Here is a 121,896-nt window from a genome sequence, read left to right as displayed (position 1 = left end):
CATTTGATAGCCACATTGTGATGTCACAGAAGGTGTCCCATGAACACACGCAGCTAGCAGCTGGATCAAACCATTAACACCAAAACCAACATATATCGTCAGATACTGGTGAGCTTGACATCATACCAGGAAAGGTCCTAGAACAGATTATTCAACAGTTGATCTGTGAGCACTTGGAAAAATAAGTCATGCCAGACAAACCTCATTTCACTTTTTGATGGAGATACAAGCTGGATCAGGGGAATGTTGTCGACACAGCGTATATTGATTTCAGTAAGGCTTTTGACAAAGTCCCCCATGATATTCTTGCAAGGAAGCTGGTAAAATGAATAGTTAGATGGATTTGACCAAACCCCAAGAGTGCTCATTCATGGTTTCCTTGTCATCCTGGGAAAAAGTGACAAGTAGGATGCCACAGAGTTCTAGTTACAGGTAGGTAGACCGTGTTGGTCTGCCATAGTCAAAACAAAATAAAAAATAAAAAATCCTTCCAGTAGCAACTTAGAGACCAACTAAGTTTGTTCTTGGTATGAGCTTTCGTGTGCATGCACACTTCTTCAGATACCACACAGGTTCTGTCCTGGGCCTGCTCTTGTTTAACGTCTTTATAAATGACTTGGATGAAGGAATTGATCGGATTGCTCATCAAATTTGCAGGTGACACCAAACTGAGAGGGGGGTGCTAATGCTGCAAGAAGACAGAATTAGATTCAAAATCACCTTAACAGATTGGAGAACTGGGTGCAAGCTAACAAAAGTGAATTTCAATAGGACAAATGTCAGGTTCTGCACGTAGGCAGGAAGACCAGAATGCACAAATATAGGATGGGCACACCCGACTTACCAGCTGTACATGTGAAAGGGATCTGGGGGGTCTTGGTGGACCACAAGCTGACATGAGCCAAGTGTGATGCAGCAGCAAAAAAGCTAATGCTAATCTAGGCTGCATTAACAGAAGGTATAATGTCCAGATCAAGGGAAGTAATAGTACTGCTCTATGCTGCCTTGGACAGCCCATACCTGGAATACTGTGTCCGATTCTGGGCACCACAATTTAGAAGGTGAGCGACAAGCTGGAGCATGTGCAGAGAGAACCAAAATGATCAAGGTGTGTGAAACAAGCCTTAGGAGGAGTAATTGTGGGAACTGAATGTTTAGCCTGAAAAGAGGAGACTGAGAGGAGATATGATAGCCATCTTCAAATATCTAATCAGCTGTCACAAGATGGAACATGCTTGTGTTTGCCTGCTCTGGCGGGGAGGACTTAAACCAATGGAACAATGGAAACCTGTTCCTTGATCTCAGGAACCTCCTGCAAATATCTCATTTCCTGCCCTCCCAACAACACTTCAGAAAGCAGGAGGGTCCAGTCCCTGCAGGTACTGCTTCAGCACTGTGTCCCTGCGAGGAAGAGTCCTGCGGGCAGCAAGCCTGAGCTTTTGGCGGGTGGCTCCCAAGCTGCTGCTCTGTGCACTCAGCTGCCATGCCAGGTCTGCTCGCCCTCCCGTCTCAGGAACCACCATGCCAAATGGGCAGTGGTATATCCAAAGATGTCCAAATTGGCACAGTCCGAAGCAGTTCAATCCACCATCTCAATCCAAAATGTTGTCACAGAGGAAAACCAACTGCTTTGTGTTCACAGATTGGGTGACAATATCTCAAAGGGCCCCCCAATAGAGAACGACAGACAAACCACTCTGCAAAATGTATAAGAGATGTCAGTTTAATTAAATGAGCTCATAGAAAAATGAATTCTATATTTTAGATGAAACAAGTATTTTCTTATATTTGAAATTTGGCAAATATTTTCAACCTGCTTTTCAGAAAGATGAATACAAATTCTAACACAGAATAGGTTTGTTTATAGTAACATTTCCCCTCCAAATTAAGTTCTTTGGATTTGTTTATATTCTCTTGATTTGTTTTGGCTGGTATTACAAAAAAAATAACCAGTCCTATTTCATGTCTATTTAATGTCTTCCATAAAATGCTTTTAGATACTAATATATCATATGTTAACTATCAATATTATTAAATATAAAATATTGGAATCAAGTATCCCATGATACAAATACAGATCTCAAATATCGGACAAATAATTTAGCTTCAAAAATATCTGCAAAGCAGAATTTGCATTTATTGTCAGACTGATGTACAGCAAAATTATTTTGTTTAAACAATTTACCACTTGCTTTTTTCAGCATTCCATCTAGGCTGTAGCTATGTAAAATCTCTCCATTCCATTTCATTATTCCATTCTGGCTGCCCAGAGCTTTTGGCACCTGAGGTGACCACAAAATGGCATTTCCACCCCCACCATTGAAGAAGGGCCCATTGACTATCTACATCAGTGTGTGTGTGTTTGTGTGTTTGTGTGTATGTAAAGATCTGCATCAGGATCTTGATGCCTGTGTTGGTTGGCTCAGCTGCCTCATGGGTGGGCTTGCCCTGGTCAAATGTGCCACTCAAGTGAGTGTCACAACCAATCTTTATGCATAACAAGGGGAAATCTGGTGCTAGTTCCACAATTAGGTAATGAACTTGCTACAACTGCACACGAGGACTCTTCACACACAGGCTGCATCCTATGCAAACTACCGTAAGCATGGAGCAAGCCTCGCTGAATGTGGTGGAACTAGCAATGCACTGGACTGCAGAGATTGTATGCTTGGGCTGCAACGGCACAATCTTGTACCGCATTATGTTTGTGGTGGTGAGCCTTGCCATGAGGAAGAAGAGCAAAACAGGCCAGTGCGTGCAGGAAGAAGGTGAAGAAAGACAGATGAGAGGAAAGAAATGGCACACAGTACTAAACGGTATCAAAAAACGAGATAAGGTTGGTTTGGAATGATCTATATGGATAAACTCATGGCAGCTCCTCATATTAACACATAGCTTTTTAGATGCTCACAAACCAGCCAATTTACCCTCCATTCAGGCTTATATTGGGGCTAAAGCCAGCCAGCTGCTTAGGTGAGCAACCAAAACCTGGGTAAAAAACAGAAAGTGTTCAGCCCCGAAGCTTGAAGTTGGAAATAAGAACAGTGAAAGGGCCATGATGGAGCACAGTGTATAATCTCTTGATGGCTTCTGAGACTTTCAGACAGAGAAGAAAAGATGTGGATTATGTTTATTTTTCAATTATTAATGAGCTGGTTGTATGTAAAATTGAGGATTAAAATTGGTGAAATGCGAGGGATGGGGGATGCTGGGAGATTGGCAGTGTGAGAGGGCGAATGTATATTATGTATTTATAAAAAAAATTATAGGGGGTTCGTTTTCACTCGTTTTATTACTGGGGCCAGATGTGAGACAGCAATGTTCAAGGCCATGTTAAGGAGGAATATGTGTGTGTTGTCTGGGAAGAAGCAGATCTGTTTTTCTCAGGCAAAGTGTTACTCAAGAGGCATCAGAGGGAAATGTTCAAAACTGATTAATGACTACTATAGATAGATAAATGAGGATTTACTCTATTCGGCTATTTTGAGGACAGGTTATAACAATGGATAAAAGCCATAGCAGAAATTGGTAATTGAACAGGTGATGTGTAGGGAGAAGGGATGAGTGTATTTTCAAAAGATAGCTGTAGAAGTTATTTTACTGGGAGCAGCAAAGAAGGGAGGAAAATAGAGGGGACATTTGGGGGAGGGTGGGAAATCAGCTTTTAAATTCGTATTAATTTGGTGGCAATTTGTTAAAGATTATGGAATATCAGTAAAATTAATTGGCAAAAAAGCAGAAGGTCTGGATGAGTCCTTTGTTGCAGGTGCTACTTGCATTTGTTTTTATTTACAAGCAGTGGCATCAGTGGAAGCTAACAGCAGCCACTGCAACAAGGCAGAAAATTTACTATCCATGTTTAAAGCCTTTGAATCCCAAGGTACTTCACTTCCAGTCAGCTATCTCTGTTTCTTATCTAAAGCAATATTTCTTCTCTCCCCCCACCCCCACACAATGCACACACACACCATACTTAATTTAAATCAGCGGACTATTTGAGGTTATTAACTATCAATCTAACTTGTGAAGTGGCATTTTGAGGACATTAAATGTCCTAGTCAGCATCACTGCCCTGCAACAGTCTCTCATGAACCTGAATGGGGAAAAAAGAAATCAAATGATCAACTATATAGAGTTGCAAAAATTGACCCACTTGATTAGCTGTGACATGTCATTTCTGAATGTTTAAAGGTGATTGACCTTTTACTCATAATATTGGAGAAGATCATATTGCTGTTGAGAACACATATGAATAATCTGCAAGACTGTCCCATATGCAGGTTTAGCTGAGGAATCATCCACCTGCTTGCTCTTCAGCAGATGGTCAACATGCGATGATGTTCTTCACTGCTGCAAACACTGGCGATCCCACTGACAATGTATCTGGATGGGAGACCTCCATCTCAGGATGATTCATCAGGTATATTCCAAACTTAGTCTGAGGGGAAACATTTGTAATAAGATCAAATACCCAACAGATGGAACAGTAACAACTGCAATGCCTCTGGATGGTTAAACTAAATTCCTATAAGTATATTGACTACAACAGTGCAATGAACAGAAACAATGGTCAAGTTATTTAAGATGATGTTCAGAACCATTTCCATCTTTGTTGCTTAAATTCGGCCTTAATTTATGCGAAGATTCCAAGGAAGCACTGTAGGATTTGTTGTGGAAGTTACCCAGACTTTGGCTCGTTAGCTTGCATCATACTCTACTGTGGGACGATTTCTGGCCTGTTTTGTGGTGCTCATCCTTTAGTGGGGTGGGGTGGCATTTGGCCTTTTTATAGTTATCACTTTTAAGAATCCCCCCCCCCATGTAGATAGCAACCAGGCAGGAAAGGAGGCATGCTGCTCTGTTAAAAATTAAGCTTAAGATTTATTATACTTAAAGATCTTTCAGGGTTTGAGGGGACAAAAAAAGGAAGGAAACTGAAAGCTTGCCCCCCCCCTCTCTGTGTGTGTAACTTTCCCTTCTCCCCTTTTTAAAACCAAAAGGTTTTATGGAAGCGGCAGCAAAGCTCCATTGAGCAGCTCATTCACATTTGTGTATTCCCTCATACGAATCTGCCTGGATTTGGGACCTTCAGGGAAGGCCCTCCTCTTGGTCCCCCCCCCACCCTCACAGGCATGCTTGGTGGGGACGTGGGAGAGGGCCTTCTTGGTAGTGGCTGCTCCCAGACAACTTTGGAACTCCCTCCCTGAAGAAGCTAGACTGGCTCCCTCCTTGTTGTTCTTCCTCCGGCAGGTGAAAACCTTCTCCTTCCAACAGGCTTTTGAGAACTGACCACTTTTAAGAAAGGGCTGGGGCTGGCTATTTTTGTTGTATTTGTCTGTATGTTTTTAATAGATCTTCTATCTATCTGTCTGTTTCTATACACACATACATACATACACACATAGTTACTATTAATTCTATTAATGTTTAATTGTATTTAAATTATTCTTTATTCTCTCTGTTTTCATCTGCTCTTTTCTTTTCTGTAAGCCTTCCCTGTCAGGGAAAAGGGCGCATTTTTAAAAATAAAAATAAAAAATTTGTATACTGACTTTTTTGTCTTTAGTGGCAGCCAGAGTCTGAAGAAATTCCTTGTTCCGTTCTCCAGTTTTTTGATCAATGCAGATAACCAGGCATCTGTGGCATGGCCCGATAACCTGAAATTTGCACAGAGAAATCTTGAAGCCCCCACTTAGCCAGGAATCACAACACACCTGCTTCCAGAGGAGTCAAATGTCAGGAGCAACCATTCTGACCATATCACTAGCACCAAACATTTTTGGCCTGCAAAGTTGAGCAAGGGTAGGGTGGGGATGTAAACCATGGTAAGTGTTTGCCCCACTTATTGGCAGAGTTATTGGTGAGTACTCACCCTTCTGCAAAATCAAGGCTGCGTAAGCTCAAGCCCAGGGTGAAATGCAGCCCTCCAGGTCTGGCCAGCCCAGTCTCCTGCCAGGCCATGCTCCCTCCACAGCTCCTACTGGCTCTGCTCCACTCCCTTCCTGTGTGCTTTTGCTTGGCTAGAATATGTTCTCAAACTGTGTTGATGCCGTGTGTGTGTGTGTGTGTGTGTGTGTGTGTGTAAACTCCAGAATGTAGGAGTTTCATAGGAAGCAGGCATTGGGCTTTGCTTCTTCCCTCATTCTTGAAGGTGCTGGGATAGCTCAGTCAGCAGAGCCTGAGACTCTTAATCTCAGGGTTGTGGGTTTGAGCCCCACATTGGGTAAAAGATTCCTGCATTGCAGGCAGTGGCGTAGGAAGGGGGGCGAAGGGGGAGGGCACCCCGTTTTCCAGGCTGGAGGGGGTGACACTATGGGCGGGGCCCCTCGGCATGACACCCAAGCCGAGCCCCGCAGACGCCGGGAAAAAGCCACGCTCAGTGGCGGGGCTCGCAAACCTGCTCAGCGCGCGCTTTGCTGTTTCCGGCTGTGGGCGGAGGCAAGCCAGAGAGGGGCGTCAGCGGCCCAAGAGAAGCCCGCCCCTCCCCTCCCCGCAGCCCGAGCGTAGGGACATTGCGCAGGCGCTACGGAGTGACTCCGCCCCTGGGTTTGCCGCCCCGGGTGGCGAAGCGGCTTCCTCTGCCCGATTGCAGGGGGTTGGACTAGATGACCCTTGGGGTCCCTTCCAACTCTACAATTCTATTATTCAAATCGGAGACTTAGGAAGCACTGCTACCTTCCCTTGCACTCTGCCATCTTCTGCATGTAGCTCTCTACCCAGAAGATGCCATAGTGAAGAGCAGGGGCCAAACAAGGAACAAATGTTTCCTCTCTGTCTGGGATAAGGGATTCAGAAAAGAACTAGAAGGAACTACTGCTGCCATGCTGCAATCACGTGAGCAGGCAGCCACCCGGAGAATGCTTTCACTTTCAGCCACCAAAAAAAAACTCTTAACATTGGACTTCAGACACCACATAGCACAGCCTCCTTCATTGTGTTTGCAGCACTGAAGTGACCTCCCTGGGGCAGAAGCCTGAGCAGTGTGCATGGACGTCCTGGGTTACCAGCTTGGCTGAAGGAGTTGCCAGAGGGAGGCGTACCAAGCACTTATGGATTTGTATAGGGTTTACTCCTTAACCTTTTCTTCTCCTGAAGACATCCCACAAGGCAGCAGGAAAGGGAAAACTCTTATCTTAAACCTCCGCTGCCTTGTGGGATCTAGCATTCCTACAACAGGGGAGGGGAATCTTTATCAGGCTGAGGGCTGCATTGCACACAATGGGAAATGTTCCAGGGGATCCATACCATAGTGGGCGGGGCCAGAGCTAAAAGTGGGCAGGACTGGAAGGGGAAGTTGGTGGGGCAATACAATATGGTATATCCCAACCAGGCCAAATGCCCTCTCCCTAGTTCTCCATCCATCCAACCAAGAGGCAGTACATCCCAGCCAGGCAAAACAGGTATCCCCACCCCACCCCCAAATCTATTGGGAATGCAAAAGCTCTTGCAAGGTATGTTCTTCCAACTGAAAGGGCAGATAAAATGACAAAACAATAATTTAAATACAAACCAGCATACAGGAGGGAACATTTTCATGCTGGTTATACAAGTAATCAAAACATAACAGACAATTTTTAATTCAGCTCTCCTTATTCTATTTTATTCACGTTATTCTCTATTTTATCCATTAACTAGCTTGCCTTAGTTCTAAAGCTTTGCTCTCTATTATACAGCATAAACGTGTGCCTAAGAACTTAGTTTCAAGTAGAACATCTTTCAAAATGCCTACAACTCTTAATTGAATTAACATTACTCTTTTGAAGAACTATGGTTTTTGAAGAATAAAAAAAGGTTTGTTCTTGTTCTTTTCTTGTTTTTATAATGTATTTTGTTTTCTCATTTTGTATTTTCATGTTGTGAACCGTCCTGTGATCTTTGAATGAAGGGAAATATACAAATTTAATAAGTAATAATAATAGTATTCCTATTACTAACATGAACAGTGTTTAATTATAACTGCAGTGTCTAGGATTCTCACACACTTATCAGTTATACCCATTGGTCTAACTTTTCTCCAATGAGAAGTTAGGGTTGCCATATTTCAAAAAGTAAAATTCCTGATACCCCCAATTTGAGCTTTTGGTGGGAAATCCCCCCCCCCCCGCCATAGTGATTCTGGAGCTTTTTCCACTGCTTTTCCCATTGCGTTGCCATACATCCTGGTTTTCCCTGACATTTTGCCAATTTGGCAAAATCCCCCCCCCAATGCCATTTTTACATCCCAAAACCAGGACATGTCAAGGAATTTTGCTGACATCTGGCAAGCCTGTGAGAAGTAGTATTTATTTTAGACAAGCAGGCAAGTACATGCTGGGAGCCTCACAGAACCACCTATAGGGAAGCAGAATCCACTGTGAAGAAGTCCTTCCAAAAGGGGCTATGAGGGAATAGTTGAGTGGGTGAGGGAAGTTGACAGAGTGGAAGGAAACATTGGCAGACTCAGTAAAAAGAGAACAGGAAGCTAACTGGTGTGGGGGGGGAGAAGTCTGAAGCAAACCCAGGGAGTTACTTGAGCAAGGTTACATCTGCGCTTCCTGAGGAGAGTGGGGAGTGGTGCCATCAATTGTATTCCTCCTTCCACCACAGCACAGGTCACGGTGCTGCTGGCTGGGCTCTTGGCCAGTCTTGTAGGGTTCCAGCCTCATATAATTTTAGTTTAAATCTAATCAGTGCATGAAGGGGTTAAAATAACAGAATAAACTGTCCTCACAGGCTGAGCCTAAGCCATCACCTTCCACCTTAGCAGCAACAGGCCTTTGCTATACAGTATTTCTCTCTCCATGAGGACTTCAACATGTAAGGAGGTTTGAGACAGTCATTCCAGCCAGCCATATGACTTTGACCAGCCTCCTCTATTTCAGGCCGGAGTCTGAAACTAGCATTTTTTCAATAGTTTATCAATAGTTTAACTTTTACCTTTTGTAACTAAGTAACGTCTTGCCTGCCTGTGAATCTTTTCTGGCTGCTGTATGGAAAAGCACATGGATCTGACATTTGAAGAGGTTTTTTTTTTTTTAAGTAAACTATCTTATGACCTACCCAAATGTGTGGTCAATGTCTAGGCTGGGGAAGTGGGACAATTTGGAAAGAGCTTTTAAAAGGGGACATTTGAGGGACTCACCAGGTTTTCATTGCTGAATGTTTTGTGATGTTAAATCTCTGCTGGAGTTCTCTTACCAAAGGGTACCTGCCCCAAACTCGGGTCTTGGTTCCCAGGATTCAACAAATCTGATGGTACCGGCTGCCTTCTTGCCCTTGCATTGTAGCCACAGCATCCCAGGGCCATGGTAGCAGAGAGCCATTGTACACACAAAGTAACACACTGCTGCTCAGACTACTGTAGCTTAAAGCTGTTTTGTATCCTAAACAGCTGTTCCAGATCCTTGCCTGAATCATTGTCTTGCAAGAAGCTGCTACCTACCTTTTCTCTGCATGCCACATGACACTAACAAACAGCTGCAGCCATTTGTACCTTGAAACGCAGGGGACCTACTGCAATCTCCTCCCACAGGTCTTCTTCAAACGGCTCGTCTGTGCTGACTACAATGTTGGCACGGAAGCGGTGGACGAGTTCCTGCGGGGGAAGTGATTCACCTAGTCTGTTCCACAGAGGCAGAGGGGGAAACAATATGGTCTAATATTAACCCAAATGAGTTCAGTAACACTTGTGCTTTCAGGTTTCTCAGTTCAATGAAGACAGATTTCTATTGCATTCAAAAGGCGAAAGCTTTCACATAGCCTTAATTACTAACATGAACGAAGTTTGAACAAGTGCAATCAGTGGCATATCTAGGGCTTTTGCTGCCCGGGGCGGTCACTGAGTTTGTTGCCCCTCTCGCTGTTCCTCATCTGGGAGCCCCGCCACCTTGCCGCAGTCTCCCCTCCACTCTGAATTTCCTTTCCTTCTTTTCCCCCCACTTCCCAAGAGGCAGGAAGGCATTCGGTTCCTGCCACTCCACCTCTTCACTTTTCTTAATGCCTCATCATGTTCTCTGTTTCTCTTGTTTCAACCACAGGCAGAGCTCAAGCACCTATTCCTGCCTGGCAACAGCACCCAAGAATGGTGCAAAGCAGGAGCAATGAGGGAGAACGTAATCTCTCATACCTGCATGCTGCTTCTTTGGACAGCCATAATACTGCTCAACTACAGTGGATTTAGGTGGTGTCATAGGCGCCCCCCCCCCAGTGCCTGCAACAACAAGTTCTCACGGCCCGCTTCTGGCATGTGAAAGCCCAAGAGACAGTGAAAACATAAGATAGCCACCTTCCAATATCTGAACGGCTGCCACATGGAAGACGGAGCAAGCTTTTTTCTCCGGGTTTGGGGGCTAGGACTCGAACCAGTGGTTTCAAGTTACAAGAAAGGAGATTACGATGAAACATAAGAAAAAACTTTCTGACAGTAAGAACCCTTCAACAGTGTAACAGGCTCTCTTGGGATGTTTTGAACTCTCCTTACTTGGAGGTTTGTAAGCAGAGGTTGGGGCCCCCTCTGTCATGGATGCTTTCATTGAGATTCCTGCATTCCAGGGGGCTTGTCTTGGGGTCCCTTCCAACTCTACAATTCTAAGATTTTATTAAAGGTCCTTACAACATAATGCAATTTAGTTCCATATGGTTAGGCAATTATAAAAAATGAGTTTTCCCCCTGAGAATAATGCACTCAGATAAACTGGTTTGTGCAGATCTTTTTGGGTAAGATACTTTGGTTATAATAGGCTACACCTACCAGTAACTAAATCCTACTTAGTGCTGACCATTTGAAATTAATGCTTGGATTTTTAATTCATTTCAGTGAGTCTACTCTGAGTAGGACTAGCATGGGAGGCAATCAGATATATGTTTGTGTGTGTGGTGTAAATTTACACAGCAGGAGGAGGGCAAATGAGGGCTGAGAGCAAACGTAAAAAGGATGGGACAGCTGCATATTCCTGCATTGCAGGGGTTGGACTAGATAGTCCTCATCAGGGTCCGTTCCCATTCTACAATACTATATTTCTATGAGAAAGGATCCATAAGGGGGAAATTGCTCCCCAAAGGTGTCTTTCCAGGGTGAAAAGAGTATTGCGCCTGGGTCCTGCTGGTTGGCTACTTATGAGGACAGGACACTGGACTAGATAAGCTACTGCCTGATCCAGCAGATGCTCATCTCACGTTCTTATTTTTTCTTAAGAATAATTGGGCATGTACAGTAGTCAGTGTACAAGTGAGAAATTAAGCAGGTTGGGCCAGAAGAAGCCTTGCTCATGGAAAGCACAAAAACAGGCAACACAAGGAAATGTGCCTTTTCAGGTGAAGAAGCACTTACCTTTCGACAACTTTATCTCTCAGCTGTAAAATACTTGTTCTGTTGATCAGGAGGTTTGTGCTTCATTTACTAGAGAGAGTGAGGCCCTTACAGCAGAGTCTCTCCTGAAATACATTCTGTATAAGGTGATAGTTATTAGAAATACTGAGCACAGTGTAAGGAATCCAGTCTCTATCAAAGGGTAAAACACACCCCGTTAAGATGAGGGGTAATGGTGCTGTTGCTACTTGCGCAAGTGTTTCATGCAGTGCAATTTTTCTGGAAAAGGAGGTGCTGGAGCTCACCACGAACTTATCCCTTGTTCTCTTAGAATGGCAATGGCGCCCACCTGAGAGGTGCCAGAACTGAGCTCCAGTGACCTCCGGCTGAAAAAAACACCAGCATAGTCAGTGAATTAGAAGCCAGGCAAGCACACTGCTTATGCACTAATGCTGTACATGAATGGACCAACATGCAAGCTGACTGCCTCTATATATGACAGGGCATGTGTTGAATATTTGCATGGTTGGAGCCAGAATACACGCGACACCCACAAGAACAAACAGCTTAGCTATGTCCCTTGAGAATTCTTATGGCTCCCATGCCTATAGGCAGAGAAAGTTGAAGAGGACTGAATTTGCAGTAAATCTCCTATCTCTCCCTTTCTTTCTCTGTCACACTCTCTCTCTCTCTCTCTCTCTCTCTCTCTCACACACACACACACAGACAGAGAGAGAGAGAGAGAGAGAGGAGCCCACTTTCCTGCTCTCCTATTGCGAATCAGCTGCTAAACAGAGAAAAGCAAGGATTAAAGGCTCCTCCATCCTGTGTGTGTCCACCTGATCTCTCCAGCTTCCTCTGACAGTAGATGGTGGGATTTGAAAACTCTTATCAGGCAGAGCCAAAATGTTCTCACATGGGGAGTGGGATGTGTAGTCCCACTCGATTCATACCAGGTAAAGATATTAAATCCTTAGAAGCTTCAAGAAGATTCTATCTCTTGAAAGGCATGGAAGCATTGCTTGGGGCCACCATCATGAATGAGCACCACTCCTAATATGATCTATCCCTGCCATCCATGAACCCAACCTCCTCCTTACTCTGCATGCATCTCTAAGTCCTCGCTCTCCAAATTCATTTGCTGATCTTCTCATTACCCATCCAACATCCCATTTACTATTCCACTTATGCACCCTTAACAATCCTGCCCTCCCACTGGCCTGGCCATAACCACTACTTGGTCCATTTGAACTGACTTGGCTCACTTCCATCAGCATCTGACCTCTCATCTGACTCATCACAGTCCCAACTCTACATCCAGAAACCAAGGGGAAGGTTTCTTGTAGCTCAAAAGAGTGCATTGTTCTTTGCTTATGCATTAAAAGCAGAGAGAAAGTGGTAATGCAAAGGAGAAGAGGTACTTCTCTCTTGGGCTGCAACATACACTGAATGTGTTTGGGGAATTCTGGTAATAATATTGTTGTTTCCTACTTATTCTTGGAAAGCTTGGAGCACCCTATGTAAGGATCCCAGTAGCCTTCTATCAAAGCATTAACCCAACACAGGCAGCTTCAACTATGCTGGAGCACGTAATAAAGTGACATAACGTTCAAGACCTTGGTTTTCTCACAGAAATGCACAATATCAAGGTATTTTCAGATATTGTTTTAATTACAATTTTATTTAATGGGATATTCAATATGATATAATTTCAGTGATGTTTTGGAGTGCTAACTATATGTGCTGGATACAAAGGCACTCTTATTATAAAACCCAGAAGTTTCCCCTATAAGTAAGGTAAAGGTAAAGGGGCCCCTGACCGTTAGGTCCAGTCGTGTCCGACTCTGGGGTTGCGGCGCTCATCTCGCTCTATAGGCCAAGGGAGCCGGCGTTTGTCCGCAGACAGCTTCCAGGTCATGTGGCCAGCATGACAAAGCCGCTTCTGGCGAACCAGAGCAGCGCACGGAAACGCCGTTTACCTTCCCGCCGGAGCGGTCCCTATTTATCTACTTGCACTTTGACGTGCTTTCGAACTGCTAGGTTGGCAGGAGCTGGGACCGAGCAACGGGAGCTCACCCCGTCGCAGGGATTCGAACCGTCGACCTTCTGATCGGCAAGCCCTAGACTCTGTGGTTTAACCCACAGCGCCACCTGGGTCCCCCCCTATAAGTAGTGTGGTATTAAAAGTCAGTCCATCGTGTGTGCATTTTGTAATTTCAGTGCATCCCATATCACTGGGGCAATTTTGATTTTCATCTATGAAAGAGCACATAAGCTATGCTGACACTTCACATTTGCGGCACTGGGATATTCATTTCCTAACAACCATGCAAAATGTATACCTTTTTCATCTTTCTTATTAGCATTTCTTTTGAAGTCTGAACTCTGCCTGATCAGGCGGCACTGCCGGCCAAGAAACGCAGAAAACCAATCAGCCACCATTCCTCCACAATCGTGTGTCTGCACTCTGCAAGGGGAAAGTGTAAGGAAGAATTCTGAGCTCCCTTTCAGTTGCAAAACTAATGTCAGGCTGGTGGCAATGCATAATTAGATATCCTTTATGGCAGCCACCTACAATCCAGCTGTACCCATTATAACACAGTTTTAGCCGAAAACAGCATTTGGAACAACTATTTTGTTAATCAAGAATATACCGGTAATCTTCTGTTATTTACATAGCACAGCTGTAAACCGCTTTATCTGTTTTCTTGTGTTTCTTCCTATTGTTTCCATTTCAGATGGGTGATTGAAGTGAAGTCTTGCATTAGGCAGGGTAACACTCCCTGCACATCCCCCCCCACCTCACCTGTGTGAGCAGACTTTACTCTGGCAGATCTGAGTCAGACTTTCACTCTTCTTCTAAGGATACAGAAATGGGATCCATCCCTACATAAAAAGTTATAGAAAACATTATTCATATCTCCATTTTTAATAGAATTGAATAGAGTGATCCAAGTCATGGGCTTCCGTAAACCAAATGCTTGCCTTGAAAATTCTTCACCAAGAACCTGAGAAAGCATTTTGTGGTGGATTGAGGCTGTAAGCATATAGGTGAACCTGTGCAACTAGGAAGTACAGATCACATGTTTGAGGCTTAAAGGGGACTGATTCTAGCCAGTCCACAATCCTCAACAAGGGGGGAATGGTCTCTGAGTTAACAGCACTGCCCATCTTGGAGATCCCTACATGCATCTATGAACAAGAATGTCTGGATTGAAGCTTCAATGTTTTTAGTGGCAGTTTGAAAGGGTTCTGGGCAGAAGTTGGTTGCAGATATATTGTTAGCTCCCTGCAAACCACAGTTTGCAAATCAGAAGCCTTGGCAGCAAGTACATTCTGCCACTCTTTCTTTGTTGGAGTTTAGTGTTGCACACATCCAGTGTTCTGGCTCCCGCTCCAAAACACAGCAGCAGATGTACCGGTAAGTACTTGTAAGCTAAGGAAGTGATCTTTACTGAAGCAGAGGAATGGTACAGAATCAGCAGCAAAAATAAACTGATCCAGACCCTTCATAAGGGAAAGGACAGTGTATAGTTGAAAAAAAACCGTAAAAGGGCAATCAAAATGATCAAGGAGATGAAGCAACTATGAAGCATATGGGAACTTTTATTTTAGAGGAAAGGTGAGTAAAAGGTGACGTGTTAGAAGCTTATAAAATTGTGCATGGTGTGTAGAAAAGTCCCCCCCCCTCATAATGCTAAAACTCATGGACATCCAATTAATGTTGGAAGATCTAGGTCAAATTTTTAAGAAAGTGACTTCTTCATGCAGTGCATAGTCCAACTATGGAGCTTGCTCCCCAAAGAGGCAGTGATGGTCACCAGCTTGGGTGGCTTATAAAGAGATATTATTATATTATTATTATTATTATTATTATTATTATTATTACTATTTCTTCATCCTTTATCAACATTTGAAACAATCACAAAATATCAACAATAAAAAACAAAATAAAAACATAGTAAAAAACATACTGGCAGACATTCCAAAAGTTAAATAATCATCCGGATTATTGTTGAGTTTATGGGGGGAGGGGTCTGCAAAGGTGGCACATGGTTCTTGACAACAAAACTGTATCTGCCTCTCTGACTCCAGCTCCTCCTGTTCAGTCCCTCTGATTGGTCAAATGCCTCCCCCCTCCCTGGTGAGGCTCTGAGCTCCTCTAGACTAGAGGAACAGAGGAGACCCCTGGAGTCAGAAGAGGAGGACCTCTCCTCACTATCCCTGAGTCTTCCAGCCCAGCCCAGCCCCCCCCCCCCCAATCTACTGCTTCTTTCTTCTCCTCATGTGCCATCTGGGGCTGTCAAACCATGCCAGGCTTGACATACACATTCCTGAGGCCAGCTTCTGTTCTGCAAACTATCATTTGCTACAGGAGCTGCTAGCATTACATCTGTGCTAGATCAAAATGGTATAGCTTCAATACATAAATACATTTTTGTTCCTGCAGGTGGCTCCAAATGATCATTAATGATCATATAGCAGGGTTTTGTGCAACCTTGAGCTCCACAGCACGCTTGCCAAAGCACAGTTTTAGCTTTTAGTAACTTTATTCCATCTGTATTTCATACACTGGAATAGGCAAATTTACTGCAGCCGTGAAAGCTGCAGCCTATGAAAAGCAGTCTTATCCAGTTCTGTCACCTCTAATAAATGAGAATATAGGCTTCTTTTAAGAGGGGGAAAGAGAAGTTTGAAAGGAAGAAAATACAAATACTTGACATTTTAAAATATGTTTTCGAAAAATATTCACTAGGCAAAATGAGAGCACACCAAAAAGATTTTGCAGGCACAAAGACATCTTCTCAGATTAAAAAGAAGGGGGGGGGAATCAACTCTAACTTTCTCAGCTGTAATTTTCCCTTCTGGAACAAATGAACTGAGGGGATGTAGATGCTGAAATAGTTTATGAGATAAGAGAAAAATGTGAATTGTATTGGATGTGGTTAACTGAAAATAATCTTACATGGCAAAACAAATTATTTTACTACTAGTGGTTTAAGCCCGTTAAAAAAACGGGCGCTAGAATATATGTGGAGGGGGCTGGCGCCCCACCCCCACCCCCTGCCAAAGCCTGCTTTAGCGGGTGGTAGGGGGGTGGAGGAGAGGCAAGCAGGGCTTCTCCGCTTTAACGGAGAAGCCCTGCTTGCCCCCCGCCCCCACCCCCCTGCCAAAGCCTGCTTTAGCGGGTGGTGGGGGGGTGGAGGAGAGGCAAGCAGGGCTTCTCCGCTTTAACGGAGAAGCCCTGCTTGCCCCCCACCCCCCTGCCAAAGCCTGCTTTAGCGGATGGTCGGGGGGTGGAGGAGAGGCAAGCAGGGCTTCTCCGCTTTAACGGAGAAGCCCTGCTTCCCCCCCCGCCCCCCCCCCTGCCAAAGCGTGCTTTAGCGGGTGGGGGGCGGGGTGGAGGAGAGGCAGCAGCGCCATGCAGGCCAACGGGGCAGGAGGGGGTCAGCAGCAACCGGCTCTCCTTGTAGCGGCGGGAGCAGCAGCGTGACCTCCCTCTTCGGCTTCCCCTCGTCCTCTGCAGCCCGGCGTTCCATTTAAACCGCCCCGCTTGAACTGCCGACGCTGCTCGTGTCTCTCTGCTCCAATCCCTGTGTCCCTGGGGCACACGCTCAGTTGCGCAAACCCAGAGACACACGGACTGGACGCAGAGACACTTGCATTTTATATATATAGATTTGTAGTACATATTTTAGTACTTCATTAACCCAGAGATTTTAGTTTCAAGTGAATAGCAGAGGCATCATCTCAGAAAATATCAGGATAAAAGCAACAGGGCCATCTCCTAAAATTTTCTCATTCCAATGCTGTGTTTTATACTTTAAAAAGGTAAAGGTAAAGGACCCCTGACCATTAGGTTCAGTGGCGGACGACTCTGGGGTTGCGGTGCTCATCTTGCTTTATAGGCCAAGGGAGACGGCGTTTGTCCGCAGACAGCTTCCAGGTCATGTGGCCAGCATGACTAAGCCGCTTCTGGCGAACCAGAGCAGGGCACGGAAACGCCGTTTACCTTCCCGCCGGAGCGGTACCTATTTATCTACTTGCACTTGTTGTGCTTTTGAACTGCTAGGTGGGCAGGAGCTGGGACCGAGCAACGGGAGCTCACTCCATCGCGGGGATTCAAACAGCTGACCTTCTGATTAGCAAGCCCAAGAGCCTCAGTGGTTTAGACCACAGCGCCACCCATGTCCCTGTTTTATACTTAGGTTTTTTAATATACACTTTGCCAATACAACAATGCCAGGTACAGCCTTGCCTTTACGGCACATCCTGCAAACCAGTGGAAAAAACCTGAAAGATGCAATGGAGATGGGAGATAAATGGCTTCCTTTTCTGAGTTACACACACTGCAGCGCAATAGCTTGACTTCAGGTATCTTTTAAATGTACTCCAAGTTTTAAAACAATGTACACACATATGATATATTGAATCTGAAGGTTTTAAGATATTTAATTCTGATTTCAGGAACACACAATTCCTATTGGTTACAACTAACGCACAGCAACGTAGAAAATGGCATACAAGTTAAAAATGAAATTAATTCCACTTCCTATGTTCAATGGCATTTTACTACTACTGCAGCCTATCCTGTACATCCCTGTATATGGAAATCTAATTAGAAAATCACTGGCAGTACTAAAACCTATGTAACTGTTCCGGGGAAGAAAATTGCTCTGAAGGTCTTTCCTGATGGAGGCTTTATGTGGCAAATTGGTCCTTGGCAAAAGATTTTTTAAACTTACTGGATTTTACTAAGATTTTTAAACTTACTGGAGTGCTCAATGGAATGACAGATCCTGAAGTTGAGGCTCCAATACTTTGGCCACCTCATGAGAAGAGAAGACTCCCTGGAAAAGACCCTGGTGTTGGGAAAGATGGAGGGCACAAGGAGAAGGGGACGACAGAGGATGAGATGGTTGGACAGTGTTCTCGAAGCTACTAGCATGAGTTTGGCCAAACTGTGAGAGGCAGTGAAGGATAGGCGTGCCTGGCGTGCTCTGGTCCATGGGATCACGAAGGGTCGGACACGACTGAACGACTGAACAACAACAACACAACAACTGGATTTTTGATGCGAAAGTAAATCCAAATTGAACAATGTGGCCAATGAACCTGAAACACAGCATGGGAAACATATGGGGCACAATCCAACCAAAGTTGAAACACTTTAAAGCTTTTTTGATTTCATTTAACACATTTAGGTCTCCCACTGAGATTGATAATCAACTTGGTTTAAAAGTGTCTCACTTTTTAGCTGGATTGTTCTCGTGGTATTTAATCCATCAATGAAGAGTAATTACTAAAGAAATATTTGTTTATACAATTAATGCTGATGTATTCCAGTCTCCTTCTGGCATAAAAGGATTCTTTTTATGGCATCATGATAATAAATGAAACCCAAGGCCTCTACGAAGAGCTTGTTCTCCTAAGTTTAACATTTTACTAACCCAGTTCAATGCCTATTTATTTCAGCAACACAATTCATAAAAATAGGAGTATCCTTGACAGAAAACCAAATGAAGCAATGTTTTGTGCGACAACTAAGAATAAAGCAGGTAAAGGATTTTACATACTTGGAACCAGTTGCTCAAACAAAGGGACATGCCTTATTAATAATGTTGCATGCAGGCCAAGTAAAAACAGAAGAACACCAGGAGAAGGCAAACATAGTTCAGATGAAGATAATAAGACATAAATAATGAGTTTAGAAAAGTGAAAAGACTTTTTTTTAAAAAAAAGTACAGGCCTGCTGTTGCAGCTAAGTGAAATTATTATTATTATTTTATTATTATTATTATATTATTATTATTATTATTATTATTATTATTATTTCTACCCGCCCATCCAGCTGGGTTTCCCCAGCCACTCTGGCAGCTTCCAACAAAGATTAAATAAATTAAAATGTCACACATTAAAAACTTCCCTAAACAGGGCTGCCTTCAGATGTTTTCTAAATGTCAGGTAGTTGTTTATCTCTTTGACATCTGGTGGGAGGGCGTTCCACAGGGCGGGCACCACTACCGAGAAGGCCCTCTGCCTGGTTTCCGGTAACCTCACTTCTCGCAGTGAGGGAACCGCCAGAAGGCCCTCGGAGCTGGACCTCAGTGTCTGGGCAGAACGATGGGGGTGGAGACGCTCCTTCGGGTCTACTGGGGCAAAGCCGTTTAGGACTTTAAAGGTCAGCACCAACACTTTGAATTGTGCTCGGAAACGTACTTAAAAGGCTTTCCATCCTTTCTGCTTCTGTATTTTTACACTCAGGCATGAAGAACCTGATCAAGCTAACAGGGATGTCACTACTGACTTTTAAACACTGCATTACTAACCTACGATGAAATGGCTAGAACCACGACCCACCTCTCCCATGTTGTAGAAACGTCAAGGTTCTTTGCATACATGCTGAAAGGCTGTGGAACAGTGTGCTACAGTAATTACAGTACAGTACTGTAATAGATCTGGACCTCTTAAATCTGAGTTCAAATTCTGACTCAGCCATCCAAGGGACCTTGATGGCCACTTGGGTTGCCTTTGATAAGTCACTACCTCAGGGATGTTGCAAGAACAAAACATGGCAGTCTCCCTCAATCCCATGCTGAGTTACTTGCAGAAAGGGGGGATAGAAAAAATTATGGAAAGGAGTTATTTAATGAGTAATGACAAGACAAGCTTCACTTAAATATGACTTGCACATACCTGTATATACCAATTTTCTATATGCTGCACAGCTACAGAGCAATGACAATAATGATAATTAGTTGCATTCACAATTCCTGCCACATGCCTGTTAAGAGCCCTTCTTCATCAACCACCCCACTCTTTCATGTACACAGCACACAGCGCCCTCCCTCCTCAGATAATGCATGGAGATCAGCTGCTCAAACCAACTGGGCCAACTTCTTTCTCTTCTTTTTGTCACTGTGAAAAAAATAGTTAAGGGGCCGGGAAAAAATGCTTTGGGTCTTGATCAGACCCCAAAAGTATAGGATAGCCACCCCTTAATAGTTTGTTCAAGGCTCTCCAAACAGCTGGAACCATAACATACTTGGTATCTATTATTTGATTTGCAACACCAGAAATTCTCAGCAAGGCATGTCAGAAACACTAGTAATTTGTGATATTACAAATTTTACTGAAACCATCTTACAATGAAAGATAATGAAGATTTGCATACCAACCTTCTGCTCTGATGATCATCACATTTTGCTCCAGGTCAATAAAGGGCTGCACAAGGCACAGTCTTGGTTCCTGCTTTTGAGTAATGCAAACTCCATTGTGATTTGCAACCATGAAGCTACGATCATACAGCAAACCTTTATTTCCAATGGGCCATCGCATCACCTGATGGGAAACAGACCACTTCTCACTTAGTAAGTCTTTAAGCTACAGATGTGCACAGATGCTGAGCAAAGAAATGGAAAAATGGAAGTATTCATGACTGAAACTACCTGAGAATCAAACGAGTTTAAAATGGTAGGTATTTAAAATAGAGACTTTTAATAGTCAATACCTCATTGCAAGAGCTGAAAGGCTATGACAGCATACTGTCTGTCAACAAACAGGATTAATGGCTATGGTGCATCCCAAACTTCTCTGGGTTCAGGGAAGAAGTCCTCTGAATCATGAATGTCTAGGGGGAATTTAGCTCCAATGTTCTAGAGCAGGCATGTCCAACTTTCAAGAGATTGCGATCTACTCCTCCCACTATATATATAAGAAAGGCAGTGATCTGCCAAAATTGTTGAGGTTTTTTTGGGAAGCCGAAGTTGTTGGACATCCCTGTTCTAGAGGATCAGTTTCTATAAATATTGCATAATTCAATGTTATCTGGATAATTGTCACCGTGTTATAGAAGTGGGCCCTTCAACAAAATCTTGAAGCACTGAGTGCTTTTGTTCAGGGTCCCGGCGACTCCACTGTCATTCCTGCTGGAGTAGCTGGACCCCTGAACACTGTCATTCCTGCAGCCAGTCAGCATTCTATGCCCATTGATCAGACTCTATCCTCAATGGCTGCCATGCTGCTTTTCTCTTTTAGTTTTGATTTATTTATTTTTTTGGCAGAAGGGAGGTGGACAAACTTGTGCCCGGTCTCAGGTACATTAAAGTCTTTGATTTCTCCACTGACGTCTATGGGCAGCATTCACTTCCACCCCTAAGGATATTTTAATGCAGCTTTTTTGTGTGAATGAAGAAACAACATATCCTGATCTCCCCTCCCTCTTTTGATATCTATGTGTCTCTTCCCCCTCCTCCTCCTCCCCCCTTTTCCAGACACTCCGTTCTGTTCTCCCACCCCCACTTGCCAGTTTCCACCCCCTCAGTCACATCCTGTAACAGTGAGTTGAGAACATATCAGCCCTGTTGAATCAGCTCAATGGCCCATCTAGTCCAGCGGCGGATGGCCAGCATGGGTGGAAAGCAAAACCTGAATGCCCTCTCTCCACCTGTGATTCACTTATTCAGAGACATACTCCCTCCAACAACAGAGGCAGAATGCAACCACCAGTGAGAGCCTTATCCTCTCCTGAATTTGTCTCTTTAAATGCCATCCAAGTTAGTGGCCGTCTATCCTTGTGGGAGTGAATCCCAAGTACGCACTGTGTGAAGAGTTCTTATGGGGCTGTTCTGTAGGTTCTCTCAGGGTTCCCCCTCTAAATTATTCTGACCACCTGCAAACCTCAGGGTTACACTGCACCTGCTGATGCCTCCCTCATGGAGGGGGCGGGCAGTTGGGGTGACATTTTCGCTACATGTCCCCCATATAGGGAATGGTGACCTCTGTTCAGGATGCTACTGGGCACGTGTTCCATAACAACTACTTCCCACAGCCCTAGCTAATGGTCAGCTTTCTGGCTATAGGTTGATACACACTTCTGTTCGGTCTGTGACTTCAGACACAAATCCGAAATTTTTAAATATTTTTTTTTGTCCTGTTGCTTTCCCTGGGAAAACCTGCTGCTTACTGTTGAATTGGAGCAAACGTCAATCACCATTTCCCTCAGGAAAGTGGCGAGACCAAAGAAGCTCTTGGACCCATGCCTAGAAGACACAGATCAAATGGAAGAAATCACAGGACAAAGGGAAGTGTGGATGAAGCCTATGTTCTGTTGATACTAGTCAGGCACCATGACAGTACTCTTTCGGGTGCTCACCTTGGTTAATGGTTACGTCTGTTCTTAAAATAGTTTTAGGTGTTTTGTTGTTTTCAGATGTTTGCAACAGTTTTTAAGCAGGTTTTCTTTTAAAAAAAATATTATTGTTTTTACAGTGGTACCTCAGTTTATGAACTTAATCCGTTCCTGAATCCGTTCTTAAACTGAATCCATTCTTAAACTGAGGTGCTTTCCCTCATGAGGCCTCCTGCCGCCGGTGCCCTTCCACCGTTCGGATTCTGTTCTTAGACCGAGGTAAAAGTTCTCAAACCAAGACACTACTTCCAGTTTTGCGGAGTTGTAAACCGAATGATTTGTAAACAGGGCTGTGCTTAAACCAAGGCACCACTGTAGTTTGTTGAAAGTGTTTGCTGCCCTGAACTCTTTTGGGAGGAACAACAGAACATAAATTCAATAAACAGGAAAACAAATTGGAGTGGGGGAGGGGCAGGAGAGAGATTTGATACCGGAGCGCCTTCTGCCTGGATTTCAAGACAGGCTTAAAAGCATTCTGTGCTATGTCGTATATATCCACCAAAAACAAAAACAAAAAAACTGCCAGAAAAAGTTATTGCCTTCTTCCTACTTCCTTTTTTCTTTTTAACAGCCACCCCTTCACCTGCATGTTATCTGAAAAACATACCAGGAGATTGCATTTCCAAAAAAATGATGCCAAGCTAATCAAGCAGATTTTAACAAGAAAGATAAAGCTCAGCACAGTGGCGGGGTGTTGAAACAGCCTGAGGAAGTTCCATTAAAATATCCTGTTTTATTATTTGGCAATGAGGTAGTGAAAAAGGTGGACTGATTTATTCAGGAAAACGTAAAGAGAACAATATTATAATTCATCTTAGACCTGGGAGCACTTAAAAATTAGAATAAAATCTAGTGCACAGTGATCTCAGTGAGTCTAAAGTATTTATTGCATCTGAGATTAAATACTATTTTATTTATGCAGTCTTGAGCAAATATGAATAGCCTGAAACCTGCTGTTACGATGAAGTTATTAATGTTTAAAATTTACCTTTTTCATTCTGCAGCATTTACAATGCAAAATCCTTGCGCTTTAAACATTTATAAGTGTGTGTGTGTGTGTGTGTGTGTTTTCATGGAATCGTTTTCTCCATTGCTGATGTCCAGTCCCATTACTGCAGTCAAAACAGATTCACCCATGCACAAAAGGGGAGGTATGGGGCAGGTACAGGCGTGGCTACAGATAAGGAATTTGGAGTTGAAAGGGAGCTGATTGACACTGAGCCTTGCTGGGATGGGCTGTACGAGGGGGTTACCCCAGGGGTGTAACAAAGGGGGGGGCCGCCCCGGTTCCATAATGGAGGGGGTGACAAATTATGAAGGATTTTTTTTATTTTTTTTAATGCCTGCTCCGAAGGTCTTATCTTACTATACTAGGGATTATATAGCTATATATGAAATTTCATGCATATCGGTTAATATCTTGACCCTCCTCCAACGAAATAGCTGTTCACTTGGCTGTTTTCCTATGTCATAAAGGCTGAAATTTCAGTTCAGAGAACACTTTACTGTTCCCAACCCTAACCCTGTGGAAAGCCATCTAATTAGACTTTAATTTGATTTTGAGATGTTTTTAGGAGGTAATTTAATTATTGTTTGATTTTATACCAATGTTATGTATCTGATGTTAGCCACTCTGAGCCCGACTTTGGCCGGGGAGGGTGGGATATAAATAAAAGTTTATTATTATTTTACTTGTTATTATTCCTTTGTAAGAAAATATGAAATAATGTAAAACCATTTTTTGCGGGGGCGGAATCAATGGGGGGTTGACAAGAAATTTTCCGCACCAGGTACCACCTGACTTCGCATGCCTGGGGGGGTGTCCATTTTTTTTTGCCCCTGGGTGCCAATTTACCTTGCTACGCCCCTGGGTTACCCCACTGGGATTCCCTTCCCCACTATTCTTCCCACCCACCACAGGTCAACTTAAGTGGTGTTTGGGACCACCTGTCATAGAACAGGACTCTGACAGGCAGAGACGAGACAAATACAGTGGAAGGAGAGAGAGAATTCAACCTTTGTACACACAGAGAAAGACAGAGAGACACAGAGAGCAGGAATGCAGCTGCAAAGCTCAGATAGTGACACACACACAGGGATACTGGGAGTGCAATCACCCCGATATCGCAGACTCACGAGATTAGCCGAGAAGCGCGAAACTAACAGGAAGAGAAGGTGGCATTTTTCCTGTTGGGGAAAAGGGGGCGGAGCACTACCAGCAACTGCATCATCAGAGGAGGACTGAAATTAGCTGAGCTCCAACCGGGCTTTTAAAATTGTCAATAAATCAGAAATAATTAACTGCCAGAGTCATCTCATGTGTGTGGGAGAGACCCAAGCCTGACACCATCTTCCTTGTCAAGCATCTGACAGCATAATGAGCTGATTGGCACTGAAAATACATATGCAGAGGAAGTTGTTGTAACCACTGTTAAGCTGATTTACAAAGACCACATTTGAATTTTGACAGGTATAAATCACAAGACATGATTAAAACATCTGGTGACTGGCAGGTGAGTGGTTCAGCCATGTGTCAAAGTTGGCCCGTATGGGAGATTTAGTAATCTGGCCAACTAGCCCAAAGGCAGTTGTCCACCCTTGATTTAGGGATCAAAATTGCTACCCTGTTTGGAAGTTAGGTTTGGCAAGGATAGTTAAATTATATAATCCACATGTTGTTGTTCCTCCCCTTCTTATTTTTCATTTTATTCATTTTTAAATAAAATGAAAGTTTGTACTTAATTTTTGCAAACATTTGTAATTCTTATTTGAAGACAGTCTATTGCAGTGGTGTGCAGTGAAATTTTTTGTAGGGGGCAATTAGGGCCAGAAGTGCCAGTTTGCGAGGCCAATAGTTCCGCGTAAGTGTCTATAATTCATGTACAGCGAACGGGGCTTCCATCCTCTGCAGTGTGGAAAAACAATGCCTTTGATAACCAACAGCTAATCCATTTTTTGTTTGAGGTTCTAGTGAGGGAGGAAGGGGACACCCGCCTAGCCAGCCAGCCAGATCAGCCGAATCAACCCTGGCGATCAATGGGGTGACAGATGTCGCAGCCACATCACCCTCACATCCTTTTGTTGTTGTTGTTCTGGAGTAAGGTTCCATGTGATTAGGAAGTAACCTGGTAGTACTATGAGTTACTATGGCTTTACTGAATTATTTTGATGAATTTGTTGTTTGTTTGTTTATATATGCTATGGTGTTTGCTATTACAGTGATTGCAATGTTTGTTGTTTCTTAATGCTGTTGTGAGTAGTGTGATTAGTGTGAGCTACTTCAACATTAAATTGCTGGAAAAGCAGAATACAAATACTAAATCAACTCAACTGGGGGAAATGGGGTTCTAGACAGTTGGTCGGATGGCTTCTCGGCTGGGGTGTCTAGCTGCCTGCTTGGGTAGTTGGGCTGCTGGCTCCTGGACTTGTGTGACATAACTTCTTCCTCCTTGATTCAAGATGTGAGTATACCAGAACTACATGGACGCCAATACCATATTCAACAGAACAGCAACTGGGACCATGCTGGGAACCAGAAATGTATTTCCCCTTTCTCCATGTGTGGCCTGTTGGATGGGGCCATGACACAAACCATATAAAATGTGGGAATGTGAAAATAAATATATTTCACTTTATTTTATTACATTTATATCCTGCCTTTCTTCCATCATTGACCCCAAACTTCTGGTTCCCAGGCAGCTTCAGCATGTACCTGAGTCCAGGTCGGCATACTTGAGCTAAACCCATGATATTAGTACTTAGTGAAGAAAACCATGGAAAAATAGGGAAAGTTTTAAGTTGCTAAAATTCATATTTGCATACATATTTAGTGGTTACTTAATGTGTTATCCCCCATTAAAGCCAGTACAATTAAATCACGTAATTTTATGCAGCAGTTTGTGAATCCTTAATGTGGTATCCAATATGTTATATGAGATCCCTTTATACCATAACACAAAGGTAGGCCTACAACACTAGTCATAGGGTAGAAATTATTTTTAAAAAACAACTATTAAACTTCAACCTAAGACAAGAAATAAAGAGCAAATGGTTACACATAATATGTGGTGTGCTGCAGCACAAATGGATGCCTTCATCTGCCCCATGTCTCTCCTGTATCGGTCTCTACAGCCACAGCAGGTGCTGCAACCTTCCAAACAGTTTGACCTCACCTGCAAAGGCACACTCTACCACTGTCTCCCAAGACAGAAATATATACAAACTACTAGCGTACTAAAAAAGCCCCCTTCCTAAAAGCACAGTTCATCTCTAACACATGAATTTTTGACCCTCCTCCCATGTAAGCTTTATTGGAAACACAACTTTTACCACAGCAAATAAAGCTGGCTTTATTGAGTGATTGGTGCATGTATACTAAATTAATCTGATTAATTCATGCAGATTGCAGAATTCAGCTTCATTTCTTTTAAAAAGAAAACTTTGCGAATTCTGCCAGAAGAACCACTACCTGTATGTAAATATGCTTCATTTGCATATCTCTGCCCTCAGCAGTTGCTTTGCTGTGCCAATGGAATTCTGAATTGGAGTTCGAGTCTTCATTTTCCAAGATTGTACCTCTGAATTAAGGGCTGTGCTCATCGCATGCAAAAGTAATGTGCCATTTATACTTGAGAAAAATATGTGACTGCCTTGGTAATGTTTCTTATTATGTTTTGCTTTAAACTCCTAGGCAACTAAAAAACTTATTACTGAACAGAATTATTTTAAATGCAGGTGAGCCTTCAATGGCTTTGACCTCAATTTTCATGCAGATGCAGGGCTGTGATCCACAGTAGGAAGTTTTCATAAAAGAAGCTATAATAATATTGACATCTATTAAAGCATTGCAAATACACTGCAAAGGAAAGTCAGATTCTAGGTCAGTGTGTAGACCTATTTCATCATGCCTTTTCCAAAAACGGTGGGGCGAGGCAAGGTGGTAATGCTATTAACTTTGAAAAAGAAAAGCAATTAAAATCTTCAAAGAGAGAATTTTCAAATAGCACCACAACACTTAAATGCCATATTTTTGTTGCAAATGTATTTTTAATGTTAACATTTCTTTGTAATGCAAATCAGCATCCTCTCAATTATAACATGTTAATCAAGTGTTTCCTCAATTGCTGTACGCCCATCACCGCCTGCAGCCCATGTCATGTCAGTGCATACAGGCATGCTAATTACTGAATTAATATTTATTGTAAGTTTTAGGATTAAGTTATTCATTTCCATGCACTCTACTAAGTTTTGTGTTTTTTTTGTAAAATCATCCAAAAAAATGTCGTAATGGGTATATGTTACGTGAAGCCAGTTCAGGGAGGCTGTTCTTGAAATTCCCAACATTAGACCTATTGCCACAGTCAATTCCTATAGTCCAATCTCTGAACGATTGCTGCTGCTGCTGCTGCTGCTGGATTAGAAGTTGGAGGCAGTTTCAACCAACCCTGGCAAGATCAAGAGCTCTTGACAGCCCTCTTTCATCCCTGGATGTGTATGTTAACAAAGAAGGGTTGTTATCTTTGGGATACAGGGGTGGGATGGCATTCAGTTTTCAAGGGGATTCACTGTCAGCTGTGAATGATCCTCCTAATTACAGATGAGTCCCTGGTCCTCTGCTTTCCTGCCTATTTATTTCTTTGTTTATTGGTACTTTAATCACTTTCTCTCTCATGCCAAGGCACAAGCAAAGACTCTTTAAGCCACTCCCTCCAGTATGAACATAGATATAGGCTGTGTTTTCTTTCAGACTTCAATAAAACTGGGAAGCTAAGTAGAAAATTGATAATCTCTACTACTATTTACGCACAGACTGTCAGGAATGAAAGAGATCTTTCTTTGATATTCTGCCATCAGTGACTATGCTGTTGATACTGGAGACAAGGGGAATACTTAACTAACCAATTGCGTTGCAAATAACTCAGTTCTGCTTAACATAATGCCTTCCCCCCCAAAAAAAATAAAATAAATCCTGGCTACACCCATGGGAGGTCTTGTGTTTTTGACATATTGGGAGTGAGTCATGGAGCTGAGGCAATGTTGCTAGCTTGCCCAACCCTGCATAATTCAAAATATGACCTGTTCAGCAACTGTCCCACCAGAAACTCATCAAGGATATGGGACTGTTAACACCACTGAAATCCTTGAATAGACAAGAGCTGTTTCAAGATCAAATATTATCATATATTTTATTTTGATACTAAGCATTCCATATATTTAAGACATGAGTAAAAAAATTTAACTTTAGTTTGGTGTGAAGTTGCCTCATGCTCTGAATGCCGGTCAGCAAAATTTGTGACCCCACAATTCTATGCGCAGCCTCCAGGTGCACAGTAGTCTGTGAAGGTGGTTGACAGCTTCCAAGTTTTTGTAGTTTTATGCAGGCAGCTAGAACAGGAAAAATTATGAGTCCTTCTTCCTCCCTGTTGCCAAGAGCACAGTTCCACGCCATTTTCGTTGTCCCATTATAGTGCCTTGACTAAAACACCAATGTTTCCTGAATGTCACTACAAGTAATATGCCCTGGTCAAATCTGGATGTGAGTTTCCAGCCAAATTCTCATTTGGCATGGGCAAAGGTGTGGTCCTGATGCACATTTCAGCTAAATGGGACCTCCTGAAATTGCAGACACACACCTTTCTCACTGACTACCAGAGCTCTGAGAAGCAAAGCATGTTGTATCAGAATACTGTAAACCCTACTTTAAAATTAACCTAATGCCCCGCCACCACTTTTGTCAACAAGCCTTGGAGGCTGCCATCCCAAAAGCACCCCATTCTTTTTCAGTCTTCCATTTCCAGACTTACAACTGCCCTTGCATTGTCTCCAGCAGGCTTCAGGAAGAAATATTCCAATTCTCCCTCTTTAAATCTCTTGTCCAGATTTCTCTGAGGGTTCTTTCCTCTCTCCCCCCCCTTCTCCTCCAAAAGCCAAAAGGCCCATTGTAGAGCCAAGTAATGCAGCACGCAACCCCTCCTTTATGGAGCAAAAAGTGAGTGAAGAGGTTGCAGGGGACCCTCTGTGCATTACTAAATGGAATAGGCAAAAGCATCACAGATGGGACTTCTGCTAGAGTACAGCCCTCTAGCCTCAGTGGTGCAATTCTCCTACAAAGCACTAATAATAATACAGGACAGTAATTATTTCCCTATCTGAAATACTTTTGTCATGTGTACCCCAACCTGATGTGTACAGGCCAGATGCAGGTTTCACTACTTGAGTGAAACATAGGCCTTGTGGATCACCCTTATCTGCTGTTTACACGCTGTTGTAGCACAACACAATTTTTGGGTACCTATGAGGATAAAACTGGTGTCCAATTTTCATGGAAAATACAGCTTAAGGTGAACCAAAGCCTCCCTTGATTATACCAACCAATGACCAATCCTTTCAGGACACCAAAACGACCCTTTTCTTCTTTTTATTTGCTGGGCCAGCCAGAAAGATGGATATAGAGCATAGCCATGCTCATTTAGTTTTTACTAATTTTGATTTTTTTTAAATTTTTCTCTCTGATCGAACAGAGAAGGCCAAAAACATTTTTGATGCTTAGACGAAAAATCGTAATGATTGTACTTCTCCTGCGCCATGAGGATACACAAACCTAATACCATTGGTACACTGGAGGCTTATGTCTCGTCTACATGAAGGTGAAGCAGCTCTGGCCCTGGATGCCTTTGTCAGCTAAAAATTGCATGTGTGCATGCGCATGCGCGCGCGCACACACACACACCATATAACACATCTATGCAGATATAGATGTAGATATAGATATATACACACCACCCCATATCACTAAAAGCATTTACCTCAAATGCAGCACATGATTTGACTGGGTAGAGATAAATGTTGGTGACGGTGACTGGCCTTCTACCACTTGGCATGTCTTCTGGGTTCCCAAAAACCTCAGTCATGTCTCTTTCTGAATGTCTCTTGGCTAGCTGTAGACTGACCGGCATGTTCACTGAAGTGGAACAGGTACTAAGTCCAGTGTCCCCGGTGCTCTTGTCCGGAGGCAGCTTATTTGCACTGCTGTTATCACAGGTGTGACCGTTCTCCCTGGGAGACGCTACCAATTCTGAAATAGTCTGTCTTGGAGATGGAATATTAACCATGTTGCAGCCAATGAGTCGGGTGGTTATGATGAACTTCAGAAAGGCTTGTGCATCTTCAAACGTAGACATATAGCCAAATGAGATTCTCACAGACCCAGTGGGACGTCCATCAACTACATCTATGTCATCACCACAGACATGCCCAGCCTAGTTGGGGGAGGGGGCGAGATAGAAGGTATTATAAACATTTTGTATACACTATCAAAATGTAACGTACTGTATTTTACAGCAATAAGATTTTGTAAAAACACAGGATGTCCCCCGTCCCCGTCCCCCCAAGACTTCGTTTTGGAGAGAAAAGTAATCTTGATTTTTATTCCTTGTGCCAAGTTTGGTTATTCACAACCCGAAACCTTTGGAATGACCATACTTGAGAGACCCACCTTGATCTGCCTTTACTGAGTTTTAGGTTTGTAAAAATGAACCCATTCCACCAGGCACTTGGAGAGGTTTGCTTTTAAGTATGCTGCTGCGGTTCTCAATTTTAAAATGAGTATTTATTTTATTTTAAGATGTTGTTTTTCCCCTTCTTATGCTTATATTGCCTTTAGGCACCTAGTAAAATATTATTCTGCTCATAAATTTTGCAAACAAGTCTCTATCGCTGCTCTCCCTTGGTTTTTTAAACATCTGAAACTGGCACATATGAAGCCTGGATTCTGGGTGTCATTCTGTCTACTCTGACTGACAGCATGTCTCCAAGATTTCCACTGGAGATACAAAGACTGAACATGGGACTTTATTCATGCGAAGCAAAAACGCTTTGTGCTTCACCACTGAGCTCTGGTCCTGTTTTCATTATTCATTCCATTAAAATACAGCATGATAGTTACTGTGTCTTTTCACTAAGCTAATATGTACAACACGCTAGGGCTGTTTGTTTGCATTTGACAAATAAACTAGGAAAGTAAAATGGCACACATGGCAAAAGGACATGTGGCTTTACTAAATTTTGAAGTCCCTTAAAACAGCGGCTGATGTGTGAAGGTTGTCCTTGCTCCACAACAGGATACAGAGGGAAGCTGCCACCCACTCAGCAAGTTAAGGGTGATAAAGGCTTTGATTGCCCTGATGGACACATGAGCTTGCCATACAAACAGGCTGGGGGAGGAGCCTCGGCTTGTGCATCCTCCAGGCTGCAGGGCTTCCACCTTCCGCATGTGGCTGTGTGTGTGTGGTTCCATCCACCACTGAATGTGACTGCCAGAAAGTTAGCCGTGAAGGAAAGTGGCTGAAAATTGTTCCCCAGCCCTGTTGTACAATTTCATGGCCAGAGGACTTTCAAAAAAAAAGTATAGGAGAGGAAGAATGTAGGTTGAGAAGATTACACTGAATACTGTAAGGACCCCAAAAAGGTAAACTACTGTCATATCTCTATGTACATGTTTACAGATCCTCTACAACAATGACAATAACAAAAAAGGATTTTTTGTTGCAGAAACAATTTTTGCAGAATCTTGCCCACAGTTTATTTCGAGAATGTGATCAGTATTTGCTCTTAAGTATTTGAGATCTAACAATACATCGGAGCATATATCGTACCTGTCTCCAGTCCAGTGCTGACTCATAATTCTCTAAGACTGCAATGCTGTGTGCACCTTGCTTGGGAGCAAACTCCACTGAAGTGACTGGGGCTCACTTCCTAAAAGGACTGTAATGCTCAGAAACTAGCTGATGGAATTACCTTTTCGTCTGAGAATACTGGACAGTGTTGGAGCCTGTGAAAGACTGAAGACTTCTCTTGGGAGCAACTAAATAAAACCATAATGCTGGACTTGGCAGGATACATTGGGAAACCTTAACATTAAATTGCACCCCTAAGCAGTGTAGCTGGTAGCACGAATGGACTAAACACATACTGACCTGCAGGTTCTTTTTGATGTCATTATTGCTGATCCCCAAATGTTGCTGACAAGCTCCAGTATTACAGAAACAGCCTGTGCGAATGTGTATGTTGTACAGCCCAGCCAACTTGTCTACCTTGTAGGTTCAGCAAAGAAGAAAGATTCTCAACATAGATAAAGATATCAGTTTGTTATCAATTAAAGCTACCATTTGAGAAATCACAAAAGATTTTCCTCTACTACTTAATAATTTAGCTGCTTTAGATTTTATGAATGTTCGTTCTAATGCAACTTGAGATTTCCCCCAATATTACCTTTGCATCCTAAAAAAGACTTTTCATTAAAATATATCATGATGTAATCCTCATCTTATAACCACTGGCCTACGAAGCCGCTTGGCCACCTGGAGCAGCAAACCCAGGGGCACCCCCTGGGGTGGGGTGTTGCTCCATAGCGTGCATGCGCCGCTCCGTACAACGCATGCGCATGTGCGCTACGGAGCGGGCGGAGGTAAGGGGTGGGCCAAGGAAGGTGGCTGACGCCCCTCCCTGGCCTGCTCCTCACCTCCGCTCCACCGGAAAAAGGAAAGCGCGCGCCGAGCAGATTTGCAAGCAAGCCATCGGTGCGTGCTTTTTACCAGGCAGGGGGGCAGCTTGGGCATCGCGGGGGGTGCCCCAAGTGTCACCCCCTAGGGTGTCACTTGGGGCGACCCACCCCCAACGCACCCACCTTGCTCCGCCCCTGATTTATAACTTAACAATGTACATAAGGCATGGCAGCTACCAGACTGGAATGAAGACACGTATTTGTTCCCAGTGCTTTTTTTCTATTAAAAAAAATGTTTAGAGGTACTCTCATTTTCGTACTCGTATTGAAATACTGCCCCTCAATGTGGGCAAACTTAGATTCACAAAATGTTTAGGGGTATGCATACCCCTGCGTGTCCCCCCCCAAAAAAAGCACTGTTGGTCCCTACATTGCAGTTTCTCTTTTTGACTTGAAATCTCAGTACTTGCATAGATACAGAAAGTGAAACAGGGCCTGCCCAACACACTCTGGCACCTGAGGCAGACCCCAAAATGGCTCTCCCATCCCTGGCAGGGAAGAAGGAGTGAGTAAAGATCTACTGTATATCAGGAACGGGGGGGGGGGGGGAAAGATTCACATTGGGATCTGCCGCCCCTGGGTATCTTGCTGCTTGAGGTGGTTGCCTCACCTTGCCTCATGGTGGGCCACCACTGGAGTGAAAGCAAGTGAATGGACATAGCATGGTTCCTTGTCATCCTGGGGAAAAGTGACAAGTGGGATGCTACAGGGTTCTGTCCAGGGCCTGTTGTTTATCAAGTCTTTATCAATTACTTGGATGAAGGAATTGAGGGGATGCTCATCCAATCTGCAGATGACACCAAACTGGGTGGGGTAGCTAATGCCGCAGAAGACAGAATTGGGATTCAAAATGACCTTAACGACTGGAGAACTGGGCCCAAGTTAACAAAATGAATTTCAATATGGACAAATGTAAGTTTCTGCATTTAGGCAGGAAGAACCAGATACAGAAATACTGTATAAAATGGGGGGGGGACACCTGGCTTACTATAATTCATTCATTCAGCCTTTATTGGCATAATTTAGACAATAAAAACTGTCCATAAAACATTAATAGTCTAGAAATATTAAGCACATAAAACATATAGAAGACTCAGTAGCCACCATTAAGTAAGATTAAGAAGTTTTAAATTTGACTTTAAAAATATCAACCAAGTATCCTGAAACAATCTCAGGATTGTTAATCCTTTTCTATTTCTATTAGAAAGTTAATCGCATGCTTAAATCAATGGGAGCATGCCCATTGTACTTCAATACATTTCTCTGAAAATCTATATTGAGTTTTGATAATATACACATTTATTTAAATTTAAACGAACAGCTAAAAGGCAGATGAGTTTTTGAAAAACCATTCAAAGAAGCAACTGCAAAGAAGTTCTACTACACACTTACCGCAGAAGGTTAAATTTAATCCTACCAATAAGGTTCTAGCCTGCTTTCTCCACAGGCAAACTATCCAAAACAGGCTGGTGTTTTCACTAATAAAGCAGAAAGACTCAGTTTGATTGGAAATGTCTCCATTATAGGAAAATGAGTCTATCCCATTATTTCCGACTCACTTTCCAAGCCACAAGCTACCTTCCCTAGGGCATACCCTTTCTTTTTTTTTTTAATAATAATTTTTATTGTTTTCCAAAAAATAACAAATTACAACAAATAATCATATCTAATAAACAATGCAATACTATAGCTCCGCCGAGCTCTGACTCCCCTCCTCCACGTCAACAGGTTTTCTAGTCCAATTTTGTCGCGCAGTTCATATTACAACCTTATTAGTCTTTGTCAAAGGTTTATTCCAGCCCTACAAGTGTTTTTAAACTTCCTCTGTTCAATCTTAGATACTCCACAAATTTACTCCAGTCTCTTTGAAACCTCGAGTCATCCTGGTTTCTGACCCTGCCGGTCAGTTTTGCCAATTCAGCATATTCCACCATCTTCGCCTGCCACTCATCAATTGTAGGCAACTCCTGTAATTTCCACTTTTGGGCTAATAGTATTCTTGCAGCAGTTGTCGCATACATGAACAGTCTTTTGTCCTTCTTAGCTATTTCATCTCCCATCAATCCCAACAGAAAGGCTTCAGGTTTTTTTGGGAAAGTATATTTAAGCATCTTCTTAAGCTCATTATAGACTGCTTCCCAAAAACCTTTGACCTTATTGCAAGTCCACCACATGTGATAAAACTACCTTCTTCTTGTCTACACTTCCAACATAGCTTATCATGCATTCTATACATTTTTGACAATTTTACTGGAGTCAAATACCATCTATACATCATCTTATAGACATTCTCTTTCAATGTTTCACATGCAGTGAATTTCAAAGTCTCATTCCATAATTTAGTCCATGCATCATAATCTATATTGTGCCCAAAGTCCATTGCCCATTTTATCATCACCTCTTTCGTCAACTCATCTTTAGTATACCATTCCAACAACAAATCATACATTTTTGTTAAAAATTTACCTCTACCTTCTAATAGCTCAGTCTGAAATCTAGATTTTTTATCTTCAAAACCAATCTTTCTATCTTCTAAGAGCAAATTATGCACTTGATGATATTGAATCCATCCTGTAAAGAGATCTTCCATCTGGTGGTATGGTTTTAACTTCCAACCTTTTTCTGTTCTCATAAGCAAATCCTCATATGTGGACCTTTTACCTTCCATGTTAACTTTTTTTAAGGTAAGAACTTCAATCGGTGAGATCCACCATGGGGTTTTGCTCTCTAAAAGTCTTTTGTTCCTTTCCCATACTTCGAAGATGGCCCTCCTTATCACATGATTTAAAAAACCTCTATGAGCCTTTATCTTATCATACCAAAGATAGGAGTGCCATCCGAATCTATTATCATATCCTTCTAGATCTAACAAATCAGTATTTTGCAATGTTATCCATTCTTTTAGCCAACACAAACAGGAAGCTTCATAATACAACTTCAAATCTGGTAGGGCGAAACCGCCCCTTTCCTTTTTGTCAATCAATAACTTCAATTTAATCCTTGGTTTCTGTCCCTGCCAGATGAATCTACTCAATATTTTTTGCCATTCTTTAAACTGTCCTGTTCCCTTAATTATTGGTATTGTCTGAAATAGGAATAACATCCTCGGTAAAACATTCATCTTAATTGCTGCTATTCTTCCACTAAGGGAAAGCTTAAGTCTAGTCCATACTTCCAAATCTTTCTTAATCTCCTTCCAAACAGGTTGATAATTATCTTCAAAAAGATTGATATTTTTGAAGTTAACCATATTCCCAGATACTTTATTTTCTTTGATACTGCTATACCCATTTTTGTTCTATCTCTGAAATTCGCTCTTTTTCCATATTCTTTACCATCATCTTTGTCTTGGTTTTATTCAGTTTAAATCCTGCTAATTGTCCAAAATTCTCCATCTCCTCTAATACTTTCGGGACGCTGTTCTGGGGTTCTTCTAATGTTACTACCAAATCGTCTGCAAAGGCCTTTAATTTAAATTCTTTTGCACCAACTTTAATTCCTTTTATTTCCGGACTTTCTCTCAATTTCTTCGTTAAAACCTCCAGGACCGTTATGAACAATAGCGGTGATAGCTGGCAGCCTTGTCTAGTGCCTTTTGTTATTTCAAAACTTTCTGTTATTTCATTGTTCACTATTAATTTTGCTTTCTGATCCGAGTATATCGCATCAATTCCTTTCAGGAAAGATCCCTCTATTCCCATTCCTTCCAAACTCTTTTTCATAAAATGCCAAGAAATATTATCAAAAGCTTTTTCCGCATCCACAAACATTAATACAGCCGTTTTTTCATTCCTGGTTTCCAGATACTCTATCACATCAACAATATGTCTTACATTATCTTTTAACTGTCTACCAGGAAGAAATCCGGCTTGATCCTTATGTATTATTTCATTCAGTATTCTCTTCAATCTTGTTGCTAAATATCTGCAAAAAGCTTATAGTCATTATTCAATAAAAAATTGGTCGATAATTATTGACATTTAAGCGATCTGTATCTTGTTTGTGAATTAAAGTTATATAGGCTTCTTTCCAAGTGCTTGGGATCTTGCCTCCTTCTAAAATATTATCCATTACTTCTTTCAAAACTGGAATCAGCTGTTCGCTGAGTATTTTGTAATATTTTGCCGAAAGTCCATCCGGTCCTGGAGATTTCCCCAATTTCATTCTTTTTATTGCTTCTTGTATTTCCAACGCCGTAATTTGAGTATTCAGTATATCGGATTTCTCTTTTGATATTTTCTCCAATTTATGTTCTTCCAAATACTTTTCTATTTTTTTCTTATTCTCCTTCTCCTGCTGGTACAAATCTTTATAATATCTTTGGAAAGCTCTCTTTATTTCTTTTGGATCCTCTATTACACCGTCTCCAATTTCTAATTTATTAATTATATTTTGATTTTGTCTCTTTCTCAATTGCCAAGCTAGTAGCTTTCCTGTCTTGTTAGGGCATACCCTTTCAAGTGTCCTATTTTCCAGGAGCAGTCCCAGAATTACAGAAGTTGTCTCGATTTCTGATTTGATCCCAGAATATCCCGGTTTTCCTTTTTTCTTATATCTCAGAGAACAATGAAAAGTAGTTTGTGTGTGTAGGAGCAAAAACAGAGTCCTGTTTATAGTGAAAATAAAATTCCTGCACTAAATGAAGGAAATGGTGGAAGTGGCATACAAGGTCCTTCCATTAATTTTGAAGGAAAGGGTCAGCTTAAATTCTCTAATTGCAATGCTTCAGCAGCCAGCCATTTTAAAAGAAACATTTTAAAAGTGCTTACTCTTTTATTGTAAATTTTTTGTAGACACTGTCTACTGGAGGTCCACTACATTCAATGGAGCTTAAAGGTACCGGTAATTAGGTCCAGTCGCGAACGACTCTGGGATTGTGGCGCTCATCTCGCTTTACTGGCCGAGGGAGCCGACGTTTGTCTGCAGACAGCTTCCGGGTCATGTGGCCAGCATGACTAAGCCGCTTCTGGCAAACCAGAGCAGCGCATGGAAAACGCCATTTACCTTCCCGCCAGAGCGGTACCTATTTATCTACTTGCACTTTGACGTGCTTTCGAACACAGGTAATTGACTAAATACTGCTTTACCACTGCAATCATAAGCATTTTACTCAGAACTAAGCCCTGCTGAATTTAATAGGATTTACTCTCTGATATGTCCCTGATCATTCTCATGGTTTCTATTATTGTTGTGTGTTGTTGTTGTTGTTGTTGTTGTTATTATTACTCCACTCCCCCCCGACAGGGACTCAAGACAGTTTACAGGTAAAATGTTATTTCATTCCATTTGTCCTGCTGAAGGTGGTGTACACAATCTCTTCCCTCACACATTTTTTTCTTTACAACAATCCTGTGAGGTAGGTTAGGCTGAAGGTTGTAATTGACTTGACCAATGTTGATGTGTATATGTGTGTGGCAAGAACAAATGCAGGAGAAGCTTCCTAATGTAGAGTAGGATATCCCTAATTTCTTTGGAGAAATGTTGGAGGGTATGCTAGTATTTTCAGGTTTTCTAGAATCTAAGAATTGTTAAATGCATCCATTAGGTGTCCTTTGATCATATGTCTGAGCCAAGATAGCAGTTTTCCACCTAGTTAACTGTCTGCAGGAGACGAATCGTTTCAACACCTAGTCGGATTTGATTAACACACTACAAACCCCATTCCAATATCAGATCCATTTTAGGTAGTGCAGAACAACACAATCCAACCCTTTTGCCCTGGGAACTTGTGCTAAGATACCCGCTGCATAACAGTGAAGATGATACAGGCCAAAAGAATAACTGAGCTGGAGGCATCAGCAGAATCTTTTCCCCTCATCATCTGGTTTGTATTCGGTTCCTCCAGTCCATCAAGTTCTTCTGCCTGCCTGGAATCTTAACTGCTAAATCAATGGGGGAAATCAATAGTGAATGATCACCCCACCCCCCAAGGAGATGGCTGTTGGGAACATGGCCAAAAAAGCCATTAGGCTGGCTATGAATATTATCTTAACTGGACTCATCGCATTTAATGTAATGAGTGGGTAGGCTCTTAAAAGCATTAGAACTGCTAATTCATATTCTTTGATCATTGTTGAACAATATATTCGTTGTTTTAAAAATGAGGTTGGCCTTGACTCTTTCCAATATCACTCAAAAGACTCTGGTGACGTACCTCATAAAAAGGACAAAGGGGTGGGTTTTCATCATACTTTTGAAGACAACATGCCAGCTACATTGAACACTGTTCTTGGTGGCCATGTACAAATTCAGAGGGAATCATCTTTGTTTAGACAACTTGTCCTCCACTTTGTCAAAAGATTTCTTCCCTTCTTTGTTATTTGTAATATAAAACACATGTGGGAGGTTCAGAAGGAATAAAAGAATTCAGCATGGACAGGTATTTTGAGTGAAGGTGGTCAAATGATCACAAAAATGCATTAGAAGATAACAAGAGAATTATTAAAGCATACCTGTGAATAACCAACTATATCTCCGTTTTCATCCAATACATTAAAATTAATGATTGGACCCTGGACCTCGGGGCTGCTGAAGTCTGTATCACTGTAAAGATGCACAACAGGTGCCCCGTTAGGATATGTTAACGTAGAGAGGATTCTATAGGTGTAGTGAGCTAAGGCAAATGTATGTTGTTCTATGTTCTTCATTCCACCTGCAGGGCGGGGGTGGGGGGGAGAGGAGAGAAAAATTCAACAAGTCAACTTTCAGTTTCATTTTGAGCCATTTCTACAGGGTCATAAAAAGGATCTCCTAAAATCAAGTCAATTGTTATTATTATTTAATGTAAGTTTGAAAAAGATGTGTTTATTAAGTTTAAATAAACAACATAAATATAAAAAATTTAAAAAGAAGGTTCAATACACTTTTGCAGACATCATAGTAAAACAGATTCTTTGAAGGGACATTTTGAAAGTAAGACTCACATATCAATAAGAGAACCTGGCCACACAGAAGTACATTTTGTTGGGGGATTTTTCTCATAAAAGCTACAGCAGCAGGCACTCACTCTTAGTGTTTCCTGGGCAAGCCTAGCAGCTCCAGTGTCACCAGTTGATGACTTCATGTGAGGAGAAGGAGTCATCACAGATCTAACACCAGTGACAGAATTTTCACACCATTTTTCATAACTACAGAAGCAATTATTTTCAGTAGCCAGTTTTATACATTTAGGTTCATCTCATGAATTGTGGGAAATAAATGAATAGATTATAACAGACACGGCGTAATTCTTATGAACAACAAGTGAAGCATGGTACATCACTCTAATGAAGGTTTTCTGGGACCTAATGTTTTGGGGGGGTTTTCAACGCTGCCACACATCTAATTTATTCTTGACATGGGTAAACTAATATTGAAATGGGTCAGATATGCATTGAAATCACACATCTACTCTAATTAATGGTAGGAACATTTCATTTTCACTTGGTTCTAATTGGGTGTGCAATTACTTTTTGTTCTCTCCTCTCTTTCTCTGCCTCCTCAGCCAAAGCTTAATCCTCTCATTCAGGGTGCCATGCTTAGACCACATGTGATATGTTTTCAGTATTTATCTTAATGAACAGATGGCTTTTGGAAATTCCCCATCTATTTTGTTGAATAGCTAATTTCTACTCCTTCTTTAAACTCAATGATGTTAGCAACTTGTATTTTGAGAGTCACTTGTAAAGAACCTTATATGGAAAAGCCATTACTGGGTAGTCCTTGCTCAACTAACAGTATTTACATATTGAATTTGGGGGGAGATTACACAAAGTGTAATGGAATCTAGCTGAAGTGAAGCTGATCTATTAGATTTTAGATGTAGTAATCTGATCCAAAAGACGACCAGACCAATGACGAATCAAAGTAACTAAGGGTAATCACCCATTTAACAAAACATTGGCCATAGCAGTTCCAGAGCCGAAGGAGAAAGAGCTCAGCAACGTCAAAGATGCACAAGAAGACATCTTCATTAGCATTTATGCTGCTGAAGAAGTCCCCGCTCACACTCTGTAGCTTTCTATTGGTCACTACTGCATTCTGTTCTCCAAATCAAAAGGAGACTCCATATTCACTGCACTCTCCCCATGAGTAAAACATAATTTAGTGTTGTAAAATAATTGCTCCCACCACTGTAAAGCCAGGAACACGCTCTTGAAAGCTGTATGCCAAAAGCAGCTTTATTTTATTCCTGTTTTTTGTCGACATTTCCTATTTGTATAAAACTGATTTATCATCCCAGGGCATCAAAAGAAGAAAACATTTTTTCTGTAAATCTGATTTCAAAATGTCTTCTTTTTTGTAAATAAGCTTATGTATTGCTTTGAGATGTTTCCCAGGGATTCACAAACAGAATGAAATAAATGAATATAATATCAGTGAATTTAATTAGGGTTTTTTTTTTTGGGGGGGGAGAACCTTGTATCTTCCAGTAACTGTTGATAGCTAAAGCAATGAAAACTTCTAAGTTTAACAGTTTTAATAAATGCCTAGTAATGCATATAAAATATCACGTAACCAATATTTGCCACTATTCCAAAAACTGTATTATTAATCTGTATATCTGAAGAAGTGTGCATGCACACGAAGCTCATACCAAGAACAAACTTAGTTGGTCTCTAAGGTGCTACTGGAAGGAATTTTTTTATTTTTTATTTTGTTTTTGTATTATTAATGTATCACTTCTAAAAGATATGAAGAAGTCAGCTCCTTGATGTTTACTCATACACACACACACACATCCCGCACATACGACACTTGATTTAACACTGCTGAGAACCACAGAGTGTCAGTACAGTCACCTGGCAAAAGAACTGATAACCTGAGATTCACAGCAAGATTCCCCTCCTTCGAAATCCAACTTGTTATTCAAAGAGCAGTGCGAGATGAAAAGCAAAAGGTTCAGGATTTAAGCTCAGTTACGTTAAGCCTCTTATGCAATTCACTTCAAAGAGTCATTGGGATTTTGGCACAAAACGGTTGATTAGGTCAACTTGAAAAATGAAAGATGCTTTCTAAAAACTCCAAACTACCAATCCTAGCAGTACAGGTAGGAGGATATAAAATTCATTCTTAGAATTTGTGACAGAAAGCAGCCTCACTTCTAGAGTTATCAAAGTAGATTACTTGCTTCTGGCTTCCTTTTACTTCCTCAGGTGAGGGTTCTAAAAAACTTTTTTGCCAGTTATTTTATTGATTTTCCAATTATTACAAATCAAACCAAATTAATACAATTTCCAAAACCACTTCCCTGCTCACATTACAGAGTATGTCCAAGATATACCCCCACTGCTGCGTCAGTTCTCATTTACCAGTCTCTAGTTGACATCACTTTGCAATTACCATAATATTTTGAACAGCTGCTCCTTTACAACCCTGCATACTGCAAATACCGTGTTTCTCCTAAAATAAGACATGGCCATAAAATAAGCCATAGCAGGATTTCTATGCATTTGCAAAATATAAGCCGTTCCCCCGAAAATAAGCCATACCCCGAAAATAAGCCATAGTGATGCGGCACCTCCCATTAAAACAGCCTGGAGAGGCGTGGCTATGCAGCGTACTGATGCAATGCGGTTAAAATAAGACATCCCCTGAAAATAAGCCATACTGTGTTTTGTTGAGGGGGAAAAATATAAGACGGTGTCTTATTTTAGGAGAAACACGGTAACTCAAATAAACCTTGATTCAGGTAGGTAGCCGTTTTGGTTTGACGCAGTCAAAATATATAAAAAAATAGCACCTTAGAGACCAACTAAGTTTGTTCTTGGTATAAGTTTTATGTGCATGGACAATATATATATATATATATATATATATATATATATATATATATATATATATAGATATAGATATAGATATAGATATATAGATAGATAGATATAAATATAGATATATATCAAATAAACTTTAGTATTTATAATCAATAACAGCATGTGTAGTTTTTCATTAAGTTCTTATTTCCCGATTCCAGTGTTGCATTCTTCTCACTTTGTTGTTCAGATCATAAATCTTTCCCTGGTTGGGTGTTTTGCATGGACAGGCGGAGACACCCAAACCCCAGGCGACCTCCGAGTGGAATAATGACACAAAACAACGTGCCATGGGATTAAAATTTGCCACAACTTTATTAAGATTCAGATGTAGCGAGACCTTGGCTCAGGCATTGGGCGTTTATCCTTCCCAGGCCCCAGCCGGGGATCTGGGAAACTTCAGGGTTATCCAGAATGTGTGGGGATTGGGCTGGCTCTGGAGAACATATGTTCAAGCAGAGAGCACGCCCCCCCATTCGCCGTCGCTGGAGGGGGAGGGCAATGACAACCTCTCGGCGTATGGGTAATGCCTCCCCCCTAGACCCCTTTAACGGGGAACCCTGGTATTGCCGCCCCACGCCCCCCCCTTTAGGAAGATGACTAAAGGATTCCGCCCAAGGCCTGCAACCGCCAAAGTTATGACATTTTGCTACAGGAAAGGCGAAACCTGCCAATGCAGGGAAATTCCTTTCCAGCCCTTCAACAGCGGCCTTGACATAGCAGCGCCTGCGTACCTGTGGAAAAGAGGTTAACCTGCAAAATTAAGAGTTAATTGAAGGAGTGGAGGGTGGGAGAAGCTCTTCCCAGGTAAGCTACGTTTTCTATTGTGTGGGCTGGGTGGCCCCTCCCCTTACCTGGCCAATCCCCCTGGCAACGCCTCCCCCAGGCTGGATTGGACGCTGGCTGAGGTAGGCAGAGACCACAGGTATCCAGCCTGGGGAAGGCGACGCCAGCCCGAAATAGCAGGAGCCGCTCTGGGATCCAAGGGGGCTATGCACGACCACGCAAAAGTCGCTCCCCATTTAATGTGGGGAACGGTCATTGTTACAGTTTCTGCTTCCTCTGTCATGCTCATATTTCTAAGGTCGCATCCCATCCTGATGATAACACAGTCACACAGAGCAGATTCAAACTGCAGCCTAAACAATTTACAGAGTGAACTTTCCAAACCCATCTCAGCCACTGGATTCCACCTTGCGATGCCTTCTTTTCCAGTGCAAACGCACCCATCGTAACATAAGTCTCTCTTTAATTCAGCCTCTACGTGGCTTACACAAGTCCAGCTGTGGGTTATTCTTTACTGTGCTCTTTTCCCCACAACATCCCATCAAAAGATGGTAATAAATATCACCTAGTTACTCCTTAGTCAAAGAGGGCCAGACGTAGTAAAACCATATTAAATTCATTGTAAAGAATAAATCAAAGGTCTGCCTCCCTTTCTTCCTCCAATAAACAAACAACTTCACATGCCTCTTGTCTCATTTTGCAGGAGAGGGCAGAGAGAGAAAGCCGTATCGAAAAATAAGAAAACATAAAGCAATCTGCCCTCCCCATTCATGGTTGTTGAAACGATTTCTCAAAGCATCAAAATACCATTCAAATACCTTGAAAAGTCCTAATTTTTTCCAGCAGCTGATTTAATTGCTGCTTATTTGCACATCTTGTGTGGAGAGCACCTCATAGTTTAGCCAATTAGTTGATGTAAGGAGGACAGTAATGGAGGCTCGTCTTTGGCAGGGGCTTACTCCCAGTGTCGCTCCCATTCTGTCTTCCAAAGTAGCAGACAAAGAGTCAAGCAGCTCTGCAGGTGACTTGGCCTTTCTGGTGCCTCATTCCCTCCAACCTCGCTGCTTGAACTTCTTCACAGCCCCTGGAGGGACTGTGAGGAACGTCCACCATGAAATGTGGGTGTGGCCAGAAAACCGAGGTTCTAAGAATCTTTGACACTGCCGTGCTCAAGGACTGTTCAGCAGTGCTAATATAGGAGCTCTGGCACATGATCAGAAGGATCTCCCATATATTATGCATCACAATCAAAGACAGGCACTTTTTGCATCCGGGTGTATATTGTGAGGCTGGGAACCATTCTTAATTACAAATCATTACTGTTTACTAGTGCACAGGACAGGAGGCAGAAAGTAATTTTATTGCTGTGCTCTCTTCTCATGACTCTTCATATGCGACCTCCTCTCCCAACAAAAAAGGCATTTAGCCATGAAACACACAGAACAGCAGGACAATCTTCCTGCACAAAGCAGATAGAAACAGAATGCAGAGGAGAAACTACTAATGGAGAAATGAAACTTCCCAGCCACAGCCCAACACTTGTGTGTGATTTCTTATAGATGGAAATATAACAACATTGTAGAGTGGAAACAGTGTCTAGCAAGATGATGACTTTGTGTGCCTTCAGACCACACCCTGTACTGCAATTTTACCAGCTCTTTTTAAAAATTAATTTATGATTTGATTGTTTTAGAGCTCGATAGATTTGTGACATATTGTACGACCCTGAGATCTAATGATGATGGGGAGGTTATCCTCTGCTTAAGACTGCAGTCTCTGTAGCTGCTTTCAGTAAGTACCGGTAAGTAAGTGAGTAAGTGTGACTGAACTTTATGTGTCATCTGGACAGTAAGGTTTATAAGCCTTAGTGGTTTCACACATGATACTAAAAAATACTCCTATGCTGACTGTGTGGGCCTGGCAGTATTACTGATAATGCAGGAGAAAATGGGATAAGAACAATTTTTTAAATGCATGTTCTTTTAAAATGTATTTATTTTACACTACAGTTGTGAGACGTGCAAAAGCTAGGGGCGTGCACCAGCTCTATGTGTAGAGGAACTTTAGCAAAATACAAAGGATTCTGTTTCAGAGCACACCAGTTTCCACAGGGCACAGGTGAGGTCTGTTGGACCTCAAATGTTTACCATCCTGAATAGAGCTCTTGCCCCAGAATATGCCTGTGCATTACAGAATAATGTAGTGTTCCCTGAGCTGTCTTTCGGGGTAATTTGTCCACCATTACTGATCTTCCCATGAGGCAGAGCAGACCACTGACTACAATCAACAGACAGGCCTTGTGGCAAAAGTGTGCACTGCAACACTTGAGAATTCAAAAGTTAGAAAACCTGTGAGCACCTAGAAATAGCTCTCACATCGCTTTCGCTGTTACTTGTAGCAGGACACCACCCAGCCCCTCCTGCTTTTCATTCCATCTGTCATTCTTCTTTAACATTTCTAATCTTTGAAATGAAGATGCTTCTAATACCCTGAAAGGAGCTTTGCATACAAAATGAACTGAACCACTTAAGCTCCTGAGAATTGCTTCCATTTAAAGAAACTACCAATTGCATGAAATGAAATTCATGCCTTCCTTTTTCACAACTTCAGTATTTATTTCAATGTTGTAACGTAAGCATGTATAGTTTTTCAAGACCCCTGGAACATTTAGCATTTATGTGCCAACAACCCCTCACAGACCCAAGCTGTACATGCAGCCACATGCAGCGTTGATTGCTTCCACATTAATTCACAAGGTTTTTTCAACCAGCCTCCTCTCTGAAAAATATTTGATATCTATTTGTGGGAGAGAAAGGAACTGCTACCCCATCATCATATATGATGCTGCAAAGGAGAAACACACTGACTTTATACCAGTTTAGTGAAGTGATTCCCTGCTGGGAAGATCAGGACATGACCTTCACCTGTGTTTCAGAAAGAGTAGCAGCTCTGCTTTTTTATATATAGAATAAAAAACCATCCCTCTATTTTTTTACAGCCTGAAATGTGGTTTGACCCCTGATCTCCATTTCTAGTCAGCCGAACTCGATAATGTATTTTATTTATGAATTAATCATTATTTCATCTTTCTACTCTCAAGGAACGGCCAGTGCATCACAATAAAAGCAAAACATTAAAATGAACAATTCAGCAGATCTTTTTTTAAAAAAACAGCAAATAGGAAGAGCCAACAATTAACTTGCAACATTAGGAAAATCAGAGGTTTTCCGAAACAACAAGGTCTTCAGTTGCCAGCAAAAATGGAAAGCAAACAAATCTCCACACCCAAGGCGCTTTCTGATACATCCATGCCTCCTGTGCTGCAGAAGATCGGAAGACATGCAGAAGGGACCTGTTGTGGACACACAATTTTAAAATCATCCTTTGGGTATCCTAGTTCTAAGCTATTTGGGGCTTTAGAGGCAACACTAACACTGAACTGAGACTGGAAAGGAATTGGTAGGCAGGGAAGATAATACAGAGTAATTCACTATGTAAGACACTGGCTCGGATTTTTATTTTAAAAAAATAATAATTTAGATGCATGAATGTGAATATATATCACTCTGCTGTATAAATCTTTTAATACATTTGTTGCCCACACTAGCTGCTTTTGTACTTAACGTTTTGTTTCCAGTGCAATGTCCCATCCCGTCCCCCATGTTTTCTTCAAGCATAAATAATATTTTCAACTTTTTGCCAGTTTTATTTTAATTGTTCTTCCATTGCAGTCATTTCCTGAAACAGGATTTTATTCCTGCTTTTTATCATTCCAGTGTTTGATGTTTGAATCATATAAATACATTTTGCTCAAATGTAGAAAAGAACTTGGCATGAATGGAGATTCCTGCTGGAAAAGCATGTTACTATTTATTTTAAAGAAAAAAATCTACCTATTGGGAATAAACTGCCACACTATTTTGAGTGTTATTCACATTTTGGTAATCACATTATAAACCTCTACTTAGAAATGAAACTGTAATGCGTTCTTTCCTGCTTCCCAAGAGCCCACTTACTTTTCCCTTGCCTGCCTCCCAAAAATGGGATATCAAATTTAAACTCTAATAAAAATAATAGAGAGAGAGAGTTCTGCTCACTGATTCTCAGTGCATTAAATAATCTCACTGTTGGAAAGCACATCTGAACTGGAATTAATGTGAGCCCTTAAAATAAAAAATATTGTATTTGTTAGACTAGAATGGCCAAAGATGAATGACAGCACAGTCCTTGATTATGGCTCCCGCTTCTTCCCCTCAGTGGCGTCGCTAGCCTCTGCGCTGCTGGGGGCGGCGGCAGCGCAGAGGCACCCCCTGGGGGAGGGGCACGACGCGCGCGCCGTGACGTCATCATGACGTCACGACGCACGTGTATACAGAAAGGGGGGATTTCCCCCTTTCCGAGGCTTTTTTTCGGCGGGGGGGGGGGGGTGGTGACCAGCGAGGAGGGGGTGACGGGTGACCCCCACCTCGCTGGTCGCCCCCCCCCGCCGAAAAAAGCGGCGGAAAGCGGAAAAAGAAGCAGAGCGGCGCTTAAACGCGCCTGCTCTGCTTCCTTTCCAGGCTTTCCCCGCCCCCCCCCCCCGCGGTTTTTTCGGCGGGGGGGTGGTGACCAGCGAGGAGGGAGTGACGGGTGACCCCCACCTCGCTGGTCGCCCCCCCCCCGCCGAAAAAAGCGGCGGAAAGCGGAAAAAGAAGCAGAGCGGCGCTTAAACGCGCCTGCTCTGCTTCCTTTCCAGGCTTTCCCCGCCCCCCCCCGCGGTTTTTTCGGCGGGGGGGTGGTGACCAGCGAGGAGGGAGTGACGGGTGACCCCCACCTCGCTGGTCGCCCCCCCCCCGCCGAAAAAAGCGGCGGAAAGCGGAAAAAGAAGCAGAGCGGCGCTTAAACGCGCCTGCTCTGCTTCCTTTCCAGGCTTTCCCCGCCCCCCCCCCCGCGGTTTTTTCGGCGGGGTGGTGGTGGTGACCAGCGAGGAGGGGGTGACAAGGGTGACCCCCACCTCGCTGGTCGCCCCCCCGCCGAAAAAAAAGCGGTGGAAAGCGGAAAAAGAAGCAGAGCGGCGCTTAAACGCGCCTGCTCTGCTTCCTTTCCAGGCTTTCCCCGCCCCCCCCCGCGGTTTTTTTCGGCGGGGGGGGGTGGTGACCAGCGAGGAGGGGGTGACGGGTGACCCCCACCTCGCTGGTCGCCCCCCACCGCCGAAAAAAAGCGGCGGAAAGCGGAAAAAGAAGCAGAGCGGCGCTTAAACGCGCCTGCTCTGCTTCCTTTCCAGGCTTTCCCCGCCCCCCCCCCGCGGTTTTTTCGGCGCGGGGGGGTGACCAGCGAGGAGGGGGTGACAACCCCCCTCGCGGGTCGCCCCCCCCCCGCCGAAAAAAAGCGGCAGAAGCACCCCATCCATGTGCTGCTGCTCCGGGGGTGACGGAGGGAGCGGCGGCGCGTGGGAGTGGCGGGAGGGGCCGCCGCTTGACACCCCCACCCGCCGCTGCTCACCCTGTCACTGGGGGCGTCCCGCCCCCACCGCCCCTCCCCAGCGACGCCCCTGCTTCCCCTGTTTTGTTGAAGACACAAGCTAGATCTACACAGCTATAAAAAACGCTCTGAAAACGCTCTGCAAAAAAAGTTGTGAATCTCACAAATGAAAAGTAGTGCATTCAGCTCCACAGCGCCATCTGGAGTTACAGTGTTACAACACATTTATAACACAGTACAGTGGTACCTCGGGTTACAGACGCTTCAGGTTACAGACTCCACTAACCCAGAAATAGTACCTCGGGTTAAGAACTTTGCTTCAGGATGAGAACAGAAATCGTGCGCCGGCAGCAGGAGGCCCCATTAGCTAAAGTGGTACCTCAGGTTAAGAACGGACCTCCAGAACGAATTAAGTTCTTAACCCGAGGTACGACTGTATTCTGACTAATGTAGCTGAGTCCACAGATGAAAATAGATAGGTTTCCATACAAGGGACATTCCTTGAGGAGTGCAGAACACTTGAAGTGTCACTGAAAAAAAATGAATTTGCTTGTCTGCATCAGCTGCCACAATCCTGATCCTGAAGAGCAGCCAGGACTCTGACACAGAGGAGGAACCAGCTAGATCTGAACCCAGTCCTGAGACTGAAGCCCAATGAGACAGCTTCCCCAGAGACTGACCCCATTGATGCCAGGGGGCTCTCAAGTTCCCAGGTGCCTAATTGCCAGTGCAGGTCGCACACATGGCAAGAGCTCACACACAGAAAGTGCTGTGCTCCAACATTACTCAGAGACCTTTTATGTCAATTGTTTTATTCAGTCCTCTCCCAATCTGACTTAGCTCATTTTATCTCATTTATGTACATCCAATGTTGTATATTATCCGAGAGAGAGCTAGAGAGCATGCGCAACATCCGAATAAAGTAGCCCCTTGGAGTTCAGTTCAGCCTGTAATTTCAGCTCTTTTCTGCAAAGTAGCATTATCATAATCCCTTGAAATTTACGTGCTGAAGAAGAGAGGCCTTTGGTCTTTAAACAACACTTGCAATGTACAAAATTAAACTTAACTATAGTGGTTACTGAGGTCTCTTCCAACCCCCAGCAGGATACGGTATTCATTTTCCCGCACCCATCAGTTATTTCACATGCAGGTACAAAGAATAAGCAAACACTCAACTCTGACACTGGGCAATGCAGGTTGCCTCTATGTGTATGGCTGTTTGTTTTAAAAAATAGGACTGTGAATGAGACTTCGGATGAAACTGAAATAGCTGTACAGGTGGTGGCCATTTAGGCGTGTCCAATTGACATGCAATCACTGGTGTGCAGGTCCTTTTGAACCCAGAAGAGGGAGGAACAGGGGCGGAGGCAGGGCAGAATGGGGGCGGGGCGGGCTTAAACATGCTCCGCTGATGTGTGGAGGGAGGCAGGGTCAGATACGGAACTGTTATTCTGAAAAATAGATTAAAAATTAAAAACTGTTAATCTGAAAATTAAATTTGCTCTAGTTAAGAAGAAGAGATGGTGGTATGAAACCTTGATTGCTAATACAAGAAATACTGACTTGAATGTTCATGCGTTCACGTTGCTACAGGCAGACAGGTGGGTCTGTTTCCATTCCAAATCACTTTCAAATACTCTCTAACGTGTCCAGAGGAGGGCAACCAAAATGGTCAAAGGCCTGGAAACGATGCCTTATGAGGAACGGCTTAGGGAGCTGGGTATGTTTAGCCTGGAGAAGAGAAGGTTAAGGGGTGATATGATAGCCAAGTTCAAATATATCAAAGGATGTCATATAGAGGAGGAAGAAAGGTTGTTTTCTGCTGCCGCAGAGAAGCGGACACAGAGCAATGGATTCAAACTACAAGAAAGAAGATTACACCTAAAAATTAGGAAGAACTTCCTGACAGTGAGAGCTGTTCGACAGTGGAATTTGCTGCCAAGGAGTGTGGTGGAGTCTCCTTCTTTGGAGGTCTTTAGGCGGAGGCTTGACAGCCATCTGTCAGGAATGCTTTGATGGTGTTTCCTGCTTGGAAGGGGGTTGGACTGGATGGCCCTGGTGGTCTCTTCCAACTCTATGATTCTATGATTCAATCATAGTTCTGTTTCATATCACTGTTTGCAGATTTAAAAAAAAAAAACCTCTAAATGCATTTAAATGCTACAATATTTCTCATTTTATATATATTCTTTCCCTAAAGTATGAATCTTTGAATGCATTTTTCTGTAAAGCATGCCTTTTGGTGCACACTTTTTGAACCTAAAGTGCATCACAAAAGTCATATACATGTGTACTGTGCTCCAAATGACAGCTGTGTTCTGATCCACATATAAATCCAGGATGGACGAATTAGGTTGGCTAATTAGGTTGTGGACCAAACAAATTTCTCCTCTACCCCTAATTTCAGTAAATCACACCCTGAGACTCCAGCAAATCCTACTACAATTTAATCTCTTATCTAATGCTCATGAAGAAAAGGACATATGCCAGCAACAGACAGCTTAGGTAGTTTCCCAATTTAATTTGTGTATTTAAGTAACGGGAAGTCTGGCTCCCAAGTAAATTATAATTTGTCAACTAAACCAAACTTTTTCAGATGCAATTGATTGCATGCCCTTTGGTATACAGAGCCATGTACATTGACGTGCTATATGAATAACAACAACAATACAGTAATCATATTCACAACTCACACATAAACGTGAACTCCTCGCGGCAGAAAAATACTTGGGGTGTTCAGGTTTAGCTCTTAAGGACATGTAGCTCAATTGCCAAGTTCAACGGTGTCCTCATCGTCATCTATATACCACCCTTCATCTGAAGAGCTCCGGGTGGTTCAGAAGATAAAACAGTGCACAGGCATTTGCTGGGGCCCATCGAGGCTGACACTTCGCCTGGCCCCACCCCAGGGGTACCATCCCTTGGGCCTCCCACCAGCAGCACTACTGCAGCTACCAATCTCTTTGCACTTCCGGTGCTGGGTCTGGTGCCGTTGCCATTGCCAGTGCAGATGCAATGGCAGGAACAGGGATGGGGAGGGAACCTGGACCTGCAGGGCAGCCAGCATCTTGGGGGTGTGGCATTTTGCCTACAGCAGCAAAACAACTCTGGCCGATCCTGTCACTACAGGATAAGGCTGCTCGCAACTGCCGACCACCCTCCCCACAGCGCTTGGAGAAAATGGGCTCATTAGATATGGGGGAGGCAAGCAGCTGCAGGAGTGCTGCTCCTAGAGGAGCAGGTGTTTGGGGTGCTATCAGCACTGTGTGACCCCAAGAATCTCAAAAGCTGGAGACAGCTTGAAAGTGCATGTTCTTGAGCCAACCTATAGAAGAAGCTTTCAGTTCCCAAATCCATTTAGATGTTCTTCCTCTTTTTGAATCAAGTAGCAGAGGAATAATTGCACTGTCTTTACTGGCTTTTTGTTCCCCTTCTCCCCCCACAAGCTGCAGCCCCATTCCCCCCTTGGTATGTATCTTAGAAATTTGCTGCTTCTTCTTTTTTTAAAAAAAGCAAAGAGGTATTTTGGCTGGCAGCAATAAGAGTCAAATGTCAGCCTTGTATGCACAGTAACTGCCACAAAGTACATTCTGTGCTTTTTCAAAAGATAATTTTTCAATCCAAAGATTTTCTCTGGTTATTGATCAGTGGAGAACTCTCATAAATCCCACTGGAGCAATACATAAGATGGCTGACATCCAGCAAGCTACAATTATCTATAGACAACATGAAGGCACAGAATGTTGTGTTTGTTCTTCTTGTCTAATTGCTGCAGATGAAGGGGGGAAACTAGAATGATAATTTTATGTAAGGGTCAACTGGGTTTTTTTGGAGATACATGAGGCATCTTCCCAAGAGTTTTGGGTAGTATTGACTACACCTAGTCCATCATTACAACCTATCATGTATTGTGAGTGAAACTGAAAAACACAGAGTCTGAGACAAACATTAACCAGTCTTGTTTTGGATCCAGGGGTATGAGCAAAGGTGTACCGAGCCGCTTGGCTGCCGGGGGTGGCATGCCAGGTGGCACCCCCTGGGGGCGGGGCCTCGCTCCGTAGTGTTATGATGCGTCCCGCGGGGGCAAGTTGTGAGACTGACCCCCAGGTAGGGACAAAGCCTGCGTGCCCTCCTGGCTACTCGAGTCCAGGGGCACACAGATAATATGCGATTGCTCTCCAGCGTGAAGAACAACACACACAAGCCATTAAGGCTAAAACTACTTTATTGTAGATAAAATGCAGAATATGTTTCTGCTAGCAAGCTCAGATAATCAGAGCTGAGCATAAAAGCGTCCAGCATCTCTCGAGACAGAACTGAAAGTAAAGTACAATAGTAAAATACAAAACATCACATGTGTGGGAAAGCTGGAAGGACTAGTGGCTTTCCCACAGGATAAAAACAGACACAGTCATGTGAGCCTCGCTGCTGAGGCTTTTGCAGCTCGGCTTGTAATAATATCACAACACGTAGTGTATGCATCATGACATCATGACACATGCGCTACAGAGCGCAGCCCAGGCAGACTGCGCATGTCCGCAGCAGCCTGGACGGACTGCACATGTCCGCACATGCACAGTCCTGCAGGCTGCTGTGGACATGCGCAGGCCACCTGGACTCCCAAGCCGCCGCCCGGCAACCCTTCCGTGTGGCAGCCACTTGCGTGGAAAGGTTGCCAGGCGGCGGCTTGCGAGTCGCACTCGCAGGGGAGGGGGTGACGCAGAGTGTCACCCTCCCCAGGCTGGAACCCAGGGCACACCGCCCCCAACGCCCTGCCCGCGCTACGCCACTGGGTATGAGTGCAAAATGTTCTGTCTCACTCTCAGATGGCATTTCCTGATAAATTGCTTGCATCCAACTCTGGTCACTTGAAATACTGTTTGTGGTGATTCACACACCTTGAGTATCTGAGAACTCTTTACTGATTACTTAGGTTTGATTCCAGGGGGAAACCAGCCTGCCGCATCAGTTGACCAGAGTAAGAATAGGTGTTTTCTTCTCCCTGCCACAAAGAATCCTAATCCAGAGCTTATATTCACTCCTGTTTCCTTTTGTACTACAGTGGTACCTCAGGTTACAGACGCTTCAGGTTACAGACTCCGCTAACCCAGAAATAACGCTTCAGGTTAAGAACTTAGCTTCAGGATAAGAACAGAAATCGTGCTCTGGTGGCGCAGCTAAAGTGGTGCTTCAGGTTAAGAACAGTTTCAGGTTAACAACGGACCTCCAGAACGAATTAAGTACTTAACCAGAGGTACCACTGTATTTCTGTTAGATTGAGATCTTCAGGGGGCAAGTGATTTAATATTTTAATCTTCAGACAGTGCTTAGTAAATGTTCACACTTTTAAAAATTGTTGTTCTCACAGAAAAGTTATTTATATATATATTTATAAGATTTATATCCCACCTTTCCTCCAATAAGTTCAAGATGGCATACATTGTTTTTTCCTCCTCCCCATTTTTATCCTCACAACAACCCTGCGAAGATGATTATGCTGAGAGTGAATGACTGGCCCAAGGTCACTCAGTGAGCTTAATGGTTGAGAAGGGATTTGAACAATGGTCACCCAGATCTTACATCACTCTGGCTCTTGTAACATTCGCAAAATATTGTGAGCTCCATTTAAAGTCAAAATGGCGAAATAAATAGATCCGGGGAGGACGGGGGAGAGGAAGCAATAATATTCCCTTCAATATTTTGGAAACTTTCATTGTCTGGTGATTTGTTCTTATATTCCTTCACAACTTTGCAGGTTGAGGTCTGGTTGTTCATCCTGTTATCCTAGTGTTCCCTTTTGGAAATAAAGATTCCCAGACTGTGTTTCTCAGGCCTGACCAACTTGTCTCACGCAGCAAAGCTGCTTAAAGTGAACTTTAAATTCACTTCCCAGTTCTGTCCCCGAAACCACAACATGACACTGTCCTTTATACCTCTAGTAATTAGGAGAAGTTGTCAAACAGGCTTTATGACATATTTCATGAGTTTGTGGCTGAGTAAAGCAGCTGACTTAACCCCACGGTTGACTTCAGAAGGATTTTTTATATCTGATATTTATGATTAGTGCCATTTAATCTGGAGCTGCTGAATAAGTAGCATTTTACAAAATATGCAAACTTTCATTTACTTTAATATGGTCCTTCTGAAATTATCTTAATGTTTCTGTACTGAAGAAAGGATTGGATCAAGTCAGCTGAGGAACTATACATACTACAAACAAAATAATCCCTGCTAGGATACTACACATATCTTTTTTTAAAGTAGTATTTGAATAGGCATCCACAGGAAAATGAATTTTACCTACATAACATTGCTGAGCTGCTGTGTTTTAACTTCATGCATCACAATTCTCAGCAGTTACAATTCTTCATCCAACAAACCCCACAGCAGTTGTAAGTAAATCCATTCATATTTGAGAATGTATTTCATTTGCAAACAAATTGACTATATTGTTGAGATTATAGAGTTCTAAAAATGTTGCAGAGTTTGAAGGGAATATATTCTGATCCACTGCAAGGCACAAAGTATATTATTTATTTACCAGATGCCTTCATCTTTCCCAGATGCAACAAAACATGACTCTCCCATATCAGTCTCTACAGGTGCTGTAACTTTCCAACGGTTTGACTTCATCCCCCAAAACAGACATCACTGTGAAATAGCCTCTCTCAGACCCATTCTCACAAGTCAGCTCAGGAGAATACCATGGTCCAATGCATGTGGCCCTCAAGGCCTTTTTTTGGCAGCTCCCAACCAACATTTGATACCCCCATCAGCACTTGGGCTGCCTTCCCAAAGCTGGGTAAAAGCCCACCTTCCCAAAGTCCATCTCCTCGCTTACAAAGCTTTGGGAAGGCAGCACAAAGGTTGGAGAGGGCATCAAATTTTGGCCTGGCTCCCCCCACCCTGCCATACAACAAGGCAGTGTGCGGCCAACAGGTTCTGTACTGAAGTACTCTTGTGGCCCACTTAGTTTGGGAGGTTGGACCATCCTGCTCTATGGTATCAAAAGCCACCAACAGGGTTGCACTCCCTATGTCCTTCTCCCGATAAAGGTGACCAAGGCCTATTTGGACCCATAGCCATGTCTGTAGGCAAACTCAATCTTTAAATATGACCTGATCCAGGGGCGTAGCAAGGTAAATTGGTACCCGGGGGCAAAAAAAATTTTGTCAACCCCCCCCCCCCCCCGAGGCATGGGAAGGTCAGGTGGTACCTGGTGCGGAAAATTTCTTGTCAACCCCCCATTGATTCCCCCCCGCAAAAATGGTTTTATGTTATTTCATATTTTCTTACAAAGGAATAATAACAAGTAATAATAATAACAACTTTTATTTATATCCCGCCCTCCCCGGCCGAAGTCGGGCTCAGGGTGGCTAACATCAGATACATAACATTGGTATAAAATCAAACAATAATTAAATTACCTCCTAAAAACATCTCAAAATCAAATTAAAGTCTAATTAGATGGCTTTCCACAGGGTTAGGGTTGGGAACACTAAGTGTTCTCTGAACTGAAATTTCAGTCTTCATGACATAGGAAAACAGCCAAGTGAACAGCTATTTTGGTGGAGGAGGGTCAAGATATTAACCAATATGCATGAAATTTCATATATAGCTATATAATCCCTGGTATAGTAAGATAAGACCTTCAGAGCAGGCATTTAAAAAAAAAATTTAAAAAAATTTCCGGAAAAAATTGTTCCTTGATAATTTGTCACCCCCTCCATTATGGAACCCGGGGTGGCCCGCCCCCCTCGCCTCCCCCTTGCTACGCCCCTGACCTGATCAATATACAAACTCATTCCAGGCTTCTCATAAACCCTGTTCATCATACTGAAAATCAGTTGCTGAAAGATCTGATTCATTAACACTGTTGTTTAAGATTCAAATGAAATATGTTGTTTTATTTACCCAATTTAAAGAACCAAAATTCATCCATCAGCTAGACTCAAAACCTTAATTAAATGGGCAAAACTCAACTTTGTTCAGTCATATGTTCATCAATCAAATAAATAAATGGTCAATGATTACATTTAGTTAATTAAGTCCATTTAGCTTAAGAGCTTCTTGAGCAAAACACTTGCTGCCGATCAGACAACTCTGGTGCTTTAAATGGTTGTGTGTGCATTTTCATTAAGCAAAAAGCCAAACAATAATTTTAAAAAGAAAGAAGCTGGTGGAGAGTTGTGGTTCCTTAGAAGAGGAGCTCGCCAAAGAGGGGTGACCCTGGTTCAGCTGTTCCTCTCTGGAAGTAGACTATCCATGATGCCTGCTTGCTTTGAATCCCTTGCCAGATGCTCAACAAGGTGCTTTAAATAAATGTTTATAAAGGATCTGGGTGAAATGGGGGTGCAACTTGCTGTTTCTTCCCTCCTCAGTTCCAAAAGAGGGAGAACCCTTTGCAGTGGCTGGCTGGAGAGCCATCAGGCAAGAACACCTTAGTTACATCCCATTTGAAATTACTGTAATGTGTTCTACGTGGTGCTGCCTTTGGAAATTGCCCAGAAGTTTCAACCGGCCCCAAAGAGCTGTAGCCAGATTGTTGACTGGGGCTGGTTATAGGGAGCAGACGACTCCCTTGTTACAACAGCTCCACTGGCTACTGGTCTGTTTCTGGGCATAACCCAAAGTGCTGGCTACGACCTATAAAGCCCTACACAGCTTAGGTCCAAGCTATTGGAAAGACCGTTTGAGCATGCCTGGGTTCTGAGATCTTTGGAGGAGGTCCTTCTCCCAGTCCTGCTACCCTGATAGGCACACTTGGTGGGGATGCAGCTAATTTGGTTTAGATTTCAAGATTTGTCTGAAGCAGTTGCACAGCGCTTGTAAATATGGATAGGACCGAGCTGCATATTTCTGCATTCATGCTCCAAGCTAGAACATCAGTCAGCTGGTGGTACTGGGTCTGGTGAAAATTTAAATAAATTTTAGAAGACTGGGTGATATGAACACTGCTAAGATTTTTACCATTGCTCATCTAGCTGGTTGTACGATAACTGATTCAACTGATTCAGGCTTCAAAGTAATTATCTATTTCCCCCGTTAAAGCTTCACAAGGCCTTTGATCATGGATAACCCGGGTTGTAACTGACATGTTTTACCCAGAAAACCAACAAACCTTGTTTATATGGACACAGAACTTAATGTCAGGACAGCAGACTAACCTGTAAGTCTTTCCAAGGCATCAAATCCATGCTTTAGTGCAATAATATCAAGGAAAGAAACGGTCCCATCCTCAAACCTACATGGATTGAAAAAAGGGGGGGAAATTACATTGCAATCAACTTTTGTTGCTATTCATTTACACACTATAAAAATCAAGTTATTTAGCAAAAATTCATAAACCTTAGGAAGATATTGACCTAGCTATAACAATGCAGAGAATGGCTCTTTCTCACAAGAGCTGCACTGGCACCATTCCAACTGTGGGGGGTGGGGTGGGGGGAGCTTTCTGTAGCGCGCTCTACGTGGGGCTGCCTTTGAAAAGTGCTCTGAAACTTCAACTGGCTCAAGAGCAGCAGCCAGACTGCTGACTGGGACGGGCTATAGGGAGAAGACGATGACTCTCTTGCTACAACAGCTCACTGGCTACCCGTCTGTTTCTGGGGAAACTTCAAAGTGCTGGTTATTACCTATAAAGCCCAAGCTATCTGAAAGACCATGTTCTTTCAAATGAACTTACCTAGATTTTGAGATCTTCAGGGGAGGCCCTTCTCTCAGTCCTGAGAAAAGAGCCTTCTCAGTGGCTGCTCCTGGAATCTGGAACTCCCTCCCTAGAGAAGCCAGACTGGCTCCCTCCTTTTTATCCTTCCGCTGGCAGGTCCTTCTTTGGGGAACTGACTGCTTTTAATGAAAGGGCTGGTGCCCAGTGGCGGAGCTTCATGCTCCGGCACCAGGGGGTGGAGAGCACGCGGGGTGGGGAAGGGCATGGCTGGCGCGTGTCCCAGGGGAAGGGCACACCGCCTGCAGGGGCATGGTGCCCAGCGCAGGTGGGGGAACAGCCGCAATGGCCAGGATCGCGCTGCCGGGGGCAGTGCACTCCCCCCACAATCCTCTTCCTTCGCCAGTGCTGGTGCCATGCTGTTTTATGGGAATTATTTGTCTGTTTTAAAACTATTAAGCCTGTTTAAACTTTAATTTATAGTTTCATAGTTTTAATTTGATTAATGTTTATTTTTTATGATATTTTTCTCTGTTTTTAGCAATTCTTGTTTTCATATGTAAACTGCCTTGAGTCTCGCTCAGGGAAAATATGGGAATATATATATTCAGTATTAAATTACAGAAAAGGGATTTGCTAGACTTCTCAGGTATTTCATGGGGCATAACCAAATATATATAGCAACCAAATAAGATATCACCATAGCCAAAGTGAATTTGGTAGAACTGCCATTTTTTTTCTCATCTGATAAATCTTAAATCAGTCTTGACTCTTGACAATGGGAAGGAAATCCAAAATGACTCCATGTATCTGCCACCCCAAGATTTGACACCCTGACTTCCAGCGTCTCCCAGGCGGGGCTCAAAAGTTCAAGCAGCACACACGTGGCTTCCTTGTACTGTACGATTTTTCTTCCTCAAGGGACTATCTGACGTGACCACAAGGGAGAGCTCAACCAGGGTACAAATGTCCTTTCTTTGTAGGGACTTATTTTGAAATGGTTACCTTAATCCCCCCTGTAGTATTTGAACAAGGTCTTATTGGGACTAAGAAACTGTATTAATTAAAACTCAGATATTTAACATATTAATCTCTCTGGAGAGACCAATCCCAGGTTTAAAGAACCCATAATAAACCTTACTTGCATTGGTAGGCTTGAAGGAAGATAATTAGAACAGACTGTCAAAATACTTCTATTAAGTCTCCAACAGTAATTATTGGGCAGACCAATCCCCAAAGTGCTTGACTTAGCACGAGCCCACTAAGAAACAAGATTTGCAGGGCGTTGGGGGAGAAAAAGAAAATGATCACTGATGCCAGAGAAGCGGGGGCTCTTGATACAAACTACAAGTTGGTATACTTTGCATCAACTTGTAATTCAGCACATGCACAAAAAACCTCAATTGCAATTTATCATCTTGCAGTACAGAGATCTTACACAAGGGAGAAAACACAAACCTGTGCTCCAAATCTGCTGGCTATGAGGCTACAGAAAAGTAGTTCAGTCTTACTTAGGACTGTGGGTGGTATAATTTGCTCCTTTCTCTCTCTCTCTTTTAAAAGAAAACTGAGATGTGTTAGTGTCTGTCTTTTCCAAGTGTGAGACACTGGCAAATAGTTGCAAAGATGTTAACAGCAAAAGAGACTCAGTTAAATCATGTTTGATGTGTTTTTCATCTGCATGTATTTTGTGGAGACATTTATTTCACCCACCCCACAATACAGGTGACTCCCCACTTACACAGGGGTTATGTTCTGGGCCCTCCCCATATGTTAAATCACATAAAGTGGGGAGCATTCTCTAAACATCCTTTAAACACCCTCTCTGCCACTCTTACTCCAATCCATACCAAGAATACTGTATCCAAAAATAACCACCACTAGAATTGAAGCTCTGGGGCCAACAGGAGGCTGGAGGATGCGCAGGAAAGAGGCTGCTGCTGTGCTATCCCGCACGCCAGCTGTTAGGTGGGGAGGCTTGAGCAGCCTAAACAAAGCCCCGCTGCACCTCTGGTCTCTTCAGGGCTTCCTCCACACTCACTGACATCCTCTTCAGGCCCCAGGGAGTGTCTCCTGGGGAGCCAAAAGGACTCTCTAGCTCTCTCCTGCCATTTCTGTGTATGAATTAAATTATGTAATTATTTCCACATATATACGTGGTCGTGAATGAGTAGAACACGTGTAAGTGGGGGTGTGTGCCTGTACTATACAATGGTTCCTCATATAAGAAACAGGAAGTTTTCATGGGGTTAAATTGCCTTGTATGTGCAAACTGTTTTTGTTAGATGTGTAAGGTCTCCAAAACCAAACATTAATGAAAAAATAGCAAGTTCCACCACTATGCTCTGCATACTTCTCTCCATCTCTCTGCCTTAATCTCTCCCATTCCCATTGGCCAGTCCTGCTTTTTATGCTACCATGGTGAGAAGACAGAGCATCAGACAACCAGCTACCACAAAGACCCCCCCCCCCACCTTGACTGTGTTTGCTTCTGGTCAAGCCAGGTGTGAGGCACCAAACAGATCACCCTCTAGTAATTCTTTAAAATTGATTTTCAATCAAATTAAGCAATACTTTATCATTTTCTTAATAAACAATAAGAAAGTTATATAGTAAGCTCAACTTATGCAAGGGTTACTTTCCAGGGATCTCAACTGAAGCCAAAATTGCATGTGGTCAAAACATGTGCTGCAAGGGTGGTTGCGAATACCAAAGTATTTTTCCCCCTTTCTAATTTTTTGGGAAAAGAAACATTGCCAAGTAACTAAAGCTGAATACGCAAAAGCTAAATGTGTGTAAGTTGCGGACTTAATGTACTCCAGTTCCCACTTCTCTTAACTATGCAAACAACTTCTCTTTATAATTCAGTGAAAATAAACCAGGATTGTGCTGCTTTTATCTCTTTTGCGTTCATTGTAATTATTTGTTTTCTTGATTTCTTTTTTTTGTTAAATACATCTTGTAAATAGTATTTTTCACCACCCAGAGATTGTTAACTTATTTGGCAGCATACAAATGTTGTAAATAAAATAAACGATACAGAAGATCCTTCCCCCCATCTGCTATTCCATTCTAATTATATCTTTTATTCATATCCAAAATTGCTTTGCTGTGTCACACATCCACTAAATACGAACCACATTTTCAACATTTAGTATCTACATTTTTATTTATCCTGAGACATTATCCTACTGTCTTATACCAATTCACCATTTCCAGGTAAAAATGGTAGCCCTACTAATCTTCAGGTTACAAGAAATATGTATTCTATTCTGTTCCAGCTTGCAAGGGGGTGAGAGCAAACAGCCCTTGCTTTTGGCCAGAGAAGTGGAATTTTCAAACTGAGGTCTAAGATCCAAGAAAGCTTAGCTATATTGTCAGTTCCTCAACAATTGTGAAAAGGGGTGGATAAATCAAGGTGCAAGTATCAACTGCGGGGTACAACAACAAAAACCAATGCTTTTGGGATAGCAAAAATGGAGAGGAGGAGGAGAGTCTCAATCAATGATGGATTGGAGGAGGAAATGAACCAGGCATCTCCAAGGCAGAGAGGGAGAGGGAGAGAGCGAATGTGGGGTACGTGGTAATACTGCACTGTGCATAGCATCTGCGAGAGGGGAAAATATGTCATCCCTGCACCAAACAGCCCCCAAGGGAATCCCCTCCTGTAAATCTCCACATAGGCTCTAAAAGCATCTCCCTGTATCACCCAGGAGATGACACTCGTTTCTTTGCCAAATCTGAGACCACTTGCTAAAACCAAGGGATTCCCTGATGCTTACATACACAGAGCTGTGAATTACTGGCAGAACTTCAGTCAGAGGAAGCCTAAAAATATGTCCTCTATAAAAAGTGTGCAAAGCAGAATTTTACAAAACAATCCTATTTTAAAATTTTATATTCCATTTTAAGTGATATGGGGGCGGGGGAGGCAGGCAGGCAGGGGATTGAGAGAAGTAACACCAAACACTCCAGCAAAAGATTAAAAAATGATCTCAGGGGGTCTTCGGATGTGACACAATTATGTCATATCCACATCCTGCTCACGACATGCCCCGTTTTCACCTGCTCTACCTGCTATAACTACCAGAGATGCATTTATGTCACTCTAGCATTGCACTGACTAATACCTCTTGTGAACCCATTTGCAAGTTTGAATTTCAGCAACACAGAGATTTAACCCTGGGTTAGGGAATTTTAATATCACTTTTCCTTTGGGAGCAGAGTCACCAGAATCCTCCATACTAGGCTAAAAGTAGATTAGCTACCAAGGCTTCAATAAGCCCTGTTCCTTCCTGGAGAATTATATTATCTTTTTTTTTTATCCTGCCTTTCCACTCAAGAGATACTATTAATTTTATGGTAGTAAGCCACGTTGTGTAAGTTCCCTTTGTAAACTAACCATATTAAAACCCCGTCATTTCTACAATTAACACAGCAAAAGGAAAGCTCCAAGGCAGAAATATTTACTCTCCAAAGGTATGAGCAAAGCAGAGCATTTCATGAACAAGGTTTCACTGCCACAAAGTACTTGCCCTGATTGGGTGGCCACCACAGCACTTGAGATGGGAAAGAAAAGAGCAGGGGTCAATCAGACGATCACAATGCTGGCATATAGCAATAACATACTGAACCTCAGGCCCTGAATCCAAATGTGGCCCTCCAGTCCTCTGCACCTGGCCCTGGGATTCTTCCCAAGCACTGCCTCTGCCCTGGTCACACCCCTCAGTGGCTCAAGACCCTCCCCGAGTGCTTTGGCCTTGCTGGAAATGTCATGGACATGAGACACACACCCTTGTTTCCTTGAATGGAGAGAGGAGTTTGTATGAATTTTCACACGGCAGAATTGTAGCCTATTGCACATAGGTAAGAGTTGTGTATGTTGCACGACTCACTTTTGCCTCTGGCCCTACCAGGGGCACCGATTTGCCCCCCCCCCATGTTGAGGGGGCCCAGTATCGCATGATGTCATATGCATGATGTCATGCACCCCTCTGCATGTCCCACCCCTGCCCAGTGCATGAGTGCTCACCTGGTGTTGGCAGTGGGTACGCTATGCAGATCTTCACCCTCCACATACCCTGCCCCCTGCACAAGCTCTTGCCCAGCAAACAGCAGGGGTGTGGGGTGTGTGGAGGGCGATCTTCACCCTCCATGCATCACACCCCCGCTTGGAGACAGCAGGCTACGTGAGGTAGCGGCCCCCTCAATATTGAGGGGGCTCAGCCCCCTACCCACAAATATTGAGGGGGCTGAAGCCCCTTCCACACCCTATGGTTGGTGCCACTGGGCCCTGCCCAACACTAGCAAGAGGCCTATGTGGCAATGAGCCCTTGGGCTGGAAATGTTTTTCTACACTGGTCCCATCACCTCCTGGCAAATAGAAGTGGAAGAAATGGAGGCTGTGAGAGATTTCACTTTCTTGGGTTCCATGATCACTGCAGATGGTGACAGCAGTCACAAAATTAAAAGACGCCTGCTTCTTGGGAGAAAGGCAATGACAAACCTAGACAGCATCTTAAAAAGCAGAGACATCACTTTGCCGACAAAGGTCCATATAGTTAAAGCTATGGTTTTCCCAGTAGAGGTGTATGGAAGTGAGAGCTGGACCATAAAGGAGGCTGATCACCAAATAATAGATGCTTTTGAATTATATGGTGCTGGAGGAGACTCTTGAGAGTCCCATGGACTGCAAAAAGATCAAACATATCCATTCTGAAGGAAATCAGCCCTGAGTGCTCACTGAAAGAACAGATCCTGAAGCTGAGGCTCCAATATTCTGGCCACCTCATGAGAAGAGAAGACTCCCTGGAAAAGACCCTGATGCTGGGAAAGATTGAGGGCACAAGGAGAAGGGGACGACAGAGGACGAGATGGTTGGACAGTGTTCCTGAAGCTACCAACATGAGTCTGACCAAACTGTGGGAGGCAGTGGAAGACAGGAGTGCCTGGCGTGCTCTGGTCCATGGGGTCACGACTAAACGACTAAACAACAACAACAACAAAAATGAATAATAGGCACTCACTCTAATGTGCCCCAGGTCACGTAGGGCTTTAAAGGTCAATATCAGAACCTTAAATCTAAGTTGGAAACAAACTAGCAGCCAGTGGAGCTCTGCTATATGGGATTAAATATTTTATCTATACTTCTTACCTGTCGTTTCCTGACTACTTCCACAGCTGAGCACTGGCAGCTGGATGACACACAAAACACACACACACACAATCTTGCACTCAATGCAGTAAAATCTGTAGAGCAAACATTTGAAACTGTTCCAAATATTTTGCTATCTTAACCTCAGCCTGTTAGGATTTTTCAGGTCATGCAGATATGTTGCCTTGATTTACTGCCTAAATTTATTAAAGTATGTTTTCCTCTGTACATATTAATGTTTGCCTTTATAGGTTGCAATTACTAGGCAAAATCCCAGCTGTGATTACATTTCAGTTATAATTAATGACAACTGAGTCAAAGTTATTATGATGCTATTTGTCATACTGCCTGAAATGTAATTTGAAACATAATACTAAGACCCACTTCTGTGTGACAGTTACTCAGCAACTAAGTCTTCTTAAGATGTCCTGCTGAACATCTTGAAAGCTAACTATATGCAGATTATTTCACAGAAAAGCAGCTTCGGGCTAAAAACACAGGGAGAAGTTTCCAAAACCCAGCAGAAAGTGCATGAATCGATGTCATTGTTTAGTGAAATATGATAATTAACTAATTTAGACATGCAGAGATAGCTAAAGGATGAAATGGGAAAAAAAGTTACTGAATAGTTCCAACTAGATGTGAAGAGAGGAAGCACTTTCCAGAGTATGGCAAATTAAAATTAACTTCATTTTCTCCTTCCCTCTTTCCACATTAACACAGAATCTGCCTTGGCATGCCTGTTTTTGGTTGGGGTAATCCTTGGGAGTGTCTGATCATGTTTACTGTCCTGGCACTGAATCAGGCTCACCCGATTACTGAACTAGCAACTGAATTTATAAAGTTGAGCACAGTTCTATGAGGCCAACCAATTAGCCTTGGGAGGACTGCTAGGGTTACTCATCTTATATCTGCTCAAGGGCTGCCCTGAGGGAAGTCGGAAGAGAAAAAGTCTATGCCAGTAAGTTCCACCAACCTGCCTGAGAAAATCTGCATTTGTTTGTTTTAGCATATAAAAATTGGGTGATTTGGCAGGAAGACTGTATGTAAATGCAATACAGAAATGCACAACATCTTGTGACATTGGTACATTTGTCCATAGAGATACAGTGAACTTTAAGGGCTGAAAGCAATGGCATGCGGTCCATCGACTAGTGGGACTAGCCTAGCCTCCTTAATCCTCGCAGCAGTAAGTTTCCGTGTACCTGCTTAGCCAGTGTCTCCAGGCTCCGTGGGTGGGTGGGTGGGTGGGCATGGGCACAGCCAGGGGGGCAGGAAGCCCCAAAATCAATAAAAATCTATAAAAATACATAGCTGAGGTTCTGCCCTCCCACCCAACAAAAGGCCTGTCCCTCTAACAAAAATCCTGGCTATGCCCATGTGTGCATGTGTGCCTCTGTCTGTCTCTGGTTACCTCCACAAAGGCTGCAAAACGCATGAGCAGGAAGTGGCTGCTTGAAGCAGAACTGCAGCCCCTTCTCCTTCCTTTTAAAGGAAGAGCAGTCGGAAAGCCTGAAGTGCCTATGGGGTGGGAGTGGAAGACAAGATCCCTGCATCCTTCGTATCTCACTTCCTCCCTCCTCTCTTTCAGCCTCTGTGTTTGTGTGTATCTTTTGAAAGTGTGGTGTTTTAATACAATAACCCCCCAGCCCCAATCTGCCACGACCTGAAATAACAGGAGCAACATTCAACAACTAACAACCCAATCATAGAAAGGGAGATGATGAAGAAGGGGGGAGGGATTTAAAATGTTTTTTTTTTTAGTGGGGGGGTGGAATCCACCCTTCCGCCTGGGGTTGTCTTTTTGAAAAAACAAAGCAAAGCCAAAGTTTTGTTTTTGTTTTTTGCAAGGTGCTAGGAATCGGCAAATTGACCAGCTGGGGAATGGACTTCCTTGGGAGACTGGGCTCTGCTTCACTGAAGGTTTTTAGGCATCTGCCAGGGATGCTTGAGTGGAGATTCCCGCCTTGCAGGCGATTGGATTAAATGACCTTTGGGGTCCTACAACCCTAACTGTTCACCTATGAAAAATTTCACCACACGCCACTGGCTGAAAGGGGATTTGAACACCAGCTCTTTGCCCTCTACCTCATAAAGCCAAAGATTTCACATTCTAAGGAGACCCAGATAATGCAGGAATGCTGCTATTAGTATCACAAAAATACTCCTCCAGCCATTTCAATAACACCTCATATCCAAAGTAAGGGAAGCAATATTTTAAGTGGGCAAGAATAGTCCAGAAATGTTCTGAGTAGCAATATATTCTTCAACCAGGCTTTTCATACCTACTAGAAGGGGGAAACTGCATTGCTTCAGTGTCATAATCAGAAATGCCTGTGCTGGAATTAGTCTTGGTCTGCAGCATAATAAAGAAGTGTGACTTCTCCAGGGATTTTTGCCCCATTTTTCATTGTAAATGGAACTAAGGCAAGTTGCTAAAGTGATTTATTTTACCAACATATTCCGCTCCATAAAGTCATACTAAGGTAAACATATAAACTCTTTCCTTGTTACAAGATTTTAGAACACAGCCTTCCATGTTCTTACCTCCACATCTTTTTTAGAATGTAATTTATTAAATATGCTGTAATACCTCCCAAATATATTTCAATTCCTGCCATGTGAATGGAGGTCTTGATTCAAAACCATTAAAAACTAAATTCCTTGTATCATTTTTTTCCATCTGGGGAAGATTCATTTGAAAAAAGGAGCATAACATACCTCACACCACATGAATTTAAAAATTCAGTTGCTTTGGTGGAAACATTGCCATTGCACTGTTAGTAAGAAAAACAATCCAAATCCAAATGTTGCCCAGTAAACAATTAATTACTTGTATCTGCAAGTATCTGCAAGTAAAAGTAACAATCAATCACTCTGATTCAGAGTCTTGAAAGTTCTCAAAGGAGGTCCTCTGTATACTCTGCCACGATCCTTTCAATGGAGAGAATGGGTGATGGAATGCACACATCAATCCATTTTCTAAGCGTCCTGTATCATTTTGGGGGCCATAATCCACAGCCAAATGTAAATGCTTACATCAGGAAGCATTCCAGGTTAGATTATGCAACAATAAAAAAAATTAACATACATTTTAAGAGCTCTTTCAGTTTCCACACATTTATCCAGTAAACACATAGAACCATCCCAGACATAGTCCCATGTTCTAAACAATGTACCAATTCCTAAACATAGGAGTGTACATATTTACAAAAGCGTGTATGTACCAAAGAGGCAAAGTACTGGAAGTTTACCTTGTGCAAACCAGGGTCTACAGCACTCAAGTTAACTTGAACAAACATGTCATGAACCATGTCATGAAGCAAAGGATCATCACTCCTTGTCTGATATGTGATTTCTTATCTTACACTAAGCACATATTGAACATTTACTCAGAACTTCTTGTGTTACAACTATAGGTCACTCTGACACCATAATCTAAAAGCCCTTGCTTGCAACATTCACAGGGGACAATGCCAAGCTGAAGACTGTTGGGCAAACAGTTCTGGGAGAGAGAGAAAAGTACCTATTAACATCCCCTGCATAATATCTCTAACTGCCACATGCTGGTGACAAATGTGGCACAAGGAGCAAAGCTGACAATGCATTAGTTCACATGTGTAATGCACCAGCATTTTGTGGGGCAATCTCTCAGTCTACTCCATTTTACTGTCAGAGAGAACAATGTACCATGCTCCATAGCCATGTGTATTTCAAGAAATATTTCTCAGGAACTTAAAGACATTACAGTTCTTTAGTTAACAAGGACCACAGATAATCTTACTCACAGGGGCATTCTGTTTGATGGTGTCTTCGATAATGATGGGAAATAAAGTGATTATGTTAAATTCTCCATGTGTGAGAATAAAATGTGAACAGGCAAAAAACCCCAGTGTTCACAGGCCCAAAACTCAGTGTACATGGATTCATGGATTCTACAACTCATTCCTGATTTGTATACCTATGTGTTTGCATTTTATGCACTAGCACCCTATTCAAATGCTATGGCTTTATATGCATGTCTCAAAGAATATGCACATCCAGTGGGTGGGGTGGGGTGGGGTGAGTCTGTCTTGCTCTCCCACCAGGTAAAGGTAAAGGTACAGGCAGTTTTTCCGGGTCATGTGGCCAGCATGACTAAGCTGCTTCTGGAGAACCAGAGCAGCGCGCAGAAACGCCGTTTACCTTCCCGCCGGAGTGGTACCTATTTATCTACTTGCACTTTGACATGCTTTCGAACTGCTACCGTAGGTTGGCAGGAGCAGGGACTGAGCAACGGGAGCTCACCCTGTCACAGGGATTCGAACCGCCGACCTTCCGATCGGCAAGCCCTAGGCTCTGTGGTTTAGACCACAGCGCCACCCATGTCCCCCTCCCACCAGGAGGGCATTATAAAAAACAATTCCCCTTTTAAGCAGCCCATTTGGCTTAAAGAAGTGTAACCACTATTTCAATAAACACAATGGAGAATTATTCTATCACAGAAGATTCTAAAACCCAAATTAAAATATGGAGCGCAATAACAGTGCTCCCTCTTTCTACCTTGCCAGAGATCATATATTCACAGAATTGCAAAATTGGAAGGGACCTTGATAGTCATCTGGTCCAGCCCCTGCAACTAAATCATACATGACAGATGACCATTCAATCTCAGCTTAAAAACCTCCAAGGAAGGAGAGTCCACCACTTTCCAGGGGAATCCGTTCCACTGTCAAACAGCTCTTGCTGTCAGAAAGTTCTTCCTGATGTTTAGTTGGAATCTCCTTTCTTGCAACTTGAATCCATTGGTACAGATCCTACCCTCCACAGCAGGAGAAAACAAACTTGCTCTGCCTTCCATGTGACAGCCCTTCAGATATGTTAAGACATTCTTGTTTAGAAGGTTATTTTTAACAGCTGGAAGGCCTCCCTAGGGAACGTTTCCAAAGTCAGGGAACCCCAAAAGAAACGGCCCTGAATCTCATTGTCCCTTTCCATACATCCTCCCTAAGAGCAGGTAACTAGGTTATATTTTGGATGGGCTTTGGAAGTCATAAGCAATCCTGGCTGTAAATTCTGCACTGCCTTCTGTGTACCAAGAAGAATTGAACTCAATGGAACCGAGCATGAATATCTAAGCACAGGATTGCAGCTTTTGTCTGAACATCACCAATACTGGCTTTCATAGTAGAACAAGGGTTTATAATTAACTGAGATTACCCAGTTGACCTTATTATTCAAACACAGGACTGAGGGGCACACTGACACATCAATATATTGTACAGATAATCAGAAATAGGTTGTGATGGTACTAAGGCAAAAAGGAGTCAGGAAGGACTCAAGTGACTAAGGTCCTTGAGGTGAAAACCAGCACCTACTCTTACTCCTGTGAGGTGGTCCCAAGGCTCCCTGTTAAAACCACAACATGGTTTTCAAGCAGTTTAGAGCTACTAGAAAATGCAACCATTGCTGTGCAAGTTGAAATCAGACTGGAAATGCCCCTGGGAGAAGAAGAAGAAGAAGAAGAAGAAGAAGAAGAAGAAGAGTTTGGATTTGATATCCCGCTTTTCACTACCCGAAGGAGTCTCAAAGCGGCTAACATTCTCCTTTCCCTTCCTCCCCCACAACAAACACTCTGTGAGGTGAGTGGGGCTGAGAGACTTCAGAGAAGTGTGACTAGCCCAAGGTCACCCAGCAGCTGCATGTGGAGGAGTGGAGACACGAACCCGGTTCCCCAGATAACGAGTCTACCGCTCTTAACCACTACACCACACTGGCTCTGTATATCATGGCATGCCATTCCTCACATGTACATTGGGTGAGCGAGGGGGGGGGAGAGACAGTTGGCTGCCCTTGTACTGAATGCAAAACAGAGAAGCCCCAAATACTGAATTCCACAGAGATCAACAGGAATCATCTTGTGAAGGCGAGCAATACTGCTGTGTCTCTGCAATAACTTTCAAATGCAAAGGCACAGAAGAATTAACAAACCCTAAAGGAGATTGAATGGAAAGAGGTACTTCCAGATCTGTGACACTCACAGAGGCACATCAGATGCCTCCTCATTTTCAACCAGGGCTTGTCCACACTTCTGTTTGGCCCAGTACCTTCTCCTGGGAAAAGCTGCAGTTTAGCATTGAATTGGAACAAATGGCAATCAGTTTTTCCATGGATTGCTGTTTGTTCCAATTCAGTGCTAAAGAGCAGGTTTTCTAGGGGAAAGTGGCTGGGCAAAGGCAACACCACTTGGACCTGTGCGTAGAAAGCATGGGACAAGCAGAAATAAATTGAATAAATAAGTGGACAAGCCCCTAGTTAATTTATTGCAGCACAAACGCCTGTGACCCAAGCAGGCCTAACATCCTTTCACCTCTATATTTCTGCATCCCAAAAAACACATTTCTATATAATCCAAGCTCCCATTTCTGGAGGTAGTTTTATGGCACTTACAACTCTTACACAGGATGCTTACCCATATTTTCATATGCTTGTATCAAGCAATGAAAAGCGGATCTGATAAGATGACTGGCACCAAAACATGGTCTTTTGCCTCTGGAGAGGAAGCAACAAACTGAGAACCACATTTACTCTCAACAAAACATATTTACTGAAAGAAGCAGAATAATAAGCCTCCTAGACTGACGGCACAGAAAACAACCAGGAATGAACACCTCAATTAATAAGCATATTTACTTTATATCCTTCCTTTCATCCAAGAAATCCAGAGCAATATTGAAAGACTGCTTGTTTTATCCTTACAGTATGAGGTAGGAAGGTTCTACAGAACAGGTTATGCAGCTGGTAGCATCAGAGGTCAGTGCCCCCTCTGACCTTTAAGTCTGTAACCATGCCATCCAGTCCAGACAGACCCTTCGACCAAGAAGGCATCAGCTACCAAACAGTTGATGCCATCAGACTCCCCTGCACAATATTATGCTAGCATGCTATACATCTGAAATATCACAAGAGCAAAACCTTATTCACTGAAAAAAGCTACCGTGTATATTCCCTGACCTTTTCCTCTTATGGAAAAATGCAGTACCTTTTTTTAAAAAAAAACAAAGCAACGAAGAGCTAGCAGTTAGCTGGGCTTAAAGACAGACTTCAGCTTACACAGCTACCTTAATACAGTGTTTTCCACAGTTTGGCAAAGCCGCCTCCCACCTGCCTCCCTAGAACCGTTTTCCAATTATTTGGGGGCAGAGGCAGGAGGAAAGTATTTCAGGTGAGAGGGTACTTAGTGAATTTACAGTTTCAAATATTCCAGGAAATGATGTTACGTGACGGCACAGTGCTGTTGAGAGGGATTGGGGGGGGGGGGTCAGAGCCTGTCCCATATTCTATCACCCCATGCTACCCCCCACTCAAACAGTGCCACCAATGTCCCTAAAACCTCTGATAATTTGGCCAGGCTAGACTTCAGATCAGCCCTAGTTGAAATTTTGTGACTGTAAGCACATTTATTTAAATTATGGGAAATTTCAGAATGGCCATCAGAATCCTGCAGCACAATATTTCTAACTGAAATATATTTATTGCTGATTTAAGTTAACAAGTCTAATACGGACTCAGATTATGTGGAAGTGAACCAGTTCACTTATTAAAGCAGATAATTATCACTGGGAGTGCTCTTTTATATCTCATTAGTTAAATGCAACATCACAGAAGGACCCAGCAAATTAAGAAAACACACTAAAAATGCTTAATAATTTAAGTGCCAGGGGTGGGTGGGGTGGGGCCGGAAGCATCTCAAGTGAAACATGATTGATACTGAACATCTTAAATTGCCTTTTTGCTACAAGTAACTTTGCATAAGCTGGAATTTGGATGTCTAAATGGAACACGTAGTCACACACTTTTGAGATTTATTTGGTGTGGATTTGGAAGGCTTAATATATTTTTCAGTGCATTTTTTATTCCTTGGCATTTAGTGTGACTCTCAACATAAACCCCGTGTGAAGCTGCACCACCACTTATTAAAAGTATATTTCCAAAGTGAATTTCAGACAAAACAATCCCCAGCATCAAGATAGAGGGCCTGTATGGTTCCGTCAGTGCCTCAGGTAGGTAACAGGAGTTTTATTAAGGAGGTTGTGTTTCACAGTTTTACCTCTCAGCCACTGATTTTTTCGGCAGATAGAAATCCTCTCCTGCGAGGTAGGCAGCTGCAGTTCCCCCTCCAAAATAGACTTTCGTCAGGCAAGAAGCAGCTTCATTCTTTACCAGCAGTGCACCTAGACCAGTAGGGAATCCAAACATCTTATAGAATGACAGAGGCACGAAGTCTGCTTGATGAAGGCTTAAGTCTAACAGAGAAGTGCTGACATAAGATGCTGCATCCAAGAGTACACTCCAGTTCCCTTGGACCTCGATGGGGCGGAGCTGCCCAGATTTTATCTGTTCTATCCATGCAAGGGGATATCTAGTCCCTGAAAAATTGCTCTGAGCAGGATAGCAGAACAGGTGAGGTGTTTTGCAGCTGTTCCCTCCAGCCACCAAGTCATCTGTCCCCGACTGTATATCCTTTGGTTCCACTGGAACTGACAATACATTCATTGCATCAGCGATTGCTCTCATGCCCACCACAGATGTGTGGCTATCAGTGAGGTAGCAAAACCGGCTGCCAGGCTCCTCTGCTGTTTCAGGAACCCAAGGGAAGGCCTCTGCAACAAGTTTGAGTGCCGCTGTACTGCCTGAAGTGAAGATGACTGTGTAGTCTTCTACAGATGTATTGAAGTGCTGCAGTATCCTGAAAAAAGAGAAGGGAACACACAGCATCATGGAAAAGGTCTTTTCCCTTCACTATTTTATACTACTATAATATTTTTCTTGCCTCTTGTGTCCTGGCAACCTTGCTAATTCTGTCCGCTGCACCAAGTAGTGCTTTTTACAAAGTTGCCCAATGGCATCATCATCGCCTGTGGGGAATACATACATTTAATTCCCCCCATCAAATAGGAGGTTGACTTTCAATGCACTGCGAAATCTTTTTGACCTGGGGTGACACTGCCGCAGGAAAGAAAACAGTTCAGCAACCCAAATGGGTAGTTTGATCCAATGCTGGAGAAGGTGGCAGAAGACACAGACTAAGACCACCTCACTACATAGCAATTAAACACAAAGACGTTGTGATCCCAAGTCCACTAGACAAACCTCCAAACTGGATGCGAAAGGGGGGGGGGAGGGAGGAAGTTTTACAAATGCCAGCATAGGAGTTTGAGGAGACAGGGTAAACTTGTAAAATCTAACACCCTTTGATCTGGAACACAGAGCACTGCCATAAAAACACAATAAGAATAAAATTGTTTTGTCCCTAAACTATAAATTTAGCATCCAATTTCAAGTTCATTTACTGTATTGACAACCTGCAATGTTGTCAAGCACCTGCATGCAGAGAACAGAGCATGTCGCTGTGTGAAAGTTACATGGGAAAGAACATACAGGTAGGTGGTATTTCACAAGCAGACTGGGGGGCAGAAATGATGCCATCTGCTGTGATAAAGACCACTTACTCTTTTTGGTAGCAGCGGCAGCTCAGCGTGGCCATGAGCAAGCAAGGGAGAGTCCCCCAAAAACTTCCTGTGCAGCCAGCTGGCAACACCATCAGGCTCTATTAAGCATAATTATTTAATGTACACTGGAATGGAAAATAAATATATAATGCCCCTGTATTGTACTGGTAAAGCATGACTGGAAATTTCCATTGAAGCTGAAGAGAACCTAACAGATTAATTATTAAGCAGGGCTGTATCTTTTTGGCTCAGTCACAAGGTTATTTAAATTACATGAAAAGGAATGCATGACAGGTCTATGCATATGCTAATCTGTAGGCATCTTGTGTGAGAGCTCTTTGTTTTCAAGCTACTGAAGAGAATGGACATGTTAATTCTCTGTCTCCTGCTTAGGGAGGGAAAAGAAAAGCGAGAGAGGGAGCACCTGGGACTCAAACCCAAACAGCACACATCCCAGAGCAGCTCCCTATCCATCCTGCCACTTACAACTGCAGGGTGGACATTTAACATAAGGTGTGATAGACCTAAGCATCAGTTCAACCCTTCCATTTTTGCTTGGATCAAAGATATCTCTGCTACAACATTTCTAGATAGAGGAATCAAGAAATATGGTTAAGTGGAAGCTTATTTATGTCACATTCCTCTACAACAGATTAATGGAGCAAATAATGAGAAGGTTTTTGTTATCATAATTACAATGGGGATTGTTCTGACACGCAGCAAATTAGCCACCTGAAAGGGTCCTGCTGTGCAAACACTGTGCAGCTTAACTGGCCCAAATCAGAAAATACTCTTCCAGTTTTACACAGATTTAGAAAAGCATTGCCCACATTGTCTTATGTATATGAGGCTCATCCCACACGGAGAGCCTGAAGGGGCACAGGGAGTTACTCTGCAAAGGGTCCCTCTGATTGCAGATTCAAAATATCAGTAAGACTCCCTACTGCTGAGGCCATCGCTCAAAACAGAACAGATCCCCTTTCATTTCATGGCAACACCCTGTTGATAGTACCATACCTCTTTCACGTGCATCAGTTTATTTAGCTCAGTTGGTCATATGGGCCAGCTGCATATTCCTGCATTGCACTAGAATGACTAGGTGACCCTCATGGTCTCTTCCAGATCTACAATTCTATGGTTCTATGATTCAGAGTAGCAATCGTGCTCTTCAGGTCCTGTCCTCTGCTTGCTCTGCTGGACTGTATGAGTGGTGAGAGCAATGGAGGTGGGAGTTTGAGGGTACTTTCCGGGCTCCACAAAGCGGTCCCAGAATGAGCCAGGCTCTTTCCACCTCCCTTTATGACCATTTTTTTGTGGGGGAGTGTCACCAAAATAAGGAAGGACCGTAAAGTCAGCTTCCACTCACCGGTTTCCACAGACAGATCTGGTTCCAACCCAAATACTTTTTTAAAGCAAACCACAACCAGTTTTCTAATCCTACTGAAGTTGGTTTAAGGGGAGAAAACGCATCAAGTATTTGGCAAGAAACTACAGGACTGACAGGAAAAGTTGGTGTGAATGTGGCTTCAAAAATGAGCAGTGGAAGTGCACAGGATGTCGAATAACTGGTGATGTGAACCTATGCACCAGGAGATTGGCCTTAGAGGCTGGCATTCGGCAGTGTTCCAGCTTAAAGGTAAAGGTAAAGGGACCCCTGAACGTTAGGTCCAGACTCTGGGGTTGCAGCGCTCATCTCGCTTTACTGCCGAGGGAGCCAGGGTACAGCTTCCAGGTCATGTGGCCAGCATGACTAAGCCGCTTCTGGCAAACCAGAGCAGTGCATGGAAATGCCATTTACCTTCCCGCCGGAGCAGTACCTATTTATCTACTTGCACTTTGACGTGCTTTCGAACTGCTAGGTGGGCAGGAGCTTGGACCGAGCAATGAAAGCTCACCCCCTTGCGGGGATTCGAACCGCCAACCTTCTGATCGGCAAGCCCTAGGCTCTGTGGGTTAGACCACAGCGCCACCCATGTTCCAGCTTACTCTGCACAAATTCAGACATGCTATTTTTATATTGCAATTATCTCTCTGAAGCCCAAAGAGCTTCGTTTTTACATAAGAGCTGTTAATTGTTCTCACTCTTTCTTCTTCTTTTAAATTACTCTAGTTCAGATCAATTCATTGCAAACCTCGTTTTGATTTCTTTAGTACAAAAGCAGTGCTTTTTTTCAAAGAAAAAAATGGTGCCGATAGTCACCATTAAGTTGTTACAATAAGTGCCGCACTTTCAACATGGAGGGGGAGGTGCTGGTACTGCATACCGCTGAGTACCCCCAGAATAAGTGCTGCACAAAGCCCTTTTGCAACTGGGACACATGTACAGTTGCCAATACAGTAAACCAGTGGCGTAGGAAGGGCGGGTCGTAGGGGAAGGGGTGCCATGGGAGGGGGGGTGACACTCGGTGGCCCCTCCCCAAACCGAGCCCTGCCGCCTGTCACCCGTCTGTGCTGCTTTACGGATGGGGCAGCCCCACGACTCGCCACTCGCTCAGTGGCTCGCCCGGTCACCACGCCAGCACGGATAGACTGGGCATGTGCGGCATTTCTGCGCATGCGCGGTCCGTCCGACGTCGTGATGTCATGACACCCCCGCCCCCAGGGGGGTGCCTCTGCGCTGCCGCCCCAGACAGCCAAAAGGCTTCCTCTGCCGCTGCAGTAAACACTTTCCCGCCAATACTGTTTTATTGTACACAAAAAATGATGTATAGATTTGCCTAAACTAAGTCTAAGCTCTGCAGCAGGGGTCAGGAACTGTTTTCAGCCGTGGCCTGGTCCACCGTCCCTCAAACCATTTGGTGGGCCAGACTTATATTTTTTTTGGGGGGGGGGATGAACGAATTCCTATGCCCCACAAATAACCCAGAGGTGCATTTTAAATAAAAGGACACATTCTACTCAGGTAAAAACACGCTGATTCCCAGACCGTCTGCAGGCTGGATTTAGAAGGCTATTGGGCCACATCTGGCCCCCGGGCCTTAGGTTGCCTACCCCTGCTCTGCAGCTTAGAATGGTGCCTCATTTCAGGGTCCGGCAGCCTACGCTATTTCAAGAGGGTTGTTCACCTTGCAGGGACATGAAATTTTGCTCAGAGCTGGGAAAAGTTAATTTTAGGAACTACCTGTACTCTCATTTGGGGGGGGGGGTTGTTTTTGTATTTTAAAAAGTTTTTTATAGCAGAGTTTTATTGATATGCTTGTATATGATTGTATGTTTTATTGTTCTTATGTTTTATTTCCATATACTCTTTGGAGAGTTTTAATATTCCTTTTAAATGGAATACAATTTACACATAAATGAAAATTTATATATCTGGATAATTTCTTCAACATCCTAAGTAACATCATATCCACTCTGTCTTGGCAGCATGTGCAGCAGGGGAGATGAAGGGGAAGTTATGATTCACATTTTTCTTCCCACTGAAATTAATTGGAGGGAAGTTTCTTGTGCCAGGTTTGGTAACCACCCTCCTGACACCAGCATTGCTGAAGTTTATCTCAGTGAGGATGAATCGGGCGGTGGCAAGACCAGGGCTGCGATGGCAGGAGGGCAGCTCTGCCTCATAATATGGGCCACCACTTTGGCACCAAAGGAGTAAGTCCAATAAAACCTTGTCCCTCTGTAGTACTCTGGATCTCTCATATCAACATGGCAATAACCACCAAATTATTTAAAGGCATATTCTCCCTCTATTTTTATTTTTTATTTTTTTACATTCTTATGTTTTCTGTAAAGCAGCTAGCTTTTAAAAAAGGGGGGGGGGGGAGAGCAAACAATATTTGCATTTTAGTACATTAGCAATCATTAAGCATTACCTGACTCACTACAGCACATTGATTCACAACACCGTTCAAAATAGTGGATGGCAAAAAACATGAAAATGGATCTTTCCTCTAGCACTGAAAAGAAATTGCTTCCATTACTGCAGCTACATTTCACACCTTCCTGGCATAGGAGCCCTTTACTATATTTCTATATAAAAGTGTTGTTTTCACTACTAACTGGGCCGGGCAATAGAGTATCACATCAGAAAAAGGCACACAGCTAAACAGCAGTCTGGCAAGCATGCCATGTGCTGAGCAGATTTCCCATCCCTCACTGCTACCAGAGTGTTGCTCCTGTACCCAATAGATGTAATCGGGGTGCAGTTAGGCAATAATGACTTCTGCAAAAAGAAATGGCATCTGCCAAGCAAGGAACATCATCAGTGGGTACACCCAGCAATTTCCAGGCATGCAGGTAATCTGCTCACTTTTCCTAGTAAAACATGTCTTGTGGGGGGCCAAATGTCCATGGAAAGTTCATTTATGCAAGATGACAATTAAGAAAGCTCTGCAGCTTAGAATGGTGCCTCATTTCAGGGTCCGGAAGCCTAAGCTATTTCAAGAGGGTTGCTCACCTTACAGGGACATGAAATTACATTCAACTACATGCCTCCATGAATACAGAGGAGTCAGGCATTGCTTTGGTTTAGCGTACGCCCCTGATTCCATGTCTGCAGGGGTGACAAGAAGTCACCCTGCGCGGGCTCACAGGAACAGGAGCAGCCATCACTGTGCCGCAGCGACCTTTGGAGGATCCTCCGTTCGCGGCTGCAACCGCAAGCAGAGGATCCTGGCACCAGCAGCAAACCGCTAAGTATAGCGCATGTGCGGCGTCGCACGCATGCAATGTATGTAGCGACACCGCAGATGCAATGTACTTAATGGATTGTTGGTGGGGGCGCTCCAGCGACTGCTGTAGCAGCAACAGAGGGATCCCAGCACCGTCCATACGGCGCTGGAGCGGCGCCAGCGGCAAACCGCTATGCAGCGCATGTGTGGTGTCACTATGTACGGTGCCTGCATCGTACGTAAAAAAGCCACACATGCGCCCTACGTAATGACGCCCGTCCGGGGTGTCACGACGCCTTCCTTGGCCCCTGGCGCCAACAGCTGGTAGCAGGGGGACTTGGGCTTTGTGAAGAAATGGGATGATCCTCAAAATACAAAGGCTCTCCTTAAAAGCCCTAAGGGAAGCAGCACTCAATCTGGAGAGGAAAAGTCAAAGTTCTGCTGCTGAAGAGTGGCAAAGGACAGCAGTATCCAACTTCCACCAGCCTCTTCCTCACACTATCTCCTTCTCAGCTTTGGTTGACAAGCATCCAAGTTGGATTCCATCTCATGTGCAACCAGTTTGGTGTTAATTTAATGAAGTAGTTGCTTTGGTTCACCACAGAAAGGGAACTTTTTTTAAAGTTCTCTTGTTTTAACTTACATATGCCAGACAGTTTGCTGCATCTCTACTAATGGAAACTAAAAAATAAATAAATCATTACACATCTTGCAATATACACAGCATATCCCAGCCACTAAACATGTCCATGTACTGCTCAAGATAAGCCCGGTGAGTGGCCTTGGGAAGCTGTCGGTGGGATGCAATGATGCTGACAGGGTGTAAATCTCTAAACAAACAAACAAACAAACAAGAACCAACCAACACACAGCTCGTTCTCTTAGTTGCTACACTAGTTTTTAGTATGCACCTCGCAGATCCACATTCTGTCATTAATGGAGTGCAGTCCAGATGAGAGGGACTGCATTGTACCAGCGGTTCTGACTCTGCAGCATCTGATTTGTTTACACAAATACGTTTCATTGAAATATGGGATCGGGGAATTAATTAGGCAAGCCAAAAGAGATCCCTAAACAAGCCCAAGCAATTCAGTCCATCAAAACTTTGACTCTGGGCTTTTTAAAAGATGCACTGAGCACAGTAGAGTGCTCTAGTTTCATTCATTTGAACAGTCTCCAGTTAGTGACCTTTCAAAAGGACAAATCAATACTAAGCAGGTACTGCAGCGGATGTTTCTTACTGCGTACTAAAGGTCAAATGAGATTTTCATGTATTTTACCAGTTACAATACTGTTTTGAGACAGACCTAGCTAACATTTCAAAGGAAAACCAGGGAAATTTCAATATAGAAGAGTCATCACAAAACCAGCAATGACTTCTAGGAAAATAGGGCACCAACGTTAATCAATCTTTTTTGCTACTTAATATGTTTTGGCTCTGCTTCTAAGAATGCTTCCTCAGAAAAGTTCTGCTGAGTTTAGGGAGACTTAACTTTGAAGCAAAAATATATGGGAATGGGCAAAAGGATTGTTCTAGTTGGCAACTAGAGGCAAGTTGTGATGAGAACTTTAAAGTAAGTAAGTACTTTATTACGGTCAACGACCAGCACACACATACACAAAAAGACACATACAGAATCAATAACAAATGCAATTTAAAATTGATCTGAGATTTGATCTAAAAGGGGTTGGCCTTATTAAAATTAAAGTACATTAAAATTAATAATTATTGCTTTAAAAGAATAAATTTAGAAATTAATTAAAAAATCAACAATTCAGATTATTATAATACTTAAATCAAAAGAAGGATCAGGAGCCACCTAATTGTGCTTTAGAGAACTTTAAAGTAAAAACGAAAATTGTTTGGAAACGGTGCTCTGATAGGAGTGGACGGATCAGCCTATTTCTGTTCCATCCATTTGCATCTGTACCAATTTCTACAGGTTTCATTTTTTAAAGAAGCCATACCAAAACAACAACCCACATTTGAATTGTATGTATACCCCCACCAAAATGCATATTTTATAGAATCATAGAATTGTAGAATTGGAAGGTACCCCAAGGGTCATCTAGTCCAATGTGGGGTTCAAACCCACAATCCTAAGAGTCTCGTGCTCTACCGACTGAGCTATTCGTGTGCTTTTCTCTGCATTTCCTCCTTGTGTGTGTGTGTGTGTGTGCGCCCGCGTGCACAATTTTATATGGTTTTGAACCAAAACTGCACTGTAAAACTTAGAGAAGTACGGAATGCGATTGTTACCTGCTTTCTAATCCATGTACAAGTCCAGGAACTGCAAATTTGGTCACTTTCCTTTAAACTGCAGGCCAAGCAGAATTCTCTTCCATTCCTATTTACTGTACATGTCATTACATTCATGCCCCGTTTGGCCCTCAGTTTATACCAGAAAGGGAGGAGGAGATATAGGTAATCTAAGCAGAGGCTAAAAATCGCACACATACATGAAACTGAGCTATTTGAAATGAACATCATATCCACTCATTTCTATCGTAAAAGTGATCCACTTTGGGTAAACTTCACTTACCACTTTTACAATTTAATATATGTACATGCTGCCCCACAGCAAAGTTTCCAGGGCAGTTTAGAAAATAAAAATAAAAATAAAGGTGTGGCCCACACCTGGAATACTGTGTCCAGTTCTGGATGTCACAATTTAAGAAGGATATTGGCAAGCTGGAATAAGTGCAGAGAGGAATGAAAAATGACCAAGGGTCTGGAAACGAAGCCTTATGAGGAACAGTTGAAGGAGCTGGGTATGCAGGGGCGTTCTTAGCCCCTTGGCTGCCGGGGGCGGGAAGCCAAGAGACACCCCTGGGGGGGCGGGGCGTGCGTGCATCATGACGTCATGACGCATGCGACGCCCCGCCCCCGGGGGTGCCGGGCGGCAGATTCAGGAGTCTTTGCACGCTGCAAAGACTCCTGAAGAAGCCTCCGCCCGGCGGCAGCACCCCTTCTTGCCGCGGCTGCTCGTGCCTGCGGGAGCAGCCGCGGCAAGAAGGGGTGCTGCCGCCGGGCGGAGGCTTCTTCAGGAGTTTTTGCAGCGCGCAAAGACTCCTGAATCTGCCGCCCGGGCTCCCTTGGCGCAGCGCAAGTCAGGGCAGGGAGAGGGACGGGCCACCTCGCTGGCCCGCCCCTTGCTTCCATGCCGAGCTGCGCCGCTGCAAGGGGGGGCTATTTTTGGCGCTGCTGGGGCGGAGTCGCAGGGGCGGGCAGCGAGGGGGGGTGACACCCCTCCTCGCTGGTCGCCCCTGCGGCTCCCCCCCCCCGCAGTGCCGAAAATAACCTAATTTTTTTTAAAAAAAAAAAAATTTAAAAAAAATAAAAAATCCCAGTGGGCGGGGCTGGCCCCCCATGTGTCACCCCAACAGGGGTGCTGCCCGGGGGCCCCCCGCCCCCTCCGCCCCCCCTGCGACGCCCCTGTGGGTATGTTTAGCCTGGAAAAGGGGAGACTGAGAGGAGATGTGGTGGCCATCTTCAAATATGTGAAGGGCTGTCACCTGGAACAAGTTTGCTTTCTCCCACTCAGGAGGTTAGGACACAAACCAATGAATTCAATTTATAAGGAAGGAGATTCCAACTAAACATCAGGAAGAACTTTATGAAAGCAAGAGCTGTTAGATAGTGGAATGGACCAACTCGTGAGGTTGTGGACTGTACTTAATTGGAGGTTTTTAAGCAGAGATTAGATGGCCATCTGTCATGGATGCTTTAGCTGAGATTCCTGCATTGCAGGAGGTTGGACTAGATGACCCTCGGGGTCCCTCCCAACTCTACAGTTCTATGATTCTATGAAATACAATAAATTACTTCTTTAAATAATACATTTAAAAACCTGGAACAATTTCACAAATCGGGGGCTGTGACTGAAGTCTCTCTAGTTACATTGGATAGTGAGGGAACATGGAGAACCTCCAAAGATGTATTTCTATCTGTGTGTGTGTGTGTGTGTGTGTGCGCACACACACACACACACACACACACACGTAATGATACTTTGAAACTTGGTATTTCTAGCAGTGAGGCAATATAATAAATGGCAACAGAAGTGGTTATAGTGAAACTAAAGACCCAAGGCAAATGTGAAATACAACACCGTGTTTATAAGATGAAGACCACTCTACCTGTATCGGACATGTTCAATTGTGTCACATGTCAATCTGCTGCTGATATTCTGGCTGTGAGGGTTCCCTAAGAGGCAAGAGAGACGTTCATGACTCATAAACAAGACACTTCATATTTTTGTCTAGCACTGCCTCAAAAAACTCCTATAAATGTGATTAAATATAACATTCATTTTATATTTCACTGCTATGCCTTGAAGCTCCTTACAACTGTTTTCCAAAGCAACTAGTTAACAAGCAAGCAACTTCCTATAAAGAGATTTAGTGAAAATAATTACAATTCTAAAAGAAGTTTCTTCGCAACTGGAACCCACATCAGTTGAATACATGTGAAAGCCGTTACTATTAAGCCACAGTTAGTGGATTATGGCAGTGCACTGCATTGATATCAATCAATCCCATAGATTTTTTGCTAGCTTTGCAAAGGCTGCAAAAACGTACTCCCCACTTTTTCTGGCAATGAATGGAACCACGACAATAGGTCGCAAATTTCAGTCCAGATTTTAATTCTGGAAACTTTAACAATGCCAAAGAGAGGGGGGAAAGATTTACCCCATCTGCTTGATTTCTCCTTACCATAAACATTTTCATTGAGGTCATCAGTGAAGGCTTTTAGTAAACTCTGTGGGAAGAGTGCCGTGCCTGCGTGGTCAAGGTACGTAATTCCTACAATGAAACAGGCAAAAATGCATCACTTGCTGAACTACCATGCTATAAAAGCTGAAAATCTGAAAATCAAGGACTTTTAAAAAAATGTTTTCAGTCAGTGCAGAATAAAATCACTTGAAACAAAGTTTTATTATTTTTTTAAGAAGCTCACTACTATAGTCATCCAGGCAATGCCACTCAGGTAATACCAGGAAGTGTAAGGTGACAGTTGTAATAAACAGGTTCTTTCTACACCCACAGGTGGCTGGCTTGGGTATTCTTAGGATCCACTCTATTCTCAAGACAGGTCAGAAGATTTCATAATAAAGTTGGCCAGGTAAGGGCCTAAGTGTCTTCAGTACATGCTCTCAGGCATGACATTACAAATACATACATTTTGACATTAGATACATGTTACAACCAAAATAGAAAGCTACTCAGGTGTTGAATATCTGTTGTTTATTGGAATGTTGTAAATTGGATGTCCAGGATCTCAGAAATCAATGGAAAATAGAGATCAGTTCAGTTAAATCCAGGGAAAGTTGCTTTAGCATCTACATGTAGTGCTTCTGTAGATTTAAAATGGTGAATGATTAAACAGAAATGGATGCTTTGGGTGTCCCGGAATCCACAGTGTCTTTAAAAGAATTTCAGATACAGGCAATGTAATGATGAATGCCTCTTTGAGGAATATGGTACAGGCATGTCCTATGATGTCTTCTTGCTGGCTAGAAATTATGGTTGGTATTAACTTTGTTTTGGAAAAATCCTTCATATTTACAGGAGTTCATGTTCACTTAAATTCATGGATGGATAAAACTGAGGATTTTATAAGCCTTAATGGTGTAAAGGGACTTGTATTACAGGCTGGAAGGACAAACACCCACCATCAGTGGTCAGAAGATCTAAGTCTGAGTGCATTACATATAATCATCAATCTTGTTTACATACCTGCTTAGACACAAGGGCTGCTTATATTAATCTTTACATAAATTAGAATAGATGGAATATTCCCATCTATTGCACTGTTTGTACCCTTTTAACTTTTTGTTATATTTGCATTATAGCAATTCTAAAAATTTTTTAAAAGTGTTGTCTAGTTTTTACAGCATAAAATAATATTTTCCTTTTAAGTAAAACTGTACACACACACACACACACACACACACACACACACTATTCAATTTCTAGATTAAGGTTTTGTAGGCAACCAAGAGACAGACACAATTGCTTTGAAAGGGAGATTCAGCTTGCAGAGCTCAGTTACCCATCCCTCCCAGAAGCCAGATGCTCAACCCTCCTCTGCTAGGACTTCTCATTACGGAAGGATTTAGGCCCCAGTCGAGCACACAGTGCTCAGACTGCCTGGATATTCTGTTTAGAAAATAAAGAAAAGTGAAGAAAAGTTTATTCCAGACCTCCCTCTCAGCCAAGGATCTCATGTACCAATGAGTACATGATTACCAACAGGGCTGTTTAACAGGGCTGTCAAAGAATTGCCAGGGGCAGTACACATGTTTATTTCATGTAAAGTGGACCCTCTGGATACAGATTTAATTCATTCCGGGGGTCCATGCACACCCCAAAAAATCTGTAACTAGAGGCACCACTTCTGTGCTCATGCGCGCAGAGTGTTTCTGCGCAAGTGGCAAAACCCAGAAAAATACTTCCGGGTTTGCCGCTTTCGCAACCCAAAGATTACGAATCCAGAGAGGCACGTAACCCAAGGGACGACTGTACAATATGGCATCCAATATCCATGTCATTGAGCAGCTTTGCTGATTACAGCCAGATTCAACACAGCAGCCATTCTCTCAACTGACAAGTCACAGTTATTCCAAAAATATGGAAAACAAAAAGACACATAGCTCTAAAACATGGTGTTCATGTACTCTAAGGAAACTAAGACCATGATTTGGGTTCTAAACTATAGCCTGGCATGATATCTAAATTCAGCCTGTGTTAAAAGCACTTATTTCCAAAGATTTTGACATGGAGTTCTGCACATTCTCAGATAGGGATCTATCCTATACCCCAGGGGTCAGCAACCTTTTTTTAGCCATGGGCCGGTCCACCATCCCTCAGACCATGTGGTGGGCTGGACTATATTGGGGGGGGGGGGAGAACGAATTCCTTTGCCCCACAAATAACCCAGAGATGCATCTATATATATAAAAATGTTCCCATTGCGTGCGCGTCCGGCCGCACCTTGCTCTGTAACCGCTGGACCAAATCACATCAAATTTAGGACAAAGCGTAACATGACCATGGGGGAAGGATATAGCATAATAATTTTTTTTAAAAAAAAAACCACACCTGTCATGCCTAAAATATAGAATAAAGGCCAAAAAAATGGCGCGCCTATTATACCTCACCAGCAAAAGGAATGAAGACTCCAACAGCATCCAATAGAAAGGCGGATTGCCTGCTGACGTTATCAGGCCTGGCCAGAGCAACAATGCCTTTGCCCTCACCTAAAATGGCCGCCGCAGCTTCGCATGTGCCGAGAAAAAAAAACACGGAGCAGGAGGCATGCCTGAGAGGTCGCACTGAGTAAGACCAGCTCTGAGGGAATTGTGTCGCTGGGGTGCGTGATTTTGGGACTGGGTAATTTTGGGACTGGGGTAGGGGAGAATGCTCTTTAAGGCTCCAGTGCCCTAACCTAAAATGGCTGCCGCAGCTTCGCATGTAAAATGCATCTCTGGGTTATTTGTGGGGCATAGGAATTAGTTCATTCTCCCCCCCCCAATATAGTCCGGCCCACCACATGGTCTGAGGGAAAGTGGACTGGCCCACGGCTGAAAAAGGTTGCTGACTCCTGCTCTAAAGGGACAGGGAGGAATGAAAACAGGAGCTTCCAGAATACTCTTGGGGTCAGGAGAATTTTAAAATGCAAAAAAAAAAAAACCACAGTTGGGGGGGGGAGACAGAGAGGTGCCAGGCAAGAGTTCAACAGGATAAGCTGTGGGGAGGAAGGCTAAAACGGGAAAGACAAACAGGAGGCAGGCGGGAGTTCAACAGGATAAGCTGTGGGGAGGCATGTGCTTTCTCTTTTACATCTTCCTTTGCCATTTCACAAAATGAGCCACAGCAACGCATGGCCGGGTCAGCTAGTTTTAAAATTCTACTCCTGTAAAAACACCAGGCAGGCCCCACAAATAACCCAAAGATGGATTTTAAACAGGGTGGATTTGATTTAAATCACTAGTCAGTAAGGCTCAGGGCCGATTTAAATTTTTTAAAAAAATAATCCGATTTAAATCGGATTTTTTTTTAATCAGATTTTTTAAAATTTAAATCAGATTATTTTTTTAATTTAAATTGGGCCTGAGCCTTACTGGCTAGTGATTTAAATTGTGATTTAAATCAAATCCACCCTGATTTTAAATAAAAGGACACATTCTACTCATGTAAAAACACGCTGATTCCCAGACCCTCCGCGGGCTGGATTGAGAAGGCAATTGGGCCGCATCCGGCACACGGGCCTTAGGTTGCCTACCCCTGCTATGCTCCAACCTCCCAAGCTGCAATGCATTCAATGATGAAAGCAAAACAGCTGGATGCAGTGTTGTCATCCACATCACCCCGAGGGCCATACAAACTACTGATCCTGAACACAAGAGCAACGGTTGCATGGCACAATGTGGACTTTGACTGGCATGTAGGGTCATCCAGTTCACACCATAGTGATGTGGGAGGAATTTACCCACTTCAATCTTAATTCAAAGTACAGAGCATTCATCCAGCAGCCTAGAGACCTGTGCTTCTTCTCTATACTGATGTGATTTCTACCACAGTAAATCATAAACTATTAAGTTTGTGCTTATAACCAAGATCATGTTTGTGCCTCCTTTTAAACACCAGGTCAGGAATTCAATATATAGTCTAAGAGTCTCCAGTTCCTTGGCCGGAGGACAGTAAGATTAACATACCACCACCCCAGGGGTGATATTGTACAAATGTTTAACTCTTCCCATTGCTGTTCCTTCAGTAGCACCAAGAAATTGCTAATGGGGTTTTAAAATTTAATATTTAAGTCTACACTACCACCCTATCTGCATATCTGAATTTGTTTTAGTCATTAGGCTAGCATTCCCAAGCTCTGTGCCAGAAGACAACCGCTGAGCAGGGCTGGGCCACCCATGGGACAGGGTGAGGCAGCTACCTCGGGCGGCAAAAGCCCAGGGGCATCCCACCGCCAGCACCAATATATCGCCAGAAGCTGCCATTGTTGCTGCCACTTTGTGGACGCTGCCATGCAACCCAGCTGAAGGACACTGCGATGGCATGGCAAAACAGGTCGTGATGCCCCTGATGCTCAGTGTAATATGGGAAATAAATGATTAATGGCTCATGTACTCTCAAGACACCCTCTCAGAAAGGAGGCTACCTGGCCTTGGTGGGCACTTTAGGGCAGAGGAAGCCAGTGTGGCACCGTGCAAATATTGTGGACTACAACTCCCATTATCCTTGACCATTTATCTATATCGGCTGCAGCAGATGGGAATTGTGGTGCAAAACATCTGGAGGGGGACCGTTGGCTTCCCCCACTTTAGGATCACAGTATTCACTAATGATGTTATTTATTTCTCAATGCACATGAAGCAGTTGGTACAGAGATTGGCTCTCAGTCACTCCCACTGTAAACAGAATCACTTGCTCACAGGAGGCATGCCCAGAACAGGTATTCATACAGAAACAAGTGGGGCAGAGGCTGTTCTTACTTTTGCACTTGAAAACATTTATTTTAGAGCGTGTAAAAGTGAACCATGCACACCAATTTGATCTGAACCTATGTGTAGAAGTTAATTAGCAACACTTAAATTGAAAAGGGGAGTACAACTTGCTTGGAATGGAAGTGTTTTGTTTTCGATTCCAACTGCACGTGAAGACTTGCATACTGAAACACAGTTCTGGCAACTTCCTAAACTATAAAAGCAGGCTTGTTTAGGAAGTAATTTATAATATTTTCTTGCTAAGAAGACAGAATAGGGTTTGATTTCAAACAAAAGACTGTTAACTACTCTGTCACCCAAAATGCCAAAATAAATGTCTCTGCTAGAATAGAGTCTGACGACAAAAAAGCATGCTGGAAGTAATTTAGAACACTCAATTTAAGTGGAAGTTGGTTCACACAAGAAATTAAAGTGTTCCCAAAGCACAAAAATCTGAACAAATTTATGGCAACTGCATTCAAAATGTACAGAAACACTCATACTATGTCTGTGATGTCATAACACTCTGCATTTCAACACTCCACTTCACATTATTAGCTACCAATGATGGGGAAGGGGCGATCATTATGACATCATGGTGTAAGGCCTAGGTTTTCAACCAGTGTGCCATGGCACCCTGAGGTGACTTGAATGAGAAAATGGATTGGACTGCCATTTCCGCAAGAGGCTACTCAAAACAAATTGCAACACATTTACTGAAAGATGTAGAGGTAAAGGTAAAGGGACCCCTGACCATTAGGTCCAATCGCAAACGACTCTGGGGTTGCAGCGCTCATCTTGCTTTACTGGCTGAGGGAGCCGGCGGACAGCTTCCGGGTCATGTGGCCAGCATGACTAAGCTGCTTCTGGTGAACCAGAGCAGCACACGGAAACACAGTTTACCTTCCCGCTGGAGCGGTACCTATTTATCTACTTGCACTTTGACGTGCTTTCAAACTGCTAGGTGGGCAGGAGCAGGGATCGAGGAACGGGAGCTCACTCCGTCATGGGAATTCGAACTGCCAATCTTCTGATTGGCAAGACCTAGGCTCTGTGGTTTAGACCACAGCATCACCCGCGTCCCACTGAAAAATGTAGTAGTCATTAAAATGATAAATGATAAAAATAAATGAGTAGTCAGACACTTTTCCATAACCAAGCAAAGGAGAAAACTAGGTGTTGTAAGTCTACTTTCATGATGTCACTGGTAGAATTGCCATAGCCACCGTTAACAATGAGGTCACAGTTACAGCTATCTTGCTCTAGAAACACACTTTAGAACTATTTCTATCACTCCAATGGGCAGCAGCAATACCTTGAGGATCACTGGGAGCAGGTCTCTGCAAACAAGATGCAGGGGACAAGCTATTGTCATTGTGCCTGCTCCTGTCTCGCTGGCCACCACAGGCCCTTGGTCTGATCCAGAAGGGATTATTATTAGTAGTAACATTATTTATTTATTTATTTATTTATTTCCCTCATTTTTCCTGACAAGGCAGCTTACAGATAAAAATAAGAGCAGCTAAAAACATAGGGAACATCCCTGGAACTCAATAATAATAATAATAATAATAATAATAATAATAATAATAATAATAATAATAATAATAATAATGTGATAAACATCAGACATTAAAAGCTTCCCTAAACAGGACTGCCTGTTCTTGTGATCAGATAGTTGTTTATTTCCTTGACATCTGATGGGAGGGCGTTCCACAAGGCGGGCGCCACTACTGATTCTGGCACCTCTCAGGTGGGAACCATTGCAATTATAAGAGAACAAGGGAGGCGTTCATGGTGAGTTCTGGCACCTCTTTTTCTAGAAAAATAGCTTTGGGTTTACCCATGTGTGAACCACAGTGTTTTAAGCTAATTCTGTTCTAGCTTCAGGCATGAATAAGTTCTTCACAGTTTTACCTATTTGGATTCTCCTGCTGCAAGTTGCTGGGTCAATGTAGATTCAGCAGTTAATACTGTAGTGTATCAAGCAATTTATCAAGGGAGTTGCTTTACTTGCTGTCTCTTGATTAACAAAAGCATAAAAATGCGTTCCATCGTATATTTTTGAGTCTTTAGGATATCACAAGACTCTTATGCTCAATTCAATCAAACCTCAAACAATGAAGGCAGGTGGTTTGAGGAAGTATGAATGAGACACAAACTTGCACACTCCCTCTTCCCCCAGCCCACTCTTTGCTTCTCATGCATTTCTGTCCAGAACTCATTATACTGTGATGTCCCACTCAAAAAACTATGGCTGGTGGTTCAGGGTTTGGAATGGTTTCTGATTCTGGTTTACTAGACAAGCATTAACCAAAGGGTGCCAACAAGGACAACACAATGAACGTTGGTTATAGGAAATAAGGGGTGAAGCTCTGCAGAAAACGACAGAGCACTGCAAGTCCACACCTTTGGTTTAGTGCAGTGTTGGCCAACCTGTTGGCCAACATGACTGCCATTAGCCCCAACCAGAATAGGAAGGCTGGCCAGTCCTAAAGATTAGGGGGTGGGGGGCATGAGGTTGGCAAAGGCTAGTTTGGTGCATGTGGCCATCCATATATTGGATTACAACTCCCAACGTCCCCAGAACACTTTAGGACATAAGATGAGCCCAGCTGGATAAGGCCAAAAGTCCATCTACTCTAACACTCTTCTTACATTGGCTGACCCACAAGCACCACTTGAGAACACCAGCATTCCTTCACCTCCTGCATTTCCAAGCAACTCGTATTCAGAGACATACTGCTTCCAGTACGAAATGTTTAGGACCTTTTCATTTGGTGAAAAAGCAAGTAAGGGGAGGGGATCATGAAAGAGATGTATAAATTTATGCATGGTGTCTAAAAAGTGGATAAAGAAAATGTTTTCTCCTTTTAGAGCCATCCAACAAATCTGAATGTTGGAAGATTCTGGATAAATTAAAGAAAGTACCGGTACATTCTTCACACAGCACATAGCTAAACTATGGAATTTGCAACCGAGAGTTAGTGATGGCCACTGACTGGGTGGCTTCAAAAGATTACACATATTCATGGAGGATATGGTGATCAAGGGCTATGTGCTACCTTGTGAAATCACCCACAACCATATTTCCTAACATTATTATGTTATTTATTAAATTTGTACACTGCCCTATACCCACAAGTACAGGCCTAAGTGCTCTTCGTGTGCTCTTAAAGGTGGCTTCTATGTGGAGGGTGGTCCTGTATTCTGCAGAAGTTCTAGAGACAGGTGTAGTTTATGCACAGAGGTGTAATGCAGACTATGCATAGTACACAGGTGATTTTCATCTTCCTCATTCACCGCCACTCCAGACTCCTTTGGGAGGCAGGGTGGGAAATAAATAAATGGAATTATTTCCCGAACAGGCATATACGCTACCTGATCATTATACTCTCTGGATTTCAAACAGAACCATTCCAAGCCCTCTCTGGAAGTCACAGGATGGAATGAGTATTTATGGAAGCTATTGTCGCATTTATATCCCCACTTTCCTCCTTGTCCCCCTTTTCCTTTTACCTCACAACCCTGTTAGGTTACGTTACGTTACGTTACGTTAGGCTAAGAGACAGCAACTTGTGCAAGGTCACCCAGTGAGCTTCCTGGCTGGGATTTCAAATCCTTCACAAAAATGAAGAATAAATGCTGCCGTTATTATGATATATTATGGCTGAAGACTGCAATACCTCAAGGACCAACCTGAGGCCCTTCTTCATGTGCCCACTCCATGAGGTCCAGAAGAAAGCAACACAAAAGACGGCCTTTTCTGTGGTGGCTCCCTGTTTGTGGAATGCTCTCCCCAGGGAGTCTTGGCACCAGGTGAAAACATTTTTCTTTTCCCAGGGCTTTGGCTAATTAAACCACCTACAGCCTTTGAAATTTGGGGGTGGGTATTGTTTTATTTGTCATTATGGTATGTATTTTTGTGTTTTTATATTGCAAACAAGTGAATATGCTGCTTACTTTTTAACACTTTAAATCTTGATTTATGCAAAGCATGTGCATCTGAACAGAACTTCTATAAAGCTTAAATCACTTCTGACCCCCATTCATCTGAAGTGTAATGCCTGGTCTTGCACTGAATGTAGCATAACCAGACAAAGATCTGCTGAAGAAAGACCTACAGACGGCAGCATAGCTCATGTACAACTTAGGAAACTTGAACTCTTTTGCATGGTTTAAAGTTGACATTGAAATACAGCATGACTTTAAAAGTTATGCAGGACGCAGAAATTACACAGGGTAAATCTTTTCTAAAAAGGGGCACGGGTGGCGCTGTGGTCTAAACCACCTAGCTTGCTGATCAGAAGGTCGGCGGTTCAAATCCCCACAACAGGGTGAGCTCCCGTTGCTCGGTCCCAGCTCCTGCCCACCTAGCAGTTCGAAAGCACGTCAAAGTGCAAGTAGATAAATAGGTACCACTCCGGCGGGAAGGTAAACGGCGTTTCTGTGCACTGCTCTGGTTCGCCAGAAGCGGCTTAGTCATGCTGGCCATATGACCCAGAAACTGTCTGCGGACAAACGCTAGTAAAGCGAGATGAGCGCCGCAACCCCAGAGTCGTCTGCGACTGGACCTAATGGTCAGGGGTACCTTTACCTTTACATTTAAATCTTTTCTAGTACAGTATGGAACTGCAGTTATGAGGAAAGCTTCACCTGTTGGCATTCTGCCTAGTAGACATTATATTACATGTGTAATACAATAGAATAGATTTGCATTATGCAGATTCTGATTGTTTTTTGCTTAGGAGTGCAGCAGTGGGCCCAATCCACGTGCAACAAACTGGGCTCAGAAAGTCTTGCTGGTGCTCCTGGTTAGAAATAAATACTGATTGGAGGGGGGGGGTACTTTATAATATATACTTTAGCATCTGGATTACTTCTGTAAATGAACATTTTTGTGGGGTGTGGGAAGAGAGATTCTGCCAATTAGAGATGCCACTTAAAAGGTTTTTCAAAATATTGAGTGGTTTATCTATGCATTTAAACAAATAAATAAACTCAAGTATGAGCTGGCTGTTTTTTCAAAAACATGTGAAAACCTGTGAAGGCAACTTTGGTTACAACATTACTAAAACAGTGACGAAAAAGAACCTTTCTAGGGCAGAGACCCCATACCGGTACTCCATGTAACCGCGGACACAAATCTTTCAGTACCAATCTATAAAGGCGGCTTCCACCTCTATTCTTTCATTTCCTTCATATTGCTTGTGTACTTTAAACACCACTTTTGTTTAATGCTTAAGAGAGAAAACTACCCGGCCATTTGGATATTTGAGAGCAGGACAAATTACTTCACCGCTGTCACATATGATATGCCCTTGTTGTTTACTCAAAAGTAAGCCTGGGAGTGGAGTCGCCTCCCCGAAAAGCAAACCCCCCCCCCCCCCGCGCGAGGGTCTTGTTCCTTAACTGGATCAGCAGCAGGCAAAACTTCCACGGGCGCCGAACACGCCGAGTCCCCGCGAGGCGCCCCTTCCGCTAAGGCAACTAGGGGGCAAAAAGCCCCGAAGGGGGCGGCCAGGGGGGTCCATCGAAAAGGGAGATGAAGCTAAGAAGCACCTGAGGACTGACTGAAGCAGCCCTTCGGTGTCAGACGCCGAGCAACAAGCTTGCAACCCGCCCGCCCGCCCGCCTGTCCTTCGAAGCCTGCCTGTCGGGGAGCCGGCGGAGAAAGTTGGCCGCCTGCAGCTGCGCCCGCCCGGGACAGTCTCCCCGCCTTCTACGGAAAGGGCGACTTGGCTGGGCAGCTTCTTCCCACTTGCGGGGCCGGTCGGGGGCTTCTGGAGACCGGACCGACAGCGGCCGCCGCCGGGCACAGCGCGTCCCGGGGCGCAGCAGGCGAGGCTGGGATCCCGTGCGCTCCGTGGGCGAGACTCGGCATGGCTTCGCCTCCCGCCCATCCGCGAGCCGCAAACTCGGGTTACCTCCCAGCCGGGCGAGCTCCCTCCGGCGCAGCCCCTCGGGGCTCTCCCCGCCGTAGCCATAGGCAGCTCCCCGGGGGAGCCCGCTCTGGAAAGCGCCGAAGGACAGCCGCTCTGCCCAGCGCTCCAGAGCCATTGCGCGCAGAGAGAGGCGGCCGGCGGGGCCTCTGGGAAACGCGAGAAGCAGCCGAGCCCGCCCCCGCCAACCAGGAAGGGCGCTCGGCTTCTAGGCGAGGCGGGCACCCCGGGGCGGCCCCTGGCTCCTCCCGCCGCCGCCGCTTCCCACGGGCAGAGCGGCGCCGCGCCTCCTGTCGCCCCGCTGGCTCAGCGCGAGAGACTGCTGCCTCCGACGGGGATTGCGGCGCGCCTCCTAGGACACTGTCCCGGGATAGTGGGGCGGGGAGAACCACGTCTGTCCCCTTGACTCTCTCGCGAGGGTGGGGGGAAGGTGGGACCCAAAACTCCGTCTGATTCAACTCCCAGGTGATAGCATGTAACTCTTCGCTCTGAAGTTTCTTTGTTCATGGATGGGTACTTTAAGGTCAGCTTATGACTGGTTGGGATCCGTGTTTCCTTGGGTTTTTTGAACACTGCCATCTTTTAAAAAATAAAATTGTAGTTCTCAATATGTTATTGATTGATTGAATGAATGAATTTATATACTGTCCTATATCCACAGGTCTCAGGCTCAGGACGGTTCGCAGAATAAAATCAAAATATAAAACCACAAAATGCATAAAATAAAAGCAGCAGCAACCCAATAAAGCCCCCCCCCAAAAAAACCACCACATTTTAAAATGCCCATAGGGTGTCGATCCAATCAACCAAATGTCTGGTTAAATAGGAACATTTTTGCCTGGCGCCTAAAGGTGTATAATGAAGGCGCCAGGCAAACTAATAGTTGTGTCACAGACGGGTATTTGCAAAGGAATGGTGAGGGGGAACCCCCAAGGGAAGAAGTCTCAGAGCTCAAGGATTGGTGGTAGGATGATGATGAGTGATCAGAGGGAGAAGACTGGGAAGAGGAGGTGTTGGAACTGAAGAGGATCCTTCTTAGCACTAGGCTTGGGAGAGTGATCAGCTACACCAGCAAGATCCCTGTAGGTTCATCTGCAAGAAAGGGCAGTGTGGTAGGTAGAGGAATATAAATCCTACTCTTTTCTGAGCCATACCGAGATTGAAGATTCTTATAATTAACCTCTGGACTGAGAAATGCAGCGTTGGAGGTGCCTAGTGCAGGGACTTCCAGATGAGCAGCACAGCGGGGGTTAAATTCCTGCATTTCCACCTGTGCAACACACCCCAGGCAGCAACTACACAGGAACAGCTTTTCTCCCATTCCTTTGTCATGCATTGGGGGCAGGGAAGGAGGAAGCCACACCTGTTGAATACTTTCACTCAGCAGTTAATATTTCTCTCTCTTTCTCATTGATTGAAGAAGAATGGTAAAACACACTGTGCAAAACACACACTCCTCAGAAGAGGAGTGCTCCATCTCTTCCATGGGCCCATGTATGACTAAAGAAATAAAGCATTGGTCCGCATTTGGTCTGTTACAAGTATTGCTTTATTTCAGGTATGTTGTTTCCCAGGTCTATTTCCACCCATGGCACAGGTTACTCTCGCCAGTAAGTAAGGCCCTTCAGTAGGCCTCCTCTCCTAGGGTGCCTGGCTTTGGTGCTTAAGTCCAGAACTCTTATGCTTGCCTGTGGAGAAAAGGGGCTGGGAGAAGCTAGAATTGTTCCCTCTGTAGCTCTGCTCAATGGGGCATAAGAGGAGGGTCATAAGATGGCCTTTGGCAGGCACCTCACTTTTGTTGTTGTTCAGTTGTTAGTCGTGTCTGATTCTTCATGACCCCATGGACCAGAGCACACCAGGCACGCCTATCTTAGTCCTAGCTATTTCAGTCACTTAGTCACTATCTTAGTCTTAGCTATTTCACCTCACTATTTCAGTCTCTTTCCTGTGCCTCCACCACCTGCAATCTCCCTACTCCTCTCCCTCTGAGGCATTTTCTATCAGTCAGAGTTCCCCGCCCTTCATTCTGCCAGAGGCCCTGCAGCCAAGCTCCTCCCCACCCATTTGGCAGATGAGTAAATGTGCCCTGCCCTGCCCCTTCCAGCATAGGTGGTGCCTCCAGGCAGTATCCAGTTATGGTCTCCCCAAGAGTCATTGGCTGGTTGGTGCTGGTGGTGTGGACTGGGAGCTACTGAAAGGATAAGGATAAGGAAGTCCCTGGTGGCCCATCGCTCCCCAACAAAATTTTCAGCACAGCACTGGTAGAGCCTCGCCTCTCTGTCCTATATGCAGAAGAGCATTGCTAACAGACGAGGGCATATGCCATATTTGCACCCAGTGCATTCTTCTGGGGCGACGCAGGGGTACGCATACCCCTAAACATTGTGTGAATCTTTGTACTTTTGTCCATTTACTGTATTTATTTTCCCCAATTTGAACTCTAAAATGGTGATTTTCTTGAGTCAAAATGAGAGTACCCCTTGTTCAGTCGTTCAGTCGTGTCCGACTCTTCGTGACTCCATGGACCAGAGCACACCAGGCACGCCTATCCTTCACTGCCTCCCGCAGTTTGGCCAAACTCATGCTAGTCGCTTTGAGGACACTGTCCAACCATCTCATCCCTTAAACATTATTAAAGAAAAAAAGCAAGTGAGTGAGCTCCTGATATTGTGTCTGATGTTATTTGTTCCAGTAACAGTGTTTTCAGAGTAGGAAAGGGGAAGTAGCTGGCATCTGGGTCTGGTTCTTGCATCCCCTGTGGCCTAATATTGCTGGTGAATTCGGTTAGTGGGTTATACTGCAGCTCTAAGCAAGTGCAGGCTTAGCTGTGTTTTAAGCAGGCAATGTGTACAGTACACAGCCTAAGAAACAGTGGCCCCCTTCTGGCAGGAGTGAAAAAGGACAGAAAGGGAGACAGCACACCACTGCAATGTGCTGGTGTTTCTTTTTTAAAAAGAAGCAGAAGAATAAAGCAGACAAATATTTATGGGAAGATGAAAGAAGTAAGGAGTGAGAAGTTAAGTGTTACGAAGTTTTTCAATTACAGGTAGGTAGCCGTGTTGGTCTGCCATAGTCGAAACAAAATAAAAAATAAAAAATTCCTTCCAGTAGCACCTTAGAGACCAACTAAGTTTGTTCTTGGTATGAGCTTTCGTGTGCATGCACACTTCTTCAGATACACTGAAACAGAAGTCACCAGACCCTTATATATAGTGAGAGGGTGGGAGGGGTATTACTCAGAAGGGTGGTGGGAATGGGTGATTTGAAGGTAGAAAAGAAAAACGTGATAGTTTGCAGGGAGAACAGAATTCCAAGTACTGTACAGAAAAAATGTAATAGAAAATGGATTAATTGATAATTAAATTTTTATACTGCTTAATATATTAAAAATATTTCAAAGACGTATACAGAAAACTTAAACAAAATGTTACAAAAATACACTACTACATATAAAAATGTTACATTAATACAAAGCTACACACACACAAAAATCAATACCAATTTGTTTTCCTTTTGACAAACCCTCCCTCTCAGCCTCTGGGTTCTCGCCCAGGGTCCAAACTAACTCTCAGCTCACTCACAAAAGTCTCACAGTGAGAAGAGTACCCGGAAATAGCAGACACCACCCTAGTCTCTCACATTAGACTTGGTTTTTATGGGCAGCCCCAAGATGGATGGAACCTCCTCAGGCTGCCCAGGGTTGTGTCCCATTCAGCCACACTCTCCACACCCAGTTCCAGAGAAAAATCCAGTGATAGGGCAAAAGTACTGGTAAATACAAGCAAACGGGGGACTTCACTTTTGCCTGCTACTCTAGATGGTGTGGTGCAAGGCAGGAGTTTGCAGGCAGAAGGCCAACTAACTTAGCAGCAACAAAGAGGGAACGTGTGAAAGATACATGTATTATAGTAGAAAATTTTATAGCAAAACATTTGATGATATTGACAATCTTGGAGGAATTGTCCCCAAAACTCAAATGTACTGGTGAATTTTTTTTTTCATTTTCATTTCTTTTCATTTAAATTTGTATACCGCCTTTCTATATTACTAAACACAAGGTGGGTTTCCAAGCTGAAGAAACAACAAAATAGACAGCAAAGATCACAACCTAATAACAATATGATCCAATACAAAAGAGCCATAATAAAAACATAACTTTAAAATAAAAACTTTCTGTATATCAAATAAAGCAATATCCAACAATCCATTAGAATACAATAGTAAGCTGTAAAATTAAATATCAGCAAATAATAAAGCGTTTGCACTTAAAAATTGCAATAAAGAATTACTAAACTATAATCAATAAAAATAACGACAAGTCAAACTGCGTAGAATAGCACAAAACATACAAAACCATGTAAAAGGATCAAATTGAGAAACGAGGAAAACCTATAAAAAAATTTCTTTTAATATCCCTGAACTCCTCTTTTCTCTTCCCAGCTCTTTCTGTTGTTCTCAAAGTCAGGGTCTGGAAAGGCTCCTGGGGCTGGAGGGGGGGGGGCAAGGCAGGTGGGAAAAGCCATTGCCAGATGGCCAGCGCAAAGTCCCTCTCTAATAGAGATGAAGTGATGGAGATGACTGTTTCTGTTGAATTTCTTCCTGTCAGGGGTAGGAGCTTTTATCATTTTGTAACCAAAAAACGTTTTACTCCCTGTGCAACTTTTTCTGACTGCTATACAGAAAAGCACATGAATCTGATCTTGGAAGAGTTTTGTAAGTAAACCATGTTATAACTTAACAAAATGTGTGGTTTGTTTGTGTGCTAGGGAAGTGGAATATTTTGGACCGAGCAATGGGAGCTCACCCCACCCCGGGGATTCGAACCGTTGACCTTCTGATCAGCAAGCCCTAGGCTCTGTGGTTTAACCCACAGCGCCATCCGCGTCCCATACAAAGGGTATTTGCCCCAAACTTAGGTCTTGGCTTCCAGAATTCCAGGAATAATCAAGTATGAACTGGGAGTTGATGCCCTCAAGACTGCTGCCCCTATAGTTGCAAAGCAGTGTATTAAAAAAATCAAGGGAGTGGGCCTTTATTTCATGTCATGCCCAAACTGTGCAATTCTCACCATTTTATTATTCTGTGGTTCTGGTCTTCCAGATTTTTATTTATTTAAGTGTTAATGCATTGCAGAGGGCATTTACACCTTTGTACTCCACCTTTCAAACACTGCCCATGACATATTTGGATGCAAGATATGCCAGAATACCTGCAAATCATTGTTTGTGTGTCTGCAGTGAGGGTGCGGTGGGAAATATTGTAATGCTCTGCATTGTTCCTTGTATAATTCTCCCAGGGACAGGTTCTCAAAGGAATTCTCTAGAGAATTTCCTTTTTGAATAATAGGAAGAAAATCTGTTATTTGTTGGTGGATGGGGATGAATACACTACATATAAGGTTTCTATGTTTGCCTTAGTAGCTCAATGGATCAGACAGAATTTCACTGTACAACATGAGCCCCCATGTGCAGGAACAACCTATGCTAGAATACTGTTTGTATTTTTGTGATGATCAATGGCTCCTAACAAATAAATTTAATTGACTGAATTATAAGTGCAGACAGCGCGTTGAATCCAGGGGAGATGGTGGGCTAGGAAAGCAATAAAGTTCCCTGACTAGTCTCACCCAATATCCCTGCTGTTTTTGAAGATTTTACTACATTCTGCCTCCTTATTTCCAAACAGTTCCCCATGAAGACTAGAATATTGCTTTTAAAAATATAGGCGTGGGTTTCATCATTGTGTGTTGAAGTTTGTAGGTGCAGGAATAGCTGCATAACTTGGGCACTGTGCCCAATTCAGAGGCACTGAGTTGCGCCCAACATTGGGGGGGGGGCACCACCCATGTATGACATCATGCGTGCAACAAAATCCCCACCCAACCCAGACAGGCCAGCTTGGCCCGCCACCCAACACCTGCCACCCAACACCTTACCTTTCTTTGATGCTGCCACTGACACAAAGCTGAGGCTGCCATGGCAAGGCCACCTCCTCCTTCTCTGTGAAAATCTTTGGTGCCTTCCTTTGAGATTGCCAGCACACCTTCCTGAAAGGCGCCCTGGCAATCAACAGAGGGACGCACCAGCCCACAGACATTGAGGGGGCTGAAGACCGCCCCACCCATAATTGGTTTGCCTGATCTACTCCCAGAAGGATCCCTAGCTGGAGTCAAAGCAAGTGCTGTTCTGTGCGTATATCTGGAGGCCTCTCAAGCTAGGAATGTGTACCCAAAGAAATATTGGGGGGGTATTTATTTATTTATTTATTTACTCTTGAGAGTCCCATGGACTGCAAGAAGTTCAAACCTATCCATTCTTAAAGAAATCGGCCCTGAGTGCTCACTAGAAGGACAGGTCCTGAAGTTGAGGCTCCAGTACTTTGGCCACCTCATGAGAAGAGAAGACTCCCTAGAAAAGACCCTGATGTTGGGAAAGATGGAGGGCACAAGGAGAAGGGGACGACAGAGGATGAGATGGTTGGACAGTGTTCTCGAAGCTACCAACATGAGTTTGGCCAAACTGCGAGAGGCAGTAAAGGATAGGGGTGCCTGGCGTGCTCTGGTCCATGGGGTCACAAAGAGTCGGACACGACTGAACGACTGAACAACAACAACATTTTTTAAAAATAATTTTGAATATAGAAACAAATATACCATCAATTACAGCCGCCCCCTCCCCGTTCCTCCCAAAACAACCCGAACGATATCCAGTAATAATAAAAGAAAACATTGATTCAATAGCTGCCAATTTAAAAAGTGTTGATCCACATGTTCCTGTGTGTCTTTGGTGGTTTATAAATATGTTCCTTCTTTCCTGCAAATGCAATAAAAGTGGGCCCTTTTAATTTATGAAGGTATTTATCAAAATTACCTTTAATGCTTTATAATTAGTAGAACTATAAAACACAGTGGCCAGTGGTGCCAACGTGAATAAAATAGGGGGGGGGGCAAGTAAGCCTGCCTTGCATAATCAATTACATGACGCAATGCACTGGTGCCATTTGAATGGCAGTGCCCATCAACTTTTTGGGGGGGCTCAAATCTTTTATGGGGGGGTGGAGACCACTCGGCCCCTAGGAATCGGCCCAATTATATCATGTAGTAGTTACTGTAAATAGAGTGTATAAAATAATATCAACCTCACAATTTGATGAATTTAGTTAAGGAGGTTGAGGTGTTGTTGCAGGAGAAGATTAATTATGCTGTGTCATATCATTACAACCATCAGAGAGAAACAATATTTGGCCTAATTTATTTATTTATATTTTATTTTTTAATTTGGCCCAATTTATATCATTCTGGTGCTTTACTGACAGGGTGAGCAAAAGTGTGATGATAAAAGTCTAATCAAATGCTTAAAGGAAGAACATCCGTTTTCCTAATACCGATTGCTATAAAAATCTAGAAATAGTGCTTATTTGTTTCAAAGGAAATCAGCTTTAAATAGGCCCTCCTGGAGATGCTGTAAAAGCTATGATATTAAAATGCTAAGGCTTCAATTCTGAGCAAGCTTGCTAGAAAATGGGTCCCACTAGATTTGGCACTTCTGAGTAAATAACTTCAATATCTGGCTGTACGGAAATACTGGCCTGGTTTAGACACTCAATTCCCTGCTTGTTAAACCATCATTTAGCAGCTGGAAACCAGCAAAAGGACCACATGATCTCTCTTTCTCCCTCCCTTTGCTGCCTCACTTCCTTACAGCTTATATCCTGGTTTAATTAAGCCACAGTTGAGTTGAGCCTTCGTGTCCAAAATGAGGAACATTAAAGTGGTTTAATGTCATTTTTCTAGCAAGGGGCTTAAACCACAATTTGAAGTTTCTTTAAGATCATGGTTGGTAAACTAGCATTAAACCACCACCTCTCAGCTTTACAACAGGAGGTAGGTCAAGATAAGGGGTCAAGATATCACCTCTTGGAGGAAGGGGAGATTTAGATGATACTGTGTAAACGGTTACAAGCTTGGAGTACAGAGGATCCTGCTTCATGTCAGATAACAGTACTAAAATTGCTTTCATGTTACAATACTTCCATAAAACTCAGAAAAACATTGAGATCTACATTGGAACCGAGATACAATGCAGACTTTTAAATTGAAACTGTTAAGTTAGCCATGCACAGAAACTGTGTTTGGTTTAGGTCTTCACTCTTTAAGTATGGAGGGAGTTAGTTTCATGTTTTTGTAACTCTGTATTTATACTGCTGCAAGTTCCAAACAGAATAAATGAATAACTTTACTAAGGATTTCCATATCAAAGCCTCTAGGGCTCTCACCATGAAAGGGCATCCAGACATTTTAAAGCCCTGTGTCCTAGTTCACCTGTCAGTGAGGTCAGGTGAGAAAAGACAAGAACGTCATTCTTACTTGCATGATCCAGATGCAAATCTAAACAATAATACAATCTGTTTTAATTTGATCCCCAGAGGCAGAAAGTCTGATGGAAGTTATATTCTTTTTCCTATGCAGTATATATTTCAATTTATAGAGATGGCAGAGCAGATAAATGTGCTCATAACTGGGCCATTCACACACATAATCAGTTATGCTGAAGCTGTAGAATACCTGTTCTGCAGGTGGGAGCCTTGCATAAGATAGATTGCTCATGACCCAGAGTAAGCAAGCAGCAGCAGCAAACAGGGAGTTTTGCATGGGATTGGTACAAGAGGCAAGGAGGGGCTGCGGCTGTTAAAGTAGGGGGGACCTGCTGCAGTTCCCCCCCTAAAAGCTGCCTCCCCTCCTCTAAAAGGAGCACATGAACTAAGGTTCCACAAAATAAGCTTTGTGGTATCTTAGAGAATAACAATTTTATTACAGCATGAGCTTTCATGGATTACAAAAATATTTGAAGCCTGTGGGGTTTCATAACTCTCAGCAAAATACAAACAAAATATTTTGCCAACCTTGATTAACAGAGACAAAATATTCTGAGCGTGTTCAATTTCACATTTTAAATTCACTTACTTCATCATTCAGTCAATCTTCATTGCGGTCAAAGACCAGACAACAGAAATAACACCAGCAACATGTACTACATCAGCACCAAGGGGCCAGATCCTTACTTCCCCACCTCCCACGGACCAACTTTGACAGGTGGGCAGGACCACTCATCTGTTAGTAGCCTGATGTAATGATGACATCAGGTGATGACTTCAAAGAGGCATCAAACAGCTGGGTGGGCACTGAGAGGAAGCCCTTTTGCAACAGGCATGATATGAATTCAAACTGTGCCTGCAACTGGACTCGCCCCCCCCCCAAGACGGGCAGAGGACTTGTGCAATTCCAGGCATGGTCTGAATCTAAACTGTGCCTGCAATTGAACTGGGCAGCTAATGCTAAAAACCAAAGGCTGCACTTTACTCAGCCAGTTACACTTAGAAGTATATGACATTTTGATTATTTAGTTGTGCATAATAATAATAATATAATAATAATAATTTATTATTTGTACCCCGCCCATCTGGCTGGGTCTCCCCAGCCACTCTGGACGGCTTCCACCAAACATTAAAATACACCCAAGTCACTAATCCCAATGGCCAAAGCAGAGTTCCCATTGATTAATGACTCTGGACGACTTGTTTTCAACTCGGTCAAGTTACCTTTATGCAGCTTCTATTCCATCCTGCTTGTCAGCAAGTCTACTGATGTCTATCCATTCAAGATGCAGGCATTCCATGTCTAAGCTAATTGGTATAAATTGGTGCTTTTACTGGTATCTAAAGGATATTAAAGGGCACTTCAGTTAAAAATTAATTTTAATGTGGGAGATAAAGGGATCAAATACTTAGAGATTATTACCATTTTAAAAACCCTGAGTAAGGGATCCAGGTTTAATATAGAAATATGGTTTGTTTATGATAAAAATAGATGTAGACAGATGGAAGCAGCTAAAACGTATTTCCCAAAAAGGTTAATATTGTTAAGATGAGTACACTAAGCTGTTGTGCATTTTTAGCTCTCTGCTCAAATGAAACTCAAGACGTTTCCGCCAACAGGACATTTGAGCTCAACACAACCGATGTTCAAAGTAAGTGAAATACGAAATGGAACTATTACGCTAAAAGGTGAACTGTATTGCCAATAAAGACGGTGTAGTTGAATCTTTTATCCAACATTTCTTTATCAAGCTCTTTTTGAAATATGGTGCTCCCGGCAGATTTCTAGTCACCTCTAGTCAAAACAAAATTAAAAATTAAAAATTTGAAAAATCCTTCCAGTAGCACCTTAGAGACCAACTAAGTTTGTTCTAGGTATGAGCTTTCATGTGCATGCACACTTCTTGCATACGAAAGCTCATACCTAGAACAAACTTAGTTGGTCTATAAGGTGCTACTGGAAGCATTTTTTTATTTTTTATTTTTTATTTTGTTTTGACTATGGCAGACCAACACGGCTACCTACCTGTAACTAGTCACCTCTAGACACTGATTGATTTAACTCTGTGAAAGAAAGCAGATTCAATCCCCAAGTTAAACAATCATCTTACTCTAATGTCAGTGATGCTATTTATTCCATACAATTCTCAAAACTGTGGCATAGTCTATAGGACCTAAAAGCTTTTGTGGCATACTCTGAAGAGAGCATAGTCCTGATTTGGGCAACTAATGATATCAGGGACAAGGGGGAATTGTCCCCTTGGTCTTTGGTATGTGAAAGACGCCCAGTGCCCTCTAATTAAGCAACAACCTCACTTTCAACCTGTTATAGTTCTCCAGGAGGAACTTAAATTTAATTATGTAAATAAAACCTGGAATTCTAATCCATTTTAGCATACCAGGCATCTATAAACTCTTACTGCAGGGCTGCAGTTTAGGGAGGGTTGTGGCACCAATTACAGTGTGCTATAAAAAGTAACTGCAACAAACATTATTAAAAGGAATTGCTTTGGGGCACACAAACTATTGAATATAACTGTTATAAGAAAAAATTGCTCCTTTTTCCCTTATGGGGTATCCAAGAGCCCGTATAGAGTCCTTATGTAGGAGAAAATGACAGACGCCAACTAGAGAATATTGAGAAGCAAAGCAGCTAGTAAGCATGATCTTTATTAACACTCACCCAATGCAGGGAGGGAGTAGAGGAGCCCCTGAACAATGGTGTGCAAGCTCTTATATAGACTTTTGAAATTGCCTCCCCTGTAGCTCAAATAAAGGTAAAGGGACCCCTGACCGTTAGGTCCAGTCGCGGACGACTCTGGGGTTGCGACGCTCATCTCACTTTACTGGCCGAGGGAGCTTGCGTACAGCTTCTGGGTCATGTGGCCAGCATGACTAAGCCGCTTCTGGCGATCCAGAGCAGCACACAGAAATGCTGTTTACCTTCCCGCCGGAGCCATACCTATTTATCTACTTGCACTTTGTGCTTTTGAACTGCTAGGTGGGCAGGAGCAGGGACCGAGCAATGGAAGCTCACCCCGTCGCAGGGATTCAAACCAACGACCTTCTGATTGGCAAGCCCTAGGCTCTGTGGTTTAACCCACAGCACCACCCGCGTCCCAGTGTGTAGCTCAAGACCACCCCAAAAAACACCATAAATACAACACAGGGGGGTGATCTACAGCAGAAAACCTGTCTGCCAGGATACCTGATAATGGTCAATCATTGCTCAGCCTGGGCAGTCTTGCCATTCTTTTGTGATGGTAAGTACTTTAGTTCAGGTGTCAGCAACCTTATTCAGCTGTGGGACGGTCCACCGTCCCTCAGACCATGTGGTGGGCTGGACTATATTTGGGGGGGGGGGAATGAACAAATTCTTATGCCCCACAAATAACCCAGAGATGCATTTTCAATAAAAGCACACATTCTACTCCTGTAAAAACACCAGGCAGGCCCCACAAATAACCCAAAGATGCTTTTTAAATAAAAGGACACATTCTACTCATGTAAAAACATGCTGATTCCCGGACCCTCCGCGGGCCGGATTGTGAAGGCAATTGGGCCGCATCCAGCACATGGGCCTTAGGTTGCCTACCCCTGCTTTAGTTCCTGAATCTCTTACATATATTGATAGTTTGCTCACCTCAACAGATACTTGCCAGACTGTTTTTGCAAAGGGCCTACAAAAGCCCCTACATTCCAAAGACAACTGGAAAGCTTTTCTCATTTCCTTCCTCCTTGCAGAGAAATATTTGAGGTCAACTTGGGAGAGTCAAAATGGCTTCAGGATTGCTCTCCTGTACTGTTTCAGACACTATAATTATGCATGTGTGTTTGCCTTGTACATTTATGAACATTTATTCTATATACCTTCAAATACCCATAATCTAAAAGAAGGCTTTTAAGCCTTGCTAAGAACCCCCCCCTTATCTGAAATCTTAAATGTTACCTCTGTAAGATGGAACATAATTAGGCTAACATATTCATGTTGCACAAGCTGTATGACTACCATGGGCAACAGGTTGCCCCAAAACCTGAAGCATAGCTGCTGCAGCCAAACAGACCAAGATTTTAGCAGTGATTTCCAGTAAAACCCTAAATGTGTTTATTCCAAAGTACATCTCACTGAGTTCAATGGGAGCTGCTCCCAGGTAAGTACATAGAGGTCTGTAGCCTTAATAGTGATTCACCATGCATAGTATATCACAGAGCATCTCATTTGTACTCTAATTATGCTTTGGTTTTTATCATCACATTCTTTCTAGGGATTACTGTGTCCCTTGCAGCTGATCCTAATGTTCCCTGACACACAGACTAATGTGTATTTAGTAAACAAAAAATGAAGTGACAGAACCAATTAAAAATCCATCTGTTCAGATGAATAAAGGCTGTGCCAAATTTTTCAGATGAGACTTGGTCAACAACAAAACCACGCCAACACTGGTCTTGGCAAGAGAGCAGACACTGCCTAGAGTGCCCTGCCTAATCCCATCGTGGGCTTCAATCTGTGAAGTGGCTTTGCAACCTACAGCTTTGATACATGTAGAGCTGTACAACAAAAGAGCATCAAGTTAGCTTTATGGAAATGTGAATAACTTCATTAAATATAATGCGGTTTGTATCCAAGCCACTGTAGACTCATTTGAAAACAATAAACTTTATAGTTGTGACTAACGTGCCCATTGATTTCAAAGGGCTTACTCAGAGTATGATTTAGACAAATGAAACCCAATTTTTGTTATACAATCCAATCAATTTATTCCATTCTCATGTCTTCAGATAGAACAACCTAGAACGCTAGCTTATTGTGATCAATAGTCACTAAAATAAAATTTGTACTAGAAGCCTACAGCTTTTAGTTCAAATCTATATTTAAATCTATACCCCACCCCTCTCTGCCTTGTCTTGGCCATTAGGGTTGCTTGGGTCACAGTGCTGTAGGAACAGGGAAAATCACACCTGGCCATGATTCTCCTTCCACAAGATTCTTAAAAATAAAGTACCACCGCAAGGTCAAGCCTTGGCAACTCTATGCTCTCTTAGTTCCCTGGTCCATAACTCTCCCAAGCACCTTTGTTTATTCATTTCATTTATCCTTGTAGGTCAGTCACAATTTTCTGGACCACACTAAAATTTAAGGGAAGCCTCGTGTAGAGTACATCAAACTATTGAGCCTTGAGTTTAGCTGGCTAGGTAAAATTGTGGCAATATCTTTGTTCCATTAAAAAAAGTTTCAGTTGACTTCTTTAATCAAGTGGAAAAAAGCACTCCTGACCACAGCTACCACTTGGGAATCCAACAGCAGAGCTGTGAAAAGGAGTACAGAGAGACACAGTCACAGTCAAGTCAGTTTATTGCGTTTTAGCAGACAGCCATTATACACATGAAAATGATAACAACAGATTTACATATCTGTTTCTTAACCTTTAAAGGATAAATCATTTCCCACATCCTCTTTAAGTTTAATAGCAGGGATTTGTAGAGCCTTAGCGAGAAATTTAGATATTCTGAAGGATATACTTTTCTACATTGGACAGAAAAAAACTAGGGATGACCTTTCTTTCTGTGATCTCAACAATGGGTAGATATAGTTGTTTCTAAGATGATTATAAAAAGGGCATTCAAGGAGCACATGAGTTGTATCTTCTATGGACACAGAGTTGCAACCAGAAACTCTCCTCCTTAGGAATTCCCTTGTGCCGGCCCATCCAACCTGCTAGTGGAAGGAAATTTAATCTTACTGTGTGAAGGCTATCCTCATTTTAACATTTGGACGTCTACCGGATATCTTGGAAGGGATAGGTTCAATGGAAGAAAGGAAGCTTACAAATTATGGGATTGACAAGTCTCAATTTCAGCAGCTGATTGATTGCCCTTCAACATCCCTAAGCCTTCGAAGTATGAATTCTTTAGCTCTTTTGAAACTTTGCATCAAAAGAAAACAGAGAATCCCAAACTCATAGAAACCTTCTGCATTTCATTCCTCCATGAGTTTGGGCCCCTCTCTTCCAAAATTGTCAGGAGAAAATCTGATACCTGCTTAAAATAGTTTTCAACCAGAAAAGCAGGGCTTCAGCTTTATTGGACATTACATCCAATTTTGCACGGAGTAATGGTATTTTTGTGGAAATAGGGACTGGCAGGAGTCTGTGCAAAAAAATATTTTGTGTTCTTTCCAGTGAATCTAAATTGGCCATAGCCCACAGTGGTGCTCCATATAGCAGCTTTGCCAACACCCTGGTCTTCTAGAGTTCTAAAGCGGGCTGCACCAGACTATTAAATTGTAATAGTCTATTTAAGGTTCTACCAGCTAGCAAGGTGCTTGACTGGACCTGTGCAGACCATTTCCATATCCACTGAAAGACCACACCAAGGTACTTAAAGGAAAATACTTGCTCCAGTTTATTTCCATCAAGTGACCAGTTGTAAGTTTTCTTTAATTTTCCAAATTCCATAATTTTTGTTTTTTAGTACCGTGATTGATAAAAAAGATGTTCATTCTTGCAGTACAAACTAAACTGATTCAGCAGTCTGCGCAAACCCAGTTGGGTATAAGAGATCAAGTTTGCATCATCTGCATAAAGGAGAATGGAATGTTTCTGATTTCCAATTTTCCCTGGAAAGTAGTACTCAGCTCTTAGAAACTCAACTAGTTTGTCAATAAGACATCTAAAAGGCTAATTGGCCTATAATTTGCTGGATCATTTCTAAGCCCCTTTTATTGATTAATACCACAACAGCTAATAACCAGCTTAGGAGTGAGGCACAAGAGTTATTAATTAAGGAAAATAGTGATGCAAAATTTGTGGCCCACCAGTCAGAAAATGCAATTTAAAAAAATCGGGTGGGAGACCATCCTCACTGGGGCTTCATCTTTTTTGAGTCTTGAGATTAGTGATTTAGCCCTGTCTGCTGAGATATTTCCCCTTGCTGCATTCCCACTTACATCCAGTGTTGTCCTCAGTGATCGTGGAGACAGTGGGCTCATTGAACCCCCTCCTAAAATGGCTTTCCCAGTCGGTTTTACCAATAGTTCCTTCCAGAACGAGAGCTGTTCTTTTTTCCAACCTTGCAAGTATATCCCAGAATTTAGCTGGGTTCTTTTGCAAGAGTGTGAGGCCTAATTCCTTCCATTGTTCCTCATAATAGACCTTTTCTCTCTCTCTCTCTCATTAGTCTTCCATAATTCTTGTGCATTTTGTAGAATTCTGAGGGAACTGGTGTGATATGATCTTAAAGCTTCTCTTATCTGACTTTTTAAAGTTCTGCATTCTTTATCAAACCGTATATTGTCCCTTTTAATTTGGTAATTTCCATTAGGGATACCTTTTTAAAGGAAAAATGGCCGGAGAGAAGTTATTAGTTGTACATATAGTTCATTTGCTAATTCAATTCTGGATACTTGTAGCAGATTGTTTCTTAATTTCAAAAACTCTTCTGAACAAAGCCTCTGTTGCAAATCTGTTTGCAACAAGGGATTCCATTTAATCCTCTTGTTTGAAGTTAGTAGTGCTTGTTCAAAATTTAGATAAGTGGTAGCACTGTTAGACCAATGCAAGGAAAATCTGAGTGGCTGATGATCACTACCAACTACTGAGCCTACTGTGAAGAGAAGAAATGATGATTGAAAGAGATGAGTGATCATCACATAATCTACTACACTTGAGGCGGAATTGCTTATATAAGTAAACTCGCCTTCTGAGTTATCTAGTTGAGAACCATTAATTAGGGTTTCCACATTTTGAAGAGCAAAAAAGAGGATCCATTTGCTGACTTCTACTTTAAACTATGGATTGTTATGACGCTATGCTCAGTGGCAGCACAAACATGCAAGAGGCAAATCAGGGAGGTAGCCTCTTATTCTGCTGTAGGCAGCAAAGCAACAAAGTCTTGTATCACAAGACATTTATTAAGTCTTGAAGGTACTACAAGGACACCTTGCGGGGGGGGGGGGAGGTAGGAGCACAGGTTGAATTTAAGTAGGCATGCTGTCTCAAAGTCCTGAATCAATCACACACTGACCATTGATACCCATAATATAAGTGTTAGGAGCCTGGGAGAAGTTACCCACCACAAAGAGATTCCACATCCAGGTGTTCTGTTGGGAATTTGGACAGTTCCAGGGCCGGATTTAGGTTTAATGAGGACCTTTGTCAACAACAAATTGCCGCTGTTTTTTGTGCTGAATATATGCTATATGGTAATTTATGGACCTAATAGGTATCTAAAGCCATTTACACATAACAAAATATGTATTTTATCAAAGTTTAGGGAACATGCTAGCAGACGGGGCCCATTACTTACACCATAGGAGCCTACAGAACATAAAACACTGTTGCTGTATGTAGGTTTTATTTTATTTGTTTTTTATCTCATATTTTGGAAATGTACATCCAGGGTTTTTTTCCTTTAATTTTTTTGGGGGCCCACAAGAGAGTGGGGTCCTAAGCTATAGCTTGTTTAGCTTATATGTAAATCCGGCACTGGACAGTTCCAAAATCTTGCAAGAGGTGGATTCTCTCTCTCTCTCTCTCTCTCTCTCTCTCACACACACACACACACACACAGAGAGAGAGAGAGAGAGAGAGAGAGAACCCCTAGCTTTGCCTTCTTCTCAGCCCCAATGCTTCCACACCTTTCCCATCAACCTTGGGTTGGATCTAGGGGGCAGCCGAGAATCTTAACTTCTCTTCTCAGTGGGCCAACGCCCTGGCTGTCAGTATCGGAGAATGGGGGGGGGCAATAAGGAAGTGCAAGCCTTCCCCTCTTATTCCCCCCCCTTGATGTTCCTCACCGCCACAACATATGCATGCTCCGGGTGGGAGATGCCTGCGACATTGCAACCTCCAGGAAAACACCAACTCTTTCTCCAGCATCCCGACCAGCACGACTCCATCCCTTGTCGTCCGCTTCAGGTGACCAGCTGCATTTCTCCATTGTCATATTCATCTGCCTAGGGCAGGTCCGGGGCAGTGCGGGGCAGTTGCCCAGAGGCTGAGAGACCCCCCTCCCCCTCAAAAAACCCCTCCCCCACTCTCCAAAGCCCAGCCGTGCCCAGTGCAAGGCAAGAGGGCATGAGGAGCTTCTCTTCAGGCACAGTAGTCTGATGATGATGATGATGATGATGATGATAATGATAATAATAATAATAGGGACCAAACCAAACTACCCAAGGCAATTACTTGCAGTCCCTTTGTGCAAATGAGCCTTTGAGTATATGTGTGTTCCCTGTTGCACTTTTGAACAGCATTTCTGCATATAGTCAACTTTCAACTTACGTGGGGGTTACATTCCAGGAATAGTGCATAAAGCAAAAATCGTGTATAGTCAAAACACACTGGGTGCAATGGCAGGTGTGATTGCCAAAGTCTTTTTCCCTGGACACCCACCCCCTTTTTAATTTTATTTTAAATTGCCAAAGGTGTAAAGCAGAATGTGCACAAGTTAAATGTCCATAAGTTGCAATTTACCTGCATATCACATTTATTTGAGCATTAAAGTTTCATCCGCATTCATCAGCAATTGGGAGTCAGGACATTGGGAGGCAAGTGGTCCCTTCATGGATGACTTCATTTGGTGGCCTCATGTAGGTCAGCAAAGGGGAATCTGAGGCTCTTGTGCTATTGTTTTTTGATGGCAGCTCCCACCCACCTTTTCCACTGGCTGTGCTCGTGGGGTTGATGGGAGTGGGAGCCCCACAAAGTCTAAATAGATATTAAACAGCATGGGGGACAAGATGAAAAACGGTTGCACGTCACAGTGTAACTGCCATTGGGCAGAGCACCCCTTTCTGTAGCTGATTATTAAGACAGGAATGGAAGGACTTGGGTGCAGTGACTAGTTCACATACTACACAAAGGGTACAATGGTCAATGAAAGCAAAAGCCACTGACGAGTCCAGGAGAATTAACAGAATTGCACTCACTCTGTGCCCTTTGCTTGCAACCTCAATACTAAATATTTTCTCTCATCAATTAAAATTATCCTTCCATGAAAGAACAGTGAAAGATTTAGTTAATGAGGTCTGCCATTAAGCTTACAATGTGGTGCAGACATGGGTAATATTATGTGTTGACAGTAAAAGCAATATAAATAAGCAATATACCAGATAACATCAAAGCCAATCTGGTTATGCCCCTAGCATCCAAGGCACCATAGCAGTTTGCATGCTTATTGCTACAGTCTCCTGGAATTATTCCATCAATTTAAATGAAGTTACATGGATAACAAAGAATGCTATACTGCCTTTCATAGTCCTTAATCTTGAAGCTCAAGTTTCAAAGCTTGCTTAAAGGAGAGTTTCATAATATTCTTTCCATGTTATTCCTGTCCTCAGACGCCTCAGGCAAGATAACTTGCACTAAGGCTCAATTAACCAGCTAAAAATGGTCTGTGTGTGATTCTGCTACCTCTTTTCCTCAGCTCTGTCCTTCCTAGTTTATTATTCTGTGCTACCCATATCACACAAGCTTAATTTATTAATTAAAATTGTATTTATTAAGATATAAACTGTCCTTCATCGAGAATATATGAGAAGTGAACAACAAATGTAACTAAAAATGGGCATTAAATAACTGTTGCACAGTGGGATTTGTTGTCTTAGTGCTGTGACTAAGTTTGCTCAGGATGTACATCTCTGCACACATCTGAACCCATTTCTGGGGAACAAGCCGCTCAGAACCAATGGATGATGGCAGAGTGGAATGGGCAGATGTTATATAGTACTTAGATGATAACTTAAAGGTAAAGGTAAAGGGACCCCTGACCGTTAGGTCCAGTCACGGATGACTGGGGTTGCGGCGCCTATCTCACTTTATTGGCCAAGGGAGCCGGCAGACAGCTTCCAGGTCATGTGGCCAGCATGACTAAGCCGTTTCTGGTGAACCAGAGCAGCTTACGGAAACGCCGTTTACCTTCCCACCGGAGCGGTACCTATTTATCTACTTGCACTTTGACATCCTTTCGAACTGCTAGGTGGGCAGGAGCAGGGACTGAGCAATGGGAGCTCACCCTGTCGCGGGGATTTGAACCGCCGACCTTCTGATAACTTAGTGATGGGCAAAGACATCTGCCAACACATCTGAAGAATTTGAAAGCTGTGCTCCACAAAATGCACAAGGCGGGGATAAAAGTGAGTAGGCAAGTGTCTTTTGCTTTTTTTCAAGACCAGATTAAATATTTGGGCCCTATAATTATCAAGAGGAAATCGGCCAACAGCAACAAAAAGCTCAGGTAGTCACAGACGCACCTACTCCTGCTAAAACGTCAGAGCTGTGCTCATTTTTAGTGTGCCTACTGCCTATCTAAATGTATGGTTTATTCTGAGTTTTTCTACCATAATGAGACTGATGTATGAATTACTGTTTTATGGAAAAGCCAACTCTAACATATTGTAACTGGGCACCTGTAGTTGCATGTAGACAAACTAGCACAAACACCTACAATTACTCTGCACTCCTGATATTACCTTACACTGACTATTTTGAATACAAGCACTCAAAAAATAAAGAGATAGTTAGTTTGCAAAGGTCTGTTGAAATTTGTTGCTTCTGAAAGACTAGGGTAGAAAACTGTGTTTGTGATCATGGTGGCAATCGTGCTTCAGTATGCGCATGTGCTGAGTCATGACTCTCACTGGCCTTGTGTGGCGGGAATAGCTGGATCACATTTTCACAAGGAAAAGCTATTAAGAACATTCTCCTATTTGCTGGACATAAATAAGCTTTCCTTTAATAGAGCGTTTGTGTAGCACACTGTTATTCTTCAACCAATTTCATTACACTGGTGGTTGGAAATAAATGTCACCTTCCATTAATTTCATGGATATTGCATATCCTATAGCAACTCAAAGTTGCTGTCATGGGGTCTTGTTTCCCTTCAGTGATGTTTTGAAATAGCACTTTAAAGAAAAATCTATTTGCCTGTTTGTAAGTAGTGGTACATTTTTTTTTTTGCCAAAAGCACAAAGAAAAGGCTAAACCCAAAGATGCAATGATTTACACAGCTATCGGTCTATCATACTTCAGACCAGTATAACTATTCATCAAGGATATATATATTCCTGTGGAGAACTATGAATTCCCAGTCATTTTACCGACTGATTTTGAGCAATACACACTCGGCTATCAACTGAGTATGTTCCCAACTATTGCTCAGTCTATAAAAAATTCCATACAAAGCATCATCTGTTTTGTGTCCAATAAAAGAGCGTTACCATTAGCCATCTCTAACCCTTGTTGTTATCCATAATAGGATGGGGAAGGGGGGGGGGGACCATGGGTTATGTGATCTGAACACAACTCATACCACACCACCCCGAAACCTTTATATTATTATATTAATGATGCTGCAAGAAAATAGTAGGTGGGATTATGCTGTACGGTGTCAGAAATTACTAAAACAGGACAAGTACCAAGAGGGGCAGATCAACAATATGCGTAATGAGAAACCTTCAGAGAAACACTGACTAGTTAATACAAATCATATGTCAGTCACTGACTGGTGGTAAATTCAGAACCGACAAAAGGAAACATAATCTTAAACAACATACAATGGTGCCTCTGGTTACGAACTTACCTAATTCGTTCCGGAGGTCGGTTCTTAAGAGGAAACCGTTCATAACCCAAGGTGCCCTTTCGCTAATGGCGCCTCCCGCTGCTGCCGCGCTGCCAGCGCATGACTTCTGCTCGCAAAGTTCACAACCAGGAACATCTACTTTTGGGTTAGCGGAGCTCATAACCAGCAGCATTCGCAAGGAGGACGTTACGTAACACGAGGTTCCACTCTACAGTTCATTTACTAAATTATTTGCCAAATGATATGTTGGTGGCCAACACCTTGCAGAGCTTTTAAACTTGGAATGTACGCTTAACAATGGAGCCCACCGGGTGACTATTACTTTACAGGAAGGAAACTTCCCATTTGACCACCTGTCTCCTTGATTCTTGCCCATCCTGGCTCATAAAAGCGAGCTGGGAAGGGCTGGGTGATGGGCTCTGCTTGGTGGTGAATGCATCCCAGCCTTCCCAGCCCCGCTGAAAGAGGCGGTTATTAAACCGCTTCTTAAAAAAAAATCTTTGGTCCCAGCTGATATGGCCAACGAGCTCCCAGTCTCAAATCTTCCATTCTTGGGCGAGGTGATTGAGAGGGTGGTTGCTGAACAACTCCAGGCAAGCCTGGAGGATGCAGACCATTTGGATCCCTTCCAATTGGGATTCAGGCCTCATCATGGGACTGCAACTGCCTTGACCACGCTGGCCGATGATCTCTGGTGGGCTAGGGACAAAGGTGTTGTTCTGCTGGACCTAGTTCTGTTGGATCTCTCAGTGGGCTTTGATACCATCGACCATTACATCCTTCTGGGCTGTCTAGAGGGGCTGGAGGCACTGTTATACAGTGTTTCAGCTCCTTCCTCCTGGGCAATGTTCAGAAAGTGGTGTGGGGGGGATGAGTGTTTAGACCCCTGGGCTCTCACTTGTGGGGTGCCTCAGGGTTCTGTCCTCTCCCCCATGCTTTTCAACATCTATATGCAGCTGCTGGGAGAGATCATCAGGGGATTTGGGCTGGGTGTTAATCAGTATGCGGATGATACCCAGCTCTAACTCTTTTAAATCAGAACCAGGGATTCTCCTGTGTGAGTGTCTAGAGGCGGTTGGAGGATGGACGGTGGCTAACAGATTGAGGTTGAATCCTGACAAGACAGAAGTGCTGTTTTGGGGGGATGGGGGGACAGGATTCCCTGGTTCTGAATGGGGTAACTATGCCTGTGAAGGACCAGGTGTGCAGGCTGGGAGTCATTTTGGACTCACAGCTGTCCATGGAGGCACAGGTCAATTCTGAGTCCAGGGCAGCTGTCTACCAGCTCCATCTAGTATATGCAGGCTGAGACCCTACCTACCTGCGCACTGTCTCGCCAGAGTGGTGCATGCCCTGGTTATCTCCCACTTGGACTACTGTGATGCGCTCTACGTGGGGCTACCTTTGAAAGTGACCCACAAACTACAACCTATCCAGAATGCGGCAGCTAGACTGGTGACCAGGAGTGGCTGCCAGAACCATATTACACCAGTCCTGAAATACCTAAATTGGCTCCCAGTATGTTTCCGAGCACAATTCAAAGTGTTGGCGCTGACCTTTAAAGCCCTAAACAGCCTTGACCCGGTATACCCGAAGGAGCGTCTCCACCCCCATCGTTCAGCCCGGACACTGATCTCTAGCTCTGAGGGCCTTCTGGTGGTTCCCTCACTGCGAGAAGTAAATGATTGTATATTACACCAGTCCAAATAGCAAAAATGTACAAGACCGAGACCAATACATGTTGGAAATGTAAAGAAAAAGAAGGGACATTTTATCATATGTAGTGAGAGTGTAGAGAAGTTCAAAAATACTGGGAAATGATTTATAATGAATTGAAAAAATGTTCAAAAAGACTTTTGTTAAAAGGCCAGAAGCTTTTCTATTAGGAATTTTAGGACAAGATATACCAAGGAACTTATTTATGTATGCTACAACTGCGGTGAGAATTTTGCTAGCACAAGGATGGAAGAAAGAAGAAATACCAACGAAGGAACAATGGCAAGAAAAACTGATGGACTATGCGGAGCTGGCAAAATTAACAAATAAACTGCGTGAAAAGGACAATTGGGACTTTAAGGAAGAATGGGATTTTTTTATAAATTATTTGAAAAAACAACAATTAGACTTAGAATCATTGGCAGGATTTGAATAAACATACACAAATTTTATTGGCAGAATATAAATTTGAACAATAGAAAGATATTTACAATTGTACGATATGCAGAAACAATATGAATATGAATTAAAAAAAGAGTTAAGGGAGCTGGGGGAAGTCCTGGAGGTGGGGAGGGGGGAGAGGGAGAGGGGAAATGTATATGGTGGTATTGTTTGATTTGTATGGATTGAAAACTTTTCTAATAAAAAGAAGAGGAGGAACATTTAGTGAGCACTCTTTGAGTTTGGTCAGTAAACCAGCTGCAAATCCACCTAACAGTCCAGCCCACATTTCACCAGCTTCTCCACAAGAATATAATGGGGGACATGTGGTTCATGGCTGAGCATGGATCTGAACCCTAGTCTCCCAGGTACTAGACCAACCCTCAATTTTAGATCCCCAGATGTTGTTGGTTTACAACTCCCATCATGCCTAGCTAACAGCAGCAGTGGTCAGGGATGATGGGAGTTGTAGTCCAACAACATCTGGGGACCCAAGGTTGTGAAAGGCTGCTCTGACCACTACACCTCTGAATTATAGGTATTTACATCTCTCAGATGCACCCCATTGCACTCCATACGTTTCCGTTAAATACCTGAGTAGCGTTGTTGGTTGTGATGAGGAAGGCAAGTCTTGACAAATGAAATAAAAGCTTAAGGCTCCCCCCCCTTGCATCCCCTGACAAATGAAGAACACAAACTGACAGCCAAATGAGAAATCCATTCTAGACTCTCCTCAAAATGGATGAACCTGTCAGTAATCTCCTTGGACAGATAAGAATTAACAATAAGCCTCTACAGAGAGTTTGGTAAAGTTTATTTTAAAAAAAGAAAAAAGCTAATAATAACATAGGGGAAGGACTAATGTCAGTCTGATGCATTTGAAAGTGTTCCAGGAAGTCATTGCTTTTCTACAGCATACAGCAGCAAAATAAGAATGTTTTACATTAATTCTATTTTAAATTGTTATGATTTAGAACATAAGAGACTTGCTGGACCAGGCTGAACATACATGGGTCAAATGCTTTGGACAGAAGACAAAGCAAGACAAGACTAATCAACAGCCAGCACCTGAGGAGCTTCTTAAAATATATATATACACATATACTTACCCTAGTTTATAACAGACCAGCATTTTCTGGGTTAATAATGATAGAACTTATATTAATGTTATAGTTAACTGTCCAGCATTTTCAAACTAGTGCTGGGTTGAAATTTCCATTTATTTGTCCCATGTGCAGGTGGCAAAATGGGGAGTAGGTCCTGGTGATTCTCAGGGGGTGAATTTCACGGGTGGGGGCAGACTGACAGCCAGCAACTTTGTGCCCCCTTCATAGAGGAGGCATTATGGTGGCTGTGAGCCCCAAGTTGCTGAAAAGAACACCATTGCCATTGCTAACACCACTGGCAGCAGGAGGAGGGGGAGCAAAGGGGGTGAGCATTTCCCCCGTTTTCATTCATGAAATCCCACCCCAACTCAGCCAAAAGTTCAATAATTGAACTCTTTTCCAGAGTTTCCAATAGTTTACTTTTCTATTCTTTAGAGCCAGGATGGTGGAGCACTTCAGCGTGGTCTCTTTCACTCTCTCTCTCTCTCTCTTTTAATTGGGTTTTATAAAGAAGAATATACAAATAAATATACCAAGTTTTCTCATGTCATTCGTATATCACAAAAAACATAATGTGTAAAAATATCTACGTGTGTTTCATTATTAGTGATCAATGTATAGAGTCTTGGTTTATGAACTGGTTTAAACAATTAGGAAGAAGAAGAAGAAGAAGAAGAAGAAGAAGAAGAGGGAGAGGCGAGTGGGGTGGGGTGGTTATGCTTCTGTTATTCTACTTAGTGTGTGGGGTGTGTGTGTGTGTGTGTGTGTGTCAGTGTTACTTAGAATCATAGAATCCTAGAGTTGGAAGAGACCACAAGGGCCATCCAGTCCAACCCCCTGCCAAGCAGGAAACACCATTAAAGCATTCCTGACAGGTGGCTGTCAAGCCTCCGCTTCAAGACCTCCAAAGAAGGAGACTCCACCACACTCCTTGGCAGCAAATTCCACTGTCAAACAGCTCTTACTGTCAGGAAGTTCTTCCTAATGTTTAGGTGGAATCTTCTTTCTTGTAGTTTGAATCCATTGCTCCGTGTCCGCTTCTCTGGAGCAGCAGAAAACAACCTTTCACCCTCCTCTATATGACATCCTTTTATATATTTGAACATGGCTATCAGATCACCCCTTAACCTTCTCTTCTCCGGGCTAAACATACCCAGCTCCCTAAGCCGTTCCTCCTAAGGCATTGTTTCCAGGCCTTTGACCATTTTGGTTGCCCTCCTCTGGACACGTTCCAGCTTGTCAGTATCCTTCTTGAACTGTGGTGCCCAGAACTGGACACAGTATTCCAGGTGAGGTCTGACCAGAGCGGAATACAGTGGTACTATTACTTCTCTTGATCTAGATGCTATACTCCTATTGATGCAGCCCAGAATTGTATGGGTTCTCTTACTATTCACTCATTGCATTTCCTTGGTGGTGAGAGAGGTTGGGTGTGGCTTAGGGTGTGGTTGGTTGTCTTTGGTTGGCTGTACTAAGAATTGTTTTTGTGTGTGAGTGGGTATTTTTGAATCAGGTTAGCAAGCCACTGTGAGCTCTGCTACCTCAGCCAACACCATATGGCTTCACTGACGTTTTCATGTCCAGGTAAAGGCTACTGATTGCTGACCAGTTACAGGTAGGTAGCCGTGTTGGTCTGCCATAGTCAAAACAAAATATAAAATCAAAAAATCCTTCCAGTAGCACCTTAGAGACCAACTGCTTTCCAGCATAAATGTGCAATGATGGCTTTCATGTTACCTTCAGCACCACAGAAAACAAAAACAAACCCTTGCCTGACAGAAGTATTATTATTTCAGATCTACTTCTACATGAAGTCTGCTGTGTTGCTGTGAGAACAGAATGCTAAGCTAGATGTGCCTGACCCAGCAGGATTCTTCTTAGGGTCCCCATAAAGCATGATGAACTTCCCCAGTTGCAAGTATTATGCAAACCTTCCTTATTCCAACTTTCACTGGGAAAACTTGCATTTTACTGCTGAATCAGAGCAAACAGCAGTTGGGTTTTCTGTGGACTGCCATTTGCTCCAATTCAGTGGCAAAGTGCATGTTTTCTTGGGGAAAACGCAGCAACAAAAAAGGAAAGGAAAGGAAAACTGGTTCAGACATGGAGCTTTAAAGCCTGGACATGCGCCTGAAAAGCACAGTGCAAAAGGAAGTCTGGATGAGCCCTTAGTGTCCAACAGTCATAAAGCTAAAACTCTACAATCTTTTGGGTAAATGTGCCAGTGCCACAAGTCAAAATATGAAATAGTACCATTTTGGGGGCACTGCAGCAGTGGTGCGTCCTCTAGCCCCATTTTCAGGTGGTTTTGCCCTCAGTCTCTTGAGTCAGGGAGCCAGCCATAAGTGCACTCACTGCTGGCAAGTGTAGGCCTCAATCTTTGCCACAGCTCTCCCGACTCCAGGGGTGTCAGTAATGTCCTTTGTGGCAGCTGCATGGTGGGCTTCCTGCCTGCATTCTGAAGGCATCTTCCCTTTCTCAAACTTGTTCCACATTACCTGCTCCCTGAACTTTACAGTTCCCATCTGTTCATTGAGGGATTGTTGGTACTTAGTGTTACCCAATGAATACTGACTGAATGGCTACATTTAAAGCTGCGATCCTGTGCACCTGGGGAGGGGGGGAGATGCCTAGGGCGGTACGCTGGCAAAACGGGGTTGGGTCGGGGGCGTCGTCGTCCCCTGAGCTTTTTCCCGCGCCGTCATCCGGCCGGCGACACCGGAGCAGAAGGAAGAGCCAAACTAAGGCCCAGTAGCAAGGGGGTCCTCCTCGCCCTCTCTGGCACCGCCCGCCCCCGGGGGCCTCTGTCCTTCCAGGCCCCACAGAGAGGGGGCACTGGGCCTGTGCTCCGCTCCCGCGCCCATCTCATCCCGTTGCCGCCTGAGCCCAGGGCTGTGCTGTGCCGAGGAGCCAATTCCGCCGCGCCGCGCCCAGCAGAGGCAGCGCCGTCGCCGCTGCGCACAGGAGCGCGCCCGACGGAGCCAGCGCGAGAGCGCGGTCTGAGGCTGCGAGGAACCAGGAGCGAAGGAGGCAGCGGCAGGGAAACAGGCGCCTTCCTCGACCCTGGGAATCAAGCCCCAAGCGCAGGACTCTCGGGGGGAGCCGCCCTCGGCCGAGCAGCCGGGCTTCCTTTTCCTTCCCAGACTGCCAGGACCCTTCAGTTCTTCTCCTCTTGGTGGGATTGCTTCCCTCACTCCGGATTCGCGCCACTCCGACCCGGCGCTTTCTTGCTTGTTTTGGT

General features: G+C 43.3%; 1 protein-coding gene across 1 annotated transcript; it reads right to left on the bottom strand.

Annotated features, from left to right (window-relative positions):
- Nucleotides 1–3,760: 3,760 nt before the first annotated feature.
- MOCOS (molybdenum cofactor sulfurase) lies at nt 3,761–94,576 on the bottom strand. Its single transcript, XM_033169801.1, is given in 17 exon segments — nt 3,761–4,438; nt 5,553–5,657; nt 9,473–9,599; nt 11,309–11,363; nt 11,366–11,407; nt 13,630–13,754; nt 14,094–14,141; nt 14,143–14,173; nt 20,467–20,629; nt 30,284–30,736; nt 32,453–32,569; nt 39,492–39,691; nt 58,244–58,320; nt 72,984–73,622; nt 83,139–83,205; nt 83,715–83,804; nt 94,429–94,576. Coding segments are annotated over 17 exon segments (2,586 nt in total). The 5' UTR covers nt 94,562–94,576; the 3' UTR covers nt 3,761–4,324.
- Between the last annotated feature and the right edge of the window lie 27,320 nt (nt 94,577–121,896).

This window comes from Lacerta agilis, chromosome 14 (genome assembly GCF_009819535.1).
Source record: "Lacerta agilis isolate rLacAgi1 chromosome 14, rLacAgi1.pri, whole genome shotgun sequence".
Lineage (NCBI taxonomy): Eukaryota > Metazoa > Chordata > Lepidosauria > Squamata > Lacertidae > Lacerta > Lacerta agilis.
This window is presented reverse-complemented; position numbering and strand designations above follow the sequence as displayed.